The sequence below is a fragment of the Orussus abietinus genome, unplaced genomic scaffold (genome assembly GCF_000612105.2).
Source record: "Orussus abietinus isolate OABI.00-Male unplaced genomic scaffold, Oabi_2.0 scaffold18, whole genome shotgun sequence".
NCBI lineage: Eukaryota > Metazoa > Arthropoda > Insecta > Hymenoptera > Orussidae > Orussus > Orussus abietinus.
The window spans coordinates 128,018-243,482 of NW_019396011.1; the positions used below are offsets into that span (position 1 = coordinate 128,018).

The window sequence follows — 115,465 nt, forward strand, 5'->3', positions numbered from 1 at the left end:
CCGCGAACGCTCGACTCGTGTGCACGTAATAACGTTAGCACCGTGACTAACGACCGAGTGCCAACTCGTCGTTCTTACGACACGTCCCGCGGCGGTTTGCCCGCGGATCCGCGATCGTCGTTAGCCTCGTTGCTCCTCCAAATGCTCTTCGAGGTCCGAGCCGGAAAACCGACCGCCTCCGTTTTCATTCCGATGACGCCGGAAATGCGCCGGAAACGCCTCGGAAAGCGCCCTCGTATTCGGAGCGCTTGCTCGGCTCTTCGGGGTCCGGTCGGAAACTTGCGGTCGGCTTCGCAAACCGAAGTTCAAAGTTGAACTCCGCTCGAATCCCGAATCTCCCCGCTGTCGTGACCGGCTTCGCCGGGAACTTGGAGGGCCCCGATGCGGACGTGACGTGGCTGCGAGACAAGGGGCACCGATCGTCAAAATGGAATCAATTTGCAGATGCGCGACCGACGGGACGTCGACGAGGGTTCCCTCCGTCTTTTGGTTCCGGCGGAGGAAGAGGAGCTGCCGGCTCCTAGAGATGGATGGCGAAGGACTCTTCTTCTTCCGATCTCCGAATGCGCGATCCCCGGAAAAGCAGCGGAGGAGGGACTTCGTCTTTCGGTCCCTGGTGGTCGGCGACGAGGCGCCTTCGGGGAGACGTCGCCGCATCGGGTCCAAGGTGAGCGCCTCGTCCCCGCTTCTTCGCCATCGGCGGGAGACTTCGATGCCTCGCTCTCCCAACGAACGTACGTATTTCTTTAATGACCGTTCCAGGCCACGCGAGGAGAACGAGAGATCTTGCCCCGCGGAAGGGGGACTCCGAGGATGACATTTCGAGTTATGGGGTCTTTAACCCGACCGATGCGGGTCAAGGGTCGCGTAAATTCTAATATCGGGGAAAATGCCTCGAACGAGCGCGCTTTATTATAAGGGTCTTCCAATCATCTCCGCGCGAGCGTTGATTAATTTTTATCGACTCGTTGACCGTCGACACCTCGTCTCGCCGTGTCTTTAACCCGATCGATGCGCGTTAATTTTAATATCGATAAAAATTGCCGCGACGAAACGCGCTTTTCTGGCCGTCTATCCGGTTATGCGTGACCATACCTCCGATGATTAAATGTTTATCAAGTTGTCGAGAGTCGACCCAGCGTCCTCCCCTTGAGCCCAGGTAACGCGAGTCAAGGGTCGCTAAAATTTCGATATCCCGAAAAAATTCCTTCGCTGGAACGCGCTTTATTAGCAGTCTCGGGCCGCACGGCGTAGTGCACCTCGGTAATTAAATTTTTCTCGAGGTTGCATATATCCGTGCTTAAAATAGGCGGAGCTATCGATTTCTGCGTCGACTCCGTCCCGGGTTGGAGAAAGGGGATTCGAGCGATAGCTTCCCATTGCCGATAGTGCCGAAGGTACCGATAATCGATCGATCGACGCCGCGGAAAATGGCGGAAATTGAGGAAATTTGGGGTCTCGAGGGGAGGGGTTCGGGTTTAAGAAAGCCGCCGCCCGGCCGGTCGCGTTCCTCGATGGCGAGCCGGGAGATCTATTCGGAGGCCGCTGATATTTAATACTTTCACTTGAACTCCTTGACCCGCCGCGATCGCCCGTACGTCCGCACGGCGCGCTCCTGCCTCCGTGGAAGTGCGACTCGCTCGAGTCCGTTGGCTCGTATGTTTCTGGACCGAAGTTTTTTCCTTTTTGACGGCCGGCGGACCGAGAGAGATTGGGGAAAGTAGAAGTAGATGATAACATTTTTTTTAGGGGGGAAGTTCAGCGCCGACGAGGCGGCTTTAAGGGGGTGAGGGGAAGGGGAGCAGTTTGGGGGGTGAGAAAGGGTCGGGCACGGACGTTTTCATAAAGAAGAGATTATTTTTTCCAGAGGATGGGAACAGGCCGCGAAATGGTTCCGCGCAGCTCCGTGCTCTACTAAGCCTATGGAATTTTTATGCTAACGACGACGCGCCACGGCGCTCGGTATTTACCCTTCTATGCGAATCCGCCGTTTCGCTTCGGACGGATCTCGCCGGACGCTGCCGGAAGCGAAGAAGGTAAAAAATGGTAAGAAACGTAAACCCCTGAATTTCCCAAAATACGGATTACAAGTATGCGGCGTATAACGAGGCCGAGGGGCTGGGCGCGAAATCGCCAACTTTTTCAATGTTTACGTAATCGAGGGATAATACGGGTGGCCCGCTTTGAGGGCGAACTTTCGGCCTCCTGGAGGACTCTTCGAGTTCCCTTTGATTTTCGCCTTCTTCCCGAGGAGGTTGCCCAACGAGGTCTCGTAACGACGCGAGGCCAAAGGTCCACTTTTACTCTCGCCAGAGGAGCGTGGAACGGTGAAAGTCACGCGAGTTGGCTCGAGTCGGTGACACGATGACTCAAGATGACTCAAGATGACTCAAAATGACTCAAAATTGGCTCGGAATGACGCCAGATGGAGGAACGAAGAACGAAAAAACGACCACGGATTCCGAGCGAGGACGATTTATCCGATACGTGTAGAGTTATGCGTTAAAGTAGGATGCCGTATATACTACATGCTATCCTATTTTGTGTACCCGCGGGTGTACGGTTTTCATCTCTCGATGCAACGATCGTCCTCGCGGCCGTTAATAGGCATCGCGGCATCTTCCAAGGACCTTCCCACGGCGCCTCGTCTCGAGATCTCGCGCTGGACCATCTCTTGGATGATTACGAGCGACGATTCCTCGGTCATTCGTTCTCTCCACCGTGACGTCGAACGACGGAGCCTGCAATAGAAAGGAGGATGTCGGTCTTGGGGAGGCGTCGTTCGGGATGTTTTTTGCTTGAACACCTTGAGAAACTCCAAGGAGGTCGTGAAAAAAGCGAGATTTCGAGTTCTCGCGAATTTAATCGATTTTGTCGACTCGCCTCGACGACGAGTCGTCCACCGACCACCTCGTCGTCCTCCAAGGAAGGAAAGAAAGGGGGGGGGGATATCAAATCCTGGATAAGTAAACTCATTTACATCGAGTCGAGTCATCGAGTTCCGGCGGGCAGCTTCGAATCAACGATCTCTCATTGTTCGATCTCGAGATGCAAATCGGGAGCGTCCCACTTCATTCGTGCCTTTGCCTTCCCTCTCTCCAGGAAAATTCAAAGGTCTCGCCCGAGTCATAGAAAAAGGAATTAATTCTATTTCCCCCGTCGTCGAAAGATCCGTCCACATCCCCTCCTCCTACCTCTCTGCTTACATTTCTCCCTTTTTCGTAACACCAAAATCGACCGACGACGCGATAAAAATCGATCGAACGTTTCGACTGGCGACCGAAAGGAGAAACTTTCGTTCGGTTTCCCTCGTCTGCCCCCGTTCGCGCTTTCGCCACTTCCCATTTCGAGAACTGGTTTATCTTTTAATTTTTTAAGGTTAGTCGCGGTCGCTTCACGACTCATCGAACGATTCTCTTTTATTCTACGTATTTCGTAACATCGGCAAATGTACCTATGGACGAGCTCCAAATTTTCCAAGGCCTTATCAAAAATGGGTTTAATCCAGCTTGGGAAATTAATAGGGGGTACGTTAAATGCATCGGCAATGATATTACAAATTTGGCATATCGTGTCGAAACTTCCAATACGCGTTTCCTGAATTTATTACAGTTTCCTTTAACAGGATCGAGCGAAGGAAAACGGAGGAAGCAAGGCAGACGTTCCTTTTTCTCTCATTTTTACGTCTCCCTTTCTCTCTCTATCTCTCTCTGTCTCTGAATGAAGCGTTCGCGCTTTAGAGCCAAGAGTTGCTCTTCGTTCGAGCACTTTATACCCCCGAGATCGAATTAAGCGCTCCAACTAAGTTAAAGCTCGTCTTTGACGCGCCGGTCGTACTCTTTATGCCGGTCTCTCTTCCGATAGAGAGATACACGCCGTCTCTTCTTTCCTTCCCGAGGAAAACGTCCGTCGAGGGAAAGCCGATCGGGAATCGTTTCTTCGACCCGCTTGCGCAGCCGGAGAAACGATCTCGTTGATCTGTCGGAATGCCGACGGTACGTTTCCGCTCCGCGTTTAATAAAGCGACCCGTGTCGGAGGTGCGGACCTTCGCGGGTCGCGAGTCCACATTAGCCCCGGTGTTCGACAGGTCACTTTCGTCGGTTTTTGTTATTTGATCGGTCGAACTCGGAAGCGGACTTCCGGTATATTTCGCCCCGCGGAGCACCGCGGAGAGCGTATGGCCGATAGGAGGCCGAACGTTAACAGGGAATCGCAATTACGAAGAGCGACCAGAGGGTTCCGAAAAGTACACGCGCGGAGCCTGGAAGTGAGGCGCGTCATGTGCGCACGTATATTTAAATATATGGGCGCATGTATATTTACATATGTAGGGCGCATGTATTTTCGCCCCGCTTCGGCGAGGAGCTCGTTGTAGGTGGAGCGTGTACGCGGGTACATACGCCGGAGAATGAACGTATTATCGGTTTACATAACCATTCTCTCGGAGCTTCGAGAGAAGCTGTCTCGTATCAAGGGCGCCCCGAGATGATCGAATCTCAATTAGCCCCGTAATTAGTCGCACGATGACACGGCGCCGAGGAACGCGATCGCAAAATCGAGGATTTCCTGCCCTCGATCGTCGAGATCCTGGACCGACGTTTGCAGGTTATCGACACGAAGGACCTAGAAATCCTCGTAAATCTTTGAAATTCCATGGATTTCGAACGATCCGCGGGTACCAAAATCGAGGCGAAGAAACGAGCTCTCCAAGATCCTCTCGACGCGTGCGCGAGTTTCCAGTTGGAAGATCCGTGCATTCGTTATGGACGGTTATGGCGTTTTAATTCAAGGAAGAAAATAGAAAACGAGGACTTATCGCGATAGCGTTGCACTCGGTCAGGGTTAAACCTTCCTTCTTCCAACCGTAAATCCATCTCCGAAGTCAATGAAAAGGCAGGCGTCGAGTCACGCTCGTCGAGTACGCAATTTAACCCCCTCCAGAGATAACGCAAAGTAACCGTCCGATGCAGAGAAACGATTAATTTGCAATTTATAATCGAACTCCTCGGTTACGACGGGACGACTGCGTTTGACTTTGCGTTTGACGTTGCGTTTAAATTCTGCCTACGAGCACCCTCGAACACCCCCTGGACTAAGCCGCGCATCGTTTACGGACGCACATTTCCCCGGGGCGGAAATTCAGGGGATAAGTCCCGCACTTCGACAGGGCGTCCCTCGGATTCTCCGAATGCTTTCGTCGAGTTATGCTCATCACGGTGTTCATAACTCCTGGCGCGCCGGCGCGACACCTCCGACACGGGTCTCCACTTTGGCCTTGGCGGGCTCCAGCCCTAAATCCGACGTCGACGGACCCCTTTGTCAGGACTTCCGCGACCCTCGGCCCCGTCGAGGGCACGTAGCCGCGACACGCGCGGCCACTTCGACGCATTATACTAATCGCTGGAAGCGCCGCCGTCCTCTCGGGCCCCGAGGATTCCCGCGACCGCGGAATAAGGAATGGCGCCCAAGAAATGCCCGGCTTTTAGAATTCCTCCCGGAAACGGATTGCCCGGGGTGGCGCCCGAGAACCTCGACCGAGAACCTCGACCGAGTTCCGCGCCAAGTACGTACGAGCGTGGAAACGCGGAAGCCTGCCTTACCCTATGGGTAAGCGGATAAAACGTTTTCATAGAAATATCGGATGCTTTCGAAGAACTTTCTTTTGAAAAATGGTAAGGGCAGTCTTGGGCTTGGTTTTGCACCTTCCGCGCGTCTCGCGGAAAAAACGACGAGTGGCGGAAAATCTGGAGACTCTTCGGGGTCGAAGCTGCCGCCTCGCGGGACGACTCCCGAGACAAGAGCCATTCGATTACGGGTCCCGCGGAAACGCCGCGGATTCTGGCGCGGAAACGCCGCGGATTCTGGCGCGAGCCTTTATCGTGGGCCGCGCCGGAGTATGTGCGCGGAAATGAGCTAATCTCCGGTACGCCACCGGGCACTGCGCGGTCGCCCGTTAATGGCCTCGAAGAGTCCCCAGGTTTCCGTGCATCCGACACCGCCGCGACCTGTCGCGGAAACGTGACGCGGCCGAGACGCTGGCTGCGGGGAGAATTACGGAGTCTGGTGGAGCGATTAATTGGGGGCGCTTTTGGATTAACGCTCTGGCCGCGAAAAAGTCTAACCGAGAGACCCGATCGACGAGGTCCGAATCGCGAATCGGCGGCGACGTTCGTTTCCCATTATCGACCTTGGCGATTAAATTTTATGTTTCACCGCCCCCGCGGACAATGGCCGATCGGCCTCCCCCGACACGGATCATTGTGATTTATTTGTCGGGGGGGAGGCGAAACTAAAATCCGCCATTAACCCGGTATTTCCGCTCGACTTCCGTCGAAGCGACGACTCTTGTCTCTCGTAAAGTGCCGGCAGCGGGGGGAGGTCGTATCGTCGACGGAAGCGTTGTAAAGTATCGTAAGGTATCGTAAAATATCGTTTCGTGATAAATCGGAAAATCGGTTTCGAGACCCGCGCTCTCCTTCGCTCTTCTCTTCCTCTTTTCGCGCTCCGAAAGGTTCTTCGACTCCGCCTCTTCCTCCTGTCTCGTCCTCGAAGATTCCTCGCCCAACGCGTCGCTGCTCCTCTTTTTCTTTTCATTGTCGGATATCCAGCGAATCCACCGCACTTCTCCGAAGAATCGAATAACGATTCGATCGTTATTCCGCGGCGAAGCGCGTCTCCTTTCTCCGTTCGAAGTTTGGTTCGTCCACGCGCGCCTCCTTCCGCCGCCCGGGCGAGTCGCGCGGAGCTTCCTCGGGACGTTCGATAAACGAGTTTTCTACTTTACCAAAGTCGAAGAGCGCCTAGAAGCCGCCGCCTAAAAGTCTCTCGGGCCTTCTTTCGGCGCCCCTCGAAAAGCGCCGAAAAAAGATCCCCGTCAAAGAAGCCGAAGAAGAGGAGCATCGATCGAGCGGACCCGCCGCAAGGGAAACCAGCTGACGCAAATCCGATTTCCATTGGAGTACTTTTTTCTCGGCGTCGAGTCGGAAGCGCGGGGGTCGCGCCACGTGCGCGGCGTAAACCAAATGAAATCCTCGCGGCGTCCGGCCTTTAATAAAACCGGAACCGTCGTCTCTCGACGATGCCTCGAATCCGAATAAAACGTACAAAACTGATATAAGCTCGCGCGAAATCGTGTCACGCTAAAGGGTACCGAGAGAGGTTACGAATCGGATTTAAAGCGAGACGAAAAGTCACCTCGTGGTTGCCAGGTCGGGCCGCGAGGCGGCGCTCGGTCCGCGGACGGCCGTGGGAGAGAGAGGGTCCACCGCGCTCGATACGGGCGCGAGGGAGAGGGCCGACGAGCGCGCGCGTCTCGCCCCGCCCTCCGCGGCGCCCCCTCCAGCGGCGATCGATGGCGCGCGGCGCCCTCCGCGGCGCGGCGCCACCGGCGCGCGGCCGCGGCCGACCGCTCAGTCTGAACTCGGACGCAGTTCACTCGGTCCACCGGCGCTCGTCACGAGACTTCGACCCTCCTCCCTCCGGCTCTACGCTTCGGGCCCGCCCGACCACCGCCTGCGACCGGCGCTCCAGGTATGTGTACGTCTTCTCGTCCTCGCGACCCCGTTTGCTCCTCTTTACGCCCCGGTGTGGCGGGCGCGCGACCTTTCGCCGGCCTCTGCGGCCTTTTCGAGCGGGCTCGTATCTTTCCCCCGTCACGAGGAAACGGAGTTCGAACGATGCGGCGAGATTTTAAATACGGAACGCGGAGGATGTGGAATAACCAGTGGTCCGCCCCATGTGACTCGACCCCCTCGTCTCCCGCGCGCGTTTCCGGGATTCCTTTCTTCTCTCCCGTTTTTCCGCTCTATCCATTTTGACGAAAGCTGCCGCGGTTCCTCGCGTTTTCCTTCTCCCTCCAGGCTCGGCCTAGCTCCTTCTCTCTCCCGCCCACTCCACCCTCGCTCGCGCTCTCTCGCGCTCTCTCGCTTCCCTGCACCGCCACGCCGCGGAGGTTAGGTTAGGCCGCCCATCGATTTTGACGGCCTATCGTTTCAGGTGCGCTTCCGCGTTCTTCCGCCGCTTGCGGGAAACTGCACTCTTTCTTTTCGATTCTTGCCCTATCGAATGCGGACGTTCTTTTCGGTCAAACAAAAAGGGTCCCCGTGAAAGGACCTCGCGATACAATGCAGGAGGTGCATTGTCGGAAGTCCTGGCTCTCCTCGGGGCTCCTCATCGAGGTCCCGAAATAAGGTTGCTCGGAGGTCGGCCGAGGTCGACTCGATCCCCGATAACGCCGGTCGATATCTTCGATCGAGGCGTCTCCTGGCCTGTCCAGGGCATACGTTAATGGTGTTTTAACAACCGACTTGCGTTATGCATGAACTGCAAACGCCGTAATTATCCGCGAGTTGAAAAGTGCGACTTAATTGCAAGGCTGATTGCGGCCCGGGTAAACGTAATTAGTCCCGGCTTGTTTGGAATCGGAGCAACGGGCGCTGTTTAAGAAGAGCAGATGTAAATATGGATTATTACTCCGACTCGACAACGGCTCGGCGGTTGGCTCGAGTTGAAATGGACCGCCCCAAAGAGAACGAATCGTCCCGTACGTTTTGCGAAGGGAAAGTAAGCCGGAAACGGTGGACTTCCGCTGTCGGAACGGTCAAACTCCTCGCAAACGCGTCCGTTTTGGCGTGTGCGCGTTTCCGCAGTCTGCCGTATCGGTCGGGAGGAATTCGCGGGCGGAACGGAGGTTCGTTTCGAGGAGACGCGCGAGTAACTACCGCGAACTCCCCTCGAGAGGAGGATCGGGCCGACTGCATACCGGGGTTAACTACTCGGCGCAACTACCGGCCACGGTTGCCCCAGACTTTCGCGGCTCCTGCTGGGGGAGGTTAAAGAAACTCGGAATAGTTGCGAAACGGTAGATCGGATGCCGCGATGCAAATTAATGGTCGGGTTAAGGGTCATCGGGGGAAACTGGTGCTCAGCGACGAGATTACCCTTTGTCGCGGAAAGAAAAAAAAAATGGTCCGGACGTTCTCGTTGGGCACGTTTCGCTCCGGCGAGACAACGGTGATCTTCGGGGCGGTGGCTCATCAGGGGATGGGCGAGAGGGCGAAGTCGGCCGGCAACCGGCGATTCTCGAACCGACCTTGTATCGAGGGGGGAATGAATAATGAATCGCCCGGCGATCGATACCTCGAAGATCGAAGGCCCGCGGACATAAGGCGCCCGCCCACCTCGGGGCGGACGAAATAAATCAAGGCCGCCCTGACCGCCCGGCATTATCGGACGCGCATTACCTCCGACAACATCGCGAAATCCTATTACGCGGCCGATAATTCGTGCCCGGGGTCGCGGCCAAGTTCCGCCCGGGCGGGATTTAAATCGGCGGGAAAGGCGCCGCGGAGTCGCCATCCGCGAGAGAACTCGATAACTCCGGGATAAGGATAGCGGGAATTTATCGAGCCCTCCGCGGCTCCGCCATATTTCGCCTCCCTTGAACGACCCTCGAACTTTTCCAGCAGGGAACCCACCCCCGCGAGAGGCCCCCCTTTTCCGGAATACGATGCCGCGGGACGGGATTTTGACGGGACTTCGAGTCCTGTCGGGAGACGCAAGGGTTGCGCCGGGTCGGGATCGACGGGAATCCTTCCCGACACCTGACCCCGGGGTCCCGAGGGAGAGGGCGGGCTGTCCGCGGACATTCCCTAAGTGAAAAATTGATCGACCCCGTCCCTCCCGTTTTTCGTGCCGCGGGACTCGGAAGGGGTAGGCGAGGGGCGGTCTCTCCCTCGGGAGCTCGAAATCCCGGAATAGACGCCGTCTGCGGTTTCGGCCGTCTCTTCCAGGCGAGACACGCGATTTGACGGCGAATCGAGCATCCCCGATTCGAGGCCGCGCGAAATTGGATGCCGAAGAGGGTGGCGCGCCTCGACGTCTTCTTCGGGGTCTCTCGTCTCTCCGCGCGAAGTTTCCGTCTTTCTCCTCCTCTCCGCGATCCTCTGCACCTCGTTGCATCGCCTCGTTGCGGCTCTCCCTTTCGAGGTCGGTTTTTCGGGGATTGCCCGAAGGCGCGTCTAGGAACCGAAAGACGAGTCCGACGCGACACGGAAACGGAGCGTGAGTACTTTTATTTTTAATTATGGACGCGGGGAAGGGGGAAAACGGTGGCCCGCAAACGTCACCTCTCGATAGGAGGCGGAAAAGCGGGAGAGGGGGACGACGGCGAGTCCGCCCTTCGCGACGTAACTTTGTTATCGGGGACGTCCGTCAAGCCCGTCGAAACGTTTCCGTTGCTTTGTGGATCGACGGCGACGCCTCGACGGCTTATCCGTTTAATTAACGAAACAATGTCCCGACGAGATCGCGCGTGCCGGCCCGAGGGGACTCCCTCCCTCCCGCCTTTTGTCGCGTCCGTTGGTTCCGGACCGACTTCCTTGGTCTTCACTTGCATCGCGACTCGGTACGACTATTTTTCGCTAGACGAGATTCGGGGGTAGATTCGAAGAGAATTCGCGATTTTTCGGTAAATGGAACCGCGGGAAAGGATTCTCGAGGAAAAGGAATTTATTGCTCCGATATCTTCGGAAGTCTTTCGGGATGGATTCGAGGCGCACGATTTTCGGTGGAACGTCTTGCCGCGATTTTTCGGTAAATAGGTCTTCAGGGGTGGATTCGAGGGAAACGAATTTTCCCGAAATTTATCGTTTCTATATTTTTACGAGAAAGGCATCGGGGGTGGATTCGAAACTGACAAATTTTCTGAAATTTATTGCTCCGATATTTTTAGAAGACGAGACATCGGGGGTGGAACCGGGGAAAACGACGCCGCCGCCCTCTTCTCGAAATCCCTGCTCGGTTGGGAAAATCGAGCTCCTCCCGTCCCCTCTTGTCCCTGACTCGTATGTGTAACTTCCGTCGGGGCTTATTACGGTGATTTTTCCCTGGACTGGTCTCGGGGTGGATTCGCGGGGGTCGCGGAGACAGGAGAAACATGGCGGGACATAAAGAACGGGCACCGCCGAGAGGGGCCCGGTTCGTCTCGATGGCCTCTTCTAGGTTGGGAGCGAATCGTGCGAATCGGCGAATGGAAATTTTCTTACCTTTATTCCGTCGATCGCCGACGTCTTCGCGATCGTCGAGGGCTACCGCTACGCGATTTGCATTCCCCATTAGTCTTCGGGATTCTCCTTGCTGCGGATTCCGCGAATTTGCGATTTGCAACGGGACTCGCGCTTAATGGCCAACGGGATCCATCCGGTCGATCGGCCGATCGAGTTGCGCGTCATCCCGGATTCGGTCTCGCTCGAGTCGTTTGCGAGATTTTCAACAATGATTTATAATCCACTCTCGCGATTTCGGTAGAGAGGCGCGAGGGATTTTCGCGGTCGGAAGCGAACTCGCAGGATCGTTCGGGATGTTCTTTAATTTGTTTTCGCGGTTTTAGTCAATCAAATCTGAGCGAGAGATCTTCGCGAGCGACGGCGAGCTCTCTTTCCAGATTTATCCGGACAAACGGAAGTTCGCTCGCGTGAATTTCGCAGATAAATTGAATTCCGCTAGCGCGATCCCTCCAAACAAAGGCAAACTCGCTCGCGAGAGGAAATGAAATATCGGGCGGTCTACGACAAACCGAACGGGAAAATAGTAACAACGTGTTAAAGAGCGGTCATTGAGGGGATTGGCAGGCGAAGCGAGGACGAGGGGCGCGTTTAACGGGAGGCGCTCTCCTGAAAATCCCAGCCAGAGGGGACTCTCCGACCAGCCCGAGTGGCTTGGACGACGTCGTTTCCGATGCATTTTTGTCGCGTTCTCCTCGTCATCCGTTTCCACCGCGATTTCTCCGAGTTTTTCCTGCGTTTTCGTCGCGTATCGATATGCGCTTTCGATCGCGATTTTGCTGAGCTTCCACTCCGCGTTATCGCGCATTTCCGTCGCACTTCCGCCGCGTCCTCTCCCCGTGATATCTCCTTTTCGGATCGAGGGACAGGCGGCAACGGGAGAAAGTGGAGTTTCCTCGAAATGTGCTTTAGCACTCCGAGTACATTCTGCCGTCCATCCGGCTCGGAGCTAACGCGAGATTCGTGCTCGTACTCGAGCCGACGCAACGGAGCCGTTTTTCCAATAAATAATTCCGGGGCCATTCCGTCTCCGTTTTCTCTTACGCTCCCCGAGACGGCCCTCCCAAGGCCCGACGGCTTTTCTCCCCGAAACGCGTTTAGGCTGTCGTTAAACATTCACCGGATTTAGATTCCGGGTTTTCGCGCCGACAATCCCCTCCCCTAATTTTCCTGGGGCCGATGCAATGGGATATCTGTCAGCGATCAATTTTTATGAACCAATCAACCCATGAAATGCATTCATCGAATTAATTCGAGAGGCCGGACCGACGGGCACTCCTTCGAGGATGGGGGGGTCCTTGCTTCGGTCGACTTGGGTTAGATGCAAGAATTTGGTCCTCCAAGAGCGACGTTAACGATCCCCAGGCAGAACGAGGTAGAGAGGGAGAGAGGATCGATCAGCGATTTGTCTTAAAGGAGGAATCTCGGGTCCGCCGGCGGCGCTGGGTAAACGCGGTCATAGATTACTAGAGGGGGATAAATCGGCGACGCGCGTTACTTCCCCTGGATTCCCTTTAAATGGATGTCGAGAGTGCCCTTCCGCGGATATCCTGAATTATATCGAGAGTCCTCTCGCTCGCGCAAAGCTCCACCGATAAAGCGCGATCCTCGAATTCGCGGAGACCGAAAGTACCTTTGCACAAAATAAAAAAAGAAGGAAAAGAGATGAAACTCCAGGGACGAACGGCGATAAACGGCGATTAGCGGCAATTAATGGCGAGTTTTACTCCACCCTTCGGAGAACCACTCCTTCTCGCATCCAGATCCCGAAGGAGCCGTCGCAATGACCTCGACATTTTTGAAAATTACCGTGTCGACCTGGAATTTCTTCTCCAGTAAATCCTTTCGCGAAGATATCGGGAAAGCGAGGAAGGAAGGCGTTCCTCGGGGCCCTCCCAGGGATCGGGATCTCCCAGGCGAGTCACGCTCGCGTGGCAATTATGTTCCAAAATTATGGGATTAGTTGAGAGAACGGTGTATGTGTGCTCGACCCGAGGAGTCTTGCAGGAATCGATCGATCGATTCGGGTCGTTTACGCGGAGATGGATTTAAGGCAAGGCACGGAGTCTACAATTTTATTTTCATTTTTGGACTAAAATTATTTTTTTACGGGACTTTGGGATTTGGGGGGTTCTCGAGTGGAGTTTTCGAAGAGCGTCACGTCCCGGTGCCATTTCGTCGTGCAGGTTGGGAAGACTTTTCCGGAATCTGAGATAGGACAGTGACTTCTCATCGATTGGACGAGGTTCAATTTCAAGTCCCGGGAACGGGGGCGAGAAGTGCTGACACGTAGTCGGCGAACAGAAATCCGCAGACAGAAAGTTCTGCATAGACGGAAACCCCACCCACCCTGAAGAGACTTCGTCAGGAGCTCGACGTGGCCGAAACTGGAGCGACCGTCGCTTCTCCTTCCGGCGTTCACCGTTTTCTTCTTTCTCGTCGAATCCCTCGCGATCTTTGCCGTCGACGAGAAACCGGCACGATCTCTTCCCCCCTCGTTGTCGGGAACCCTCCTCGACGCCCTCGCTCCTTTCGTTCTCCAAGCTACAAAAATGACCGGATATCTTTCTTCGGTAATTATTTTTTATTTCCGAAAGACATCACGGCACGTATAATGTTTCGCAGGCGCCTACGCACCGCAGCAGGACTCTTCGCGGGGGTCCTTGGGGTCAGAGGGGGGTCGACGGTCGGAGGGGTTACGAGCCATTCGAGGGGTGGCTCTTCACGGTGGAGTGCACCTTTGTGTCGCGAAACTGCCCCCCGTGGACGCGGAAAATCTCCGGCCGCGGACCAATCCCCTCTCGGCATTGTCGCTCCCTCGAGATGACGAATAAACGGCGCCGCCATTTTGGTGCACTCCCTCGCGGGTTAAAGCGTCCGTCGCCATTTCGATGCCTCGTATAAAAAATCCGGCGTCGCTTCGTTAACAAAAATTCCCAATTCCGCTTAACCTACGCGACGCGAAAATACGCAGATCGCGGGTAAAAGTCGCGACTTTGCCCGTTCGATGCGAAAAGCCCGACGAAACGACCCGGAAGACGCGCGAGTCCTTTCCGAGAGCGGCGGAGCCCGAGGGATCAACGAGGATAAAGGGAGTATCGGGAACGTCCAGGCCCGATCGCCAGGGGTCTAAAGTTTGTAAAATATCGAGGAGCCCCTAAAAGACTTCCGGTGTTCGGCCGGGACCTCCGTTCGCCCTTTCTCGGACACGGAGCGGCCAGGATGGGCGGATATATCCCGTCCGGGGCGAGCACGTTCCCGGCGATCCCGTTTCCAGGGACATCCCTCCCCTCCTCCTTTTGGCCCCGTTGGACGCGCCGCTCGTAAAACGCGCGAAAAACGCGACGCGAGTTGCGGCTCCGTTGTCCCCCTCCCGGTCCCTCCCCCGGTCCCTCCCCCGGGACGTAATCGAATCACTTTGCCCCCTTTACGGACGCGTTATTGGCGCTTTTCGAGCGCGACGAGCGCTTCTCCCTTTCCATGGTTCCCGTGGAGGTGTCACCCCTTTGACGTACCCCCTGGAAACGCGTCCACCTATTTAGAGAGGAGGGCGCTCGAGGTTCCGCCGACCCGCGGGAGGGCCCGCCATTTTGGGGTGATTTTTAGCAGGGGAGATCCCGATCGGCGTCGCTATTTCTGCCGTTGATCTCTTCGGGGTGGTCCGGAGATCGCGAATTTCGACTTCTTTCGGGACAAGGGAGTCGTTCGCCCGCTTCGGCGCCTCGACCCTGCACGGCTGGGTGCTCCGCGAGTTTGGTCGACCGAGGAAGTTGGGTCGAATTGGGTTTGGCACCCAGACCGGACACTTCGATGCCTTCGTCGCGGCGCGCAACCCCGGCAACCCTAATCGCGTTCAATTTCAAGTAGCCCTAAGGGTGGCGGCCGCGAAACCGGCGAGGTCGCGGGGGGTTGCAAGGAGGCGCTGCAACTTGTCGCAATTACCATGATACCTCGTGCACCCGGTAATTCGATCAGAACTCGCAGCCAAGTTCGAGCCCGGCAAAGACAGAAACTACGTTAGCCTTCGCTCCGGGAAGAGGGCAGACCCCGTCGGAGAAAGCCCGGCCACTCTCCCGAAACCACCCCGAGAAGGCGGAAACGATAAGCTCGGCTCTAAACGGATCTCGGGAAATTGGGAACTCTTGGCCGAGACTCGGAATAACGACCCGACGATCGGGAAGAACGCCCCGAAGAGACGGAGAACCGATCGGAGAACTTCTCCGGGGGGGCGGCGTCGGGAAGGGCATCCATCCTTTGCCCGGGGCACCGGAATTGGACGAACGAGTCATTTCGTCCCGGAACGAGGAACGTAAAGTCCTTTCCGTTCGTCCTCGTTAATAAAGTTTCACCGACGAATTCATCGAGGAAGGAAGCCAAACGTTCTTCCGATCGTTCGCCCTCCAACGAACTCGAAGAACCGAGGGACGCAACCTCCAAAAAGACCCCCACCAGGACCATTTTTTGTTCGCTTCCCGCGTTTTCGCGTCGCGAACTGCCCCACCGGAAACTCGTTTTTTCGATACATTTTTCTCTCTCCTCCGTTTCTCCCTCGGTCACGGAGAACAAACCGCGCGCGCGAGGAAACGCCAGACGGGAATCGCGCTGCCTTCCTGGCGAGGCTCCTCGTTCCCGGCTGAAAATTTGATGCGCCGACCGATGAAAGCGATACAAATTGCACGGGCGGCGTATGGAGCTTTTATCTGCTTTTATGCGGCCGTTGTCACTTTTATCGATTCGCGTGTAAAAATTTCACCGGGCTCGTTTCCTCGACTCGCGCGAGCCCACCCCCTGGGCGGCCTCGGGGGTGCGATACTCCACCCGGGGCTTGACACGCTTTTTACGACTTCGCCCGCCGTTTTAATGGACTTTTCAACATTGCGCCGCCTTGAAAGCATTTCATAACGCGTCCTTTTTCCCGGCCCCTCCCGGTCCTTGGGCCGCTCCGTCCGGCCGAGATGCGATTTACTTAAGGATATTAGGGGGTTGCTTTCCCGAGTCCGGGAGGGTCGCGCCGTCCCCCGGAATTATTCTTTCCGTGAGATATTCCTCGTCACTTGTTTTCCTTCTTCCCCCGCGAGGGGAAGCGGGAAAGCCGAAGAAGAGCCGGGGATGCCGCGAGTCCGAGTGGGGCATTTTTCCTGGACTCGAATTTTCGCGTTCCTCTCCCGGGGCGGAATCGTCGTCGTTGGTTCCATGGCGCGAGAGAAGAAAATTGAAAATTGATTTTGGAGAGGGGAAGTCGGGGATGATTCTTAGGAGGTTCCCGGAGGGTCGGGAAACATCCGTCGAGTCGGAAGGGCGGGAGAGCGAAGGTCCGCGCCGCCGTAATTCCGGACGCGGATTTCTCGCGGTAAGGCTCGCCCCCGCGTTCGGGCCGCTTCTTTCGATCTTCTCGTCAGCGTTTTTCCGGCAAAGTGAATTTTTCCGCCGACCTCGGGGCTTGTAACTCCCGGGAGCCGTAGCGGTGCACTCAGGGCTTTTCGGGCCGAGGATCGATTAGCTTCAACGTCGGGCGAAAAGCGGGTCCGACGTCGAGATTCGCGCGGGTGGAAGTCGAGGTTTTCCCGGAGGGAGAGTCCACCGTTTTTGCCTTAATTCCTGGCCATAAATAATATTGGAAAATTGATGGAAAAGTTCCGAAATATTTTCCGCGACTCGAGACAGTCGCTTCGAGCGGCGAAGAGGCGGAGGGAGAAATCGCGATCGCTGCGGATGTTCCGCGGCCGCCGCAGTTAAGACGAAGGGTGTCACGGGGAGGTGGCGCATAAAACTCCAGGAGATTCGAGCAAAATGCTCCTCGGTGTCCGGGAAACCACTCGGGATCAGCGAAGTCGCATTTTCCTCGCGGAAGCACCTCTTGCGATTCCGCCTCTAACTCGGCTCGAGGGTCGCGCCGAGAGCGAAACCACCGAGATATCCACTCCCGCGTTTTTCTCGACCGGCCCGCTCCCCTCGAGATTTTACTAACTGCCCTCTGCCTCCTACTTCCACCTTCGCTTTCCCCCTTCCGGTGTCCTTTTCCCTCCCCGTTGTTTGGAGAAATCTCCGTCGAGAAACGGCCACGGATAATAAAGTTGCGTCAGCGTGAACGAGCTTTTCGGCGCTGCTTTCCATCCTAACCTCCAGCGATAATACTTCGTTTTCGTCCTCTCGAGAGTTTCCGTCTCTTCGACCTCGACCATACGTCCGCCTTTATGTACGCTCTGCGTACTTACATCTACGATGGAGGGGGGGGGGGGGAAGAGGAGACCTCTCGAAAACTGCACTTCGCTTCGGGATGCACCGCGATGTGCAGCAGCTCGCTCGGCCGCGCTTTCGGACCAGTTCGCAACTGGTTCGGGCCAGATACGTTAAGCTCACTTAACGCCCCGTAATAAGCCGTGCTTGCAAATTTCGAGAGCTTCGTAGATTCCGGGCTATTGTACGGTCCGATCCCTTATATATACACGCGTATATACGTGTTTGTACATATATGTAGACGGGGGTCGAAAGTAGTGCTCGCGAAGTTCCCGCTAAGCGGATCGGCGAGTTGCAGTTTGCCCGTTTAAGCGAAGGCCTCGAAGAAGGGGATGAAGAAGCGTTTTCGATTCTCGTTAATGTTCCGAACTTCCGCATCTCACCCCGGTCGCGTTTTCGCCGAATTAAACCGAGCCGTATCGGTCGTTAAACGAACGTAACGTTCCATCGTCCACCCCGAATCCGCGCGATGCACATTCGTAATTGCCACTTTTCGCTCACGGGAGCAACCTCAACTTTATATTGCTTACATCGCGGACATTTTTATTATTTAACTTGAGCCGTTATCTGCGACGAAGAGATTCGAGGGGAGGGGAGGGTAAACTTTTTCGAAGTTGCCCCGGCAATATAAAGTTTCCCCCGCGACGCCTGTGTTTTCCCTGTTCCTCCCGGGGAAGTGTAAACTTGGGGTGATCCCCCTTGACTGGAAAATGGGGCTGAGGAAAGTTGCCCCCCTTCTTTGGGAGTGGAGGGGAGACTAGGAGGACGAAACGGAGAATCTTTATTAATTTCCCGAAATTGACACCTCCCTTGAATCTCGCCTTTAAAATAAATAGAACAGGAGACGAATTCTCCCGTTCCTAAATTGTCGTTTTCGTTTCAGGCGAGGAGATCGCGAGACTTCCGGACACTCGGAGAAGGCTGACGAAAGGGGTAAGTCGACGACACGATTTTATTCATTTTCGACGAGAACTCGACGATTAATTACGCGTAGCGACCACGATCGCGTTCGGTCGAGGGGCGATTACGGAGCGTCGCCCCGCAAAAGGGATGATTTTCATCCCCTGGTAGCGAGGTGAATTTTTATTTTCTATCTCCATAACGGACGGTCGGATGAAAATTCAGCCCAGGGAGAAAAAGATAGGCGGGGAGGGACGGATGTGATGAAATTGTTTGAACGAAAATTAGACGGAGGGGAGCGAGAGGGGGCTGGATTTCCGAAATGGCCAGGACGGAAGAGTGGAGCGACGGCTTATCAATATGGATGCGTTTAACTCGCTGCATAATGGAGGGAACTCTCGGTACCCCCCTCTCTTCTGGTCCCCGTCCCCCCTCGGTGGCATGAAGGAGTAATCATTACTTCGTGAAACTGAGTTAACTCGGAACTTCCACTTCGTAAACTAATTGGAAAGACCACCCTCCCTTTCTAGCTCGGCGCACTCTTCGCCGTTACCCATTTTTCCCGGGAAATGTCGAGGACCGGTTGTGATTTGAATCTCCATTAAAGTCCCCGGGCCCTTTCTTCGAGAGCGCCGGGACCGGGAACGGAACCCCCGGGTTCCGCGGGAGGCTTCCGACCGGGACGACTCGGAGGTTGCCCGGTGGTGCGACCTCCGTTAATTGTCGGTTGACAAATATTTGTCACGCGGGGCACGGGTCCTCCTCGGTCGAGGTGCTCTAATCGAGGGGTCGACGCCTCCGTCGCGTCTAATCAGTAATCAAGGTGGATCGCTAGTCGGCGGATCCGCCCCCGTCGCCGGATGCGGTAACGACGCGGCGGACGTGCCACGCCGGATTCCGGCCGCGTTCCTCCATTTCCAGGAATTTCGCGGCGCGGCGAAGACGGACCGCGAATTATCTCCTCCCCGGGGAGAGAAAACGCGCGGCAGCGAATCCGGGGAAAATTAATCTCCCTTCCTCGAGCGGTCGAAATCCGCGCGATCGCCTCTGGATTTTTATTCCTCTACTTCATCCCCCGCTTCCCGGGTTACCTCCATTTCGTTCTCGTTCCGTCTCGCGGCGCGATTTGCCAAATTCGGTTACGCCATTGACGCGTGCCGCGGTGAATTCCTCCCGGGAGGAAGGAAAAGGGACCCGCGAAGAGGATTTAACGAGGCCGATACGTGTCGTTGCGAGATATTTTCGACCCCATCAATTCCAATTACGTTGATGAACGTTTCCGTTGACTTCTTCCAGTTTCGAAATACCCAGTTATTTCAGCTCCTCGCGACAGTAGCCGTCCTTGGGTCGAAGCGAAGTTCAATTCTTGGACATTTCGACGTAGAACATCCCGAAGTGGAGGGAAATGCCCCCACCCTGTCGTTCCCCGCCGTTACCATTTCCCCCGATCGCCTAAATCAACTCCAACTACTCTTCTCCTCCTCCCTCTTCGCTTTCCCCTCGAAGACGCCCAGAAGCCCCGTCACTCCGTCGACTCGTGTCCCTATCTTGTCGGAATGGCCCGGCGTCCAGGGGACGAGAGAGGAGCTTCTGTCGCGAACAATGCGCCTTCTAGAGCACGTACCGTCCGTGAGCGTTATCGCGTGCCTAAATTACTCGGAGTGCATACTTATTGTCGGCCCTGGAGGCCGCGGGTGCACGCAACTGCATTTCCGCAGTCGCGGGGGAGAGCGGAGCGGCCTCGTAAAATAAAATAATTCCCACTCGACCGTGATAACGCGGCCGCGACGATTAGTTCGCCTTATCACTCGCGACCTAAGTAGGAAGCGCGCATTCGCTCGTTTTTCCCCTCCCATTTTCCACCCCTCTGAAGTTTACCGTCGTCCTCGTACCGCCCCAGTTTTATTTTACTTCGTATTTACCGAGGCCCCTCTGAAAATCTACCCCTCGCTCGAGGGAAGAGGAGCATTCGAGTCGCAGCTGCAGTTGACCTCCTAGGTACGTTTATGCCGGACGGGAGGAGGAGCACCTGTCGTTGTAGCTCGACAATAAGCGCTGAAAAAGTTTAAAAATGGCGTCGAAGGAGTTGTCCCCCCCCCCCGGGACGGTCGGACCCTTCTTGACTGTCGCGGAGTCAATTGGCGTAAAATCCGCAATCCGAAATCCGAAATCCGAGCGGGAGAGATATTCGCGCAGCTTCCCCGAGGACGTATCTCCCCGAACCAGGGGTCACCGGGGGTGGGGCCGGGTTTGGGGTGCAAAAACGAAATTGAATTTCCCGCTATCTAAACGTCCGAAAGGACGGGGATTGGGGCAGGTCCGGGTCGCGGCTGGGAGGATTCCTCCGGGAGTGGAGTCAAGGTGTATAGGGTGGACTGCTCCTATCGGATGGAGCGTGGATAACGTCTCGGGTTTAAGGTTTAAGGCTCGAGGGAGACCCGGGCTCCCGATCGACAACCTCCCCCGGGAAAGGGGATCTTTGTGCCCTTCCCGATCCGCGGCTTATGGACGTCGAGGATCCCTCGCGAAATACCGCGAGACATTTATTATATAACTTCCATTTAAAGCGAACCATCGGGGAGATAAGGTCGATAAGCTCTCCGTGTTATCGGCGGTCCATTCTTGATTAGCCCCTGGACTTTTATTCGCTCTCCGCTTTTCCAAGATGCACTTGAGCCAATAATTTTAGCAGAGTCCTCCCGATGCGAGAGAGCGTTAATTCTCCCAGGGAGCTTTTTTGAGACTGTCCTTTAAACGAGACCGACTCGTTTGCGTCGACCGGAATGCGGGGTTCGTCGGAAAATGGTCCGAAAAGAATTTTCAAAGAGTGGCGGGAATCCCTTTGGAGGTTTTCCGAGCTCGTCGCGCGGCCGTCCGAGTGCGTTTCATTGTTTCCGGGGTGGCATCCTTTGTGCCGGCGCCGCCATCCGATATGCTCGTCCCTGTAGCGATTTTCATCTCTCCCCGGTTTTCCCTGCTTTCCCATACCGGCTTTCCGGTTTCCCGGGCCCGGGGCTCGCGAATTAATAACTAATGTTCGCGCGACGCGCAATCGCCGCCAAGTTTCAATAATGGTCGACTTCTCGCCGGGATGTCGAGAGGAAACAGAGCACCGTGGTATCCGACCAACATTTCTTGACGAAAAATGGGCAGCGACATTTTTTAATTTCTCGAAAAATCGTTCCTTGCGTGGTAACTGATTTTTCGAAGCCATCCTTTTTTCTCGTTTGAGCATTCGACGTTACTTGGGCCATAATGCAAGCGGAAACTCGGCCGGCTTTTCTCGAAGAGGACTCGCAGAGGAAAACGGCGCCGCGATTTTAAAACTTCGCCGAATCGTCTCGTTGACTCTTCCGTGCTCGTCGGGGAGCGGGGGCGACGCGTCCGTTTTCCGGACGGAAAAGCGTCCCTTTCTCCACTCGTCAGGCAGAGGGTGCGCGAACCGACCCGGGCTTTCGTCTCCCGGAGGAGCCTCGAAATCTCCCCCGGGAAACTGGGTCGCATACTTAGCCAGGGTGCCTTTCCGAGGGGTGCTCCTGCTCGAGCGCTCTCGAGGACCAATTAAAGGGACGCGAGCGCGCCGAAAAGTTGGCGGAGACCGCTCGAGGGTCGAATTTCCGTCCTTCCTGGATGGAATCCGCAATTTCGCCCGTTTTCCCCGTGCGAGTCCTCGGTCCGGAAAGTGGCGGTGCGTGCCCGAATTACGACTCCGGATATAATTATAACGACGCGGAATCCCGGGGCGCGCACCCCTCCGGAGACATCCGAGCGATCCCAATATGCGACGCGTGCCGACGCGCCGCGCGATTCTCCCGCTGATGCAGCCATTCCGCAGGGGTGCGCCGATCCGACCCTCGGTCGGGGGCTGCGGACTCCCCGCGAACAACGCCATCGCGCCATCGCGCGGATATGGCGAAGGGAAGGACTCGACGTCTCGATTAATGGCGGCCGGAGGCCCGTCCTGGCCGGGTTTGAATGGATGCGGGAGGAAAAATTCTGGATCCAGCCGGATAGATTTTCACGGATCCGGATGAATCCGAGGAGATCCGGCGGGATCCAGATAGGTTCAGATCGGTCCGGACTCATCCGGACTCATCCGGACTCATCCGGACTCATCCAGATGAAGCCGGGCGGTCTCGGATGACCCCACCCTCCGACATCTCGAAACGGCCCCGAAGAACCCTCACCAGAGAGTGGGCTCGGTTTCGCTCCTCGCCCCGAGGAGGAAGTTCGGATCGCCGTTTTCTCAGACTTTTGGAAAAGTTAGCGAGGGTCGCTCGGCCTTGGGGCGACACGCGTCCTCCTCCGCGAGGACGCCGCGGACGCGGAATTGCGACTTCCCGGGCGAGTTCACGCGTTAAAGGGAGAAGAGCGTCAAGTGCCGGCGAACGTCCTCGTAAAGCCGCGTAATTGAGCCGCGAGAACTGCCGCGAAAACGGCCGCCATTTTGCCGGGGCCTCTTTATCGCCCGCGCCAAGAAATGCCGCCGTCGACCGTCCTCGTCGCGGCGATAAACCGCGTCCGGAATCGGGGATGGAAATTTGCGGCGACGGGCGTTCCGGACGCAACGCGAGGGGACGAGGTTGGATTTTCGAAAAACGACGTCTCCCCGCCCGCGCGGACCAACTTTCGCGCGATTTCCCTCGCGAAGCACCTCCGTCGGCGATTATCGCCCGCTTTTAGGACCGTCGCCTCTCCGCGCCCCCGCAATCTCCCGGGCTTACCCTTTTCGCGTCGCATTCCAAAGTTACCCTAATCGCTTCCCCGGAGGAACTTGTTTACCCTCGGACTTTGGGGTTGCTCCGCGTCGCTTTTCGCGCGGACGAACCGTAGGGTTCGACGGAGAGACCACGCTGCGGAATCGCGCCGGATTCCGTCACGTAAACGGCCTGACGTAAACGCGATGCGGGGCTTCTCTCTTCGCCTTTAATGAAACCGGAATCCGGCCGGTCGTTCGCGCGGAAAAATTCCGCTCCCCAGGAGACGCGGGCGCTCGCGTTTTCCGGCTCTTCGGAGCGTTTCAGCGTATTCGGTTCTTCGTCCTAGGATCTGGAAACCGAAGCGGAATTAGAGGAACAGCGATTTCGCGGCGAATTACGTCGCGTGGCCTTCGTAAACGCGAGCCGGGGATCCGCTCCAACGGAACGAGAGGATCGCACGCGGCGCGGATGCGGGTCAAGCGGGATATCGAGGCGGCCGAAGGCTTTTAGCGTTTTGTGCTTTTAAGCTCGCCTTTGTCTCGCCTTTGTCTCGCCTTTGTCGGGCCGCGCGGCGCAAGAGCTCCGGATTTTGTTAACCCGCATTCACCCCGGGCACTATGGCAATAATTACGTCAAGTGCGCGCGCCCCGTAAAGCGAGATTACTCTTATTTTCTTCCCCCCTTTCTCTCGTTCTCGCCCTGCCCGTTTTTTTTTCCCATCTATGTCGCGTCGCCTCGCGGCTCGGCCGATCCCGCACGGAAAACCCGGGACAAACTCCCCGCGGAAGCGCCGAGTCTTTTTCTTTTGCGATCGACTCGCGAGACCTCGAGGGATGAAGCGAGCAGCAGGGGGAAGCTCGGAACGATCGATCGCACCCCCGATCGACCATTCCGCCGTTATGTAAGCTCGCTGAAAAACCTCGGCCTACCCATTTCGGATTTACGATTCTCGAAATCGCGCCAACTCCGGGGGTTGATTTCCACAGGAGACTTCGATCCGAAGGGGTGCAACCTCTGAGAGGTGACTTTAGATCCTTATTTCACCTTCTTTAAGGGGGGCTTTTTAGAGGTATGCTCATTTTTTCTTATGCGATTCGTTGAATTTGAAATATGTTTAAAACGGGGGGTGGGTTTGTTAGGGGGTGATTGCCGTTCCTTGCGAATTTTAAGTATGCAGAAGATGTGCCGAGATCCATTAAGCGTTTTGTCAAAAGTTCCAGAAGAGGGTGTAGAACACGAGATGGGGCTAATGTTGGTTCTTTAAGGGTGGCCCTCGGGGGTTGATGGATGATTTTACATATTCTTTCTGACGCGGTTAAACGAGCTATTACATCTATTACACCCCGTCTCATGCCGGAAGTTCCAACCGTCCCCTCTACCCATGCGCATCCACCCCTTTTTCGTTCGATCTTCCCCCTGGATGCGATTCGGGTGCGCCTCGAGTAATCGAGCGGAAGAGAATAATTTTGATCGAGTCAGGAATCACCCCTGGTCCCGCTTCTCGACACTTCGCGACACGTTCTGGAATCTCAGGGGGACGAAGTGCCACCTCCGGTCCTCCTATTTTTCCAATTTTCCGTTGAGCAGCCTTTCTCCAGTTTCCTTCAGTTTTGCGTTAACCCTGCAACCCTTTCCGAATATAGGGCCGAAATATTTCCGCCAAATCGGAATTTCTCGGACTCCGCTTTCGTATCACCTTAAGGGTGGAACGTCAAAGTGAATTTGACCAGCAATGGTCGAGGAGAATCGGTTTTCCGAAATTCGACCCTACCCCCACTTTTTACGGAGTCAAGTGGCTTTCGGCGAAGTATCGCGTGAACCGTCGAGTGCACTTTTTTCTTCCCTCGTTTGCGCGGTATTACGGCGTGTAACGCGAGCTCGACATCAACCCCCTTGACGGGCTGCTGGCCGATTTTACCCCCCGGAAGGCGCGTTTAAGGTCGCTCGCCAAAGTGACTCTTTGCCTCGCCGAAAGTAAGGATTTTTCCCGGAGAACGAAACGTCCCTTCCATCCCTTAGTGGGTCGAGTCCCCCGCGATGGCCGGAAACCACCTCAATTTCGACCTGCACCCTCTCGAATACCAAATGCACCCCTTTCAAGGACCTCGAAGAGATGACTCCACCTTTTTCTTTCCTTACCGAAAACGCGGATTCCAGGCGAGGAACGAAACATCTCTTATTGGTATTTGGTACCCTGCACCCTTTTCTACCTCGGTGCACCGTGCAACGTCGAAGGGATCATTTTTCTGTGCATTTAAAAAAATGGCCTAAAATCCCTTGGAGTTTCTCGTAATTCCACCGAATTCCCCTTGTTCCCGAAATCTCCCTGGATGCCCCTCGCAGCGAAAAGGTTGCACTCCGAGCCGGAAGGGGTGCACAACTCCCGTTACGGTGACCCGCGCCTCACCCCTGGGTTATGACATTAAAACCGAGTTTCTCCGCTCGCGGCATTGGATTAGCATTAACACCCACCCCTTGGCCCCGCGATCCGGTTGCAACCCCGTTTGCATATGCATACGCGAGGACGTATTGCGCGCCACCCCTACGTATACGTGGGCGCGCGCGCCCCTACGTATTACTTCGGGGGTGCGTTACACGCGCGCACATATCCTCGCAAATTACGCGTGTTTGCCCGAATTTCGCTCGAAGGAATTGTGTTCGGGTTACGACCGAATTATTCACAGTTGGCGTCATCGATCCGTGGGGGGTGGACCTTAAAAAGCGATTCATCCCCCTGGACGTCCTCGTGGGCTCGTTAATTTCGTGAAGAGCTCCACCAGCGTTTTCACAATTTTCCGAATTTCTCGGTGACAAAATAATCACGATATGCTATTTACGAATTTTCGAGGAATTCAACGAGGAACTTGATCATTTCGTCCAACAAACCTCTCTTCAAGATCGGTTTCTTTCGAAAGAACCGCCCCCTAAATGCCGAGAATCTCGAGCTCGAGAGCTTCATCTCGCCGAATTTATCATTCTTCTGCCCCGGGGTGGTAAACTCACCCTCCGGAGGCTTCGGACCTGAATATTTCATGGTCGAGTTATGGCGGACGCGGCACGGGGGTGGAAACGCGGGGGCGAGAAATTACCCGTAAATACCCCGTATATTTATGCACGTGCACCACTTTCTCGCTGGAATCAATTTCGCCCCGTAAATCCAAACCAGGGATGAATCCAATACAGGAATGATCCTCGAGGGAGTGGAACCGCAACCCCCAGATTAAAGATAAAGATCTCCAGGATTTATCCCAAACTTGCGGGATAAATCCACTTTTGGCCGAAAAGTCGCTGTTTATCCACCCCCTTGTTACAACCGTCTCGATTTTTGCCGTTTTCAGCACCATTTACATTTTTCCAGATTTAATAACCGATCAAAGAGTGCAAGTGTAAATATATATATATATATCTGGGCGGAAGTCGACCTTAATTAAAATCCGAACCGTTGGAGCGATAATGAATTTCTCGAGGCTGCTAATTAGAATAAGTTCTTTCCCTTCGGATCGGAGGTGGAGGGGGATGAAAACTCGGGAGGCTCTCTTCGGGGACTCTTCCCGCCTTCCGATGTCCCGGGACCGATCCAGCGATGGGACTGCATAATAAACCTCCCCTCTCGAATTCTTATATACTCCCGGCAGCACCGCCGAGCTTTTTCCCCACGTTTTCCCGCGCGGGTCAGCTGTGCCGGAAAACTGGGATTGGCAATCATAGTTTCGAGGACTTTCGTGCCACCGTGGCCTGATAATTGGAATAGTTCCACCAGCGGACCTGGTATCGAGTCCTGCGCGCCCGAAGAGGGGACCGATAAACGGGAGAGAAGGTGGAGGGAAAGAAATGCCAGGAAGTCCTTTCTTTTTTCAGGAAAGGGTCGGCCGGAATATTTTTCCTGCAAATTGAGTAGTTGTGTACTTTTTATTTCTCCGCTACCGATTAGCGAAGGGAACGAAACGGTATCGGTTTGTAAGAGGATCCAGGATCGAGTCTCGCGGAAGTAAAAAGGACCTTCTCTTTTTCCCTTTTTCCCTCGCGCGATGGAAACGGGGTTAGTGCAGTTGTCGGACGGTCGTTCCTCGTCTTTGTCCCAAAGAAGACGTCTTGTATCTTCATTGACGAAAGGCGGAGCGCGGGGATCGGCATAAGTATATATGTGCTTTACGTATATACTTACATGTATGTATGAAGTACCTAGATGCTCTACCTTTGGTGTACTGATCGATGCGACGTGACTTTTGCCGTTCTCCGCCGAAGGTGAGGCGAAACTAGGACGCAAAAGCAACGTCGCTGAAATTCCCCTTTTTCCAGGGAAACTAATTTCCCCCTCTCCTCACTTTCCTAAATTTTTACCGACGTCCAATAGTAATTTCCAAATTGCCCCTGATTTGACATCGGGTACCGAACTCCTTCCTATCGTTATGAAATAATGACCGAATATGTTGAATATTAAATCGGACGCTATCGACGATTTTATAGAATCTCGAATTAATGATCGAATCACGAAAGGGTTGAATCTACCCAATCTCCATCGGGAAAGAATTTCGTCCCCGAATTTATGGGCATTTTCTGCATTTCCCCTCTAGCCCTTTATCGCATTTCCCTTCCTTTGATCTTGGTTTGTATCCCCTTCCTTTTGTCGTTCCCCCGAAATACATTCAATTGTCTCGAGGTCCCCTCGAAACTCCGAAACGTTTCCAGGAAGGGGCAAGGCACCTTCGAAACGCCCCTAAATCGAGAATCGCGTTGTCAAATTCATCTTCCTTTTTTTATGGGATGTTTCCCGAAGTCTGGAATTTATCCCTTTCCCGGGAATTCGTTCGGTTTCGATGCATTCACATCGCAGGAAATATTTCTCGTGAAAGCTACTCTACTTCCGGTGGCAGAAAGTGGATTAAATTGGAGCTTTCGCGGCTGCCTTGTAAACGACAGGGTGAAATATTCGCGTCAAGTTTCCACCCCCGAAAAAAAAAAGGGCAACAGGGGCGAGGGATATATACGATCTCGTCTGACAGCGGGATCGCTCTAAGGATATTAAGGAACTCCTTTCGGAGGCGTTTCGCCGATACAAGAATTTTTTATTCCCCTTTTACGGTTTCATCCCTTATTCGATTCCCCCCACAAAATCGTTCGAGGGAAGATTAGCTCGGCGAGCTTTCAATTTCTCGATTCTTTCAGCCAATCGCGGGGGTAACATCGAGTTTACGGGGAATCGCTCTTGGTAACGTGATTTATCCCCCTCGGGAACAATATTTACCCGGATTAAATAGGGGTGGAGGTTACCTCATTTCTTACATGCGATCTCTACATTTTTTACCTAACCGAAGATCCCATCGTTTCCATCTCTTATTCGATTTTTGCCTTCAACGTCACGAAAGCAGTGGCAAAGAAATCAATGTACGAGTTTCCGATTTCTCGATTTCGAGGTTCTCATTTTTTGTTATCTCATCTCGCGTGTAAATCTAGTTTTAGAGAATCGCTAGCGATAACACGAGTTAACTATCCCCGGGAGCCATATTTACCAGGATTACTCGGGGGTGGTTTCGGTGGTTGCAGGTACCAGGTACAAGAGTTCTTACGTGCAGTCTCCGAGTTTCCTCTCTAACTAACGATGTTCTCCTCTCTATCTCCCTCCTTCCTCCTCCTCCATCCCCGTTATCCCCCTCTCTCACCTCCACCCTTAATGAAGATTAAAAGTCTTAAGGGCCTTCCTAGCGAGGGATTCTTTCCGGGCCCCTCGAGACCAGATGGCCGAGTCCTTGCATGCCCTGAAGAAGCTCCACCTTATCGCTACCCTCTAATTTGTCGCATTTATCAAAATTTCAGCCTTTTCGTTATCACCTTCTCGTCCACGTCTCATCGTCTCTCCCTCTCTTTCCTCCACCGTAGACCGAAAAAGATCCTTTCCAGACCTTCGAGCGCCGAGTTCTTCGCGAGGGCAAAATTTGGACTTTCTCGCTCCCGTTATCACGGCGCATTTTGTGTGTCGGGATTTCTCCCGATTTAACGAGGGGTTTTCTGGGATCGGGGGAGAGACAGGGTGACTTTGGGTTATTCGGGGCGTTTCATTTGCGGGATGGAGCGGGCGTCGGGACGCCGCGCCGGGACGTCGGGGCGCCGGGGTTTATACACGGCATACGCGGAGGAATGCTCGAAAGCCGGTCGATCCATCTCTGTCCCGGGCACTGTTAAAGTCAGCGTGACAAATGTATCGGCGACTTCCATCTTCCTCTTGCCCTCCGGTGGACCGGCGTTCTACATCCGCGTACCTCATCCGTTGTGTCCGTCGACGACTTCGCCGATGAACGGCCGAATTAACGTCACCACTCCCGAAAGATGTCTGTCAGCGTTTACTCCTTTCAAAAAATATATTCCCCTTCTCCTTTTCGATCTTCCTCCTTTCCCTTTCGAAGAACTCATTTTTTTATTTTCATTCGTCCCTATATTCTACAATACGTTCCTATTTATGTTATATTTTATAGCGATATAAACGTGTGAGAGTTTCGTTTCACCGCCAACTTCAAATCTCGTCGACGTCTGGAGCTCTTCATGTTTTTTACGTCGTTGATAATGATTTTGTCGAGGGACTCGGTGTAGCCATCTCCGAGGGGCGACTTTAGGTCCGGATCTTCTCATTACTCCCAGGAAGGTGAAAGTTCTCATAAGGTGCACTTTGATCCGATTCCGTTCTATTTCTGCGGAGCCGTAATTGACAGAAATACCGGGGCAGGATCAAGGGGAGATAGGGTGGTTAATAAAATGCCCCCGATTCCCCTCTGCCCTTCTTTTTATCCCCACGACCCCGGCGTTAATTGCGCGGCCGATTCTTCGCGGGTAATTCCCCTCTTTCGCGGAGGCGGACGCTCGTAATGACCGATTAAGTAACTTTATTTGCATTTCGAGGAACACCGGATCCCCCGTTTCACCTGGCGGAAATTTAACGATTCGGAGTCGAGCTGAAGTAAAAACCTGCCCTCCATAAATCCGCTCTAATTCGCCTCGTTGTTCTCCCAACGAAACTTTAAATACCCGTCATTTATGTATGGATGTTTATGGAATGTTTTAGTGAAATTGGGTTAATCCGGAGTAATATTCGCCGGCATACAGCGTCGTTACCCTCCTCGTCACATTTTGAGGGATTTTCGAGGAACGATGCGGCGAGCCATGCTCCACTTGTAGACATTTCTCCCTTCATTTTATTAATTTAATTATCACCGGTGAAGGGAGCGTGAATTAATTCTCGAAGGAGAAGGAAGAGGGTAGAGGGTTGAAAGTCCTTAAAAAGTGCGAATCCGGGCGAGGGTGCGAAACTGGAACGTGTGAGTTCCGAAAAAAATGAAAGAAAAGAAAATAGTCCGTCAATTTGGCACACCCTGGGGAATGGGTTGGGGTTTGGGGTAGAACAGGGTCGCGGGTGGAAAAAAGGATTTCCAGCGACGAAAGGGTGGCCCATTGAAAACGAAACCGTGCAGCAACTCATTCGCGTATCGTGGTAAAAGGTTCGGTCTCGTTATAACGAACTTCTCCTCCCTCCAGTATAGGGTATACACCCCTGGGGTGCACCCTTGGGCAGGTGCGAGGTGCAAATAGCGAGCTGGCTAAGAACGTAAAGAATAGCGGCGAAGGAATGGTCGGGAAAAAAAATGGACGAAGGTGGAAATTTCCATTCGATTTGGGAGGATTTGGGGGTGGTGATAAAGCATCCCTTTCGAGGCACGAGGCTCGGGGGAGAGAATGGGGTCGTCATTAATTTCTGCCCCCGGCGATAAGAACGCACCCCCTGCACCCGAGTCATACGCCAGTCATACGCCAGTCGTGTGCACCGAGTGCAATGCGCGGTTCTCATCTCCCCCTGATAAGGGCCCCCGCCCGCCCCGGCTACGCCCCCTGATATCCGAACCTCTTCTCTTATTAAAAAAGGGAGGAAAGGTACAAAGGGAATAAAACTACGCCATGGAGTCTAGCTCGAAGCGATTTCCATTTTCTCTCTTTTTTCTCTCTCCATTTTCCTTCTTTCTTTTTAATTTAAAACGTGAAATTGAAAAGCTCACGCTCTTATCAGGTGACGTTGTTCCACGTCGTGTTCCACGCCGGTGGGATCTCCGTGGCACGCGAGGTCTTCGAAAAACACGAAAATGGCGAACTTCCCGTCTCCTTTCGAGGGTAGGAGGCGTTATTTCAGAGGGGTGGTTCCCACCCCCGACGCGTCTTCCGGCGTCGCGACGTCCCCGAGGGGGAGGGAGGTTGTTTGTAGGGGTACGTTCGGGTCCGCTTATACGTGCTCCTCGGAGCGTCGCGACGTCGCCGTAATGAGGAGGGGACGGTTTTCCGCGGGTCGCCACCCGCTGTAATTGCACCCCCCTCGCGCCCCCTTATAAAATTAAGCACCATTCATTCCCGAAACCGCGAAAACCTGGAAAAACTCGGAAAGTCGGCATCGATGATCTCCCTCTCGGGGATGTGCCGCGATTTGGGTCTCCTTCGCGCCAACCTCCGAGGTCTCGACCTAAATGAATTATTCCAATATTCTCTTTTGAATGTTCTAAAGGTAAACGGTGACGCCTATAATTATTTTTTTCCCCAACCCTTTTACGTTTTTTTCGGGGGTGCCGTCCTTTGTCCCCCCATTTTTTTTTCCTTCGTCTTCCCTCAACCACGGATCGCGAATCGAGCGTCGCCGCGCTAAAGGGATTTTATGTTTTTATGCATGGAATATTAAATTACGGGAGCGCCTCGACGCCCCCGACGTCCTCGACGACCCTCGACGCCCTTTGAGGGAACGTCTCTCAAAGTTCCTCGTCGTTTCGCGATCCCGGAAACGGTGCTTTTTAATTGGCCCAGTCCATCCAATTTTTAAGGACCTGTTTTTTTAAGGAGAGAACCTGCAACCCCTAACCAAGCACCTGTCTCGATTCCGCGCGTTCGAAAAGGTTTCGGCGCTTCCTGAGCGCGCTGTCTTTAACCCCAGACATCCGCGCTTCGTTTTTATTTTCGAGGTCGTTCGCGAGGACCTCGATGCGCATCCAAGGGGTGAACTACCCCTCTGGGAAGCTGGAGAAAAATAGAGAAAAGGACCAGTCCTGGCTTCCTGAGGATATTTTTAGCGATCGATGCCAACGGCGTTCTTGAGTCTTCCGCGTCGAGAGCGGATCCAAAATGGCGAACTTAATTCTTTCCTTTTTCTCTGGTTTCGTCGCGACCATCAGGGAATATTTTCGGCCCGGAGACTCCGGCAATCCTGTCGATCGGTTATACAGACGGATGTGGTCACCCCGGCGAATCGATATATTTTTAACTTGAATTATTTGACCCAGATGCGCGACCCGACGACCGCGTCGTCCTGTTTCGTGCAGGACGAGGCCGGCGAAATATTCAATGGTTTCATCGGGCGAGTTCTCGCGAATTTATATCCCAAAGTGGTCGGCCGATCGGGATTAACGAGGCTTCGATCGGGTTTGATTTAATCGCGCCCATCTATTTCCACTCTGAGTCGCTCGCTCCAAATTTCAAGCGTTTCGTGGAGTCCTGGGCTTTCCCTTCCCCGGTCTTTGAGGCATTACCGTATATAACTCAGGGCCGTGAAGGGATCCCGACATTATTTGCAACTGTCGATGGGAGCGTTTATCCCTTTCGACTCTTTGTGCACCTTATCGCCTCATCGGCACCTCGAAGAGTCCGTAATATCTTTGTTTCCTTATTTCCCGCTTTTTCTCCCGAATTTCACCGAGGAGTTTCCGGGATCTCTCGCAACTGGGCTAGGAAGAAGTCATTAGCGAAGTTTGCGTCTCCTCCTTGTTGATTATACTGCCGCTATGCTCCCGTTTCCCAGAGTGGAAACGAGGAGAGTTTCCTTAACCGGGGTGCACGCAGTGAAAAATAATGGCCGATTCGGTTAATACAATCTCGAATGAGACGCTCGAGTAAAACACGGACCGTCCTCGTCTGCGTTGAATCGATGTCAGCCGCAGGAACTTCATGTCGGAAGACAAATCTTGCCTCTTGTCGTCCTTCCAGCCGAGCTCGCGTTGTATTCCGCCTCTTGAATTCTCCAAAATTAATTGTCGCCGCTGATAAGAAGAGCTAACCTTACAAAAGGCAATTTCAAATGGCCATTAGCGTTTGACGCGACGTCGATTTTTCCTGCGAATTTTATGAGAGCGATTCGGGAGGATTAATACGTTTAATATATTTTACGTGAGTTTTAATACTTAAGGATTAATATTTAACTTGAGTGTACAAATTATCAAGAGGTTTATAACGTCGTTGAAAATTCTCTGCGAGGGGATAATTCGGAAATGAAACTTTTTTTAGGGTTTCGAGGTAGGGTCGTGCAAGGTGCACCGCGACGCACTGACAATTCTCCAGAGAGATGATAACGTAGACAGGGTCTGCCCTTATATACACCCAATCGATGTCAACTGCGGAAACTCCAAGGCGGAAGACAAACATTGTCTCTCGCTTCTCTCCGGATTGAATTCGCATTGTATTTCGAGATTACACGAGTATCCCGAAATTAATTGCCAGCCGTGATAAGGGGAGCCAACTTCTCGACGTACGATGTTAAGGTATTATTTTTAGTGAAAACGAGCGGCGTGCCCCGCTAAAATGTATGGAGATCTCAGCCATTTAGAAAGACTAATATTTATCTCGCCGGGGGAATAATTAAAACCTGGTTAAGCACGGGGACAAGCACATCCCGGGAATTATGCCGAAAGCGAGACAAGTGTACACCATGAATATTCCCCGCGATAAATAAACATCTCCCCTCCCGGTAAATAACGCCCTCTTCGTAAAAGTCACGCGGGGAAAAACCTAATAAAAATTACAGAACGGGCTCGGCGCAAAAACGACTTTCTCGAAATACAGCGGCAAACGTACAAATTTATTATAATAAATTAATTTGTCAAGAGTGAAATGAAATGAGAAATGTATAAATAAATGAAAGGTACGGGCGAAAGTGCAATCTCATAGATTCGATGCATTTTCAAGCAGTCGATGCACCTGGATATGAAAAAGCAAATAAAGAAGAAGCGGTCGGCATCTGGTCCGCTATTTTGATAGGTAAACGGAGGTCGATTAGCAACCCCCATGTAGCTCTCCGGGAAGGAAGGGAGGTAGGGAGGTAGGGAGGGAACTTTTAAATCCGATCACGGACTCCAAGTTATTCCGAGTTGGCCCGCGGCTCTTCGGGGTCTCCCGGGTACATCCCGAAGAACACCCGGTTGTCCTCGAATGGCGACCGGTTGTCCTGGAAAGTTGTGCCTTCCGGTATCGGGCGAGGATCCGGAGGGTGACTTTAAATTAAAAGATTCCTCCCGGGAAGACGGAGTCAGAGTCCCCCTTCCTCTCCCTTAATCCTCTTACCCCCCTCGAAGTTTCCGCCCTGGGGCTGCATCGGATGTCAATTTTCTCGCGGATTTTAGGATTCGCCGATTCGACGAGGACGATTAGTCCTGCCGATATTGGAATTCCAAGTCGCGGGGCGATCTTTCCTTGAATTTTTGGTAGCGATCCCGATTTTAATAAATCAGGAAAACGAGGACGATTAGGCGGCCGGAGGACTCGGGGGTCTCGAAGGACGCGTCTCCTGGACGTTGAGGAACGGGGGTAATTAGGCATCCTTACAACGTAGAGAAATTTCTAGGATTCCCCGTCGTCGAGTCCTCTTGAAATACTTCCTCCCCTGGCGGGACCTACCCCTTTTCCAGCCGCACCCCCGGCTTAAGTCCTGCCCTTTATTACGCTCGATTACAACGGGGATTAAGAAACAAATGTTCGGGGTGAGATCCCTTAACGAGGGCACGGAGATTACGCGCTACCGACGCCGTCCTTAAAGGTCGACACCCTTAGGGGGCCCGATAAGGGTGCTAAACCGAGAAGGTTTCCTGACCGAGTCTACCTCGGAAGGAGGTGTAAAAGTGACGATGGCCGCAGGTTGGAAGGAGATTCCCGCCTTTTATTGCGCGCTGATAAGGCGACTCGAATCATGGATTACTTCCGCAAGCTCCGAGAGGTGTCTCGGTTTTATGGGGTAAACGTAGCGAGGTCGCGATTCTCTTTTCGGTAACCTACATTGTCGGAGAGCGTTTCGTTGCGCCAGGCCGTCGGGTTGACGGATCCGGTCGACGGATCCGGTCGACGGGTCGTCGGGGTTGGCAAACAGCGGTGGTGTCACCGGTCTTGGATGACTGGATCGCCATTCCGGTCGGTTGGCCTCCGGGGCGACGACGAGGTTGGTTAGTCGCTCGACCGAGGAACCGGCTGGGAACCGGCTGGCAACCGGCTGGCAACCGGCTGGCAACCGGCTGGCAACCGGCTGAAAGGACCGACGGTTGCCGATGGTCCCGAATCTTCGACCGTGCGAGAAATCCTCGCCCTTCCGTGACCCCAGCCGGGAAAGGTTGGTTTAGACGCCGGACGCGTTTGGTCGTCGGTTAATTTTAGTGGACGATTCGGGGACGATTAGCCACGGTAGGACGCTTCCTCGGAATAACCGGCAAGCTTCGCCCTCCCCCGCGTCCGCCCGGGCCACACTCCGCGCGGAGAGCACTCTCCATATTGACTTAACTCCTTTGAACGAGTCCAGGCAACCCCGCTCGCGCGTTTCCCGGAAGAATCCTACCCACGTCTTCCCCAGGAAAGTCGGTATCAGAGGGGAGAGGCCGGAGGAATCGTATCGAGTCGAAGAGTCCCGGTTCCCGGAAAATCGGAGGGAGCGCGGCCGGCGCCGAGACGTCTCGACGCCGGGCGTCTCCTCGGCATCCCGACACCCCTTATCGATTTTTCCCCCGGGAGACTATCGTCCCCGAACCGAGCCCCCTTTTCTCTCCCTCCCGCTTCTCCTGGCTCTCTTCGGGGACGCGGTTTCGTTATTGCGGTTGCGCGACGTAATATCGCCATCGGGACGTCCCGAAGGCGTCCGCTCGGGGGCGAGGATCCTCTTTGTCGAGATAAACGTCCCGTTGGTTGTAACGAATCGTTCCCCCTCTTCCTCCCTGATTTATTCGGACGAAGGGATGTTTGTTCCCAGTTGTTCCCTAAGCGGCTTGCTCGGAGAACGGAGGGACTTTTTAATCATCCCCTTTGCGCCGACGTCCCCGGGGACCTCCGGTAATAACGGCGGATCGAGACGAGGTCCCGGATCTCCTGGGATACCCCCGATGACGTCTCTCACCTTATCGTTCCTTTTTCTTGATTGCAGGTTCCCAGGATCCCGAGAGGCTTCGCAAGTAGGACCGAGCCGGAACCAAGATGGCGGCCTTCGTCGCGAAGCAGATGGTCGGGAACAAGCTTAACGCCGTCAAGGGTGAGTTCCTTCGGGATTACGCTCTCGGATTTCTTTCCCGTGGCCTTCTTAATAACCCTTAAGGAGCTTTCGCCGGGAGAGAGGGAAACTTTGAGACGATAGGAGGATTTGAGCCATCAAGAGTCGCCGGGCTTTTTCGGTGCTCGGAACTCCTCGCGAAATCCTTTGCTTCTTTAACCATGAAGAATCGCCCCGCAATTTTAGAGGTTCCAAGTGTGAGATATATTCGAGGTTACATACGTTTTATATCCACTTTCTGTATTTTTCGTTATCTGTCAGGTAGTTTTTGGCTCGCGGTTGAATCGATATTTTTTCGCGGTTGTCGAATCGGTCGGGACGTATTTCCTTTTTCGAATTTGGACCGGGAGTCGTTTCCGGTTTCTCGAAACTTTATCCCCGTTTTTGGGGCAGAGGGGGGCCGGATACCCTCGAAATTGCGGGAAAGTTTCCGGGAGAACGGCGTCGATCGCGATTGGAAGGGGAGGGTCGATGATCGTAAAACGAAATTGGGAATTCGTCTCGCGATGCCGAGTTACGAGGCTGGGTGCTTTAACAAGGTACACCGCATACGTAGCACGTATGATATTCGCCGATAAGCAGGATAAGAGATCATACGAGCCGATACGCCTCGCTCATCCGTCTTTTCCGGATATGTACGCCGTTACGAAAGATCTCTCCGTAAAACCGAGTTGCCAAAATTTCGATGTCATTCGGGACGCGATAAGGAGTTAACGAGGTCTCGTTAAAAAATGTCATTAATTGTAGTTTGTAGTTCGACGTCCATCCGTTAACAACGATATATGCCGAACTCAGTTTACCGATAACATTTTCTCGACCCTTCCTTTGGATATTCTTAATCAAGAGGACGATATCGCAATTTTTCGCCTGTCGGAGTAAACTCCTCGTCGAAAACTCTCTCACGGCTTTCTAACGATCTTAAACGCCCATTATCGTCGAAATGCATCGTTACCGGTAACGATCTTGAGAATTTCCATTATCGCGAAATTGGACGACAGGCTCTTCGGCATCCTCGCTTTTTTTTTTTAAATCCTGGAATCCAGTAACGATGTCGATGGCATCGCGATTTCTCTCGAGCCTGTTCTCGATGCCTTTATCGGTCTGAATTTTTTGGAAAATTTGTAATTTTGACGGAAAGGAATCGAAAAATAATCCTACCCCGAGTTGGTGTGAAGTTTTTTCCTGAAATTCGGGGTTTATATCGGTGACATGTACAGGGAGTCGTAGAGGGTGACTGTCCACCCTCTGGGTCCCTTTCTCGCTTTTTACGGACTCGCTTGCGGTTTTATGATAATTACCCCACGAGTCTATTATCCGGATTGCCTTACGCGGGGTGCAATCGATATCAACCCCTCTCAGTGGGGACGTTTCGCTGGGGTTCCGAGGTCGTCCCCTGGAACGACCTCTTTGGGAATTTTTTTCTCAAGGTCTCGTTTCGAATTTTCCAGTTTCCTATTTTTTGGGGGGTGCGTCCAGGGCCGAGGGGTGGGGAAGAAAATTGGGCCGGGAAAAAGCGTCGCGATCGATGATCTTCCTCGGAAACTGGGGCGCCGGTCCACGGGAGGGACTCGCGCGCTAATCTCCCGCTGCAGTCGCGGCAGCAATTAGTTGATGACTCCGGGAACGCGCATTGTGGGCCGACGGGGAAAACCGGGTAAACAAAAGCTGGAACCCGCCGCATCGGAAAGGGGAGAGAGCGAATCAAAGGGGTTGCAGGCCGGGGCCGCGCGCGTCGATTGAAAGCGCGCCCCGAGGTTTTGCAAACCGAACCGACCTCGCCGAGAGGAACTGGACCGCGTCTCTTTGACTCGATAAGAGTGGTCGAAGGGCTCGAGCGAAGAACAAAAATGATGGGAGTTTAGCCCGAATCGCGAAGCTTTACAAAATCTTGACTCTCTCCTCTCGACGCTTGAAAAAATCGCATAACTCCCAAAATCTAACCGAAGGCGGGGAAAACGGAAGTTCGCGATGTTGGACTCGACAAATTAAAGAGAGAGCTGGAAACGAGGGCGGAGTCGACATCGACTCCGACCTGCCCCATTTTTGCGAAAATTCTGTTTTGCACCCCAGGACCCTGCATTCGCTCCGAATTGTTCCCCTTTGATCGCTTTCGCCGTCGTTTTCCTCGTTGAAAAACCGACGATGGTCGAACTTTCCAAAATCCGGCGTTCGCCAACAAAGGTGCGGGAGGTCGAGAGTCGGAAAATCCGAACCTAAAACTCGAGTCGTAACTTTTCGCCATCAACTCCAGGCCCCGGAATGTGGGGTAAATGAAAGTCGGGGGAAGGGATGAATTAAAAAGCGATCTTCGATCGGCCAAAAGTGGCCAGTTTTGCGAAACGATTCGGCTCGGCACTTCGAAACTATCCCCCCACCAACCTCACCTTTTCAACCCCTTGCCATTCGCTCGAGTTAATTGAAATCCGCGAATCGATTGCCGAGACTTTTACGCAACCGCAGGGATCGCTCGGCCGTGTCCTTCCGGATTTATTCCCCGTTATTCAATTGCCCGCGTTCGAGCGGGTCTTGCGGAACCGCAAAGTCCTGGTCGAGGGATGCGACTCGGGAAACCGAAATCGACGGTTCGACGTTCTTCGAGGTTGGTTCCTTAAAATTCCCAAATATTCTTAAAAGCCCCCAAAGTCTCTCTGCCCCTAGATATATCACCGATATCCGTTCAAGGACTCCCCCAGGCTCCCGGAGTCTACGGCAATTTTCTCGTGCCGGATGCATCTCGCGAGGTATCGATTCGTCTCGAGGGAGTCGAGAAGGTCTTCCCCGATCAATTATATCCCGGCATCGAGGCGACGCGTGGGTATCGCTAGTGACGCGCTAATTTAATAACGCGATGCGCCGCCTGAAATCGATGATTAATTGCCGGTGCGTCGTGCCACCGTCCGAATAAATTAGCGACCGGAAGCTCCCCGGCATCGGATCGAGAGACCCGGACCCTCCTTCCGGAATCCTGACCTGTCCCGGCGTAATCTAATGTAACCGGTGGCCTGATTACGGCCTATCAGAAATTAACGGGAGCCGATCGGACTCCTGCCATTCGATTTGATTTCCTGGACTCGTCCTCTTCCGATTTCACGTGACGGGGCAGGTCGGACTGTCGAGATTTATTTGCATATACCGAGGGGCTAACTCGATTGTTCGCCGATAGTTCGCGTTTCACTTGCCCTCCTGATTAGTTATATCGCCCCGCATGGGTTCATCCGGAGATGAGTGATTAATGATACGTGGGTGCAGGGATAGTTCCAATCCCGGGGGATGGTCGTCAAGGGTTCCTTGGTACCGCGAGTGACTTCGAATTATTTTTCTCGATTCTGACAAAGCCTCAAAAAAGGTTTTTCTAAGCGGGGACTAATTTTCCATGGACTTACGGATTTGTAATCGCGCTCTAATGAGGTTGTTTCACGACTCGGCTACTCGTTCGAGAATTCCAGGCTCGAAATTCAAATTCCAATTAGAGCGGGCGAGGCATCTGGTCGGGACTGCAGTTGGATTCGGTCTAAGTGCGAGGTCAGCGAGATTCCTCCAGGTTAGCCTAATTCCCCGGATCCTTTAAGCTCCATTAAGGACTTCGCGGGCGGGGCCAACTATAGACAGCCTTAAAGTTTATCGACTTTATGGCGCGACTTCGGCTTCTCTTCCGCCGTCTTTGCGCCATTTCTCTCGCGGTTTCTCATCGGCGGCGTTGAAAAGCCCGACTCCTTTCTTGCCGTAGGCTTTCGTTAAGACCGATCCTTTAAGCTCCATTAACGACTCCGTTGTCGGACCCGATGTTCTTCGTTCCTACGCTACTTTTCTTTTCCTTCCATTATAGGAGACATCGAACGAGTAAAATCAGGGAAACCGCCCCTGAATGACCCGCGAGTCCAATCGATGCCCGATCGATGAATTGATTTTTTTTCTTCAGGACTCTAGGTCTCGAGTCGAGCGAGTTTCGGATTTTTGGCAGGCTCGGGATTGATCGCATGGGCGTAATTGTATTATCCTGGTTGTATTAGTTATGGGGAATAATTAATTTTGGAAATAGACTTTCCTCCGTCTCCGCGAGTCGCGGATTCCATCCATCACTCCGCGCGACCCGCCGCAAAAATTGGGGGAAAACTGTATCATCGAATCTCGTCACCCGGGCGGCGTATTGCTCGTTTATCGGCGATTCAATTCACCGGGTCGACCGTTAATCGATCGGACCTCGAGTCGCGAGGAATACTTCTCCGCTTTTTGTAGGAAATTTCCCCTGGACGAAGTCGTCGTCCCACATTTATAAGTATGATCTTAACGATCTTAATTTCGGTCTTAGCACCTCGGGTCCTGATAATTCCGCCTCTGGGTGACGATAACACGCGGATTATCGCGGCGCGATCTCTCCTGCGACGCCGTCGTCGCGATGCGGTCCGTTTAACGCCGAGCGGACGTCCGCCGAGGCGCACTTTGCTCGCCGTAACGACGCCCTTGTAAACTGCTTACGAAAGAGCGGCATAACCTCGTTGTAACTCGGGATAACTCCATTATATAGCGGCGCGTTTCGTCTTTCGAGGGCGGAAACGTCGCGACGTCTCGTGACGTCTCGCGACGCGACAGGGGGCATTAACGGCGGCGAGCTTTCCCAATTCCGACGGGCCCGAACTTTGTCGACGTTAACGGCCACGGATCGTCGCGACGGGCCTTTATCCGCACCTGTCGGGCCGACGTCGCGACGCCGCGTCGTCGAAGAAGTGCCGGAAGTCGCGTCGTCTCGCGAGTACGTAAAACCGCGTGTCCGCGTCGTTGTCCTCTTTGCTTTCGCTTTCCCGTTTACGAGGCCGTTAAACGGCTTCTCGAGGTGCTCGTAACCCCTCGACGCGTCGAGACGCCGGACTCGACCCTGAAGAGTGGCAACATTTTTTCAGATTATTAACCCCAATTTCCCCACTTTTTAAGTACACATCTGACACTTATGACACGATAGATATAAATACGCATGTTTCGTATCTCTCAAGTGACGGTCTCTTCGGAAAATGAAGCCTTGGAACTGGGTTGAATCGATTACGATTCGATGCCCTACCCTTCTTCCAGGGGGTGGGATCTGCATTCCTGGGGGATGAAATCTGCTCGGCCGCGAGACTCTCGTTAACCACCTGTAACGATGACGAGTGGACCCGACGTTGACCCAGGTCGGCCAGGGCAAACCGATCCTCGGGTCCCTTCGGCTTATCGACTTATCGGAGACGCCTGTACCTCCCTCCCCGGGGGGTGGGTCGAATAGGAGGATCGATCGAGGATCGCCGATCGACCCGATCTCGTTCGGCTTCATTTGAAGGAATTTCCGGAGATTAGGGGACGTTCTCCCCGATTCTTGTCAGGTCGAGTCCTAACCGAGAGACTTCCGGCGCACTTCCGCCGAGAATGCGTCGTCGGTATTAATATTCATGGCGCGGTTGCATAACGATCCCCGAGAGCGGACGGACCTGTCAATTGCCCCCCTTCGAGATGCAGGGGGTAGAGGTGGGGGCCACCCTTGGATCGATCGGGCCGAATGATCGGTAATTCCTGAAACGGCCGACGGTCCACCTCGGTATTTAATAACACCGTGGAATGTCCCGGGGCTAGGGGGAGGGGACGCTTCGGAGGAGGAGCTCCTGAATCCCAAGGGTGGAATTTCGCGACCGCCGAAGACCACGTTTTTATCGGTGAGATTTTTTTTCTCTACGACAAGACGCCCCTCTAAGTTGCGTCCTGAACCGACCGGGATCGAGATCCTCGACCTTTGAGTACCACTCCTCGGTATTTAACATCGGGTAATAACATCGAAATGCAGCGGAACGTGGAACTCGACAAAGAGCGGGTCAAGTAATGCTCGACCGGACCCGGCCGACTCGCCGCGAATTTCCGTGTAGTCCCGATCGCAGGAATCCGCCGAAGGCATTCGTTGCGCGAAGGAGCACCCGGCATCCCGAGGTCGCCAGGACGAGGATCCTCGAGAACACGTCCTGGCATTTAATAATATCGCGGGAGGTCGCGGAACGCGAAACCCCCAAGGATCCGGGGGACCTCGAAGGACGAGTCGCCATCCCGGAAGAGGCGATCTCGTAACGAGGGGCCATCCGTCCTCGGGAAGGGTCTTCGACGCTGATTCGAGAATTCTCGTATCCTTAAAATTGGCACGACTTCTTCCGGCGGTATGGAGTCGTCCCCAGGGTCCAAGAGCTCCATTTCGGGACACGGGACGAGTCCTTGATGAGTTTCCTCGACGAGCCGGAATAAGCGCCTGGATAACTGCATTCCGGGATATCCTGATATCCCGAAATCCAGATATCCGGAAATTCGGGCCAAGCAATCCCGGAGGGTGCCCCAAGGCGTCTCGAATCATGGTCACGTTATTAGTTGCAATTTGGCCCCCCGCGAATCCCGAATTCACCCCGAAAGCGGAAGCCTCCCGGGGGGGGGGGGGCAATCCGAATAAATTCGGATCTCGAGCTGTATTAACGGGAAGCGGAAAAAATGGCGGCCGGGTCTCACGGAGGGTAAATCGCCGAAAGGAAACACTACGCCTGGGTTTCTCGGAGAGTAGCCACCCCGTATCCGCAAGCCGGCGGGGATGCAAATTTCGTCCCGAAATTCCGGGGGATCGTTCCGAAATCCGGCTCGCGGAAACGGCGACGGGGAAAACGGCCCGGAATTATTCCGTAGCGAATCTGCGGGTTAAGACGGCGGAAAACCTTACTCGGCCGGGGTTTACGAGCCGTGAGGGTGGATGGCTCGTAACCTCCCCCCCAAAAATTGCGCCAATTATATTCCCTCTTCCAACAAATTTGTCGCGTACCTTTCGGATGCCCTCTTCGTCCCTTACGTTGAACTTAAATTCCAATTTGAATATTTCACTAAAAGTAGCATGCAACTTTACTATTTTATTAAAAGCAACGTGCGATTCATGATTCACTTCGAATTGATGGCGGATATTCCGAGGGCCGGGGGATGGCGTCGCGGGTCGGGGGCGTAATTTTCCGCGGGGTCGCCGAGGGATAGGTTAGGGGTCGGCCTCGAATGCCATTCTCAGCCGCATCCACTCTCGGACTATATTAAGGATTCCACCTCGCCGTTGGCTCGCGGCCGGCCGACCGGGGGTGGCCGCCCCCGAGGCAGCTCGGGGGTGAGGCTCGCTAAACGAGCATTCAGCGCATTGAATTCCTTCTCGAGGACCTGCGGAAAAAATTCTCGAGAGCGCGCGCCGCATCCTGACGTTCTATTAAGCGCGAATTGGACGCGTAATGGAATTCCATCGAGTTCGCGGGGGGTGGCGCGTAACAAAGGGACTCGAGAAGACGGGGGGGCGTCTTACGGGCACACAATGGACGCGTGCGTAATTCTCGGCCTATCGCGCCGCAAATTGCTTCGGACTCGATGGCACTCCCTTCCGGGAAGAGTCCTCTTGGATCCGCATCCGGAGGCGCGATTTTTCCTCCTAGACAGGGGGAGAGGGGTGAAAACTTAAACGGGAAAAAGCTCGAGTTCTTCGGCTGGGGGGGAGGGGCGATAAGGGGACTCGTCGAAATTCGTCCGTCCCCTCTCGAGGGGTGTCCGTATTTTCGGGGCTGGCTTCTCCCCGGATTCCCGACACGTTTTATCCGGGGAAAATAATGGCGCTTTTATTCGCACGGCCCAGTCTTCCCGTCTCCCCATCTAGGGGTGGATTCGCCCCCGGGAAGGCTCACAGGGATATTAATATTATATCAAGGCCCGACAACGAGGCGTCACGAAGGGGAGGCCGCGGCCTAAGGGATGAAGTCGTCCCTTTCGAATTGACTTTTCCTTTCCTTTTTTCTTCCTTAATTCCTCGCTATCAAAAATCCATATCGGAAAAATTGTCCAAGAGATTTTGAGAATGACATCGCAGGGATCGCTCTTAAGGGCCGAGGGGGGAATTTTTGTCGAACCCTCCGGGAACACCCGCTTCAAGGTGTCGTCGACTTTCCCACCCCCCACTCTCTCGATTTCTTGCTCTCGCTTCCAAGGGAAGTTCTCGGGTATTTACAATGCACCCCTGTTTTAATAATTTTTTTTTCTCGCGCTATCGCGCGTGAGTAACAAAGGGCTCGTCTGGGCCGGCTTCGCCCCGGGGAACGATGCAGCTATTATGCATTGTTGCGATTCGGCGGACAGGGCATTCGGACCGATTTTCCTTCTTTTGGACTTTGCTTAACTTCTTTTGGAAGAGTTTCTTGAGAAGGGCCTTGGGGCTGTTCGGCCCTCCCCGAGGTTCTGCCCTAGAGCGATCCTAGGGAATCCGGGATCCCTTCTCGGAAGCATTATTCGGCGCAGGATTCACGGTAGCCCTGCCAAGTCGAACTTGGATATACGCGTATAATGGATAGCGCTAACAGACCGCGAGCTATTGATTTCGGATTGCGGGAGGAGCGGCTTTTGTCGAGAAGATTGTAGCGCTCGGCAGCCTCCGCCACCTCCGTCGAATCTCCGGCCAGAGATCCGCCCACCTTGTTCCCCGCCGCTGCACTTGGCTTGGCTCCATCCCCCAGGAAGCCGCCACTGTCGCCAACCGCCGAAATGAAGGGCGATTGCCTATCAGGGGCGAACACTCCCAGGACTTGATCTGGACTTCCGGGATGTGCGGTCCATGCCTTCCGCGGTCCAGACCGGTAGATTATGCTAGGTTCCAATACCTCCCGTCGGAGTTCATCCCAGCCTTCGCACCTCGCGGCCAAAACCCAACAACAGCTTACGCCCACCTTCTCTTTATCCCGTATCTTTCATTTGGCGTCCCTGTGTAACCGCGCTGTAACCATGACGTCGCCCGGTCACGTAGGCACCGGGAACGATCACCGCTTTCCAAGTACTTTTGTAGATTGCCGCGTGACGCAGCGGCGATCGTTTATCGATTTTATCGGATCTATCGAACTTTTGTCGAATTCTCGCCATAGAGCGCGTCCTGTCCTGTGCAGCTCCCGACGGCGTTCAGGTCTCCGGCCGCGCGATTTCACGGCGCCTCCTATTTTCCCCTGGATTTTATTAAACCCGCCATCGCGCGCAGAATATTATCGTGCGGACATCCCGCTGCGGAAAGCCCGCGCGTATACTCTGGAAAACTCGATTGTCGAAACGCGATCGGATCTTATTTTTTCACACTTTTTTTCCGGCCAGTTTGTCCGTAACGCGCGGCGGTTCCGCGATTCGATTAACTCGCCATGGTGGCCGCGCTGACGCCGCCCCGCGGGGAAGGTCGTGCGGTTTTCCGCACACGTAGGAACGGCCCCGCCGAGATTTTTCCCAGTGCGGACCCCGACTTTGAGGCCGCCTGAAAATCCCAGAGCGCGAGTCGTTCTCGCGATTGACTGCCGGCCCGCGCCATATTGTAGCCCGCTTTACGGCGCGGTAGTTAGGCGTTTGTTCGCGACCTGGGATTGGCTTTCCCTCGCGGAACCGCTTTACGACTGCCTCGTGAAGAATTCTGGCAATTCCCCTGAATTGGTAATGACGCCGCTTCTTTGAAATGGTCTCGGCTGGTTCTCTTTTCCCTGCACTAAAGGCTGCTCTTTGTCGAAGCGGCTAAGTGCTCAAATTTTCTGTTTTTCCGGTTCAGTGCTTGGTTTAATCGATTAATGAATTTTTTAGCCTTTCTAAAAATCGGGGAATTTAAGAGGACCAATCGAGCAAGGCGTTGCCGGAGCCATTGGTGAAATTAGATGAACGAGATACTCCAAGGTGGAGTTTCGAGTTTCGAGGAACGTCCGGATCCATTTTCGCACCTCGGTCTCCGGCTTTCGGTCCATTACATATGTGCGACCCATGTGCGACCATGCACTTTGCGTGCACGGTACACATGTCCGTGGCCTTGCCCGTTTGCGACAGTGCTCGTTAATAGAGGGTGTTCTCGCCGGGATCGCATCTCCAGCCCCTCTCGGATGTGATCTACGACACGGTTATGTACCCAGGAACTGTCGCTCTTGTGACGGTTAACGGGATCGCTTCCGGTCGGATAAGTAGCACGCGACGCGCAATTGTAGCCGCTACTTGCGAACTATGACATTTTCCTGCTTAAACGAATATTCTCCAAAATAATCCTTCCTTGGACTCGGGGAAAATTAAAGGGATCGTTTCTAAAAGGTCGAGAGCTAAATTTCAAGTTGTATGTGTTTCAAGTGAAATTCGCGACGAAATTCACGATTTCTCTTGCGAGTAAATTTTTTTAAGTCGATTTTCATCACGACGTGCCAAGATTATTTTTTTTTTTGCGACTCTACCAAAGAGATCGTTTCGCCAGCTGCCAGGGGAAAGGGAGCCACGTTAACTTTTCCGTACAAACGAATACTACAAAATCCCCGGCGAAGCACCTCGAAATGACCTCTCTTACGACAATATTCCCCGACGTCACCTCCGGTTGGAGAATTGCACCCGGCATGCAATTATAATTTCCGTGAGGGAGGACATTTTTCAGCGAATTCCCGCCCCTCTCCGATGCATCTCCCGCAAGACGTTCATTTGGAGGAGGCGACGGAGGAGCGAGGGGGAAGCTTCCCTTTGCGAGGCGAGGCCGACTAATTGCCAAAGAGGGGTGCAACCCCCAGGGGGCGTGAAGGGGGATCGGCGACATTTATACGCGAAAAGTTGACGCAAAAGTTGGGGTGGGTCCGCCATTCAGGAGGCCGCTTTACGGTAAGCCTTCCCGCAAACATGGCCGTCGCGACGTGAGCAATTTCCCACCCCTCCGGTGACAGATTTCGGGGAGGAAAAAGGCCAGACGGGGATTTGGACTGTCGGCCCGATTTTTCTAATTACGCCGGCGTTTGAATATACCCCTGGACGCGGGATAAATATTAAAGGAGAACGCGGAGGGCGGGAGGAAAAAGAGGTCTCGTTAATTTCGCAATTAAAAATGGCGTCATCGGGCGACGAGGGGTCGCAATGGCGCGACGCGAGTTTTTCCACGTTCCGGCTCGAAGAAAAATTCCCTCTGCTCTCGTAACGAAATTTATTGCTGCCTCCTATCTTCCCCTGGCTGTGCATGACAGGAACTCGATAAAATACTCTTGTAATAAACAGGGCCAGGTAAATTTTCTATGAAGTGGCATATCGTGGCCCCCTCGGTGTCTCGTAATAAAATTCGCGTCCCATTGAGCGATTTTCACGCACGGAGGTATCCGAGGAGGACCCTTCGTCATGTAAGGACGGAATTCCTTCCGCGTGTCTGCCCTTTCTCTTGCCTTTCTTTCCTACAGGAAGTTCGCCCTTTCCCGAGAGACGTAAACAAGAAAATCGCAACAGCAGTCGCGTATTCCGTCACGCTTATTTCCGAGAAAAACTGACCTACTAAAATCCACATTATTTAATGATTCGTTTAAATTTTGCAGAGTATTGAATAGATTTATTAGACGTTTCAATTGCGATTTCGGGGCCAATTTGTACATACATACGTCGGAATTGGGGTCGCCGTCGAAAGAAATGGGCGAAATTCATTACGCTCGCGAAGGGAAGAAGGGACGAAAGGGACGAAAAGGGCCGAATGGAGAGGAGAATGGATGAAGGGGCCGAGAAAGAGCCGGACGAGCATCCACCCACTTTTCCCGGGCGAGCATTATTCTCGCGACTTCGTGCCTCGGCTCCGGCCTACCACTTTTCCTCATTTTCCGCGAGTTGCCCGGTTCCCTCTTTTCCTGACCCCGCAATTTTCCTTCCGCCACCCTCGTCAGTGTCTCCCTTCCTCCGGGTTCCGAGTCTCTCTCTCTCTCTCGGTATGCAATAATCTCGATAACGATGCCAGAGAGTAAGTTCCTGGTCGAGGCCTAGGAAACCCACCCTCTGGGGAAGGGGACGCGGGGGAATGAAAATCTCCGAAGGAAAACCGAACTTTGTTCTTTCCGCCGAAGTTTCGCCGACTGGCGGGGGGTGGGCGGAAATTATACTCCTGTCTCTCGAGGAGGGGGCGGGAAGTGCGAGAAACGCTGGACGGATTTTCGAGTCGCGCTTATAGACAAAATTCGATATAATGGAGGGAAAAAATTGCATAATTGAACGGCATACCCGTCCAAAAAAATTGGACGATTTATTTGAGCTACCGAACGGCAACGATCGCAGAGTCTTCGGAGCTTTCTTCCAGACCGGGGTTCTCTCGTCCCTGTTTTCCAGGGAACAGGGAACCCCGGTGCCAGGGTGTCTACGAAGTTTCCTGCTAACCGGGGCCCCGAGCTGGGGGAAACTTTTTATTTCGGCGGAGCAACAACGACGTTACGACCCTGTATGTGGAGGATCCTTCCCAGGACGCGCCACACTTTGCCGAAGGATCCACCCGACCTTTATCCACTTTCCAGGAGGTGTCCTTTTATTTTCCCTCCTCTCGGCGCTCGTCACACTTTTCTCCCCGAGTTTTCACGGTCGTTTCGAGATCTCCGCGTTTCTCCACCGAGGAACGGGTTCCCACAAATTCCAAACTTCTGCCAGGACGATTCCCAAACGCCGGAGAGAAACTCCCCCGGAACGTCCCCGATTTTTTCCAATTTTCAAATCGAGGAAAAAATCTCGATTTTTTTAATTTCAACCGCAAATTAATCTGTAAACAATTCAAAATGCTTCACGGCGTGTTCCCGCTTTCCTTATCGTAAGCTGACAAGCGTCGATCTTCGTTCCGAGGCTCTACGAATTTTTGAACGATCCATAACGCGGTCGTCGCTGATAAGCAGAGAAAACGCGCCGTGGCCTTAATAAGCCGTCCTTGATTGGATCGAGGATTCCGTGACGTAAGGTCGCCATTATCGGAATTCAGCCCGGGTCCCGATATGGGCGACGACTATGAATACCGGGTTTACTGCCGGCCCTGTAATCGCGGGGATCGAATCGGAGGACAATTACGCAAGGAATCCCTCGATATCGAGGCCCGGAGCGCCATCGGCGATGACGTTAAGCGCCGTTACGACCGGAAAATCTCCGATGAGCGATCGGATCGAGGTCGACTTCCGCGATCGAAAAAAAAGAAAGAAATGGAAAGGGGTAGGAGAGACAGAGAGAGGGAAGTAACGACCAAATAGCACAAGAGGTGCAGCGCCGGGATATTTAGCTCCCTAAAGGGGCCGTAAAGATGGTCGTCGAGATGAGATCCCTCCTGGGATTTCTTTGGTGGCCGAAGGTAATGTCCTTCCCGTAACGGCGAACGTCGCATGGAAATGGCTCCGGCGTTACCCTCCAATTGGAGTAATCTACAAGGCTTTCGCCCGTGGACCGATAAAACTCGCCGTTTCGTTGCGGATGCGATCGTCGCCGCAGTTTCGACTAGATTCTGCAGGGATCTTCGCGTTATCGAGGCGACAGAGTTTTCTCTCCCGTCAAGTTTGGCAAAATTACTCGAAGGGTCACGTCCTGGAAACGTTTCTCTCTCTCCCCATACAACTATTCCAATTAGATAATCTCCATACATTTCCCGCGTGCCCAGTAAAATGTTTTCACGCTGGGAAAAATGATTATTACCCTCGCGAATTGCCCCAATTGTAGTTACACGGCTTTTTGCGTAGCCGGTAAAACTTGCCGTTTCGCTAGGAGCGCGGTCGTTTTTGTCGTTGACAGCCGCCGTTTCGGAGCAGCAGAGCCGTTTGCGAAATTGAAACGGAGCACTTCGAGCGGGCCCGCTATCGATTGTCTGTAAAAAGGAGCGAGTTGCAAGCGAGAAAACGTCGCGCCCAAAACCGCGTTTCCTTCGCGTAGCGGAGGATAATCGCTCGAAAATGGCGACAGATTTCGCGAAAACGGGCCGCATCGGGTCGGCTAAAATTGGCCGTTTCGCAAGGGCGCATCCGCTGCCTCCATTCCCGGCATTTCGCCTTGTTCCCCTGGCCCAATTACCCCTTTGCACTCGGTACTTAGCCCGGCGACGATTACGCGTCGCGAGCAAAAGTCGCCGCGCGCGAAGTCGCCTTAAAATGCGGGATTACAGGAGAGAGAGAGAGAGAAGACCGCCGGGGAGTAATCTGTGGATTACGCTGAAATCACTCTCCGCTCTCTTACGAGACGTTTAACTCAATTTGCGGCTGAACTAAGTCCTGCTCGGAATTATTACCGCCTCCCTCGGGATGGGAGGAGCACCCTTCGCCCCTCTCGATCCTTTTTACGGCCCCGCCGAGGACGAAGGAGTTACCTCCTTTGACGAGGACTCTTGACGAAGGATAAGACGTTTCCTGATGATATAAAAACGGAGAGGAAACGGAGGAGGACGTGATTTGAATTCTGCCGAGTTAATGGCGCTATTGACGTGGACCCTCGATTTTATTTTCCGAGTGAACCGAGAGATCCTTTTTTCCTGGTATCCAATCCATGGCACCTGAAAATCGTTATAGATTTTATGGAAATTTGTTTCTCGACTTTGAGATGGTCTGAGAAAAGTGGAATTAATTTCGATTATATCCTGGGAAAAGGACCACTTCGGTCCTTTTCGAAGATCGTTCGTTCCTCTCGGTGTCCCAAAGAGGACTAGGATTTTACGGGGAGGGTCAGGGGGGCTTTTGACCCAGGGTCAATCCGGGGCCAACTTCTCGACTTCGCAGGGGAAACGGCTGGACTTGGTCGGACGTTGCCGGCAGCTGGCGTCCGTAATAAGACGCTCGAGGTCCTGCCGATTGAAAAGGCGATCCAGGACGAGATGCGAGACTGAAACGCTAGACACTTATGGCACGGTAATTCGAGACAGAAATTTCCTCGCGAGTCCTTCCGAGTCGTGGATCGAGTTACCGCCGCGAAGAAGAAGAAGAAGAAATCCCGCGCGAGTATATCCAATCGAGAGGTCCTTGCCCCACCTAACGACTCCATTCCCAAGGGAACGCTACAGGGAAGTAAATCCGAATCCTTCGTCGAAATTCTCCGAGTCGCTTTCCGAAGGATTAGCCATCCTCGAGAGTCCGGTGACCACGATGGTCGGTCAAGGACCACCTCTTGGCGGTAGAAATTAGCCGGCCCACCGGATTACCGGGCGGGCCGAGAGCCGAGGCTTCGAAGGCCGATAAAGCTTCCAATTTTCCATCGCTAAAAGGGAGCCGATAAAAGCTCCGAAGAGCTTAAAACCCAGCCTCTCGTCGATGGACCGGGCACGCGTTTCCCGCTTCCGTTGTCTGCCTTCTTCCCACCTTGGCTTCCCACCTCGCCGACTTTTATCCCCGACCGCCCTCGTCGGGACAAACGCGATAATCGTTCAGGATTAATTGTGTCTCGTCGCTTTAAGAGCCGGGGGGAGAGAGGCGCCACGATTGTTTGCTATACCTGCACCGGGTCCACACTTATGCGACCGGAATGCCCGATGGCGAGAAGCCGAACTCGCCGTGCTCCGGGGACTCGCGGAAAGGGCACGATCTTGGTCTTGGGCTCGCGTTTGCTCGTCGCCCCCGCTCTCTTTGGGCGCAGGAGCGGGGATGGTCGGGAGTGGAGGCGCCGAAGCTCTCTCCGGTCGCGCCACCGCTCGGTCGCCTCTGGGATTGCAGGAAATCTCCTCGTGCCTCGAAGACCTCGAGGACCGTCCCGGTTCCGTTTGCGGGGACGTCCGGAAACGGGAACCGATTTCCCGGAAATTCGATTCCGTCTCTGCGGGCTTGTCGAATTTAACCGCAAGGAAAGTAACCTAACCACCGAGGGATCGACCGTGTCCCCTCGGTCCTGATTTTTTAATACCACTTAATGCATCGATGGACGGACATGTCCGGTCTGGCGTGAGCGATGCAACATAACTCATCGCCTTTAATTAAAGGGTACCCCATCGATGCATCCCGTATCGACCGAGACTTAATTCGTGCCTGCATTTTCCGGGGGCAATTTATCGAGCGGCGTTATCGTCGCGCGATCGCGGCCAATCGCTGCATGCAAAGCGGCCAAAGATTGCCAGATACCCCGAGCGGCCGCCATCTTGGTCCGGGGGCACCCCGAGTGCACGTACGCTCAACGTTAAAGCGAACTATGCAAATTTTTCTCCCCCGGCAGCCGTTTACGTGTAATCGTAACTCGGCCGGAAATTGCCGCTTCCTCCTTCGTATTTCCCCGGAACGCCCTTAACTTTTCAGCTCCTGTCCGAGGGCGCTACCTATCCTCCTCCGATGGTGCTCACGGGGTGCGAAAGACTCGCTGCACCCCGCTGCATCCTCGATACGGTTACCCAAGGGTGGCGCAATAAAATTGGCAGAGTTAGGTCGCGAACGCATTCCACGCTCCCCTTCCCGAAGTCGTATGCCTGGTTTCTTTCCCTCGAATGTAGGAAACTCCCGGAAGTGCAGCGAGTTGCAGTTTCGCGCGCGGCTCAACTCGCGAGATGTGCATATTTCCCTCGGAGAATAAATTCCGCGCGAAGCATCGATATTCTCTCTTTTTCCGCTCCCCCGATTCCTGTCAGCGATTAAATCAAATCGCGTCTCGTCGGCGAAGGACGATTAAAGAACTGCATTTTCGGTTCGCGGTGCAGCGGAAGAATGAATTATTTGACCGAATTAAGTTGGGAGAGCTCGTCGATCGTTTTGCACTCCTTATCGGCGGTATCACCCGCGGCGACACCGCTAATCGGACGGAAGCGACTATCTGGCCCGAAATCCGATTGTCTTCCAAAATTCGATAATGGTGCCCGGTTAAAGCAGAAACTACGCCGGCGAGTCGGGGCGGACGCAGCCGGCCATAAATTTCGCCTCGTTACGTCGGTTAGCGGATCGAGAGCGGAGAGATCGGTTATTCCGCCGAGGAATCGGATTCCGTCGCGGAAAACGGCGAGATCCTTAGGGTGCATTAGACGACGCCCGGCGAGGACAAAGGGACGGGATTGGGCCGGAGGCTCACGAAAATCTAATAAGGGACGAGCATTTTTCACCGACCCACCCCCAAGCCGGGGTTGTCCATTATATATCGCGTCGCAATCTCTGGACTGTACGCGCAATCAACGGTAGCTCGTAAATCACTTTGCGCCTATCCACGAACTTCTCCGAGTTCATATATCAGGAAGAGAAGTCGGAGGCTAGCGAGTCCTTATCAGGGGATGGGGATGTTAAATCGAATCGGCACTCTTGAACCGAGAATTATAGTTTGTTTTTTTGTCAAATCCGGGTACGTCTTCGACGTCGAGCTGCACTCGTATGCGAGACGGCTCCTACAAGAAGGAACGACTTCTCGGAGACCGTCTCCGTGCCGTGAGCGTCGTCGAAGGAAACTCGTAACTTCGGTCCGAGGATTACGAGTTCATATATCATGAAAGACCCGCCTTAATTTTCAATCCCTAAGCAGATGGGAATATTAAACTGGAGCAACGAAGTTCCGAGCTAGGAATGGTTGTTACTTAGACTTTCGGTCGTTCGTCGCGAAATCTGGACGTCGCCTCGAGGTCGCGTCAATTCCATCCCGCGCGGTCAACTACACTTCGGCAGGGGATGTACATCTTTAATTAGGGTAAAGTAACGACGGTATCTCTTGGAGATGCGCCGGAGTACTCCAGGGTACCTCGTAACGTCCATTAAATTATTACGCGGCTGAAAATGACAGGGAAGAGGGGGCGCCTCCTCTTCCCGAACCAAACTAAAATCTGCGGGGCCTAAGCCCGTCCGATTCGAGGAGATCGCGGGAAATCCTCGTTACCAGAAGAGGCACCGCCCCCCTTGCATAAAGAGCAAGAAACAACGGGAAGAGAGAAGGCGAAGGAAAACCGAGGAAGAGACCGAGGCCGCGATATTGGTTCGATTTTGCTGACGTCACGTCTGTCGCCGCCATCTTGGTCCGTAACACCCGGGTGCATCCGCGATGGGGGAGGATTCCGTTCCGTGAAATCGGATCGTCCCTAGGCGCCTTAAATTCCATCCCCCGGGAAACGCCGATCTTTTAATGGGTCCCACCGGAAGACGCGAGAGGATCCTTTCCTCCGTTGTTATCCGTCGAACATTTTCTCCGTGGTTGCGAACCAAGATGGTCGCCATTAAACGCGCGGGCGTAAAGTCGAGGGTCGAAGATCGGAGGACTGCGACGCCGGATGCACCCTGCTGCACGTCGCAATTTTTTGCAGCTTGCTGCAACCCTCCCTAATTTTCCGTGCCCTACCGTACTTTTGTAAACCCTTCCGCCCCATTCTGCACCCTCTTGCACGTCTCGGCTCCATCCCGCGTCCCGGCGACGTCGACTTCGACCCGCGGGACCCACTAAGCCGCCATGTTGGTTGCCAGTTGGCATCCTCCCAACTGCGTATACGGGCTGCGGGACGGCTGCCGGTTCCTTCGGGAGATGCTCCTCCGAGGACGCGACCGAGGGACATCCGGGGAGGATTACGTCTCCCCAGAATTTACGAACGTCCGTATGGGGGTATTCCGAGTCCCTTTAAAAATTGTTCGAACATCCCCGAACAGGGAAATTACCACCGAATTTATCTCCCGAGAGTGCGGACCTCTTTAACGGGCTAGTAAATTTTCTCCCTTAAGGAGCCGTAATTGTAGCGCGCGTACCCACGATATGCCGGGAGCGTTATCACGTTCCATTAATGTTACCGCGATACCATTGAGAGCATCGTTACGCCGAGCCGGTTATCCCGGCCGGAGTGTCCCGAATATCAAATGATTTGTATCGGCTTAATGTCTCGTCCGATGACGGCATCGGCGCCGCCCTTGCCGGGGAGAACGTTATCTCCTCGAGGTGAGGAAAAATTCGAACCTGGGAAATTTTCAAATAACTGGGGCACTTTACCCGGTCGTCGTTCCGACGCAGCGGACGCGCAACCTCTGCGGACTTCGGGGAGGGCCGGATATAGGCGCGACTTCCGCAGCTCGGGCACCCCTGAATCTCGCAGGGATCTCTCATTTACATATCGGTTACAACCTAGTAAAGCGTCGGCGTAACATCCTTCGCGGGCGTTATTCTCCTCTCCGGCCACCGGAGCCACCCTCCGACACCCACTTCCGCCCCCCAGTTTACCCTCGTACTTCTTCGACGATTTTGCAACCTCCAAATTCACCCTGGAAATCGCATCGAATTTGACTCGACTTTTTAAGCTCGTTCTTAAATTCGGATGACACCTCCGATGGAGAAACGCGAAAACCCACCCTTCGTCGAGGGATATCGAGTCTATTCGCCGTCAACCCCCGCGATCCGTAATCCCGCCGATGTGTGTTTACTTGTCTCGCGAGCTTAACTCGTTAATTATGCATTACTCGAGGATCGTCGCAGCCCCTGCAGCGCGTTATCGGATACTCGAGCCCTGGAGCCTTGTAAACTTGAACGTACGTCGACAGTTTCCACCCCCGGGGAAGCGTATACGAGTCGTCGCGACGTCGCCGGCCGGTGATAAGAATCCAAAATGCGAATTTATCTATCATTCTCATTCCCCCTCGCTGGCGAAATCGGGTGGATTTCGGGGGTGGTCGTTTAACAGGCAGCTCGTGTACCTTTACATCGGGTGGGGTGGTCGGGTCGGTCGTGCACGACGTTGTTCCTCGCCGGTAGAGGTTGGGGGGTGGGACGATAAATCCGAGCGTCGACCGTCCATGTTTTGCGCATTCGGTTGGCTGCCGTCCATAAATTCACTCCGTATCCTCTATCTTGGGGGGAATCTCGCCTTAAAGGTGCGCTCGTGACCCACTTGGTCCCGGAGAACCACCCCATGGAGTGGGACAGAAAGGGGTGGACTCGAAACCGGACTCGGAACTTTCGACCCCGTCGATTATTCCTCACGAACATCCCTCGTTAGGGGTTCCCCCTAAGGAACCGCTGATTATCCCGGGTTTAGAAATCGCGGGTCAAGAAACCACCCCCAAGGGAGAATCTTGAAATTCCGCGGATTTCTACCTCGCGAATTCCACCTTGTGACGGGATTTCGCCGACCCGAAAATTTGAGGGTAATTAAAGGGCGGGGGTGGAAATTAGGAGGACGCACCTTTTTCACCCCTCGGGGGGGAAAGCCCGCTTTTTTCACTTTTATCGTTCTCGGGATGCTCAACGATGCAATGGTAAATTTCACGAGGAGGAGGGGATATCTCTTACCCTTGATATTTTTGTTCGCTCTTTCCGAAGGAATAATTCTTTATCGCGGCGAATTTTAGAGATTCAAAGGGGTTGGAAAGAATACTTATCCGATTGTAATTATGCAAGCGGCGCGACGAGTGGGGACAGGAACGAGCCCTCGTTAACCGAACTTCCGGCCAAGTTCTCCGGAAGTCAAAGAGGGTCAAGACAAAGGCGACCTTTCACTCGACGAGAGAAAATCCTCGCTAAAGGGGAGAACTCGTTCCCGGCTCTCTTAACGAGGGGAACTCCGGCCCCGGCCAAAAGTGATTCCTCCACGGGAGATTCGTCCTCGTTGGGGGAAAAGTGTCGTCAAGGGGGGCTCGATGCCCCCCCGAGTGAATTCCCTCGACCGCGAGGGAACTTTTTGAGACTCCTCGAGAACTTCGAAGTCTCCGCGTTAAAGGGACCACCTCTCGAGTGCCGGGAAATTACCCCTTGACGGGGAAACGAAACCGAAGTCTTCGCGTCACTTTTCGAGATATTTCGACTTTTCACCGAGAAAAAAGGACTCGTCCCGTCCTGAGAGCCTTGAAGAGGGATCCCATCAAAAATACACTCAAGACGTATTTCAAATTTGTACGATATATATTAACATAATAATTGCCGAAGGGAAACCCCCGCGTTCTTGAATTCCGGAGTTTCTATAGTCGAAAAATGATATTTCTCCTGCATAAATTCATCAAGCGACGCGATTCATTAAAATCTTATAATACATTACGAGGATTTTCAAAAAGAAGAGAAAACGAATTGCGAAGATATTTTGAATTTTTTCTCCGCCTTCTGTCACGAGGAACGACGTCGGATCGAGAACCCGCGGAGACGAACTCCTTTATCCCGAGAGTCCCGAAGGAGGAACTTCTCTTCCGGGCCGGGAAAGTGAAATTCCTCGGGCATCGGCAGATCCTATAAGCATTGCCGGCGATTACGGGCTCGTTACGGGGACTCCTCGGAGCATTAGGAGGAACGAGGAGGACTTAACCGAGCCGCGAAATTTCTAATAACGAAAATGGAATTCGGATTGCCTCGGCGCGAGGTGCGAGAGTGGGGCACCCTCTCGGCGGCCTCTCTCGCGATCCCGCCTCGTTCCCCTCGTCTTTAATTGTTCCAATCCAATTAAGAGGCCCCCGGGAACGGTTTCATTATCCTAAAAGAGCGCGACACGCCGGCCAAGACGCCCCAAGACCACCGCGAGAGCGGCGTCATTTTGGTACCGTCTAACGAGACTCTGGAACGAAACCGACGCATCAGGAATTTTTTTTTTAATTTTAATCGCTTCTCCAATTTCGCGGTTTCAGCGAGCCAATAAATTCCGTTTCGATTTCGTCGGTCGAGGTATTTCGGGACGGCGACGAGAACGACGCCATTTTGGTACCGCTTAACGAGGTCGTAGGACAAAACCGACGTATCGGAGATGAATTTTTCCAATTTTCCCTGGTTGAGCTATTTATCAGGTTCCCCCATTTCAGGGATTCACCGATTCCGCCGGTTTCAGCGAGCCGGTAAATCGCGTTTCCGTCCCGGTTCCGCCGGGCCGGCGACGCGGCCCCGACGAGCCGGACCGGCGGCCTTCCGCACCCCTTCCGGGCCATTTAATTCCCGTAATGCCGACGTCGACGGAGTAGCACTGCGCGGGATTGCATTTGAAATTGTAATCTTTTTTATTTGCCGCGGGAAAGAGAGAGAAAGAGAGTGAGGCGCCTCCGCTCTCTCGAATTCCCGGAGTCGCGTCCCGTTCTCCTCGGTTTTCCAATCTCTCTCCCGGCGAGAGCCGGTCGGGATTGTAGTCCTCCCTGGGCCGTCTCCATTTGTCCGACCGAGTCTTTGTCCTTTTGCGGCCGAGACGCGCGAGTTTTAGGGACGGAACGCGTTCCTACGAAAGCGGAAACCCTCCGCAAGAATCCGGTTGCGCGGGAAATCCGCGAAATGTTCCCCGCAAATGGGTTCGCCTAATGGAATCCACGAAAAAAGGGTCTCGTCGAACATCCTCCGGGAGGAAAGGATATTCCAGAATAATTATAAATCCTTATCGTAGAGTTTTGGAAATTCCTGTTTGCTCAAAAATTGGGGAAAAATGGGGCGGTATTTTAATCGCGCCTCCGCTCGGACCGGTACAACCCCCGATTCCCTGTTTTCAATTTTCTCCCCACCCGAAGGCGTTGGGTCGTTCGAGCCGCTTACTCTCTGTCGTTCGATTCGTCGTGGGGGTGGTTCGACTCCCTCGCGATTTATCCGCGATTTATCCGCGATTTATCCGCGATTTATCCGGGCGTGAGCGTAATCCCGCCGATAGGACACGCGGGCCGGGATGACACGCGCGGGGCGGGAAGGGTTTACGAGATCGTTTTATGGAGACTGGCTATTACGTCGAACTCGGCTCTCTATGGGGTAGCAATGGCGCGGGGATAAGGTGGGCATCCGGTTTTATCGCGCGACCGTTTCTAACTTATCGCCCGTGCCCCGGCAATTGTCTTTTATATTCCGAATACGCGATCGATCCAAAAGGAATCAAAAAATTGCACCTCGAGTGTGCCATTCTTCAATTCGAGAGGGTACCCGTAAGGTCCTCGTCTCGAAGGATCGAGTCCCGGAAGAAGTTTCGCGGCCGTAAAACGGACAAGTGCGGCCGCGCGGTCTAATCGCGCGGAAGAAATGCGAAATCGCGCCAGGGTCGTCCTCCTCGAGGCTGCTCCACGTTGGGCCGTCCTACTTGGCGGAAGGACGAAGGGCGAGTGGTAAATGGCCGGGCCGTAAAACCGGACGTCCGGGAATGAATGGCTCGCCGCGGATACCTGAGGGGGTCCCGAGGGAGGAAGATCTTCCCTCTCCCTGTGGAAAAGGGCAGAAGAAAGCGCGACGAAAGACGCCCCAAGTTCGTCCGAATTTCGAATCCACGAACAAGCGGAGGTCCTTTCGATCGGAAAGGATCATTTGTTATTTCCCGATATAACGAGCCGTCAAGGGAAGAGATGTTCCCGATAATCGACTCCCAGGGCGCGGAATTTCTGCGGAAATCGCGACACTCCGCGATTAATGGCGCGGATAAGTATATCGGGAGAGTTCGATCGCGATTACGGTACCCTCCGACCCCGGGGACTCGGAAACTCGCGGAAAAATTCAGGATGGAAGCAGGACATTGTTCCGCGGAATGTCCCGAAAATTATTTGCAAATTTTTGACTCAACGAGTTCTAGTTAAACATTGCAATCGGGTAGTCGATCGATTCGTCCTCGGGAATTTTATCGGAAAACGCGAAGAGAAATCGGAGACGGACTCGGGGGAAGGTCCAGAAGGTGTGAAACTTTTCCTAAGAATTTCCTGGCGAAATTCTCCGTCGCCTCGCTTTAACGAGGCGATTTCCCGAGGTCGGCGAAACCGCCGCCGCGGAAACCGCACGTATCCGACGAGCCCGGATCGAAGGGCCCGATTTGTTTCGCCGGTTGTCGAAGCCCTGAGCGGAATATCAATCGGCCCTCGTCATCCTCCCTTTTAACCTCTCGCTCCGAAGAAGAGGAGCCCCGGCTCGGCGCGATCGCCTTTGCATTTATATCGCGTTCCGCGTCCGATCCGCGGCCAACCCGTTCTCTGGATTACGCCCAGGAAAGGGGATTCCCGGGAAACGGGTCCCGGTTTTTATCGGGAACGAAATTTCGAGCCAGGACCCGCCAAGAATTCTCGAGGAGCCCGGAAACGTGCGACGAATTCCGCGACCGAAAACGCTGCTCTCCCGCAGAAAGGCAATTCTCGCGAGTTCCCGGATCCGAGCTAGTTGCCGAAGGAGCCGTAATTAAGGTTGACGGGATCAAAGGAATCGGTTTCCAAAATGACGGGGACGGAAACCGGACAGCGATCGGAGAGTCTCGGCACCTTCTCGCGCTCCTAAACTTGGACCCCTTCCGCCGAAGGGTCGGATGCGGAATAAAACGCGCATCTTCGCGCTCCTCCTCGAGATACCGCCCGGATTCCGCCGTCGGTTCCGAAACCGCGACCGCGCGGACGGAGTTACCGAGGCATTATACGGCTGTACCGTTTTTCAAATTTACGGTAACTGCCGTTGAAGTAGCGCGGAAACGTGCTTTACTCCTCGCAAAGCTCGCCGTTCGCGCGATATACGAATGTCCCTCTCGCGTCCTTTTTTTCCCCATAATGCTCAATGAGCGTACGTCAGCGGAAAAACGCAGCGAAAAATTGCAACGCCGAAATTCCCACTGTTTCGCGGATACCTGTCGAGGAAACTGCTACTATTATTACCCTGTTACGTCATAAACCGAATTTCTTCTAGTTGCTCGCTTCGGAGTCCTCGCCGAACATCCTCGAAAAGTTAAGTTTCCATTTTTATTATGAAAAAAAAATACCTACCGTGTCAGGGGATACGAATTCGGAGATTGTTTTTATTTTTTCAAAAAATCGCTATCACTCGTTAGTCACCAGTCCATCGTTTCCGAAGGACTTCGGAAGGACTTGGCTTCACTGATATTCCAAGTGAACGAACATCGAGGAGGACGACCGAGCCCTGCCCAACTCTGACCTCCCTTTCCGTCCACTTTGATTCGCTCCATGAATGGCAAAGGGCAAAGGCGACCCTTTCAGCAAATCGACCACCCCTAATTTCGACCCTGCGGTTCCAAAACGCGATTGACGCGCAAACGAATAATAACCCCTGCAAGAAATATCGCAAAAGTATTCGCGAAGTCAATTCGAATTTCCGGGATACTTTGAGGGTAGTTTCCGGCCCGAGCCTAAATCATGTCGACTCGGTGGTCGGAGTTCGGGCTTCCAGGTAATTAGGTTGCAGTTCGCAACATCGATTCGGTCGAGAGCCGAGATTTTATCCGAGCCAGTCAGTCAGAGGGTGAATGCGCCCTTCCCGGAATCGCTCGATCAATTACGGAGCTTTTACGGGTGAGCTTTGTGGATTGGGTGAGGTAGGACCTCGGGCAAAGGGGAGAAGCATCTCCACCCCCTCCTACAACCGACGTCTAATTCTTCGACAAACCATTACCTTCGAATTTAATTTCGAATCATTCCGGAAAATCGCAAATTCAAAAATTTGCCTCGGAGCGAAACGCGAGGGTGAAAGCGCGGAAAGGCGAAATTCCAGTTTCCCGGGGGCGAGGAAAAAGAGTCCCGGTCATTCAGAAAATAAATCAATTCTGGCCATTTACCCCCGTATTATATCCGGGGGAATCGAGTTTGGCCGAGGCGGGACCGCGTATGGAACGAGAGGGGTGAAAAAGGATATCACGGTGGCCCAATTCTGTTTTAATTCGCCGCTTCGAGCCGGGGGTGAGAAGATTACCGTACTCGGGGTTGCCCTGAACTTTGAGGGGTAGTTTTCGGGGGATCGGCCGGCCCGCGGCGATTTAATCACCCGGGAAATGGGCAGGTTTTTCGCATTTTTGTTTGCTCTTTCTTGTTTTCCCATGTTTTTTCCTGCCTTTTTGCCCATTCCCGGGGAAAACCGGCGAATGCCCGAGGGATGACCGAGACCACCACCACGGGCCAATCGCCGACACGCGTTTACACGTCCGCCGAGTCGAAGCGGTGACAAATTAACGAGGCCCGATAGCGGCGCGGCTGATAGCGCATCCCCCCCACGAATATTAGGGCAGGTCCTGAAATTAATATCGCGAGTCGCGATTAAATCCCTACAAGAATACCCACTGCGCCGTATTTCGGCCGCCGCCATCCATGAGGCGAGAATTTTCCCAGAGAATTTCCATTTTCTGCCTGAAAATTATTTACGATGAAAAATATTATATCTCCACATGGACATTTTCAAACGGAACAGCGGAGCTCTCGTGAATTTTGGGAAACGAAAATCAGAGAGAATCTCTTTCGGATCGCCATTACGAGCGTCGCGACGCCGCTTGGTGGTTACGCGTCACCCGTGATTAATTAATCCAGAGGCCGGTATAGGACAGAGAGAGATGGCGAGGACGAGGGGACGGGGAACGGGGAACGGGGGAAGAGAACTCCATCGAGGAGGGATCTATTAATCAAAACGAGAGAGGACGTCCCCGAACTGACCGATCTATCTTCCGACATCCTTATCGCGGCTTATCCGAGACGGCTTCTTCCCGCCGATTTCTCTTCCCTTCTTGTTTCCCTTTTTTTCCGCCGTCTATAAAGTGGAATCGAACTCCGCAGTAAAACGCCAAGGGGTGGGGATTTTGTTTTACTCTTATCGCATTTTTCCTTTCTTCCTGCTCGATTGCATCGCCCCCTTATCACGCGTCCGATAAAGCTTGACGTATACAGAGCGACGTTAAATTTCCTCCCAGCTTCCACGTCGGCTGTATTTCACAGGTTTTAACTTTAAAGCCGGAGTATAAAGGCGCCCCGGACCTAGGGCAGTAAATTCCTGACCCGGGGCACCCTCGCGAGCAACCCTAGACGGCGGCTGCGGCCGAACCGTTGCGGTTTATACTTAATAAATCGCGAAACGAGACGACCGAGGAAATCGGGCGGTGCGCCGGGATCGGAGAGACGAAGAACGTGGAAAGGGGGAAAAGAAGGGCTGAGGAAGAAATAGAGGGCCTGGATAGGGGGATCGCGAAAGGGGAAAAAATGCGAGACGGAGAAAGGAAAACGGGGAAATGGAAAAAAGTGTATAAACGGGAAAAGGGAATGCGAAACCCGCGAGGTCGGCTTTTACCGGCCCGTTGAACGACGCGTTGGCTTTCGTTGCCGCCCTTTCTTGTATCGTAAAAGCAATAACGCGTCTTCTTGCTTTCTGCACCCCCGAATCGATGGAAAACGAACCCTGGACCCGGGAAATTGCGACACACCATGGTCGCCGGTGGCCGGAATGTCCCGGAGAGACACTTTCCAAGGAAGGACGCCCGATAGAGAAGGACGGGTGCCTCCCTTGGCACGGATCGAAGGACTCGCCAGAGCGAGGACGAAGTTATTAACTGACAAAGCGACGCCGTTAAGGGATATTATTCCACTCGGTTTATTCGTCGCCGGGTAAGGTCAATATCGTTACTCGAGAGACATCGAGTTGTCCTCTTAAAAGGAGAGCCGATCCCGAGATCAAAGAGAACCTGCAAACCGGGCGGAAGAAGACCCCTCGAATCGCCCCATCGACGCGATGTTTCAGTACTACTTATTAAATTTCCGACGGATATTATTTTTTCATTATTTTTTCACACCAATCGCGAATTTCGGTTATTTCGAGAGCCTTCTCGAAAGGAGCGAATTCGCTGTCGTCTACCCCGAGCCATCGACTCGTCCTCGTAAAAAGGATTCCCGATTTTCTCGTGGGATTTTTTTCCACGCCACGCGTGCCCGCGTTTTTCTCCTTATCGCCTCGTTATCGATACCCGCAAATCCGTGGATTCCCGGAAATTGAAGGCCACCGTCATCCGGGCACTTCCGGAATTAAGACGCCCGCTCCTCGAGTTATCGGGTCCTGGAAGGACGATTAAGTCCTTGAATCCCCTGCCCCGTTCCCTGTTTTTCCTTTCCAATCCCGAAGTTGAAAATTTCTATGGCCGAAAGACGAGTTCCGTTTGCAAATGATTATTCCGTCGCCGTAATGGCGAAATAGTGGAGGCGGAAACAAATCGGGGCGAAAAGAGGAAAACGGGGCAAACGAGGGAAAGGGTGCTCTGCCGCTCGGAGGTCCTCTTTTTTTTTTCCTCGTAAAAGAAGCATTTTTCGGCTTTTCGTAATGCGCCGTCCGTGTACCAGACGTTCTCGTCAGCTCGTGCCAAGGGGTGCGGTTTAAATCGGCTGACTGCCCGTGTGTGCAGTGCTTGCAGCTGCAATTGCCAATTGGGACCTCGAGCTCGCCGGAAGTCTGAAAACGTGCCTCTTCCGCGACCTGGGACAACTTTTCACGCCGACGGGTTTCATTTTCAGGCCTTTTCGCCTACTTCTTCGGCTCTCGCGTAACATCGAAAACTTTAATAATTGTAAGAATTTAATTAAATTTCGCCATAATTTCTCATTTGCCATTTACTTTACTTTTGGGAATTTTTTATTTTTTAATTAATTCCTCGAAGCAGCGGTCGGTTTTTGTTTTTTACGGAACGTATGCGGTGGGTTGCACCCACGTGGATCCCTCGAGAAATGCATCCGGGAAACTCGGCCTCGCGACCCGAGCTTTGCCCTCGTCTCCTCCATCTTGGGCTTTTACGCCAGTTTTTCCAGCTTTCAGGGCTTACCGGAATCCTTTTTTCCGCGCTCTCTCGGGATTCGGCCCGGAAAGAAAAAGACTCGGTGAGTTTCCGTCTTGGATTCTTCGCGCTCCCTGGCCGCCGCGGAACGGTCAAAGGGTGCATCTCTTTCCGAGCATTTTTTCCGAGTTGGTCCCTTTCCCCCGTTTCCTCGAAGAATTCGCTCTCTTTCTCCGCAACCTTCCTCCCCGAAAAAGGACCGTAAAAAAATTTCTCGTTTAGATAATCGTTAAAAATATTTCCAATTTAGCTATTCGGCAAACGATCTCCTGTCTGGATAATAAAAAATTCCTCTTTCATTTTTTTGGCTGGAGTCTTCTACGCTCCCATAAAAAAAAATATCCTTCTCTGGACGAACCTTTACTCGCGTGTAAAAATCCCCTGCTCGATAACCCTTTTAACACGCTATGAGCTCAAAAGTAGAGTCCGCGTTTCCCGGCGGAGATTAGCTATACCGACGGCCGAGATATCCCCTCTTGGGCGACATCTCTCTCTCTCTCAAACTTGAAAGAAAAAGACGCGCCGGTGGGTCTTCGGCTTGGAGATTACAGGGTTACATCGAATTACGGTAAGAGCATTACGTACGGCTTCCGGCGTCCGCCTTAAGGTACATCCGAGCCGCTTCTTGCGCTCCTTCCAGCCCCTTACAACCCCTTTACAACCCCTTACAACCCCCTACGACCCTGTAAAAGTGCCTCCTTCCCCGAAAACTTCCACCGCGTCGAGAACAAGGGAGATATTAAATTTTGCCGAATCGCGGATTCCGGGGAACTCGGTCGTCCTGGAAGGCGATAAGAGGACGAGTCGAGCGATACCGTCTGGGAGTCGCGGAACAAGGATGACGGCTCGAAAGAAAAGTCGAGGGCGGGGCTGGGAGGGGTATACAGGGTTTTATACAAGGTTTTATACAGGGCAAAGAAGGCCTCGATGAGTCCGCAGTTTGATTCCCCGCCCGGGGCCGCGTCAGCCGCAAGCGGCCATTAATCTTCCCGCCACTCGCTCTTCGGGGTATCGACTGCGCCCGAGTACACGAACAACATTGCCCACGTGCCGGGATCTCGCTTTAAAGCTTCGGCTTTTCCTGAATTCCTGGGGGAGATTGGGAGGTTGGAGAAAATTGGGGAGGTTGAGGGATCTTTAAACCGACTCGGGCTGATCACGTTTCAAGGGAGAATTTAACCGTGGGAGAAGTACTTCGAGAACTAAATTTTCATAAGCTGCACGATATCAAGCTTTTCATTAAGCTCCATTCGGACTCGAAGTCGCTCACGGCGACCAATCGCCTATGGAAGACGAAGAGCTCCTCGGATTTTCGTGCCGGGGAACGTTGGTTTTGCATTTCAAGACAAAATTCAACTACGCGAGAGGTACTTTAGGAATTTCATTCTGATTTAATAATCGTTTCACCTGGACCGAAATAAACGATATCGTAGCGGCGTATCGAACTTTTCCTTGAAGTTTTCCGAAATTGTATTTAACGACTTGCAGCGGAGAGCGAAAGATTTTCAAGTTTTTCCAGTCCGCCGTGCCGAAGAACGCTGTTTCTTTTGCGTTTCAAGATGGGATCGAGCGATGTGGCAAGTACTTCCGCAAGTTAAGTTTCGTTTGGTAGTCGTCGCAACGTGGCCGGTATTAGGGGTATTAAAGGTACTCAGGGTATTACAGGCATTAAGGTCCCTGCTTCGAGGGCGGGTGTTTCTTTTCCGGAACGAGACCGCGTCGCGTATTCTCGATGCAATCGAAAGCACTTTCGGGGCTTACTCGGTAATGCGGTGAAATACTAATTACCGCGAGCTGAGGGACGTTTCCGAGCTCTTACCTCGTCGGGCGTCACCCTCGAAAAGTCGAGAATAATTACTCGGTCTTTGCGAAGTCGCTCTTCCTTAATGGCGACTCGGTTGAAACTCCATTCTCTAAAAATTCATTTTTCGATCTTTGCAAAATCGTCCCGAATAGCGGGAATCCATGAAACCAGGTTTTCAGAGAAAGCAAGGATCGTTTTTCGATTTTTCCATTATATTCCCGGGATTTAATTGGAACATTTAGTTAGATATTTAAGCACTTAGCCCCGGAACGGGCTACCCCTCGCAAGGCCCTTTTTCCTCGGAAAACTTCGACTCTTGTTCGACTACGCGAAAGTTTCGGATGAATCAACCCCGCCTCTGGTATTTATAAAGTTAAAGCAACGCAGTTCCCGGGACTGATTTAATTTTAATTTTAATGGGAACTCGATAAGGCAACTCCCCCTTAACAGAGGAGAAACTTTCGCGCTGAAAGCATCCGCGGTCTCGCTCTGGAAACGAAATTACACCTTGGAACACCTTCGGAATCCCATGAAGTATTCGATGAATCCGCTTAAAAAATCGCTGCCCTCTAAAATGATAAATCGGATCGGATGGACCGTCGGAAGTGTTTCGAGCAAACGAGCGGAAGAAGATCCCGAGGAGGACGTCGAAGGGTCTTCCTGCAATCGCAGCCGCCATTGCCGTTGCTAACGACACCCTGTAGGGTCCGGTAACTGTTCCGACGATACAATGGTACCTCGGGACCGTTTGCGACACTTCCGCAAGGTGGCCCGATAGAATTGAAACCGTTCGTTGCCAGGGCCGGCAATACCGCGTCGCGTTCTCCAAGATGGCGGTCGGGAGGACGAGGGGCCGCAAACTTCGAATAGGACGGAGCTAATGCATACAAACGGACGCGATATCATCGCGATGGGTGAAATTACAATTGTTCGCCGGAATGGTATCTCGTGTCCTGGAGAGGAGCCTGCAGCCATAATTAACGCAACCCGGATGATTTATTCCCTGCTTCAATTGTTACGAATAACAACGTCAGTTTCTTCGAGCATTGTTGCTCGATGGAGTCCAGAATGTCCATTGCCTTACCTCCGGGAATACCTGCGGCACCTGCATTCAAAGGAGACGACCACCTTGAATGGAAATGGGACGCGACCCCCGAATAAAGGGGGGCGGTGCATACATATCGAGCAATAGCATCGCGTGCATGCACGCGCGCAATTGCTTGAGAATTGCATCGCGTGTCTCGGAGGAACGTGCGCCAAAACTCGATATCGTTCCCGAAAAACGCCAGCGATTCGCCACCCTTGGACGCGTCGTTATCGCGCCGTTATCCCCGAGCCTATCCGAGTGAACTTTCAGGGACAATTGAGATTTTTCCGGCCAAGGGAGAATTTTTTTCGAGCGAATCCGCTGGAGGGTCCCGCGGGATTATTAGCGCGACGAAGGCCACTTTTCGGCCGTTTAACGGCGACCCAACGGCAGAGGACGTTCCGCGAGACGTAAAATTCCCGCCGATAAAGCCAAACAAAGCGGAATCGCGCGCGCGGTAAAACCGCGCGAAAACGGCCTCGTTGGCCGCACCCTCCGCGCGGTGACCTGCGTTTTCCGCCCTCTTCCGGCCCCTCGGGACCCGCTCCGTCCGAGGCCCGTAACGCCCGTTACGGCTGTAACGGCCGCTCCTCCCCTGTCAGACGAAATTTAATCCGGAATTACAATTGCACCGTTCATACGTTCATTTGCGTGGAGTGCGGAGGGCCCGTAACCCGGCTTCGCGACGTAACGGCCGCCGTTTCGTGCCTCGTTAACGGCGACGTAGTAGGCGCCGGCTACGACTCCGTGCCGCGGGACACCCTTTACGTCTCTCTCCTCGTCTCTTGTCCCAACTTCCGCCCCTTTTTCCAAAAGCGGAAAATTGGACTGCCTCGCAAATCATTTTCTTTCCCCGACTTCTTGAGAACGGAAAAACGGAAGCCGTTAACGCGGACTTACGGGTTTCGTTAAGAGGCGTACCATAATTTCGGAATTTCAGTGTCCAGGAGAATTCCGAAATACCGCCGCCGTTTGCGTTCCACAACCCGCGTATCCCGATTTCGCGACATTAACGGCCAGCGTTTCGCGTCTCGTTAACGAGAACGAACTGGGCAACGAGCGCGACTCCACGTTGCGTCGCCCTTTACGTCTCTCCGCTCGTCGCCCGCGTTCCCTTTTTCCAAACTCGTAGGAAATTTGCGGAATGACCAGCGCGGAATATTTATCCTGGAAAAGGGAAGAGAAACGGAAGCCGTGCCCTCGCAAATTTCGTCGATGTGGGCACGGAGTTTCGGAAGTTTGGCATTTTGGAACTTCGGTATTCCGGAATTTTGGTCCTCCGGAATTTCGGAATGCCAGGAACGCGTCCTGCGTTTCGCGGACGCCCGCGGGATTCCGCAGGTGCGACGCCGTCGCGATTTAGGTGCGTCGCGTTAATTCTGCCGAAACGCGAGCTCCCTTTCGGGTCCTTTCCGTGGTAATCCCGTCACGGCTCGGCCCCGTCTCTCTTTCGCATCTTTCCTCCTGGACGAAGATCCGCGGCGTTTCGGCCGCGTCTCCGCTCGCCCTCCCCTTTCGTCGCGTAATTCGCGCCGCAGAGCGCTCGCGAGATTAAAACGCACCGCATTCCGCGGGATTTACGAGATAACTTTTCACATTGTTCTTTTCAATTCCGCGTTTGCAATTGCGCGTGCCTGGGCATGCTTACCGCGTGCGTTAACGTTCACCCCCGTGGGCTGGGTGGGGGGACATGGGGTGAATCCACCCTCTGAGAGATAAATCACCGGTGTGATAATTAATTACGTTTATTTAACACTATTTCCAGCACGACGCGTACAGTGCCGCGAAGCGATATCTGGATTTCGAAAAATCACTCACCCTCCGCTCACCTCCCCACCCTCCTTCCTACCGCACGCGAAAAGCGCTTTTAATCGCGCCGATTTAATCCAATTTGTCTTCGATCGTATCGCTTTGACGCGATCGGACCTGCCCCCTGGTAGGGGGGTGGGGCTCGACCCTTTTAAAGTTTGGTAATTACCGACACCCCCGGGTGAAAAAGCGCCGCGACGAGGGGGTGGCGCCGATGGGTGGACATTACAGGAGATAAAAATCAAATTAACCCCGTGTTACGGTACAACGCCGACCCCGAAAGGCGAAACGCCACTCGAGGAAAATGATTTCGGCGCCCCCTCCCTCGGGAGGTGGTGGGCTGCTCTACATTACGACCTGAGATTGCAATTTCGTCCTTTCTGGCGAGGACCGCATTTTTCCGGGCCAAAAGAAAAGAAATAGGAAAAGGCACGGCCACTTTTCCGAGGGCTTCGCCACGTCTGGCGAGCTCTCGTTAGCATTCGCCGTGCATTTTTGCGGGGGACATTTTTTCCGCCACCCTTCACCCCCTGACATAAATAAATTTCCGAATACTCTGGTGTTGAAATTTGTTGCCTCTTGGAAAATTTAATAAAATCCTTCCATTTTCTGTTCCAGGTGAGTCCAAATTCTTGATCTCCATCCCCGTTTCAACCCCTTCGAGGACGTAAGTGGAGAGAATTAAGAATCGCATTTATCACTCGGAGGAATTCTTCGATCGACTCGTTTTCATCTCGGTTTATCAAGGGAGAGGGGTTGATTTCCTTTAACTTTCCTTAACCGGGGGTTGCAATCGCGCCCGTAAATTGAACGTTCGCGAAGGAGCCCGGCTTATTCCTATTCCCGACCAGAGCCAGGGGGTCCTACTCTCGATATGCACCCCGGTGCACCCCCTCCCCGGCGAAATGTACGACCGGCCGTAAAACCCGCGAGTTCCGCATTCGCGGCCCGATTCGACCCGCGATTTTCCCTTCGCTCACACAATTCTCTCCGCGAACCGGGGCGAATCGAAATATATGAAAATATCATCCTCTAGTTGCGTGTCGTTCTTTTTTCCTCGATTCGCAGCGCCGTTCGTTTACTCGACACGTTCTCGCCCGGTTCTCGTCGTTCCGTATTCCGAGCTGTAAAGTGCAAAGTTCTCTCCCCGACCCACCCCCTCGTTTCCCTTGTCTTTATTGAAATCGTTTCATTGGCCTCGTTCCTTCGCCATTCCCCCTTCGAGCGAACCAAAGGGGGCGAGGAAAGGGAGAAGTCGAATTGCCAAGTTTCGCGAATCGCCGAGAGGGAGAGAGAGAGAGCTCGTCCCATTTTCGCGCCCCGCGAAACACGGAGATTTTCGCCACCCACCCACCCTCTCGCAATCCTGGAGCTTCCTTTGCTAATTTCTGGAATTCGCTTCCTTTGACGCTGAAATCCCGATGCGTTCCTTCAAATCGCTCTTTTCGTGACCCACCCTCGGCTGTGTGCCCCTTCGGTCGAGGAGAAGGAGAGAAATCGTTAAAAAAACGAAAGGGGTGACCCAGAAAATTTCTACGATATTTCTTCTTGGGATCTGAATTTTTTTCCAAAGGGGTAGGTCAAGGGATGGCGAAAATAAAATGCCCCCGAATAATTGATCGCGTAATTTGTCGGCGCACTCTCCAGCACCTGCGGTTCGTCCTCGGACGTCGACTATTTTTCATGATTCCGCGATTCGCCGCCCCTCTGATGCCCGCTGTTTCACCGTAAATTGCAGAGTGCGAGAGGGAGAGAAAAGGTGAAAGAGAGGAACGGGACCGCGCGGTATTAATAACGAATACAAAATTCGGAATTCCGGTGGAAAAATGCCGCGGCAAACCGGAGAGAAAAATCATCCGATGGGATTGGGCGTTGGAGGGTGAGATGTGGGGCGTGCGCGAAAAATACTCGCAGTGACGAATAATCGCGTTAAAGTCGCCCTTTCCATTGCGGGGCCCATTTTCCGGAAAATTTGGAGCATCTTTTCCTGGGGCGAAGAGGGAAATGGAATCGAATTCCCGTCCCGTTTCCGCGGCTGTACTTCGCGAAGATTCCCGGGACACTTCCGGTCGGAGACCTTTCCTCAGCGATGTCTCGAAGATGCACCTCTCCCAACATTTTTTAAGGAATTTTTTTGGGGGCATCTAAGAACCAACCCTTCAACCTTAGGGATGGATAAAAGTTCCAGAAGGGAGGAAGTCGGAAAGAGGGCTGGCTCGGGTCCAGGAATTATTCGAACCGGAAATCTTACCGCAGTCCCGGGGATTTATGTCCCAGGGGTGCGAGAGGGAGAATGCCGCAAAAAGGGGGCGAATTTTTACGGGAATTTTCCGGGGGTGGGTCATTAATCTGGATCCTGGAGTCATGAATTTTCATCCGCGAACGTTCGGAAAAAGGGAGGTGGACCAAAAATGGACGATTTCGAAAAGGTCGGCTCGTTTCTTCGGGGAAGCTTTTTCCCGAGAAATTTCCGTCCCGCGCCGGAAACTCTACGGAACCGGAAACGGCGAAAGAGGTCCGAGAGTTCCCTCGATCGCGATTAAACACAGCGGATCATTAATCTGGATCACCAGCAAAGACCTTTTCACTGAACTCCCTCGGTGCACGTTGTGGCCCCTGGTTCGATGTAAATTTCAATTCCCTGATAAGCGAAATTTCTACAGTTGTCCTCTTACCTGATATCACGGGCGGTGGGACCCCGATTCCTCCCCAGATTCATTAACCCCCCCAGTGACGGGCAAAAATTTAAAACGCGACGCCAAGCGATAAGAAGGCTCCGGAATATCCCTAAAAATCGCTTATCACTCCGGATCAACCCCTGGTCGATTTTAGTTCCCCCTCAAATTTTGTATTTTCATTTTCTGCTCGAAAGAAAAAATCGTAAAATTGGTCAAATGAAAAATCGAACATTTTTAGTCGGGGCTGAATTTCTCGTGGAAAAACTCTCGCCTCGGACAGTGATATCCGAGCCGTGCCATCTCTAACGATCGCTGTTATCGAGGGCGAGAGTTATCGGTTATCGGTTCTCTCGAATTCGCCAACGCGAATTTTCGTCCGGGTCTCTGTATGCAAATTTTCGATGGACAATAAATAAGCGAAATTGGGGGTGCGGGTAAGGGGTTGCTTCCTCGTCTCGGGGGGTGTAACCCCTCGGGGTGTCCGATATATCGACTCGTGTTTAACGAGACGACCTCGTAATCCGTGCGAAGCACGTGTAAGGATGGGCAAGGCCGGCTGGTCCGAAACTGTCCGAAACTGGTCCAGGATCGGTCCTAACGCAACTCTAACAAGTTTACCACCTGACGCGCGGAATTCGCGCCCTTTCTGCACAATGCACTCGGACGCGTCCCATTTGGACGGATGCACCGACCCGGGTTGAAGTTTGGGGCATCATTTTGGAATTCGCTGGGCGATTCCAACGCTTTGCCAGAAAAATTTGGAGATACGTCTTCCAAGAGTACTTTAAACCGGGTAGCGTTTCACTTTGGGCTGTAAACTACTCTAATTCTAATTGGGGAACCGGGGACTAGGTTTGGGGTTTCATAAGGGAACGAAGGGTCGTAGCAAGAGGTGACGTTGGTTCGGGTTACGACGGAGTCAAAGGGGCGAAGGGATCGGGTGGGGTGCAGAGGCGAGAGGGTTGAAATTGGAGCTGGACCCGTGCAGACGACTCTTAACGCTTTAAATGCTTTAAATGCCCTGACAGGGAATTCACCCGTAGAAAATTCTTTGGTGCGGACAATTTTGAGAGACGGTTGAAAATTCGAAAATTCCCATTTTTCAATCCTCCGGAAATGCCCGAGGAGATCCAGGTCGAATTTCTAAGTCGACGGCCAATGCAGTCTTGCGAGGACAGCCGAATCGTGTCGGACGGAAAATCAAAGACGAGGGGACGAGGGTGACGAGATGGATGCAAGCGTTATCAGGCCGAGCCCGACTCGGCTCGGTTAATTGTATAAATTTACAATGAATTAGCACCTCCCTGGACCCGGGGTCTGCCCAACCTCCGGGAACCGAGAACGCTTAAGGTTCGGTAACTACGTTTCCCGAGGGATGCGAAGAGTACCCTTGGTGCCGCTTATCGATAAGAGACACGTCGGAAGGAGTGCGATGCGCGTTCGTGTCCATTTTCCTCGGGTAGCTTCTTGCCCGAGTGGCAAACGTTTAACTGTACAATTTTAATCAAATTCCAATTTGGTTCCAACGTTAGCAGTGTTTTCCCCGATTCTCGAGAGTCTCGTAAATTGTATCGACTATTTTCGATCGATCGCTGAATTTTTTTTCTCGTAGGGAATGTTTTCAGGGGATGCGCGCGGAATCGACGTCGCGTGACCGTAACGACGGTTCGGGTTAGCATAACTGAATTTACCGAAGCAGTTCGACCGGTGGTTAACGATCGAGGCTGAGACCAGGTCGAACCAGTTGGGGCCAGGCACCGCTTACGACCACCACTGCTCAGAGGCGGACCATAGAGTATACGTATGCATTACGTGCACAAGGGTTCGTGCCTGCTCAGAAATCTCGACTCGAGAGAGAAAGTCGAGTTGCCCTTGGGTGCACCCCCGAAAATCCGGAAAAAACATCGGGACGTTAAGACCGAGCAATTCGAGATTTTTAATAAATTGCAAAAAAACTTACCACGTCAACGGTACGGGAATACAAAAATAAAAAAGGTACACAATCGTGAAAATATTTCCCGTGCTTTCCAGGGGTAGCAAAGCGTCGAGCCGGGGGTGGACGACCCCCGGGGTGTCCGCGAGTTGTGGAAAATCGGCGGAAACGGGGCGGGGACGTAACGACCCCCTAAGAACGATTTCGATCGAGGCCGATCGAGCCCACTTAAGGGGTGCACTGCGACCAATCGGGGGTGGAAGGCTCTAAGAGCATTTCACGATTTTCAATTTTTCACCCCAGAGCACTCGAAACGAGCGAAACTTAGCGTCCCGGACGGCAGGTAATCCCTCGAGTACCTCCACTCCATCGACGGGGGATCCGCCGCGGAATGGCGGATCGGTGGACGTTTTCATAGAATTCTCTACATTCCAGGGATCTTTCTCCCGTTTTTAAATATTTTCTTACTATTTCTTTGTCCATCGGTGAGGTTTAATTTTATTTAGACCGTATACGCGAGGTGAAGAAGCATTTCTTTATTTATCGTTAGCGTTTAATTACTTGGAGTAAACGGGAGTGCGTGGAAGCGCGGCGCGTCAAAGGCGGTAGGGGTGATTTTCCGCGGGCAATTTCCGCAGAGGGGATGTAATTTTCGCGGAGTGGCCCTAACCATAAGGAATCCCGAGGCGGGTCACCCTCTGCCGGGCAATTATGCCACTTCGTGACACTTCGGTTCGATTGGCTCCGCTTCTTCTTTCCTTCCGGGTCGCCGAAGGAAACGCCGACCGACTCGTAACGACACCCCCGCAATTCCTGCCGAGTGCACCCCCTCGTAAAATATTCCATCGGCCGAGATTGCCAGAGCTCGCGGACTTGGCAGGACTCTCCCCGAGCTGATCCTGCAAGATGACGTCCGAGAATTATTCCCTCGAGGACTGGCAACCCCCAATTCCTGACGGACGGTCACCTTTGACCGTCTCCTTCGAGTGCCCACGCCCCCCAGGGGGTGAACTTTCGTTCGTTTCCCAAAAAGTCTTGAAAAAAATTCCAAGATAAATCACTCTAATTACGCCACTTCGTGACACTTCATTTCGAAGTTTCCCCTTGTTCCTGTTCGGTTGCGAATGGAAACGATACCCCTGTAATTCCATCCGAGTGCCCCTCCTAAAATATACCATCGGGCAAGATTGCTCGGACAACCCCTAATTCCTGACGGATGATCACCCTTGACCACCCTCCTCGAGTATGCACCCCGAAGGGGTGAACTTTCATTCATTTTCCGAAAAAGTGTCGAAAAAAAAATGCCCAGATAAATCACCCTAATTGCACCACTTCGCGACACTTCATTTCGAGGTTCCCCCTTATTTCCTTCCAGTGGAGATGATGCCACCCCTCATCGGAGACTTCTCCCTATCTCGCGAGCGTTCGAAAGCGTTCTTGATTTCCAGCCCGAGTAAATCGTCGTTCCCAAAACGCGCCACTTAATCGCGACGTTTCGCCCGAATTCGCGTTTTCATGGGGACGATTCGAACGGTTCCCATGAAAGGGGTGGCGGCAAAGCCGTTCATTGAGAGTGCACCAACGGGGTGCATAAAAGCCGGGGCCGGGAGGGGAAAAAGTCGGGGTACAAAAATATACAAATACCTCGTCGCGCACCTATAGGGACGGATTCGCGACCGGGGATGAAGGGGGATGAAGGGGTAAGCGTATCGCATTTCCGCAGGAGTGAACGAAAACGTCCTGACGTGCCGTAACGAAACGTGTCGCGAGTCGACGCACCACGTAATACGTAACTCCTGGGTGTCGGATTCCAAGGGGAAATAAATGTAGCGAGATGCGTTAAAGCTCGATAGGATTACGTATACGCGCCCTCGAGCGCGAAAGGGACCCGACGTTGCGTCGCCGTGATAACGGCAAATGCGATAACCGTCCGATTTCCTTGAGCTCGATAAAACGTAAATTGCCCACGCTCCTTGGCTCCGCGAAACGTGACACCAAAACAAAATCGCGCGAGTATAAGTAGCAATTAACGATTATAATAAAGAATTATTAACCCACCGTAACCATTCGTAGGTTTATCGAGAATATCTTTCCGTTCGCGTTTCCCCGTTGATCACCCCATTGGGTGGTTCCATAATTTTGTCTGGTGCTTTTTCTAATTTCCGTAGGGTCTTTGAAGTCGATAAGGGTGCCCGGTGCCGCGAAGGGGAATAACCTGCTGGTTTAGCGGGGCAACCCCATCATCCCTGGACGGGGTTAACGATTTAACGATCGGGCCGGACGAAAGCAGCAGTTTCGTATGCGGAAACCCCTATACGTTTACAAGGGGTTGCTCGCATCCCCACCAGGCTCTGTCACCATCGACATCCGCAGTGCCGTTGTTGGAAACCGGCCAATTTCGCCTCCCCTGTCCTCCATTTCTCCCCCTTCCGTCGTTTTCTGCCCCTCCGTCGGGGCGCTGGCCCGTTACTCTACATTCCCGCAAAGTCTTTATCGTCGGATTTCCCTTCGCCCGGTCTATCCGCCTTAGCTGGGTCAAACTGATCTCGAGTTACGGGGTTCTTTATTTTTTCTTTCCCTCGCACGGAGATCCAATTCGCAGACGAGTCAATTTACCGGATCGAGGAAATCCGAGGGGAATCGGGGAATCGGGGAATCGCGAGGGCCGCCGTTATCACCCCTGGATACGCGTTTATCAGCGGTGCACAGTCGGATGCATCGTGGATAGGAATTTCGCGGAAAATCGGGAGGACTTGGCAGGGTGAATTTTCTTAACGGGGCTTTTTTCATTCCGGAGGTAGATACTCGAAATTCCTGGTAATCTTGGAAACTCCTTCGGGAATCCGCCCGAGATCTTCCCGATATCTCGCCGCGAGTTCATTTCTTATCGGGCCGGATTTTCAAGGATTTACGAGCCCGACCGCGGAAAACTATTCGTCTTGGTGGGAACTCCGCTTTTCTAAGTGTCCTCGCGCATTCGCGTTAATGTCGTTATCGGCGCGACGAGAGTTTCCGTCTTTTTCGGGAACTTTTCGGAATTCCGCGGATTCGATCGTTCTTCCGGAGACAAAAAGGAAGCCCGGGGACGCAGGACCTCGATAAAGCCAAATGCCAACCCTAAAAGCGCGAATCGGAAAACGGGGCGTTGTTTACTCAGAAATTTATTTGCACCCCGAACGGGAGTTGCCGTTCCGACGGCCGAACCAACGGTCGCGATAAATACCCCGCAAAGGTATCGTAGAACCGCCATTTCATTATTCATCCGTCGAGGGAATTTACGCGGAGGGAGTTCTTTTCCTCTTTTTTCCTTCCCCCCTTTTTCGACACCCCGATATTAACGGCGGAGTGTAAAAACACTTTGCGCGGCCGATGCAAATTTTGACCTCGCGATTCGCTTTGACCGGCAAGCTTGGCACTTTTTTTATTCGACCACCCAATTTTTTTTCATTAGAGATCAGAAAGGGTGTCCTTTCAGGGGTAGAGGGAGTTCTCTCGGAAGAGGAGCGATCGCGGTTCGGCTCCGGCTGTGTAACATAATGCGCTCCCGATTCCCGTCAACGCCATTGTAATTTCGGCGGTAAAGGCAATCACGGAACGTGTCGCGCCTCCGAGCGCCCTATTCGAGGGAAAGTATGGCCGAATTAGCCATTGTTTTCCGGCGTTTGCGGCCGTGTTTGAGCCCGGCCGTTTCCGAAATTAGGGCGACCCGTTTTGCCCGTTTCGGCCGTGTATTCGCCCCGGCTAATCGTGCCTCGACTCCGCGCCCTTCGATCGCAAACAATTGACATAATCGGGTTTCCTGACAAATCCCGAATTTCCGAAATTCTACAAACGCCGCTAGATTCTCCTCAAAAATGAAATGTTCGAAAAATTCGTTTCTAATGTTTCCTTCGTTTTTCTAGAAGAGAAAAAATTCCTCTCAATTCGACAATGGCACTCGTCTCTTCTCCATAGAATTGCAAAAAATCGGAAAGTCGTTTTTTAATTTCTTCCCTCTTCCCTCCGGGAGTATAAAATTCCCGTCGAGCCCGGGATCGACGGGTGGCATTTTCCGTGGGATGCGAAACCCTTCCGGCGGAAAAACCGCGGGCGCGTTTTATGGGCTGCGGACAATTCCACTTCGGGCGGACACTTTATGGGTCCGACCGTTCCGGCGCCGGCCCTAAGTACATTCGATTGTAAGCCGAAGAGGCCGGTTTAACGTTGACTTACGGCAAAACCCGGTTACATGTACCGAGCGGAATCGGCACGTGAAGGGAATACGACCCTAAACCGCCATTGAAGCCGAAGCTTCGGCCTCGAATGAGCTTCTTACGCGATTCGCGCTTCGGAAAAACGTCGCGATGCTCTCGACTTGCGAATCGCCGAAAGCTTTCAAGCTGCCTCCGGGACGCCGATTTATGGCCAGGAAATGAAAAACCCTCGAAGGCGAACGGGGAACGAGCTTCGACTATTAATAATGTGGGGGGAAGTGACGGAATGCAAGTGCAGTTTGGTTCGGGGATTTCGCGATTGGCGAGTGGCAAGTTCAAGGCATCAATGAAAATGGGGCACTGGCTTGCAACCGCCCAAAAACTCCCGACGGTGAATGAAGGGTGCCCATCCAAATTTCACATTTTTTACGACATCATCCCTGAAGCGATGGCGCCATACCTTCCCGTCGCCTTCTTTTTACGGCGGAAAGAAACCTACGAAATGCCCCGGGCATCATTTCGCGGGGGAAATGCACCTCGTTTCCTCGAACTTTTTTTTTATAGGCCAGCAAACTTCCGGGTGTTGCATAATATTTCAAGAACCGTGTCGAATTTCAACAGCTTTTACCTGCTCGGGGCATTTCCATGGTTTTTAGATTTCTTCGCGAATTTAATTTTTATATATCATTCCGTACACTTTCGAGCCTTGTATAACGAGGATAAATACAGAAGCAGTACATTTCGAGAACCGTTAATATTTATCGGTGCCGTTAATTTTTTTTTTTTTTTCGAACGGACTTGCCTCGTTCCGTTCGTATCGGAGGTGCCTCGAAGTCCAGAGTCGGCTTCGGGATCGATCGTTAAAAAGTTAGGAGATCTCGAAGAGGGAAGAGTGCAACAGCAATTAGTGGGGGACAATCGAGTTCCCTTAAAGGAATCACTCACGGTAGCCGACTTCTCGAAGTCTGCGGCGAGGGCGCGAAGCTTACGAAGAAAAGCTTTCCCACTTCTCTCCTCGGAGCACTTCGGACGAAACTTTCCCCCTGGAAATGCCTCGACATTAAAAGCAAACTTCGGACCCTTCCCTGGACACGAACACACGCCCTGGGTGCACCGCACCTCCACCCGGAAGCGAGCGATCATTTAAACACCCTCGATTTAATTTCCCGTTTTCCCTTCGAATCGAGATTCTCCGAATAACTGATTTTCTCCCGAAGGTATATTCTGAATAGAGACGAAGAAAAGACTTCTAAAAAAAAATTCCTCCGATAACCATAATCCTCCCGAAAACATCCAGGAAAATAAAAATTGGAATCCGAAACCTCGCTTTGGCGATTTATCGTGCTTCATTTTTTCAAGGCTTTTTTTCGCTCCTAATCCCATTCACCGGATAATTAATTTCCTTGAGAAGACGAATTCTAAATTAAAGCGTGAAAAAATCTTGGTAGATTCTTCCATCGAGACAAGAATAAAATACTTGGAATAACGATCCGTGTTCGGACTTCGAGGGTACATAGAAAAGGTAAGGAAGCGCGATTTCGCATATTCTCCTTTTTTCGTCGCTCCGAAGGAAGCAAATCCAGAGGGATTCGGGGCAATTGCGGGGCTCAGGGAGGTTTGTAGGGGCGTTTAAGAGGTGAATAAAATTCTGTTCCTAAGGTCTCCATTGTATAAGGGGGCATAAATCCTCGTAGAAGGCACCCTCGTCCGATAAGGCGGGGTGTCTTATCCGACGTCGTAGGTTCGCGTTAAGCCTTGCCTCCCTGTACCCCGGAGTCCCCTAGATCGTCGTTCGGTCGCTAATTTGCCGATATTAATGGGTCCTAAAAGGGGCAGGGGGTGCATCGAATCCCCGAAATAACCCGAAGTCCAAAAACCACCACCCCGTCGCGTTCGTTCCCGGAAAACTTCCCCGTCTACCCATACACGCGTACGGACTGCTCGCATTCCTGACAGGGGAAACGAGGTTTACGGGGTGGAATTGCGAGCAAACCCGTAGGTCCGAGATCTCTCGAAGATTCATTATCGACCACGATCGAGAGGAACCGCGCAACAAGCTCCGTCCCTTGAAAAGCCACCCTTCGCGTTCTTCATATAAAATTGCATTTACCGTCGAGGAGGATTTTCCGGCTGGCGGAGAGCGCTCGGAGAGTGGGCCATTGCTATCGGCAAAAGGAAGTGGTCTAGGGGAATTGAAAACGGCGTTCCGCAATTAAGAGCAGCACCCTCCAGAGCCCACCCCCGCACCCCCGCCACCCTCGAGGTCGAATAAGCGATCTCAATTCCCCGGCCTGGTCGGGGGAGACTCTAAAGTTGGCCTTAAAGTATTCCCATATCGGCGTCCGTCGGTATGCCAATATAGTGCTCCGCCCTTTGTCATCCCTCTCATTCCCGGCCATATTCCAACCCCATCATCCCCTCGGCGGGCTCGCATACCCCCTGACGCACGCGGCGGTATGTCTGCATACCGACGGATAATAATGATTGGCCGTCTGCCGATGGACAGCTTTAAGGCTGGTCTTTGCCTCCCTCGAGTCGTTCCTTTTCGCGTGCTCCCATATTTCATTTAATAATATATTTATAAACGACCAGGCCCATCCGCAATAAATATTCCCGAGTGGTTGCGGTGAGTTTCAGGTTTCGATGAGGTTTGGGACTTTTTGTGTTTATATGAGAATTTGTTGGACAGGTGTACGCACGTCGTGCTTACCTAAATTTATATGGATCGCCGGGACGGAATAAGGAGCGAACGCCTTAGGTTTATGACGGCCGATCCCGCGGCGGATAAACTAATACGAGGGGTCTACGTGTTCTCCCAGCCGGATGTATCCGTTATGCCGAGATATATTCACCATATATTCACCGTGCCGGTATCCGTTGGTAGATGTCCATGTATTACACACCGGACCCGGGAGTCGTTCGGGAAGGGTAAAGCCGTAAACCATCGTTCGACCTATCACCTTCGGGATCCGACTTCCGGGCCCCGCGCACCTCCTCTCTTAAGGGGCGCTCGAATATCCGACCCGGATTTGTTGCGAAGTCGTAACTCGGAGTACTTGTGCGTCTTCTCTTTCTCCCAATGGAGGTGAAATCAAATCAGATTTTCCCATTCCGTTTCCCCAACTTCCCTTATTTCATTTTTTCCCGATTTTTGCGACGTCCAAGTTTCGTTCCTCCGACTCCGTTTCGACTTTTCAAATCGGGGGAAGAAACTTTTTGTAGGTTAGGTCGACGTATTGTTTTCGAACCCCGTTCTCTCCCGCTGTCGAGGGGACGAAGAACCCGAAGTTGCGAATTTTATCTCCGAAAAGGAAAATCAACTTTTCAAATCACAGAAAAATCTTTTCAAAACGGACAGGCCGACTTGCCGCTTTCGGATATTTTTTTTTCCGAAGTCGAAAAATCAAAGTACCGAAAGGGATTTTTTCCTTTAGGTTTTTAAAACTTATCGATTCCACTTCGAAGATCCGCGTTGAAGACGCACGAGGCCCGGAAGTCGTAAAAAATGGATAAGACCGTAAAACGATCGTTCGAGCTCCTGCCTTCCTCCGACTTCCTGCCTCTCTGTGTACTTACACCCTTATGAACGTTTCATACATCCGGCTGAGATTTATTGCGATGTCTCGATACCCTTTCCTTTGCTTCGGTACGAATGGGGAAGGGGAGGGGGATGCGATTTAATGCAGTTATATGGTACACGCGCAGTTTCCTCAGAAACCGTGTAGACCCGGCTAAGACTCCAAGACTCGGAGATGAATTAATCGAAGTGGATTAGTCCGGGCATGATCCGCCCTAGAAAGTCTGTACAAGTTGCTCCTGCAGGGAACGAACTTTGCGTCGAAGTGGATACCGCTTCGTCGACATCAACGCCGTCATGTTTACCCTAAAGAGAGGCACGAACTCCCTCCCTCAAATTCATCATAAATTTCCTGGAAGCTAACCCCCAAAAAACGATACTCAAGACACATCCCTGATTCAAAAATGAACTTCGATCGTTCCAGAAAAACACCAGGAATTTTTCAGAGCAAATTTTGAAGCCAACAAAAGTGGAAACCTTACCCTACATTTTTTTTCCGATTTAAAGAGTCGCTCGAAATACTCCGAAATTTTTGCTTACATCCTCAAGAGTTTTCAGAGTCTGGAAAGTGATGGTTCCTGCTGCGGGAACGCGTTTTAATTATTAAGCAGAAATTTTGAAATTCCTGGAAGAGGTTTTCCAGCGAAATGGCGGCGGCGAGGGGTTCTGGGGGTTAGGGAGCAGGGGGGGTTAGCTGAATCAGTATCGCGGGACATTTACGAACGTATATACAGGGAGTGGGTGTTGGGTTATACTTGTTCGCCCGCAAGTGTCGGAACGAACCCCTGCATTATTCAACGGGGGCGCGTATTTATCAAGCAGATAGCCGGTCGGTTTGCCCCCCTTGGTCCGGTGCCCTGCGAGTCCTTGCCAGGGTGGAAAAATTCTCACGACTCTCGAGAACGTTTCTCGCAATTCTCAATTTCGTTCTCCACCATAATCTGTTACAAAAAAGAACCACCTCTTGTAACGTCAAGGTCCCCTGCATTACGCGGAACGCTATAAAATAATTCCAGTTAAATGTCGGTACTTTAATGGAACGAGTCGAAGTAAACGATGGGGTGGGAAAGAAAGGGGCGAAAGAGTGGGGCGGTTCCCGAGTGTCTCCCGAATCATCCCCTGCGCTTCCCGGACGAGACGCGGGATGGTTGCAGTTCCCGGTCGAGGGCGGAATAAATATTTAACGAGTCGCCGAGGGTGGGCCCTGGATCGTGGGGGTGGTGATTGATGCGGGAAAGGACTTCGCAAATTAACCTGCGCCGAGACTTCTGGAATCAAGAGGGAATGATTTCGGGGAAGAAACTACCCCTAGGGAGCACCAATTTCCAAAAATACAGGGGAAGACCCAATAATTTCGGGGGTAAACCACCCCAGTTCTCGAGCAAGGGGGGTCCGCAAAAAGCGGCGAAAGGGTAGAATTTTCCGGGGACGTCCTTAAAATATGTAAGGAGCACAGGGTGTCTCGGGGGTGGCGGTTCTCGCATTTTTCCGCCCCACCTTCGGGATACCGCCCCCGGTCCCCTCCACCTCCAGATCCCGCCCACGACCAGGGTGGGGGATAGTGCGGGATAGTGCGGGGTAGCTGGGGTAGCTGGGGTAGCTGGAAGAGCTGGGGGTAGTTTCGCGTCTGACCGATGCGCCGCCAGTACTACTGTCGCCACCGTGAAGAGCGCAGGCACGGGACGCCATGGACATACTGGGTATGTCCGTAAACGACGCATGCACTTAACCTGTATTTTAACCTGCTGCCAACGTACCGACTCCGCGATTTTCGCATTTATACAAAAAAAAACCGCGGGGTAGTGCCGTGCGAATTGAATTAAACGGAAACAAATCGAGGTACATACGTTTACGCTCACGTTGGGATACTGGAGTAATCGCGAATATTCCAAAGTCATCGTTTGCTCGTTATCGCGCGATTTTCACCCGGAATGTTATGATTTATTCCTATGCCAGGTCGAGATGTAATTTCGGTGACGAGAAATGGAGAGCTGTGAAGTGGCTGCAAGAGGTTGACAAATTTCGAAATATCCGGGAAAACCGAAATTAAAATAGAGGACGTTTATGTCGCCGTCTCTTATCGAGATTTTAATAAAAATATCGGTCCATTCGGGAGAAACGGAACAATGCTGATAAACGCGATTATAATTACGGATACCATTGCAGCGCGTAATTTGATATCGCGATTGGTTTTCCAAAAATCAATTTCAAGGATATCAAAAACCCGGAAAATCCGGAAATCCGCGGCGATTCGATATCGAGGAAAATTCCGGCACAATGGGGGGTATACATTACCGTTACACGTAACTACCCCACCGAGAACGCAATTGTCGGCGACATACCTCTCGAGTCGGATACCCAGGCTTCCGGAAATCCTCGGATATTTTCAATCGAGTCGCAGCCTCCCGAGCTAAGACGAAGACGGGAGATTTATCAGGGCCGCCAAGGGGGCGAGGGGACCGAGGAGGCGGGATTTGATAACGCGGGACACTCTCAAATCCCCGCCTACGGAATCCGTAACGAGACGAGCCAGGACGTATGCAAATGATCGGCATCGATTATCCGATAACCGCGATATCGCGTTATCGATTCGCGATCGTCCCTCGATTCGTGACTCGCGATTCGCCGGGACGCTCACCTATTCATGGACGGATTTTCGCGGATTCCGAATTTCGACTACGCCCAGACTTAATTGAAACAACAAATGGACATCCGCGATACCTCGGGGAAATTAATTTGGCTCATAATTCGGCCTGATAACGCGTTCGTTAAGCGCCCGCCCGGTGATTGGCCGGCGATACGCGCGGAACTGCATTTCGCCCGGGGCTGCGCGAAAATTTATTGAAAATTCAATTTCGATCGGCTAATATTGTCCCAACGATTCGAGAGGCTTCTTGAACATTTATTTAATCGCTTGCATAAGTTCGGAAATTATTATCGAATGATTGTTGAATTTCCAGTCCGTGAGTTTAATGATCCTTGACAGGGGCTCGTTAAATTCGCCCAATGTTGCAAATTCCGCCGATCACGAGGTGCAGTCGGTGCAGGGGATCGTTAATGCAGACGATGCACCGAATCGTGCCTCTCTTAATCGCGGGCAATCAGTGCCTCTTGTGACGAGGGTGACGCGTAAAACGAATCAGTGGATGATCGGACTTGATCGGGCAAATCCATGACATTAGATCGCCAAAGTGTTCTCCATTTCGCGACCTGCGCGTTAAACCTTCTCGAGGAACCTGTTGATTCGGTCGAAGAAAGAACCTCGACCTCCCTTAAAAATATTTATAAATAATTTCAAGTCGGTTTCGAGGCCGAAAATAATTGAGGAATATTTTTACGAATGTATTCGGTGAACCGTCATCGTTCCGCCAGGTGCCAGAAGGAGGAGTTCGCCCCTTCCGATGTAAAAGGTCCGTCATTCGTCGCTCCGACGGAAACTATCGATCAGTCCAGTCCGTCGGGCGAAAATTTACTACGGTCTAAACGACAAGTCCGATCGCCATTGATCACATAAAACGTATAAACGTTCGATACTCCCCCCGCCATAAACAACCCCTCGCGGGGAGGTTGCAGCAGCGAATCAGGCGGTTTTTAAAAGCCTTTGAATATTTAACCCATGCCATCGGGGCCGAGAGGAAATCGCGTTTCAATTTGTCTCCACCTGGACCAGTCCGCACCCCGAACCCCCCGGGACATGACCCGCAACCCCCACTTCTTTTCTGGCTCAAGTCGAGCGTCTCCTCTCCTTTGATCTTAACCTCCTTTCTTAACCCTTCCTCCACCTCCTCCCCGCCCTCGAATCTGCTTTCCTCCTACGAGCCAGAACCCAAAATAAAACCCACCCCTGTGAATCCAGAAAAAAAGAGAATAAACCCAGCCGCGGAGTCACCGAGGGTCTCCAAAGAGGAGGGCACTCGAAATCCATTTTTGTAGCCGAAGGGGTTGAAGGGTAATCCCGTAAGAAAATACACACCTGAGCAGTCCGTGGTTCTGGTTCCGTTTTCCTAGGAGTGGGCCAAATCCCGTTGATCTCCTTTCCGCCGTTCTCCGGTTCCTTCGGGAGTCCGAAGGAAGTTTGATCCGATCGGACGCGGCGAATCCACCCATGTCGCGATAGATTCTCAAAAAACGCTCTGAAAAGAGAAAATAAATTTTAAATCCCAACAAAATGGAAACGGATAACAGAGGACGCGAATTATCTCGTTATTAAAATCACGCCGGGGTGGAATTACGCGAATTACGAGGGGTTGAAATGAGCTCGCGGAGCACGAAGGGGCCGCAAACAAACCGCGGGAGGTGGTACGGTCAAACATGAAGTACGTTGTTAGCGGAGGGATGCGCACCCTGCACGTAGGATGCATGCACGTGCAGGGGTTGCCATTGGCCGAGGAGCCCCGAAGAAGCGCCGCGGGGTGTCCCTCTTTGTCCGGGCCGAGAATGCACCGAGGGGTGCATTCCACCCCCTGAGGCCGCCCTTTAAACTTTTCCCCGAGGCCGCCGCTGAAAAATGCGAGGAACTTCATGCACCCGCGACCGCTTTCAACGCGCTCGTCATACCTCAGACAAAACGGGGCAGTTGCAGGTGCAGAATGCACCCCGCATCCCTAGGGAGTGGGGCTGCGCCGTACGCGGTTCGTTTGCCACTTTCGAAGGGTAGGTACCCGCGGAGGTCGGAAATAAGATTCCGTCTGTTTTCCTTTCGTCTCTACGTTTGCCACCTTCCAATTTAGAATTTCGACGAATGCAGGGAAAAAAGTGAAAACTCGGTGACGGACTCGACGGATCAAAAAGTCGGGCACGGTCTGAAAGAAGAGGGGTTCGTCGGGTGCATTTTGGATATGCGTTTGCAATCGACTGTCCAATTTGATCCGAGGTTATTGCGATCAACAATGGGCTCCACCCCACCGGCTGTCTGCCGACGTTTCGTTTGCTTTGCCCCGCTAAATCATTCCCGGCTGGCGTGGGTCGGGTCTCTTTGTATCGTCTGTTATACACGCCCGAATTCCCTTGTTTACGCAATCGCGTTTCTGCCGATTGTTCCGGCTTCGGCCAGCGTCCGATAGCCGATCAATCGGATGTTGCCCGGACCCGAGATGAAGGGACCGAGTCGCGAAATACCTTTCATAATCTCCAAATCGAATTCGCGATACCGATACTAGGTGCGAAAGCCACGCGAAACGTTATCAGAAATATATCAACGCGTTATCCGTGCCGATAACGGAGCGCGTCCTTATCCGGATCTCATAGTGTATCGAGATTTCCTGGATTTTAAATATTCCATCGATGGGTTTAAATAAATTTTCAATATATCACCGTTCTAAACAGGTAGACGAATAGTGGATTCGGGATGAACGACGAAAATACGAGAATTGAATAATTAGCAGTTATAATTAATTAAACGGGGATATCTCATCGCGTCCTCATCTGCGTGGTCAGAAGGGGCGAGGGGAGGGTGTCTACCGGAAATGTATTATATTTATGGATTTATTGACTACTCCTCCCACGAGTGCGCACGCGGCAGATATTCATTTTGCGAGAGCAAATCAATATATTACAGCTACTCGTAAATAACCCGCTGACAGGGAGCGAAGGGAGGGGATATCTATTCCGCGCACGGAGCACATCCCGATCAGGGACATACGTCCTCCGCGGTCTGACATTCTCGGTATAACCTATAATTCACATCTCTCAAAACTGCGATCCTCCTCCTCCGTTTCATCCGTCTTCCCTGTTCCCCTCCGCGCTCGTACCTCCTTCCGCGGGCGTCCCTTGCGAAATTCATCTCGAGAGGGTTCCGCCGTCCTCGAAGGTGATGTCAAAAAAAAGAAGGAAGAATGTTTTTTTTTTCTCGCATATCGCAAGAATAAAGTGAGACATCGAAGAAAATCTGCCGACGTATGGTGGAAGTCATGGGAAATGTTTTGGAAAAAAAGGAAGGGGGTGAAACGTAAGGAGGTATCGCTTATCATGAACAGGGACGTAGATAGGGACGAGGGAAATGGAGGAATTCCGCGTTATGGAAATGGCCCCGAGTGGCCCCGCTGCACCGAGTGCGGATGCGTTAAACGAGGCGTGAGAATCTTTCGGGGGTAAAAAATATCACCCCCGGGTGGCGTCGCGCAGGGACGAAAGGGGTGGGAAAAGAAAAGCGCTGAGTACGACGTTTCCTTTTTGCTCGTTCGACGAAGTCACGTTCCACGACACCCCGACACCCTCTCTCGCTCTTTTCACCGTTCTCACCCCCTTTTACATAACCAGATGTACACGTTTTACATGCTTTCGATACATACTCGATCTTCGACATCCGCGAAATCGGCTTTGCCACCTCCACCCACCGCGGAGTCTTTTGCGCACCGTTGCAGGGGTTAACGAAATTAAATAAAAACTAGGGATTTAATTCCAACTCCTGGTTCAGAGGGAGGAAGGGTTCGACGCCACTCAACGAACGAGGTAAATTCGGGGGACAACGGAGGCCGAGCCAGGGAGCGGATTTCGGAAAGTATTGTCTTCCTGTACACGTGTCCCTATTTGCATTTTATGATTATCGCCGGATCCTCGCTAAACGTATTTCGCGGGGTGCACCCCCCGCGCTTTACACGGTCTCATTTCCATTTTATGACAATTGCCACGGTATGCCCTCCGAATGCCTATAAATAACTCCATCGGGAAAAAAAGAGTACCGTGCGCAAATTCACGGTCATGAATATCCTGCGGATAACGAATGATTTGCGGAGGGAAAATTGAAGCACCCTTCGATTCCACCGAGTCGAGGGTGCCTCCGATAAATTGGGGCGCGATCTGGGTCGAGGGGGTGATGCTTGAAATCGGTCGAAAATCCGCGGGTCCAGGGAGCGGGATTTGACTTTGCCGCGTCACCGATATTATTAACACTCCCCTAATGGCCCTCGACTTTGCCCGGAAACGCAAATTCCCGTTCACCCCTTCGTCCCTTCGACCGCGACGGCGGTCGATTTTCGGCTTATCGGCCCGCTGCTGATAACGCCGCGCGGTCAAGGGTGGGCGGAAAAATCTAGCCTGATAATCCAGGGGTGACATGCCCCGGTATCTCCCGGTGATAATCACCGCGGTGCACTAATTAGTGCTCTCCAATCCCGACCTGCAGTTTCGCAGGCTCTCCCCATCTGTGGAGAATCACCAATTAATCGACGACACGCGCGAGGGGAAAAATCCCCGAGCGAACCGGACGCATTGCTGCACCGATGCATCGCCGATTGACCGTCGAAATTAATTCGATTCCGGCAATAACAATGATTAATTATCGATAGTGCGGTCCTAGGACACGGGAAACGACGGATGTGCAATTAATTAACCGCCGATCTCGATGTCCGCAAACCCGGTGCGTACTCGGGCGAGAGATGCCCTCGGTCGACGCAGTCGCGGGAGATAGGTCGAAGGGTTTCGGCAAATTTCTCGAAATTTTCCAATTTTCCAATTTCTTGTCGTCGCGGGTGGGGCCGGAATTCCCCAGAAAAATGGACGCACCGATATCCCGCCGTTTCAGGAAATTCGGAAAACGAGAACGGATATAATTAATTAGCCAGCCGCTGCGTTCCCATTGTGCGCAAGTCGGATGCACTCGCTCGATGCACTCGTCGGGCCGAGCGGAACATCGCGAGGCGCAATGGAGAATTTCCACGGAGTAATCGCGCTTTCTGGCGAGCAAAATTTCTTAAAAAGGATTCCGTAAATTTCCCGCGGAAAATTTCCGCCCGAATTCCCCGGCATTTCGGAAAACGAGACCGACCTCTCCCGGCGTAGCTCGTTACGTTTGACCCGTTATTAATACGCAGATGCACCCTCGCCTGCATAATCGACACGATCCCACGGAATTAATTCCCCGGCAGATACAACGCGAGTTAATTATCAACATCTATGAGGCAAGAAACATCCGAGCGAATTTCCCCTCGTTGCGTGCTCTCGTTACCCCCTCCTCGTCCTCCGCCACCTCCTGGAGAGCTTTCGAAAAGTCGAGGACCCCGAAAGCGACGTTTTCCCTCGACGTTTAATTGGAACGAGGTCGAGAGCGTCTCTAGATAGGAGAGAGAGAGAGAGGAGAAGGAGGTCCCTCTTTTCGATTGACAAGGACCTGGGTGTCGATTGAAACAATTTTAGAAAAATATACTCGAAGCGAAACTTCTTATGTCGCGGTCCGATGATATTTAATAATAGCAATTTTCTTTAACTTGAAAATTTCACTTTCCCGACTTTTTCACGGCAAATAACTGGAAAAGTCTCCGGGACAGGGGAGTGGGAGAAAAAAGCACCGCGGCCAAAAAGCTCCGAGTTCGGTGAGGCTTCCGAAGCGATCGATCGGCTGATCACACATGAGCTGTCAAAGTCACGTGGTCGACCGGATTGCAGAGGTTTCCCATGACTGGGCGTCGATCGGAGCCGGCCCGGGGTTGACGGGGCTCTTTACGTGCACGAAGCTGGCCTACTTCTGGCCTCGCGAGCTTTAAAAACGAAGGTCGTTAATGTCCGACGAGGAGCTCGAGTGCGGCCGAGTCCGCCCCGTGACCCGTTTCTCTCTTTGAGGGGATTCGCAAACACTTTCGGGCCCTCCGCGCTCCTCTCGAGGGCCGTTTCATCAGCCGTTAACGAACGCCCCCCGGCTGGTCTTCGGGGTGCTCCCCAAGATGTTCCGATGACCCCCCGCGACGAGCAAAATTGATGCAATTTCTGCATCAATTTCTTTCCTCGTCCCTCCTCCCTGGGATATCGATACCATTTTTTTTCATAGAATCCGTACACCCACGCGAGTGCAAAATTCAAGAGACCACCCCCACTCCCGGTGCACCCTGCATTTCGGGGGTAATAATTGCCCGAGATGATCGAGTCAAAGCTCACGCGATCGCGACCTCACGAACGAAAGCGATCGATCCTCGTCGTTCTCCTCGTTGGCTGAATTGCGTGCGGCCCTTTCTCCACCCCCATCCCCGGGGGGTGTACAGGAGCACGGTGTTTTATCCTGAATCGAAGCGAGAAAGGGAACTATTGGCAGCGGAGTCACGTCGAAGTTGTTTGCTCCGTGGCCGAGTTCGTCGGATAACTATTAATTCCGCAAGGGGAGAGGGAGCGGAATAAAATCGAGAGCGAACCGTTTTACGCGATACGATTCCGACACCTGCGGGGGTGGATAAATTCGCAGGTGGAGACTCCGATGTCGGGGGTTTCGAAGCTGATACCGGGACCGATGTCACCCCGATGTCTTTACGGGGATTCTCGAATGAAATACCGTGACAGGATTACCTCCGAGAGCGGAGGGTGGCGCAGGTTTTGGCAAATTTTCCGTGCCCGAACGATGCCTGCCACTCCCTCCCACGAGACAATAAACCACCCCCGGTCGCCCGGGATAAAATCTCGGGCATGGTTTGTTCATAATTTCCCCATCGTGGAAAAAGATCCGGTACCGGAGAAAAAGAGTAAAGGGGTCGTTTCTGGACGAACGACAGAATTAGGGTCGCAGGGGGTGGGCTCGCCAAATCAACCACCAACCTACGCCAACCCTCGGACCGGCTACCCCGAAACTCTCCCGACCCTCCTAAATGGCCAACTTATCACAATTCGTATACTCGAGGGGTGGACCCGAGGAGGGTGAAAGTTTTCCTCGAGGACGCCGCCTTTTTCGCCGGAATTTATCGTCGACGTGTCGCCTCGGCCAATATCTAAGCGAGGAGGGATTTCGCCTCGGTTGGGTCCACGGGATTGACGATTCTCCCTGAAAATTTTTCTCCTGCATCGTTCCAAGTGATTTGCAGTGTTTTCTGTATTTTTTTCTCCATTTCGAAACTTCGCACAAATTTAAGAACAAGAGACGAATTCTCGAAAAAAATTAATTCAGGAATTTGGCAATTCTTTTAATTGCGCAGTGCACAGCTGCACGAAAATTTCGAAAAAGCCAATTAAACGCGACATCTGTCTCGCTGGGAAAATGATTTAGGCCCCCCTGGGCACGAGCTAATTAGCGGAATTGATGGTTCCCGCGGGTTATTAGAGGGAAAGTGTGGAAAAACTGATCGTTTGGAAAGTTTCGAGGGCGAAGAAACGCGAGAGTCGCGGAAGAGCTCCTTTTTACGAGCCATCCGCGCTCCATTTTTGCTCGTATCAACATCCGACAAGTGTCGCATGTTTTATGCACGAGGGACCTGAAAAAAGGAGTGCCAAAAATTGCGCTTGTTTCTTGTCCCCGAGCGGGCTACCCGGGAATATTCTCCGCCAATTCGTCCTCTTCCGCTCCAATATCCACGGGATAAACAAGAATTGGAATTAACGTTTCGACGGGAGAGGGAAATTTTCGAGCCGCAATTTCGTCCTGTTAAGTAAATGAAAAGAGTCCTTCTAAACCGAGTTCGGAATTCGGACGCATCGAGTGGGAAAAACTTGGAAAATTTAATAACGAAAAAAAAAATGAAGAGGGACGTATCTCCCTGTATTATCTTACACCCTCTGTGACACAGGGGACGTTTCCATCATCTATACAGGACGCTAATAAAAGAGGCGAAATTGCATTTTTGCACGTCACCGTCGCGAATTAACAATTTCCGGCCAGCGGGGCATTAATTTGGGGAACAAAATCCGCGAGAGCGTCGTCGCTCTCTTTTTGGAGAGCCGAATTTCGTCGAAATTCGACGTTTTCGCGGAAACTAAGCGCCGTTTCGAACAAAGGACTTCTGCTCCCAGATGACCCAATTTTAGTTAACAATCGATCGCGAACAACTGCACACAAAAGTATCCGTTCACGTTCAATCGGTTCCGGTATGATGAATGGAAATTTCGTCCGGAATGGTGAAAATTTGAAAGGACTCATTTTTGCGCTTCAAATTTTATTCGAAACGAAACATCGATCGGTTCCTTGCGGCGAATCGAAAGCGAGTCGAAAAACAAGGCAAAATCAAAAGGGCGTCCATCACCGTTCCCCAATATTTGTGCCGAAATTTTAATACGGCGTTATTTATTTACTATCGAGTAAGTTAAACGGGATCCCCGAGCTTTGGGGAAGTTTCGAAATGAAACGCGTCCGCACAGAGAGCATGCGAAATAAACGCGGCAAATAACGCAGGATGGATTTTTCGAATTTCTGAATTCAAAGGAGCGAGTCGATCGGAGTTTCTCCTCAAAAGTGGAACGCACCTTTTGGCCGGAACGAGCAAAGAATTCAGCTGCATATCGGCGGTAATGCATTCGGATTTTAATGCAGCTTTCCTCTCCGGATAATATTTTCCTTTGGAAGATCTCGGAGCAAAAACTCGGGGATGCAAAAAAAAGCTCAGCCCGGGGCCGCCGAAAATGCAAACGCGATAACATCGTGCCGCCGGAACATATGTTAGCTCAAAAAGAATATCTTTCCCGAATCTGCCTCCTCCTGCTCCTCTGGGACCAGAAAAACGAGCGAAGCGGAAGGAGAGAAAAATCGCTCTCTGTAAAACGTGGAAATCTGAAAGGCCGGCGTGCGGCTCGAATTCGCAAAGCTTGCGGAAAATTCCGTAACCGTTTATTTTTCACCCCTTCCTAACCTGCGTCCTGCATGCAGCTCGTCATAAAAATTATTCCATCCTTTGTTAATACTCTCTTCTGTTTCTCTTTAATTTATTACAATGTTTAATTTATTTCTTAACAAAAAGTTCCCATCGTCTCCAAAGTTTCATTAATTTTCCTACAACATGGTCGAGGGCAGCGAAGCCGATGCTCCGAAAGTATCGACCCCTTGTCAGGAATTCGCAATGCGAGAGTTTGTTTTTTAATAAACATTCGGCTAATTGGCAGAGCTCGGAGTTGAAAAACGTTTATTTCTGGAAGGAAAGTAATTACGCCTGGCGGAAAGTTCGGTCCGTATCGGGCCACACACTGCCGTACTCGAATCGAGATGTACTTGCATTTCCTGGTGCATCCTCCACGGGAAACTCGATACCGAGTGCACTTCGTTCCGCGGAAGTTCCACGATCGCGGAGAGCTCGATGCAACGAATGCACTTCGGCGATTACGAATGCACCGTCCGACAACGGAGCTCCTCTTTTGAGGGGATAAAATCGGAGGAAAAAATGTGGAGTATACTTAACATTTGATATTTTTCATTCCTATTAACTGCAAAATGTAAATACTTGTAAGATTACCGTCCCTCAATTTCGAGATTCGGAGTCCACGAATCAGAGGACGTAAGACGAAATTACAATTAGTCGGAAGCGTACTGCCTGGAGGCGCGCAACTATCGGTGGTACCGCCATTAGCATTCCATTCTGCGTCTATTTACCGCGAGTGGCGCGAGCCACCCCCGAAAGTTGATCCCACCCCTGTTTCGTGACTAGCTGCCATGAGGGGTTCGTTCGTTCGGTAATTTGCCTCGTTCTATCTCCTCGTTTCCCGGCGTGCCGCTCGCGAGTTTCCTCCCCGAAATCTCGACGCATCCCCGGAAAGTTTCCGGCCCGGGGTTAAGAGAGCGCCCGAAGCCGATAACGAGCGACGTCGACGGATTATTCGAATCGCTTCGACGAGATAAATTCTTAATAAATAGTTGGACGAAGCAACGGTCAAAATTCATTCCACCTCTCTACGTGGGTGACCGCGAGGTGACGATAAAGCACCGTGAAGAGACAACGCGTGGACGTTATGGCGCAATTGTACGGTTCATCCGTTATCGCGGGCCCAGCGAGGAGACGCGGGCCGAACCTCTAATAAATTGCGTACAAATTACCGCATAAAATATCAGTTAAAATTAATTTGGTCGAGCAATCGAGCGGGATGGCTGACAACGTCCACGTCGTATAACGAGGCTGCCGTCCGCGTAGCCACGTTGATGCAATAAATGCAATTATGTAAATTCACTCGGGTAAACTCGCGGCGAAATGGACGATTTATTTGAGGATTATACGAAGTCGGGGGCGTATATCGAAAATTAGGCGAGCCTAGGGTGGAAGGTTTTAGGGAGATTCCGCCGTTTCGCCCAGTCGGCGGAAAACAAAGTCGTATCAAATCCACAATGGCGGCCGGCACCAGGGAGGAAGCACGGCAGGGCCGACGCAAACAAAGTCGTTATGCAATCCGGCTAGAAACGACACGACGTTCCCGGGAAAGTGGATCTCGCGACGTAAGCTCCGTATTAACTTCCCTTATTATCCGATAAACCGGAAAAAGTTCCCTCTAAAAAGAATGCCTCGGAGTCTGTCTTCGCAGAGGGCGAAAAAGGGGTTCGACGATCATTGGATATATCCGTCGACGCCGGGAACCGACAGGTCGAAATAAATGGCGAAGTGGCGGCTACAGAAGTCCGGTCCAGCCGATCGTTTATCAGGTCCGATGCATGTTCGGGACGCGAGCGAAGTATCGATAACGCCGTTGCGAGCCGGGCTCCTTCCGTCGGGCTTTCATCCCCCGAGAGGGGTAATATTTTCGCTCGTTTCCGTCATTACCGATAACCCACCCTTATCGAGGCTCCCCTATTTTTCCTATTTTCCCATGAATATCGCGGAGCCGATTCTCGCGTTTAATCCTCGCGACTCCGAGGCGGGACCGTCCGATCCGCCGCAAATATCCGTTATCACCGACGGGACGGAGATGAGAAGAAAGCTTCGCTATCTCGAGCACCGCGGATCGCGGCCTTCGCTCTTCCACGGGAAAAAAGCTCTCCGCGCGTCAGACATTTCCATTTGTCTTCCAATGGAAGGCCTCCTCTCCTGCGGGCTTTGTCGTTTGTCATCCTCCCGATAGATCGATAGTCACGACGGCGGAGGCCGCGGGCGATTACGAATTACGCCGGGGAAAAAAAGACCGGGAGCTGCGTCCGCTTCTGGACCGCCGTCTACCGTTTCGTCGCGGCGCCCTGACTCTTTCTCTCGAGATGACTTACCCATTTTTATTAATGCTCCGAGATAAAATTACCATTTTTCGTATCCACCCCACGATGAGTCGTCCGTTTCTCCCCGGGCCCGTGGATCGATATTTGATTTACACGTACCGAGAAGTGTATTAAAGCGTCGGTCGTTTTTTCCACCCTTAACACGGCCCTCGTGAATTATCTACCCGATACTTCGGTGCAGCTGCGAGATTAATTTCGACCGTTACGTTATCAAGTCCCACGTAATTCATTAAAATTTTGTTACATACCGGCAATCGCAAAGTGATCGCGCAAGGCTCGACAATAGGGCGACAGAAGCGGATGGGGAACTCGACGGTGGAACGGTCGGGCGAATGGTCGAACTATAACTCGATAAGTAGATACGGTGCGGTCAGCCACGGCCGGACGTCCCGCTTTCCAGGCGGGATCCGATTAGTCCAGCTATTCCAGAGTTCGCATTGAAATCCCGAGGGAACCGCACGCGGGCATGTGCATCTTTTCGCCGCCGAGCTCACCCCCAAGACCCGACCCAGCCCTGACACGAGTAACGTTAATTACGGCTTCGCCTCGATCACCGATACGGCTGCCCCGTGCTCCAGTTTCGGGAATCGCGCGAAAGCGATTACCCGCTATCGGGGAGATAACCGGCCCCGAATCGCGCGAGATAGCCCGCGAGCGGATCGCGAATCGATGGATTCGTCGATCGGGTTTTCACGGAAAGGCAAACCGGGGGGCACATTCGGTAAACCGGTAAACCGGTAAACCGGAAAACCAGCGAAACGGGACGTAGGAGATACAGAGACCGATGGTCGGGCATGGTTCACGGGTCCAGGAGTCGACCCAGAAACGCCACCGCGAGCTCGTGATCGCTCCGAGCCGAGCTTACGGCTCGTCGCTCCGTGAAAAGCCGGCCTTAGGAGATAATGGGCTTCGCTTTGCCGAGCCAACTCGCCGCTTTCCAAAACCCCGGCCAAAGCTGCCGAATCGATCGCCCTTCCCCCCGAAATCTCGAAGCGATCCGCTGGGAACGCCATTTTTAAGTGGCCCTGCTGGAAGGAAAGATAATAAAAAGGGAAGGGAATCGTCCTGTTTATGCCATTCCAGGGAAACCCCGAGATTCGTGAATCGTTCCCGGATTCTTGGTTCGCCATGCTTTATGGATCACGGATCCGGAAGTGGGCCCTGAATCGTCCTCGTTCCGAAACTTATGGCTTGTCGCGTCGTGAAAATCCACCTCGAAGAGATAACGGGCTTCGTTATGACCGGGTCAACCTGCCATTTTCGAAAATCCTCGGCCAAAGCGGTGGAATCGACCGCCCCCGAAAATCTCAACCGCGCCGGCCATTATTAAATGCGCCGGGAGCGGAAATAAGGAAAAAGGAAAAGACGGCCATTTTTACCGCACGATCCCGGGAAAACCTCGTAGATTTATGGATAGTTCCTTCTGGTCTTCCCGGTTCGGCTCGTAATTCCTTGCCCCCGGGTTTCTTATGGCGTGTTGCCGTAATAGTCGTACTTCCGGCCGTTAGCCCCGGGGCCCCGGGGCCCCGGTGAAATTTCCTAGCCTAATTGCTAAGTGGGAAACTTCGGCGCAAAATGTCGACGTCGGAACGCAGACCGCCCTCCTGTAGGAATGTCTCCAGTCGCCCCCTGCAATTTCCCCGCCCTCGCTCCGAGGATTATTCCAATTAGTGCCAATTAATGCGGAAAAACGCGGACTTTCGGCCGGACGGTTGAACCCTCGCAAAGTCGATTATTAATCCTCGGGACATCCCTGTCCCTCATTTTTCTCCACGCTCCACTTTCGCCGCCCCCTTCTCCCCCTGTATGTTCTGTATTTTATTTTTTTTTGTTACCCCCACGAATTCAAGGATGCACGTCGAGACCCGGAAAGGAAGGTCCTTTGTTGGGAAATAAAATTCGAAATCCTGGAGATATCGAGACGGGGAATATTCTAATTGTCATCGTTACCATCCCCTAACTTTTCGTCTCGACGAGAGGATGCTCGCGATGTACAAACAAGGTGATGTCTGAAATCTCGGTTCACTTTCCGCGTTTTACCACAGGGGAATAATAACAAGATGGCCACCGTCCTTCCGCGTATACCACTTGGCCTACATGCCGAGATGCATTCACCTTTCTCTCGAGTGGACAACTTTTTCTTTCGCTCGACCTCGATGCAGCATCCCCGGGGGTTCATTTAATGCTTCGCTCGGGGAAAAACGAGGAATCGCAAAATATGCGCCCATTGAATCGGGAGAAAAGGGTTTTCTTAAAGACCGGATAGGGATCCTAGAACCGAAGGGGGGTTGAAATTTCGAAACGAGGCGTACCATCGAGGGACGGTTTAAATTTTCCCGATTCTTTAAAGCGAAAGTATCGCGACGAACCAGGTTGATCGCAAGGCAGAAGGGAGAGTTTTTCTAAAAATCGTGGTTTCCTTAAAAAGGTTGGAATGTCGAAAAGGTGGTCGTTTTCAAAGGGTTTAATTTCCGTGATTTTTCGGAAGCGGACGACCTGCAGCGCCGATAAAGTAGAAGCACGGAGACACAAATTGCGGGAAATTAAACGAGATAAGGGAGGGGTGGAAGAGGGTGGAGGAAAAAAATAGGAGAAGAGTAAGGAAGAGGACACGGAATGAGAAAGGACCCGGGAAGGTCTAGCCTGGCTCAGACTTCAAAGTACTCGTGGAAACTGGGTTTGAGTACGTCCAGGGTAAATACAAAGACCGAGAAAATGGCGACCAGAGGGCCGCAGACAAGAGCGGTATTAATTTCTCTGCACCCCCTGAGCTCCGCCAAATCACGTCCTCTTGGTCCACAGAGGGTTGCACACCTCTCCCTTCTTTTCCCTTCCTTTCGTCGCCGGCTCCTTCCTCGACAATCTCGAAATTTTCGCGCGCGAGTAATTCCCCGCTTGTCCGGCTTTAATTAAAAATTTCCCTTTTTTCTTCAGCCTCGAAAAGCTCCTCCCCCCATTTGGGAAATATTTTCCGAAGGCGCTTTTCAGTCATTTTCCTACCCGCAAATAATCCACGGCTTTCTTCCTCCCCTATTCTCCATTTGCGAGGTCGAGGGCCGACCCGAGGTACTCTCTAGGAATCCCCTCTTAATCTGTCGACGAACTAATAAAACTTGGTTAAGCTTTGCAAGCTTTCGATCCCCTGGGAGAAATTCTAGGTACACTTTTCCGGAAGCACTCGGGTCAATCCGAGTATATGCTTTGCGCTTTCCATAAGTGTCGAGGATGAATTTATAAGGAACGATCGATTCCGATATGAAAATAAGTTCTTTCACTTTGTAATAAATTCGGCACGATTTCTGTAAATGTGGCGAAGGAGGCATTTTTGGAGGAGTACATTTGCGAATTTTCTTGACAAACAGGGGCGGTGGGCGGTGAAGGAGGCGATGAAGACGACAAGGAGAAGGAGGAGGAGGCCGAGAGGGAGCGACAGGAGGCCATCCGAGAAGCCGAGGAGAGACGGAAGGAGAAGCACCGTAAGATGGAGGAGGAACGAGAAAAGATGCGACAAGAGATCAGGGATAAGGTCGGTTTGCTCTTCTCTCTTCCCGATTGCCTTTCGGGGTGCCCTCGAAAGGTGATCTCCTCTTTTCCTCTCTCTTCCCCCGGGCCTTTTCTTCGCTCTTTCCGAAACGTTCCCCGGCGACGAATTGATTCCTCGTTTCAAAAAATAAATATATCTCTTTCCAATCGAATTCGGAGTTCCGGAGGAAGAATAATTTTTCTCACAGTTTTTCTCGGTCCCTCGTGACTGTCCACGCCTAGAAGACTTTCGCGATTTGAAAAAAAAAAATATTCGATCAAATTCGGAGTGCCGGATAATTTTTTTTCTAATTTTTCGAGTCACCCCCACCCACCCACGAAGCCCGCCTACATAGATAGGCGTACGTGTGATAATGTCCCAGGGATAAGAGGGCTTATTTCTCGGAGGAGGTCAGCCCGGGTCACCTGGGCCGGTGATAACGATCCCGGCTTATTTTTCGAAGCAGGTTGGCGTGTCACCCCGAAGTAAAGCCCCGCTCGCGTTATTAACGCGACATGCGACCGTCCGTCAGGGTCTTAATGGCCGCGGCCTGCCGCGAAACCTCTTGTAATTCAATAATGCCGATTAACCCCCGTTACGATCGGCCCGATAACTCGCCGGCACTTCGTGACGTGGACGACGGAGCTATCTTCCCTCGTTAACGCCCGTTCGGTCATTAGCGGCACTCGTACACCCCGTATACTCGCGATAAATGCCCTGTTTGTCCGACCGACCCCCCGTTAAGACCCGGTCTATAATTATTCCTCAAACGTCCCGCAATTGCGCAAAATGTTTTACCGGAAGGTCAGCCTCCGCCCTCGGATTTTGTTCGCATCTATCTTTTATCTGCATCTACATATTATCTGCATAAGAGGTATACCTTTCTTCCGCAGAATGCGCCAGAGGAATAAAGAACCGCGAGAGAGGAATCCGGAAGTTTATAAGAGAGTTTGGAATTTGTTCGCGTGGCTACACCTAATTTTGAAATATTGGACAGGAAAGCTCTTCTAAATTCTTCGAAGGAATTTTCAGAGGTTCTGCATCGTTACGCGAAATAAAGGGGAAATGGAAAGCTGGATCGGACGCAAAGGGTACCTGGTGAGGGTAAATTCGTCGGTATAATTTGCATCGGTGTGCGAGGGATGATTGAAATTTCGGGTAATAAGCTTGCACAACTGGTGGACTCATCGGAGGTAGTTTACGATAGAATTTACAAGGGGAGCGTAAAGAGCTCGCGCGTAGAAATCAAACCGCTGTATCGGCCAGATTTGTCTCGTCAACTGGAATATCGCTATTAATGATCGATCGCCCAATTAGTACGTCGGCATGATCATTGGCTAATGTTCCGAATAATCCTTGACGAATTAGCGCGCGCCTAACAATCCGGATTGGTACGGTAATTTACCGAAAATGACAATTAACGATACATCAAGACGGATATATTTGATTGCGCTACAACTGCAGCATCCAACTCTCGAATCGCCTCGGCTGAAGATCCGCCCGAAGACGCGAAAAATCTTGCGATAATCCGGAAAAAGGGGAAGAGAGATGAAAAGAGTGAGATTTCCGACGCGACCCAACCGCGTAGGGTCATCGCGCGTAAAGTGCAGAGAAGAGGCGCACTCGCGGACGTACGGAAAGTAAATACCGTCGACGATGGAGATATGCACCGGGCGAGATGCACCGTTAAGAGCGAGCGGCTTAACATGCAAATTCGATTATAAAATGGCGCGACCAAAACCTGTCACGTGCAGACGCCGGTCCGCGGACATCCCTTTCGCATAAACCGACGCAACAGTTTGCCACCGAGGAAGAAAACCGCCGCGAGTAATGCACTCCCCTGCGAATCGCTGATGCGACGGGTACCAGCAGCCCTGCATTATGCACCGCGATGCATACGCGCCGCCGAGCCCGAACGCGCAAGAAAGAAATTATTTATTAAACCTTGGGAGAAACGGCCCCGGTCTTTTGGCGCCAAGAACCGACGAGATTAATCTTCCGCTCTGGCGTTTCTGGGTCGCGGGACCCGCGAGTTCTGTCCGCCTTTGGGCCAACTTCTTAGGAAGATTGCGTCCGATATCGCGGAAGTAACGCCGAATAATTTAGAACGTTTCGCGTCCGACGGTAACGATGTTCGGTATCTTTTCAACCGCTTCTCGAGGATATCGCGAATGACGTTTAAAAATCCCAGAAATTACGAATTTCGCCAGTCACCGAGCCGGACTTTTAAGAACGAACGTATCATTCCGAAATAAACGCGAAAAGTGGCGCGAGACAATTCCCGGCCATTTGGGAAAGTAAAATCTCTCGTCGGTTCGATTTTTCGGTAATGGACGGACGAATCGGCCGACTTTGGTCCTTGCGGTGGACTCGGGGCACACTCCAAATTCGGTCGACCGCCGTTTAAACATTCATTCCGGCCGCGCGGCCGTCAAACGGAATTGTTTATCACCGACTGGAGCATCAAAGTTGGAGCTACTTGCGGCTTTCGGCTTTTTTCCCAAAATTAGGATTTCCTTTTTCAATCGTGACCCGTTTGCGCGTCCCGTAGTAGAAGGATTTAAAAATGGCGCTTTTATCCCAAAATCCGGGAGTCGTGGTTATCGTTCGCAATGTTCCGCCAATTATACGCTTTTCGCCGAATGGCGAATCCGAGTCAAAAGCATTCTGGATTTCTCATAATGTTTATGCTCGTTACGACGAATCCGGGAAAAATGCCCACCCCTCCCCGACGAAATTCCTCGCGTGCCGCTAAAAGCTCGGAAATTTCCATCCCGGCCCTCGGCGTATATAATTATTATTTCATCTCGTTTCGCTTCCTTTTTCGGTCCCTCTTCCTTCGCGCCGGATAAAATCATCGCGCAAAACGTAATTCGGGCGGAATTATGGATTCGCATTTCCCCCCTCGCGAAAAGCTCCAGGCATTTCCACGTCAATGAATTCTGATTGACCAATTCCCGGGAAGGGGGAAAAATGGGCCACGTCCCCTCCTTCTTCGTTCTCCTCCGAGTCCTTCGTTTCCACGATTTCTGCCTTTTAAACCACCATTATGGCCGCCGAAAAAAAAGGTTACGATAAATAACTGAGTGAAAGCAAAATACAAATGCAAATTAAGGAGGAAAGCGCACTTTTGAGAATGTCAAAAATTCTGTCATCGTGAAAAACTTGCCATCGTCTATCGCGATGCCGTTTAAATCCGTCGAATTCAAAATTGGAAAGCAGAAATGGAAGAGAGAGGCAACGAATATGGGAAAATTAAACGGGAGGGAGTGATTTTTGGAACGTCGAAAATTCGCGGAGCTTTATCTCGCATCGAGGTTTGCGAAAGGAATCGCAAAGCTCTTTCGGCTTTCCAATTTGCACGACTCGTTTCCCATCGCGTCGAGGTGACAGAGAGGAGAGGAGACGCAAAGAGGGGAAGAACCGATCTCGTGCTAATATTAATTCCGCGGTATTGTTCCGTCATGTCGTGACCGACGCGATGACATGACCCAGATGAAATCGAGGGCTCTCACGGGGGCGAAAAATAAATCGAACGATGGGACCGTCATCGAACGCCGCCATTCTTGACGTCACCGCGAATAATCCGAGGAAAACCTCGTATCGCTGGACCGACATATTGCGGTGATAGCGGCGTCGAGACGCTCGTCCGAAAACTGCCAAAAAAAGAGGTCTTACAAGCGAGCGCGAAATGGCCCGAGGAAAAGGAAAAAGATGGAAGAAAATGGAAGAAGGACGTCGTTTCGTCTTTATCGTCATCCCTGATGCTCTAATTTAAAAATATTAAATTTGTCTCGGATGCTGCAAGAGATAAAATCTGAACCCCCCGCCGAGATTTTTGAAAGCGAATTCAAGGGAGGCGATGCAAAATAATGGATGAAAATAACGGCGTGAAAGTATAAGAAATGGAAGATAAGAAATAAGCGGTTATAAGAGTAGGTGGGATGTAAAATAAAAGGAAGAAAATAAGGAAGAGGGTGGAGAAAGTCGAGCCACTTCGCCGGCAGAAGGATCCTAATGGAATCGATGGCGAGGATAATTAAGAGCAAGGAAAAGCGAGAGAGGAGACGAAAACAAGGAGAAACGGGGAGAAAAAGAGAGACGGAAAATCTAGGATAACCCGAGAGAGCAGAGCGAAGCGATCGGGCGCCATTTAAGGTCCTCGAACTCGATTATCGTCATTTTGCGAGGCGAATTTTGCCGGTTAATATCAATTTTGAGGCTGAAACTCCATTGGGGGCAAAATTCCCTTCGACGGCAAAAACGCAGACCGGCCTTGTCTCTGTCGGCTCTTATCAAAGGGAACCCTTCCCGTAACCCGATCAAACGCCATTTTTTTTTCCGTTCGGTCCCTGCAGAAATATTTCGCGAATTTAATTAGAGAGGGGTTAGTCGACACAAATTCCTCGGACGAAACAATTCCACCGGTCCATGGGGCATTTAGGCGCGGCCATTTTTCCCGGTGTCTTCCAATTAAGCACTTCGAGCTGGCCGCTGCATTTTCCCTCGTTATATGCGCTTCGGCGTATAATTCCCCGGGAAAGTGCTCGGGAACAAAAAGCTCGGCGCGTTTTCAACGTAACTTTGAAACGCGGCGAGCCCCGGATCGAGGGCGTTGCAATTAAATTGGTGCGCTCTACTTGCGAGGGGCTCGCGCTCCAATTTTCGTTCGAGATCGGCGATTTTTTCTTACGAGCGCGTAAGGCGCGATCCGAAAAAAGCGAACAAGGACTACGCCGACCAGTACAGAGATTGCAGGCGTGTAATATCAGCCTCGAAACGCGATCCTCCATCCGCCCAAAGTGCGTGCTCCGATTACGAGGTCAGTGCCCAGAGATAGGAAGATGATTTCGATTTTTTTTTTTCAGTATAATTAGAAATTTAATGATTTAAATTAGCACGTCGTAGGGGCTCTTATCGTTAGCGGAACCCGTTACGTCGACTATGAATTTATTACCGACTCTCCAGCGGTGCGGTACAATTCGCCGGATGTCGCGCACCTTATCGGGGAGGCAACGAATTTTGCGCAATAACGGAGCATATTAACAAACCACTCGTCGACCAGCACCTGGAAATCGTTCCAACAATTTGGCGAGCACTCGTCCGCGGTATAACATATACCCCACGTACGTTTATACGGATTCGAGCACCCAGTGGTTGCGGTCCAATTTGGCATATCTGACCTCAAAACCGGAAGCCGGAATTTCGCAGAGCCGTATCATTGATTTCTCCTCCACCTAAGGTACGATCTGACCGGACGGAATTCGCCAATCGGTATCGGGAGCTTGCAGGGCGTGTAATTTCATCCGCGAAACGTAATCCTCGTTAAGTGCAAGCTCTCATAACGAGGCTGGTACCCGAGGGCCACGGTTCGAGTTCCTCGCCCCTGATCGATCCCAAGGATGAAGGAGCCGAAGTCCTTCCCGAGAAATATTATCACCGCTATATCCTCTCCACCGTGAGATAAACCACCTAACGGCACGAAAACGAGACGAGGGGTATAACCGAACGATGTTAAAAGATGCCAAAATCGGGTAACGACCCGAAATCGAAAAATGCGCCCTCGTGTACCAAAGTCGATAATTAAAATTCCAAGACTTCGAGTCAAGCCTCGCATATCGGCAATCTTAATAATCCAGGCAAAATGGCGCCGATTACCTTCATCGACGACGAATATCGTTTAATGAGAAATCGCGGGAATGAACAACCCCTTCATGGGGCGGCACCTCGAAACCGCTCCAAGAATTTAGGCGGTACTCATCGACGCGTTACACGCGTTCCCGGTGCGGCATATGCGTCAGCCCTGATGCATAATCTCCCCGCGTAGGTGCATACTCGTGTGCTCTACCTGTATATGCAGATATCGGATCGCGGCGAATATCCTTCGCACCCGGGAACGTCAGACGGGGGTTTACGTGTATGCCCGGGCGCAGGTGTAGGCGAGACTGCATCTCCTCCACCTACCCAGGGAAATGGCTCCTGCAGGCGGCAAAGCGCGAAAGCGCCGCTCCGAAGTTAATTAATTCTTAAACCGAGAAGCGACGTCGCCGGTGACTCGAATTCGCGACATAGTTTCGCCGAGTTCGGGCCAAGTTTAACGAGAGCTCGGGAAGATAGTTCGGGATCACCGAGGGATGCTGCAGGAACAGGCGTAAGTAGCCGCGCGGTAGTAGAGGTGGAGGGAGAGATGGGGGAGAGGGCACAATTACAGGAAAGTCACCGGCAAAGTGGGCAGGAAAGTGCGAGGGAATTTATACACAGGTTCGCGACGGAAGTTCCCCGGAATGTTGGGAACGAAGATGGATTGCATAATATGCAACGAGCCGGGGTTACCGACACGTGGGTCCCGAACACGAGCAATAGTTGAAAATGAACGGGAAGAAACGACGCAAACGTTTACCCCGAGTACCGTTTTAACCGGGGGTAATATTTCTGAAAAAATTGATGAACGCATCCAAAAGCGCAGAGCAGTTTTCCGATGCCCGCAAAGTTCCCTCCCTCGCGAGAAATCCTCGAGACGTTATCCTCCCACCCGGCCGTTAATTAACTCGAATAATTAATGAAAAATCCCTCAAACAGCGCGCTTCGACCCGTCGGCAGACAATGGCGGCGCTGAATGGGAGCGCGCGAATAATGGCGGAGCCACAATTAAAAATGCAACCCCGCCTCCTTGGCGCGACTAAACGGAAGTCCCGGGGCCCAAAGAAACTCGGCGACTCGTTAAAGGCGTCGCCCCGGTTTTTGATCCGGAACCCGTCGAAACCGTCCATTTTTTCCATTTCCCCCCCGCCGGTCCGCGATCAATTAAAACGCAATTACTCGACTCGCTCTCCGAGTCGCCGGCCCTTTGCGCTCCGGAAGCACGTTTAAGTGCGCCAATGGGTAACGTTACGTCGGAGACATTTTTTTGCCCTCGGCCAAAATAAAAGGAAAAAATACACGAGCGATGTCGCGGACAAAGCACTTTCAGGTATATTGCGGCGACGTGCGGCAGAATTTCGAATCTCATTTCGCCGGTGCACCGCTGCAGTCGCTCCGCGCGTTACGTGTGCACTCGCGGTGCAACGGAACTGCGGTGGAGGAGAGGTAGAGAAAGAGAGAGAGAGAGAGAAACCGAGAGACCCTGCGGAACCGGGATTTATTAATCGGGACCGAATACCCCATTTCGGAGCATCGGGGAAAATAATAACCAAAGTTCCAATTAAACTTAACCTCGAATACGTAATCGTTTCTAAATAAACGTCCATTCAGCGAGAATTAAATCGACGAATATTTGGGAACGATTCGAGGGCCGAGGATCGTTGACTACGAGCCATTCCGTGTATCGCTGCAGTTGCATCGCGTGGCGGGTGCAGTCGCGATGCAGCGGCACTGCGGAAGTACTCGAGCCTGCACCGAGGGGGAATTTCGTATTGCTGGGGTCCACCGTTCTTAAAATACGAGATTGCGTTCCGGAGATATTTTTCATTGGAAGTGGAAATCGAGAAAGCGCACCGCGTGGCGACGGCGGCCATTTCGGTGAACGCCGAAGAACTTCCCCTCGGAGCCACCCGGCGGCGAGTAATCGAGGAGTGAATCACGAGGGTAGTCGGTCTATGGCAAATATACGCAAACGATCCCCTAATAAATGGGCCCGGACAAACTTGGCGCAATCCTGGATGTCTGCACGGTAACGAGCGACCGCTGAAGGGGTTATAAACCGACGGCATTCGCCTGTCGGCGAAGCCATTACGGCCCCGAGCGAAACTTACGATTGCCAATTGACGTACCGTCTTAAGGAAATTGCATCGTAACGAGGTAAGTACATCGGGCTCGATTCTCCCCCACCTCGTTGGATAACTTGACCCGCGGAAAACGATTCCTCCGGCAAATCTGCATTTAATCGACGCGATTATTTATCGCGAAATGCATTCTCGGGGCTGCATCGGGGCTGGCATGGCGCCGACCGCCCTTCCTCTTATACGTAAATAGCCTTATCGATCGTCCTTGTCGCGTCTCGGGAAGTCCGACGAGTGCATTTCCATCGAGCGATGATTCGGTCACCGCGGAGGTTGAAGTCGAGTATGATGAACCTCGGTGATAAAAACGGGATTTGCGACCGATAAGCTTTCCAAATTCCAGGATAAAGTTTCCGGGACTTCTGCAACGTCCACTTTTGCGAAATAAATTCCGCGGCTCGGTTTGACCACTGGCACCTGGATTTCATCTTTTCGCGCCGTGATAAGAGCGGGTTTGCAGGACTTCGAGTTGGACGGCCGATAAGGCTCGCAAAGCTCTTACGCGAGACCAGTTGCATCTCCAGACGGGGAGAAACCTGGTTTCGGAGAAACTTGCCCCGTGGCAAGTAACTCGTGGAAAAATCGGATAAAGGGGAACGTCGAGACCACCCCTCCCCCCTCGACCCTCTCGCATTATACGGAACGTCTGCTCGCGAGCGTCGCAAAACCGCAGGGGGTGAAAAATACCTGGAAAACCACCCCGACGTGACCCGGTATTGCACTTCCGCCCTCGCTAAAGGATCGAAATCCCGATTGAAATTCCTGGAAAATTCGCGTTCAGGAGAAAAATTACAATTTCCGCAGAACAGGGTTAGCGACAAAAAATAATTCCGGTATTTATGCGCGATCGATACTTACAAGCTGCAATTACTTCCGCCCTAACCTAGGACCTTAAAATAACGTCCCGTCGACTCTCTCGGTTTGTGCAATCGTGCGACCGTGCAACCGTGCAATTGTCATCTGTCCGGGTGCTTCCACTCGAAATACCGCGCAAATCCCTTCCGATAAACCTCCTTAATTGCGAAAGCTAAAGGAACCCAATTTTTCCGTCTCCTTTCTCCCCCACCCCCGCCCCTTCGCCCCATTTTGCCGATAAACCTTAATCGAAAACCAATCGTGGACGCCGCGCTCTTTAAAGAGTTCGCAAATCGAGCCGCTAATTGACGGAACGAGGTTTGCGAGTAAATACCGTTTTCCTTCCTTAACCTGAAACCAGGAAGCGTTTGCGTCCATCGCTGATAAAAAATAAAGTAGGAATAAAGAATAAAAAAAATTCCCACCCCTCGTCGATAAAATTAAACGCGGGACTATCTGTCCGCGTCTAAATAATTACGCTATACGTCAAAAGCGACGTCTCATGAGAGTCCGTTAACGTCGAGCCCGTGAAAACTGATCTAACCAGCCCATCGCATTCCCTGGCGGAGGCTAATGATCCGACTCGATAACGATGCGACCTTATCGGAGATAGTATTACGGCAAGCTCTTCTTCTGGAGAAGACAGAGGGACGTCCCCCAGGCCTAGGACCCCGATGACGTAAATCCAGTCCCGTATCAATTTAAATCCCGATAACAACTCGATTTGATCGAGGTTAATTACCGACGACGATGTATCGATATCGCTAATCTTAATAATCTCGGTCACGGGTGTCGAGCCGTAGTCATAACTTCTAGACCCTTCAGAAACGTTATTAAAAATAATCGAGTCTACCTGTCACCGCGTTAGGACTTTCAGATCCTGAAGTGGCATTTCTAAAGCCAGTCGAGTAGACGGCGCCGTTTATACGCGGCCCTGTCACCCGATAGGAAAGTAATGAAAGTAATGAAAGTAATCGTCCACATCGGGAACTTTTATTCCCGGCCGGCACGCGACTATTACCGGCGCAATAAGTGCACTATAATGTTGCACGCGTCGCGGGATGCAGGGCGGGCGTTATCGAATTTCGATTTGTCTCGAGAGCGACCCGTCGGAATTGATAAGTATTAATCGATACGAGCCTGGAGTTGACGAAGCCCGATGGGCCGCCATTAGTTCGGCTCCGGGGGGAATTTTCATTTCTCCGGGTTTTCGAGTGACGTGCCTATCTGGACCCCCCTCAGAAACAACGGACGAAAAACGGGAAAGACGGAAAGCCGAGTTTTCCCAAAAAACGGGGAAACAAATGGAAGCGATTTGAATACCCTGGCGCGGGGGTCGGACAGGTTTCCAATTTCGCAAATTCATGACCCGCGGAAATTTCAGACGTCGAGGAGACGTCTGACTGGTGTCAATAAAACAGAGCACGGAAGAGGAAAGTCGATGCGAGGCGGAAGAGGAGAGGACGAGCTGGACCAATCGAGAGCCTGGAAAGCGTCCTTTAATTAATTCCTCTCGTCTTGTCCTGCCAGGAAATTCCGAACGTAAAATACTCGCTGACCCTGAAAACTCGGCGATTCGTGTTTCGCAAGAATAATATTCATTTTAATTCCTTCTTAATCGTTTAATTAATTAGAGTGCAGTGAGTCGGTAAGGGAGAAGCACTGGCTTGGACGAAAGGATTGCCCGAGGTGAGTGCGACTACGTTAATTAATTCAAAATTACGTTTAAAAATGTAAATTAATTTAAATCACGTTTTCTTTGGTTTCAAAAATTCAGGTACGTCGAGGAGATACATTTTTTACGAGTACGCATGCAGCTTGCCCCGAAAAGGAAGCAGAATTACGACAGAGGGTGGAGGACGCTTTCTTCGAAAAACGGGAGCAGAAGGGAAGAAGGAACTGGAAGAACGGAAGACTGCAGATTGAACTTAACTGGGGTCAAATTGACTCTAGTAGGGAGTCCCTGCATTCAATATGGCGACTTCCTAATAGAGTCAGGCTGACTCCTTTTAAGACGTTCAACGGCCAACTTTATGATCTATTTAAGTATAATACCTGCGCGATACAGCGCACCTCGTGCCTCAACTATTAAAACCTGCTTCATTTTGCATTACTCGCAAATAAACGTCCCAGGCCGTAATTAATGGGCGCAGTTAATTCTTCGCCTCGAATAAGCGATTGCCATTTTTAATCTACCTCGCTCTAGACTAGGGCGATAAATTTGTGACGTATGAATTTAGAAATTTTGTAAAATATCATGTTTCCTCGTAAATATAGGTGACGGCTTCCCGATTAACTGGTTGCTTTTAATGCCTTTCTCCCACCAGAACTTGCCTGGGAAAAAGAATTCGCGATAAAACTTGGCAAATGAATTTGGGCCAGCGGCGTTCCTTCCACGTCGAAATTTGAGAGGCATTCGCTGACGAGGCCGAAAATCGCCAAGTTGGCTGCAATCGAAGCCGAGTGCACGCACACGCGAAAAACGCACTCGGGGCTCGAGCAGGACGGCCTGCTTTTAGGAGGGGCATTTTCCAAAATGCAAAGAACCGGTGCACGCCCTGCACTTACGGCCGAGCGTTTCAAATCGAGCGGATTAATTCATGGACCCTTTGGAAATTTTCAACGAGGGCTCCGAGGTCGATTTTTCGATGGCTTCGATGCACGGCGCGATACATCGCATGCAAGTTGCGCGCCCCCCGCGTTCCCGAAGCACGGAGACGAGTTAAATGATTTTTTCATCGGGTAATCAGGATTCAAATTGAAACGCAACTTCTGCCTCCGGGGCCGAAACGGGCGAGACGGGCAATTTGCGAAATAACCTCGGTGCGTTATGCCACGCGTTGGCCCTAACAATCGCGCTGATTGCAAAGGGAGAAATGCACGCGGATGCTAATGAAAAGTGTACGTCGACGCAATATACTCGTCTGCAATGTCGGAGTGGAAAGTGCAGCTTTAACGAATTTTCCAGCCCCCCTTTCCCGGCAAAAAAAAGAGTGACCCGAAAAACTCGGAAAATTCCCCAAAATTTTTGCCCACCGCATTTCGACTCCGAATGCTCCGCGATAAATTGCACCCTGCACGGGAACGATACCCTACTTGCGTGGGGAAGTCGTTATCGTCCCTCGTATCAATGAAGAAGGAAATGAATACACATGGGTTCGCAAAGAAAAATGTCAGCCTACACGGCAATTGCGGACTTCTTTGTCGGAAAGGGAAGTCCTTATTTTTTATATTTATAAGTGCATATTTTTTCCCGCGACTTCGGGGCCGGAAACAAACGACGACGGAACCGGAAGGAAATCCGTTTGTTATGCACTCCGGCATCGCCGTAATGGCCGAGGGATGCCGTTTGGTGGAAAAATATCGCTCCGTCTTGGTCCCAGCCTCCATTGGAGGTCAGCCATGCGCGATGGACCCGAGATCGTATGCCGACTGGTTTTTCACAGAAGAGAGTCCGTCGCCGTTTGTCGGTCGTTACACGAGCCGTGTATCGTCTTCGCTTTTCCAGGGGGCGTCTTCCCCCGAGCGCGCTCGCTCATCCTCCGGCGGGACAAAAGAAATGGAATAACGAAGCGCTTTGAGAACCCCGATGTCGCGAGTCGGGCTCCTCGGGGCGGAGAAAAGAGGAAAAATATTCACACCGGGGGTTGAGGGAATTTGCAAAATGATCCCCGAGCCAGGAGGGGTAAATCAGCGGCCTCGGACCCGACCCTCGAACAGGGAGGGACAAGTGCATCCCTTGTCTACGCACGGATATGCGCGGATATGCGCGACTCGAGGAGCGGCATTAATTAGCGTCAAGCTCAGCGACATCACTTTGACGTCGCATGAGCTATGACCTCGTTTACGCTCGCACTATTTGTCTCCTTGACGCGCTCGGTTACGCGTAAGCGAGTTATGCGAAATGTGCGTGCAAACGCGACTCGCGAGAGAGGAGAGAAGCCCTTCGCCGATGGGGATGCAAGGATGCCACCTGAATTCTTTTCACCTTTTGTTTCCACTGGGGAGACGAAAACGACGGATTTACGAACTCGTCCGGGCCGATCGATCTCCGTATAGCCGGCGTCGTTAAAGGCGCAGTCGTTGCAGGTATCGAGGCCGTTAAGGGCGAATGGAGAACCTACGATCGCGGGATTAAGGGATGACCGACGCGTCCCGAACGAGGTCCTGCAGGTGCATCGACACGACTCGCGAGGGCGTCGCGCCGCATCCACTGTTATACCGAGTCCCGAAGAGCCCTGACGAGAGGCCGACGGGAGGGTCCCTGCAATTTAATCTGTATCTAGTTATGGCATTATCACGAGGCCCGATAAACTATAAACCACGCTCGACGCGTACTTTATGGACGCGCAATCCTTCGGAAATGGACCAGATGCGTTTAATTTAGCGCCCAGCCGCGGGTTATTGCGCCCCGTACGTCTTCGGCTGTAACGCGCGGACCGACTGCATTTACAGGACTAATTTCACGGAGACCCCGACTGTAAATCGAGACTACTCGACTATTTGTCCCGCGAGGTACTACAAGGAGCCGGGGTGGAGCGAACCTCGATTTACAATTATACAGAGATTTTTCAAAACTAACCAATTAAAATTCGCAAAGTACGAAAATTCCGGTAAAAAGGAAACTCGTAAAATGAGAACAGGCCGCCACTCGAGCGCCCTCCTTTTTGACGTACGTCGAGGAGATCTCCGCGAAAAATCGAGACTCGATCCGGCGTTCGAGGATCCCGATAATGTGCAGTTCTGGCCAGTAATCGGTGATTACCCGTCCCGGGGGAAAATCAAATGTCCAGTAACGAGGAAAAGAGAGCCTCGAGCAAGATGAGAGCGAGCGGAGGTGCTCGGGAATTCTCTCTGTCCGCCGATCCGCGGAATTACGAAAGTCCATTAATGGCCGGCACGGTCAGCTCATTTCCGGGCTTAATAACTTATATGGAAGCACCGGCTCGTAAGTGGATTCGCCACCCTTGGCGTCACCACTTCCTGTCGAGCCTAGGACCGACTCCTGCAATTTTGGAAATTAAATCCCTGGGTTTAAATTTTCCTGCGAAAAACAATTCCCCCCGCGAGAGCGCGCCGAATAAGCGCAATGCAAACACAGCGAAGCGTAACTACCCTGCGAGGAAAAAAAAAATCACCCTCTCTCCTAGTCAATTTTCCCCAATCGATCTCACCGGATGTTGATCTCTGCAGGATCCTGCTGCACTTAGTTCAATGCATCTCCGAGTGAATACGCAATCTGCGTGATTCGGTCGCTAACAACCCCCCAATGGCGGTAATTGCGCAAATTTCGTTCGATACGTGCGCTATCGATGGATCGACGGTTCGCCGATATTCATTAATCTCGAGTTTCTTATTCCGCGGTTAATTTAATTCGGGTTTAATAGAGAGCAATCGAAGAGGGTCTCGTTGATTCGGTGGCCCGATCGATGGATCTTGATAGCCGCGAGATCGAATCTTCCGTAACTGCTGGTCTAATTGATTCCTCCGCCGTGGAGCGTCATCCATCTAAATTACGGTGTTTAAGCTAGTCTTTTTTTACGACACGTGATACGATCGTATGTCAGTCCAGGTATTCTTTTAACGATCGCCCGGCACGCTGCTTACTTAGCACTTCTTCGTCGATCTACTCCACCCGCTCTTGAAACGCTTCCGAGGCCGATAAATTAAACGGTGATTTCCATGGGAGAGCGGAATTAAAAATCGACAAGACCATTAAAAATTGACGAAACGAAAAATTCCGGACTGACTTGGGATATTTATTTTTTTCAATTCCAGTATAACATAAAGAAGCGGGAGGAGGTGCAGGAAATTCCCCAAGAAGAGCCCAACCCTTTGATGCGCAAGAAGAAGACCCCCGAAGAGCTGGCGGCAGAAGCCGAAGCGGAAGACGAGGACGAGTTCACCAGTAAGCCTCGTTCCCTGTCTTATCACTATTTCCTCGACCCTGAAATCGGGTCGTTTTGATCCAACGCGGGACGATAAATGCATAAAAAATATGTCTCTGTTAAAAATCGGTTGACGGATCACGCGATGTCTGACTGTTGCAGAGCTGAAGAACACGATAGAGACGCAGGTGAACGAGATCAAGACGCAGATCGAAAGTAAATGCAGCCTCCAATGAGTCCATGGCATCGTGCGGTCCACGAGAACGGCACGGTGCGAGATGGCGTTCCCGTTCGCCTACGAGTCCTCCCCAAGGCCAGGCGATGGCCCCAGGTTAGCCGAGGTCGAGGTCAAGGCCGCCGAGTGGACCGGCCGTGCCGTTCCGGTACCGGAAGTGCCGACGACCGTTTAGCCACCGACGGTGAAGGAGTCGAAGAGGACCAGCGGAGGAAGAGAGAGGGACTCGACCTCGACCCAAAGCCAATCCGATCGAAGAATTTCAAGCCGGACATCTGGAAAGAAAATCCCCGAAGAAGATGCCGAGGAAGAGGCAAGACCCCCTCCTATTTCCAGCGGCAACGAAACGAGGAAGAGGACGGTCGAGGTCGGGGAGTACCCTTCTCTCCTCTCTCGACAAGGAGATGAGCGGGAGGACCTCGTACAGCGTCGAGCTCAGAGACACTTTTCGGGGCTCGCAGGGGGGACGGGGGACGGGNCGTTGCCTAATTCGGGGTTCCCATGGGGAGGGTACCCCCCCTTCGGCGATTTGATTAATTGAAAATCTCGTTAGCGGTATTATGGGACGGGGGATCGGGGGGAGGGTACATGGGCGGAAGTACTCGAGGCCAAGGAAGAAGAAGTACGTAGCCCTAAGCTCGTAGTTAAGTTAACGACTAGCGGTCAACCTGCCCGGTAGCTGGGGGTTAACGGTAGCTGCTAGGGAACCGGAGAAGCGACGCGGCTGTTTCAATAATAACGATTAGCGGCGAGCCAGTTATCGATATTTGTATTTAGCGACGTACAAGCGCCACGAGAGAGCTCGAGGACTCGGGCCGACGCGGCAGGGTGGCGGGTGAGACGAGGAAGTCCACGAAGAGAATCCCGAAGAGGATCCCGAGACGGGACGTGCTCTCCGTTCGTCCGACCTCGACGTACCTCGAGAACGCGACCCGAGGCGAGACCGAATCGATCGGTGACGTACCTCGCCTTTCAAATTAACCTTAAAAGGGAGGTATTTCAAAAATTCGGCGAGGTTTCCACCCCGAAGAGGAAGCGGACGCGTCGATCTCTCGAGGTGCACGCGTCGATGCGTTTGTTGAAGTTATTATAGTTTAATGTTGAATCCCGACGCGTGGGCCGCGGAGGCGGACACGGACGGAGACGACGAACTGCCGGCAGGTAATGCATGCCTTATATATCTTACAATATACTAATGATACATAAATATATATATACACCCAGGTACATTATTCGCGTTACACCGCGTGCGTGGTACATAGGTACGAGCTGCCTGCCGGGGCGACAGTCGGAAAGAGGAAGCGCCGCGGCGACTACTCCCTTCTCCGAGGTAGGGAAATCATTCGGCGAACCTCCCGTCGAGAACGCCTCCGAAGACCGTCGCAAAACCCGCGAGCAATAGGAAGAAGGTCGGGTAAATTCGGCAACGTCCCGGAGGACCTCCGCGCGGCCGCCATCTCGGAGAACGCTCGGTCCGCGAATCGCGACTCGACTCGACCCGACTAAAATCTACCTATAAATCGGCGCTGCTTATTTTACAATGAAACCCCGCAAAATCAGCTCGTCTACCGAAGCTTTAGCTAAGATTCGTAAGAGCCCGCGCATCGATTCGACCAAATTTTGATAAATCGACGTAAGGCGTTCGCGAAGTCAACGAAAGTTAGGTCGGCGTCGCTTCGCGACTCGCGGGCCGCAATCGAAGACAATTTCCACTTGGCCGTTTATCCGAGGGGGAATTAGCCAAATTCACCGAAATTTCGAAATTGCGTTCCCGGAGGAATTCTTCGGGGACGATTAGCTAAATGCGGCAGGAAAGTAGGAAAGAAAAAAGACTTAGGAAAAGTCGTGTGATAT

The 115,465-nt window shown here is 52.4% G+C and overlaps 1 protein-coding gene across 2 annotated transcripts; it reads left to right on the top strand.

Annotated features, from left to right (window-relative positions):
• The first annotated feature begins 7,426 nt into the window (after positions 1–7,426).
• Positions 7,427–114,037, top strand: LOC105700260 (complexin). Of its 2 annotated transcripts, XM_012425936.1 has the most exons (6): positions 7,427–7,531; positions 18,185–18,234; positions 36,091–36,195; positions 98,695–98,858; positions 113,267–113,396; positions 113,539–114,037. In XM_012425936.1, exons 3-6 carry the CDS (start codon positions 36,141–36,143, stop codon positions 113,610–113,612), a joined length of 423 nt encoding a protein of 140 aa, XP_012281359.1. In that variant the 5' UTR covers positions 7,427–7,531; positions 18,185–18,234; positions 36,091–36,140; the 3' UTR covers positions 113,613–114,037. The 2 variants fall into 2 exon arrangements, with proteins under 2 accessions (XP_012281359.1, XP_012281360.1); XM_012425937.1 differs by lacking the exons at positions 7,427–7,531; positions 18,185–18,234; positions 36,091–36,195 and adding an exon at positions 83,131–83,162.
• Positions 114,038–115,465: the final 1,428 nt, after the last annotated feature.

Coding starts and splice junctions, on each gene's coding strand:
- LOC105700260 (XM_012425936.1), top strand. CDS start 36,141: ATGGCGGCCTTCGTCGCGAAGCAGATGGTCGGGAACAAGCTTAACGCC. Junction 36,196..98,694: donor CAAGCTTAACGCCGTCAAGG/GTGAGTTCCTTC, acceptor CTTGACAAACAG/GGGCGGTGGGCGGTGAAGGA. Junction 113,397..113,538: donor AGACGAGGACGAGTTCACCA/GTAAGCCTCGTT, acceptor TGACTGTTGCAG/AGCTGAAGAACACGATAGAG.